Genomic DNA, 142,023 nt, shown 5'->3' on the forward strand with positions numbered 1-142,023 from the left:
GCGAGACACTGCTGCTACCGCTCTGGAGGAAAGCGCAATGCATGCCCGCATTCGAGACGAGGACTGACTCCCCTGGGGTGACTCCAGACGTACCGCAAGATCCATGTCAGCACTGGAGAGGAATCCTCAGGTTCCGTCTCCGACTCCACACAAGGTCTTAGGCCCCGGCATCGACGGGAGAGGAATCCCGAGAGGCCCCCGAGGAACTCGCATGGGGACTGGCCTTTCCTGAGGCCACCAGAGCGGTTCCCTGATGTCCCCGTCGTAAGTCGAGAGCACCTGCCGCAACTCGAGAAAATCCAGGAGGTATTGCCCTCCAGGCGAGATGAGGCCCATTTCCGCTGAGGCTTCTCGAGGCCAATCACATCTAACCACTGGAACTTCCAAAGGGTCCTTCACACCCTTGCTGCAACTCAAGAAGTTCCCCGACATACCCGTCTCCACTCGAGAGGAAGCACGTGGGGTCCCGCACACATCCAGGGGAGCCCCGTTTCCGCCTCCTTGCTCGAGATGAGGGATCCTTTCCCTGTTTCGTAGGGAAAGAATTCCCGGCGTTCCCGGCGCATCTCAAGAGGAGGCGCTCTCCACAGGAAAGGCGAGAGGAACTCCAGGGTCGTGCCACCATTCCAAGAGTCCCCCAGATGTGTCAGTCCATTCCAGAGGAACCTGTTTTCCCTGCACTGCCTTGACGTTCAAGCCGAGGATCGACTCCCACCACGTGTGCACGTGGGACAGCCCTGTGGGAAAGCCTCGTGGGAAAGACTCGAGGGAAAACCATAGATCCTTTGATCCACGCGGCGGACTTCGTGACACTGTTGCTACCGCTCTGGAGGAAAGCGCAATGCATGCCCGCATTCGAGACGAGGACTGACTCCCCTGGGGAGACTCCAGAAGTACCCCAAGATCCATGTCAGCACTGGAGAGGAATCCTCAGGTTCCGGCCTCGACTCCACACAAGGTCTTAGGCCCCGGCATCAACGGGAGAGGAATCCCGAGAGGCCCCCGAAGAACTCGCATGGGGACTGGCCTTTCCTGAGGCCATCAGAGCGGTTCCCTGAGGTCCCCGTCGTAAGTCGAGAGCACCTGCCGCAACTCGAGAAAATTCAGGAGGTTTTGCCCTCCAGGCGAGATGAGGCCCATTTCCGCTGAGGCTTCTCGAGGCCAATCACATCTAACCACTGGAACTTCCAAAGGGTCCTTCACACCATTGCTGCAACTCAAGAAGTTCCCCGACATACACGTCTCCACTCGAGAGGAAGCACGTGGTGTCCCGCACACAGCCAGGGGAGCCCCGTTTCCGCCTCCTAGCTCGAGATGAGGGATGCTTTCCCTGTTTCGTAGGGAAAGAATTCCCGGCGTTCCCGTCGCATCTCAAGAGGAGGCGCTCTCCACAGGAAAGGCGAGAGGAACTCCAGGGTCGTGCCACCATTCCAAGAGTCCCCCGGATGTGTCAGTCCATTCCAGAGGAACCTGTTTTCCCTGCACTGCCTTGACGTTCAAGCCGAGGATCGACTCCCACCACGTGTGCACGTGGGACAGCCCTGTGGGAAAGCCTCGTGGGAAAGCCTCGTGGGAAAGACTCGAGGGAAAACCATAGACCCTTTGATCCACGCGGCGGACTGCGTGACACTGCTGCTACCGCTGTGGAGGAAAGCGCAAGTGCATGCCCGCATTCGAGACGAGGACTGACTCCCCTGGGGAGACTCCAGAAGTACCCGAAGATCCATGTCAGCACTGGAGAGCAATCCTCAGGTTCCGGCCCCGACTCCACACAAGGTCTTAGGCCCCGGCATCGACGGGAGAGGAATCCCGAGAGGCCCCCGAGGAACTTGCATGGGGACTGGCCTTTCCTGAGGCCACCAGAGCGGGTCCCTGAGGTCCCCGTCGTAAGTCGAGAGCACCTGCCGCAACTCGAGAAAATCCAGGAGGTTTTGCCCTCCAGGCGAGATGATGCCCATTTCCGCTGAGGCTTCTCGAGGCTAATCACATCTAACCACTGGAACTTCCAAAGGTTCCTTCACACCCTTGCTGCAACTCAAGAAGTTCCCCGACATACCCGTCTCCACTCGAGAGGAAGCACGTGGGTCCCGCACACATCCAGGGGAGCCCCGTTTCCGCCTCCTAGCTCGAGATGAGGGATCCTTTCCCTGTTTCGTAGGGAAAGAATTCCCGGCGTTCCCGTCGCATCTCAAGAGGAGGCGCTCTCCACAGGAAAGGCGAGAGGAACTCCAGGGTCGTGCCTCCATTCCAAGAGTCCCCCAGATGAGTCAGTCCATTCCAGAGGAACCTGTTTTCCCTGCACTGCCTTTACGTTCAAGCCGAAGATCGACTCCCACCACGTGTGCACGTGGGACAGCCCTGTGGGAAAGCCTCGTGGGAAAGCCTCGTGGGAAAGACTCGAGGGAAAACCATAGATCCTTTGATCCACGCGGCGGACTGCGTGACACTGTTGCTACCGCTCTGGAGGAAAGCGCAATGCATGCCCGCATTCGAGACGAGGACTGACTCCCCTGGGGAGACTCCAGAAGTACCCCAAGATCCATGTCAGCACTGGAGAGGAATCCTCAGGTTCCGGCCCCGACTCCACACAAGGTCTTAGGCCCCGGCATCGACGGGAGAGGAATCCCGAGAGGCCCGGAAGAACTCGCATGGGGACTGGCCTTTCCTGAGGCCACCAGAGCGGTTCCCTGAGGTCCCCGTCGTAAGTCGAGAGCACCTGCCGCAACTCGAGAAAATCCAGGAGGTTTTGCCCTCCAGGCGAGATGAGGCCCATTTCCGCTGAGGCTTCTCGAGGCCAATCACATCTAACCACTGGAACTTCCAAAGGGTCCTTCACACCATTGCTGCAACTCAAGAAGTTCCCCGACATACCCGTCTCCACTCGAGAGGAAGCACGTGGTGTCCCGCACACATCCAGGGGAGCCCCGTTTCCGCCTCCTAGCTCGAGATGAGGGATCCTTTCCCTGTTTCGTAGGGAAAGAATTCCCGGCGTTCCCGTCGCATCTCAAGAGGAGGCGCTCTCCACAGGAAAGGCGAGAGGAACTCCAGGGTCGTGCCACCATTCCAAGAGTCCCCCAGATGTGTCAGTCCATTCCAGAGGAACCTGTTTTCCCTGCACTGCCTTGACGTTCAAGCCGAGGATCGACTCCTACCACGTGTGTACGTGGGAAAGCCCTGTGGGAAAGCCTCGTGGGAAAGCCTCGTGGGAAAGACTCGAGGGAAAACCATAGATCCTTTGATCCACGCGGCGGACTGCGTGACACTGCTGCTACCGCTCTGGAGGAAAGCGCAATGCATGCCCGCATTCGAGACGAGGACTGACTCCCCTGGGGAGACTCCAGACGTACCCCAAGATCCATCTCAGCACTGGAGAGGAATCCTCAGGTTCCGGCCCCGACTCCACACAAGGTCTTAGGCCCCGGCATCGACGGGAGAGGAATCCCGAGAGGCCCCCGAGGAACTCGCATGGGGACTGGCCTTTCCTGAGGCCACCAGAGCGGGTCCCTGAGGTCCCCGTCGTAAGTCGAGAGCACCTGCCGCAACTCATGAAAATCCAGGAGGTTTCGCCCTCCAGGCGAGATGAGGCCCATTTCCGCTGAGGCTTCTCGAGGCCAATCACATCTAACCACTGGAACTTCCAAAGGGTCCTTCACACCATTGCTGCAACTCAAGAAGTTCCCCGACATACCCGTCTCCACTCGAGAGGAAGCACGTGTGGTCCCGCACACATCCAGGGGAGCCCCGTTTCCGCCTTCTAGCTCGAGATGAGGGATCCTTTCCCTGTTTCGTAAGGAAAGAATTCCCGGCGTTCCCGTCGCATCTCAAGAGGAGGCGCTCTCCGCAGGAAAGGCGAGAGGAACTCCAGGGTCGTGCCACCATTCCAAGAGTCCCCCAGATGTGTCAGTCCATTCCAGAGGAACCTGTTTTCCCTGCACTGCCTTGACGTTCAAGCCGAGGATCGACTCCCACCACGTGTGCACGTGGGACAGCCCTGTGGGAAAGCCTCGTGGGAAAGCCTCGTGGGAAAGACTCGAGGGAAAACCATAGATCCTTTGATCCACGCGGCGGACTGCGTGACACTGCTGCTACCGCTCTGGAGGAAAGCCCAAGTGCATGCCCGCATTCGAGACGAGGACTGACTCCCCTGGGGAGACTCCAGAAGTACCCCAAGATCCATGTCAGCACTGGAGAGGAATCCTCAGGTTCCGGCCCCGACTCCACACAAGGTCTTAGGCCCCGGCATCTACGGGAGAGGAATCCCGAGAGGCCCCCGAGGATCTCGCATGGGGACTGGCCTTTCCTGAGGCCACCAGAGCGGGTCCCTGAGGTCCCCGTCGTAAGTCGAGAGCACCTGCCGCAACTCGAGAAAATCCAGGAGGTTTTGCCCTCCAGGCGAGATGAGGCCCATTTCCGCTGAGGCTTCTCGAGGCCAATCACATCTAACCACTGGAACTTCCAAAGGGTCCTTCACACCATTGCTGCAACTCAAGAAGTTCCCCGACATACCCGTCTCCACTCGAGAGGAAGCACGTGGGGTCCCGCACACATCCAGGGGAGCCCCGTTTCCGCCTCCTAGCTCGAGATGAGGGATCCTTTCCCTGTTTCGTAGGGAAAGAATTCCCGGCGTTCCCGTCGCATCTCAAGAGGAGGCGCTCTCCACAGGAAAGGCGAGAGGAACTCCAGGGTCGTGCCACCTTTCCAAGAGTCCCCCAGATGTGTCAGTCCATTCCAGAGGAACCTGTTTTCCCTGCACTGCCTTGACGTTCAAGCCGAGGATCGACTCCCACCACGTGTGCACGTGGGACAGCCCTGTGGGAAAGCCTCGTGGGAAAGCCTCGTGGGAAAGACTCGAGGGAAAACCATAGATCCTTTGATCCACGCGGCGGACTGCGTGACACTGCTGCTACCGCTCTGGAGGAAAGCGCAAGTGCATGCCCGCATTCGAGACGAGGACTGACTCTCCTGGGGAGACTCCAGAAGTACCCCAAGATCCATGTCAGCACTGGAGAGGAATCCTCAGGTTCCGGCCCCGACTCCACACAAGGTCTTAGGCCCCGGCATCGACGGGAGAGGAATCCCGAGAGGCCCCCGAGGAACTCGCATGGGGACTGGCCTTTCCTGAGGCCACCAGAGCGGGTGCCTGAGGTCCCCGTCGTAAGTCGAGAGCACCTGCAGCAACTCGAGGAAATCAAGGAGGTTTTGCCCTCCAGGCGAGATGAGGCCCATTTCCGCTGAGGCTTCTCGAGGCTAATCACGTCTAACAACTGGAACTTCCAAAGGGTCCTTCACAACCTTGCTGCAACTCAAGAAGTTCCCCGACATACCCGTCTCCACTCGAGAGGAAGCACGTGGGTCCCGCACACATCCAGGGGAGCCCCGTTTCCGCCTGCTAGCTCGAGATTAGGGATCCTTTCCCTGTTTCGTAGGGAAAGAATTCCCGGCGTTCCCGTCGCATCTCAAGAGGAGGCGCTCTCCACAGGAAAGGCGAGAGGAACTCCAGGGTCGTGCCACCATTCCAAGAGTCCCCCAGATGTGTCAGTCCATTCCAGAGGAACCTGTTTTCCCTGCACTGCCTTGACGTTCAAGCCGAGGATCGAGTCCCACAACGTGTGCACGTGGGACAGCCCTGTGGGAAAGCCTCGTGGGAAAGCCTCGTGGGAAAGACCCGAGGGAAAACCATAGATCCTTTGATCCACGCGGCGGACTGCGTGACACTGCTGCTACCGCTCTGGAGGAAAGGGCAAGTGCATGACCGCATTCGAGACGAGGACTGACTCCCCTGGGGAGACTCCAGAAGTACCCCAAGATCCATGTCAGCACTGGAGAGGAATCCTCAGGTTCCGGCCCCGACTCCGCACATGGTCTTAGGCCCCGGCATTGACGGGAGAGGAATCCCGAGAGGCCCCCGAGGAACTCGCATGGGGACTGGCCTTTCCTGAGGCCACCAAAGCGGGTCCCTGAGGTCCCCGTCGTAAGTCGAGAGCACCTGCCGCAACTCGAGGAAATCCAGGCGGTTTCGCCCTCCAGGCGAGATGAGGCCCATTTCCGCTGAGGCTTCTCGAGGCTAATCACGTCTAACCACTGGAACTTCCAAAGGGTCCTTCACACCCTTGCTGCAACTCAAGAAGTTCCCCGACATACCCGTCTCCACTCGAGAGGAAGCACGTGGGTCCAGCACACATCCAGGGGAGCCCCGTTTCCGCCTCCTAGCTCGAGATGAGGGATCCTTTCCCTGTTTCGTAGGGAAAGAATTCCCGGCGTTCCCGTCGCATCTCAAGAGGAGGCGCTCTCCACAGGAAAGGCGAGAGGAACTCCAGGGTCGTGCCACCATTCCAAGAGTCCCCCAGATGTGTCAGTCCATTCCAGAGGAACCTGTTTTCCCTGCACTGCCTTGACGTTCAAGCCGAGGATCGACTCCCACCACGTGTGCACGTGGGCAGCCCTGTGGGAAAGCCTCGTGGGAAAGCCTCGTGGGAAAGACTCGAGGGAAAACCATAGATCCTTTGATCCACGCGGCGGACTGCGTGACACTGCTGATACCGCCCTGGAGGAAAGCGCAAGTGCATGCCCGCATTCGAGACGAGGACTGACTCCCCTGGGGAGACTCCAGAATTACCCCAAGGTCCATGTCAGCACTGGAGAGGAATCCTCAGGTTCCGGCCCCGACTCCACACAAGGTCTTAGGCCCCGGCATCTACGGGAGAGGAATCCCGAGAGGCCCCCGAGGAACTCGCATGGGGACTGGCCTTTCCTGAGGTCATCAGAGCGGGTCCCTGAGGTCCCCGTCGTAAGTCGAGAGCACCTGCCGCAACTCGAGAAAATCCAGGAGGTTTTGCCCTGCAGGCGAGATGAGGCCCATTTCCGCTGATGCTTCTCGAGGCTAATCACATCTAACCACTGGAACATCCAAAGGGTCCTTCTCACCCTTGCTGTAACTCAAGAAGTTCCCCGACATACCCGTCTCCACTCGAGAGGAAGCACGAGGGTGCCGCACACATCCAGGGGAGCCCCGTTTCCGCCTCCTAGCTCGAGATGAGGGATCCTTTCCCTGTTTCGTAGGGAAAGAATTCCCGGCGTTCCCGTCGCATCTCAAGAGGAGGCGCTCTCCACAGGAAAGGCGAGAGGAACTCCAGGGTCGTGCCACCATTCCAAGAGTCCCCCAGATGTGTCAGTCCATTCCAGAGGAACCTGTTTTCCCTGCACTGCCTTGACGTTGAAGCCGAGGATCGACTCCCACCACGTGTGCACGTGGGACAGCCCTGTGGGAAAGCCTCGTGGGAAAGCCTCGTGGGAAAGACTCGAGGGAAAACCATAGATCCTTTGATCCATTGGGCGGACTGCGTGACACTGCTGCTACCGCTCTGGAGGAAAGCGCAAGTGCATGCCCTCATTCGAGACGAGGACTGACTCCCCTGGGGAGACTCCAGAAGTACCCCAAGATCCATGTCAGCACTGGAGAGGAATCCTCAGGTTCCGGCCCCGACTCCACACAAGGTCTTAGGCCCCGGCATCGACGGGAGAGGAATCCCGAGAGGCCGCCGAGGAACTCGCATGGGGACTGGCCTTTCCTGAGGCCACCAGAGCGGGTCCCTGAGGTCCCGGTCGTAAGTCGAGAGCACCTGCTGCAACTCGAGAAAATCCAGGAGGTTTTGCCCTCCAGGCGAGATGAGGCCCATTTCCGCTGAGGCTTCTCGAGGCTAATCACGTCTAACCACTGGAACTTCCAAAGGGTCCTTCACACCCTTGCTGCAACTGAAGAAGTTCCCCGACATACCCGTCTCCACTCGAGAGGAAGCACGTGGTGTCCCGCACACATCCAGGGGAGCCCCGTTTCGGCCTCCTAGCTCGAGATGAGGGATCCTTTCCCTGTTTCGTAGGGAAAGAATTCCCGGCGTTCCCGTCGCATCTCAAGAGGAGGCGCTCTAAACAGGAAAGGCGAGAGGAACTCCAGGGTCGTGCCACCATTCCAAGACTCCCCCGGATGTGTCAGTCCATTCCAGAGGAACCTGTTTTCCCTGCACTGCCTTGACGTTCAAGCCGAGGATCGACTCCCACCACGTGTACACGTGGGACAGCCCTGTGGGAAAGCCTCGTGGGAAAGCCTCGTGGGAAAGACTCGAGGGAAAACCATAGATCCTTTGATCCACGCGGCGGACTGCGTGACACTGCTGCTACCGCTGTGGAGGAAAGCGCAAGTGCATGCCCGCATTCGAGACGACGACTGACTCCCCTGGGGAGACTCCAGAAGTACCCCAAGATCCATGTCAGCACTGGAGAGCAATACTCAGGTTCCGGCCCCGACTCCACACAAGGTCTTAGGCCCCGGCATCCACGGGAGAGGAATCCCGAGAGGCCCCCGAGGAACTCGCATGGGGACTGGCCTTTCCTGAGGCCACCAGAGCGGGTCCCTGAGGTCCTGGTCGTAAGTCGAGAGCACCTGCCGCAACTCGAGAAAATTCAGGAGGTTTTGCCCTCCAGGCGAGATGAGGCACATTTCCGCTGAGGCTTCTCGAGGCTAATCACGTCTAACCACTGGAACTTCCAAAGGGTCCTTCACACCCTTGCTGCAACTCAAGAAGTTCCCTGACATACCCGTCTCCACTCGAGAGGAAGCACGAGGGGTCCCGGACACATCCAGGGGAGCCCCGTTTCCCCCTCCTAGCTCGAGATGAGTGATCCTTTCCCTGTTTCTTAGGGAAAGAATTCCCGGCGTTCCCGTCGCATCTCAAGGGGAGGCGCTCTCCACAGGAAAGGCGAGAGGAACTCCAGGGTCGTGCCACCATTCCAAGAGTCCCCCAGATGAGTCAGTCCATTCCAGAGGAACCTGTTTTCCCTGCACTACCTTGACGTTCAAGCCGAGGATCGACTCCCACCACGTGTGCACTTGGGACAGCCCTGTGGGAAAGCCTCGTGGGAAAGCCTCGTGGGAAAGACTCGAGGGAAAACCATAGATCCTTTGATCCACGCGGCGGACTGCGTGACACTGCTGCTACCGCCCTGGAGGAAAGCACAAGTGCATGCCCGCATTCGAGACGAGGATTGACTCCCCTGGGGAGACTCCAGAAGTACCCCAAGATCCATGTCAGCACTGGAGAGGAATCCTCAGGTTCCGGCCCCGACTCCACACAAGGTCTTAGGCCCCGGCATCGACGGGAGAGGAATCCCAAGAGGCCCACGAGGAACTCGCATGGGGACTGGCCTTTCCTGAGGCCACCAGAGCGGGTCCCTGAGGTCCCCGTCGTAAGTCGAGAGCACCTGCCGCAACTCGAGAAAATCCAGGAGGTTTTACCCTCCAGGCGAGATGAGGCCCATTTCCGCTGAGGCTTCTCGAGGCTAATCACATCTAACCACTGGAACATCCAAAGGGTCCTTCTCACCCATTGCTGCAACTCAAGAAGTTCCCCGCCATACCCGTCTCCACTCGAGAGGAAGCACGAGGGTCCCGCACACATCCAGGGGAGCCCGGTTTCCGCCTCCTAGCTCGAGATGAGGGATCCTTTCCCTGTTTCGTAGGGAAAGAATTCCCGGCGTTCCCGTCGCATCTCAAGAGGAGGCGCTCTCCACAGGAAAGGCGAGAGGAACTCCAGGGTCGTGCCACCATTCCAAGAGTCCCCCAGATGTGTCAGGCCATTCCAGAGGAACCTGTTTTCCCTGCACTGCCTTGACGTTCAAGTCGAGGATCGACTCCCACCACGTGTGCACGTGGGACAGCCCTGTGGGAAAGCCTCGTGGGAAAGCCTCGTGGGAAAGACTCGAGGGAAAACCATAGATCCTTTGATCCACGCGGCGGATTGCGTGACACTGCTGCTACCGCTCTGGAGGAAAGCGCAAGTGCATGCCCGCATTCGAGACGAGGACTGACTCCCCTGGGGAGACTCCAGAAGTACCCCAAGATCCATGTCAGCACTGGAGCGGAATCCTCAGGTTCCGGCCCCGACTCCACACAAGGTCTTAGGCCCCGGCATCGACGGGAGAGGAATCCCGAGAGGCCCCCACGAACTCGCATGGGGACTGGCCTTTCCTGAGGCCACCAGAGCGGGTCGCTGAGGTCCCCGTCGTAAGTCGAGAGCACCTGCCGCAACTCGAGAAAATCCAGGAGGTTTTGCCCTCCAGGCGAGATGAGGCCCATTTCCGCTGAGGCTTCTCGAGGCTAATCACATCTAACCACTGGAACATCCAAAGGGTCCTTCTTACCCTTGCTGCAACTCAAGAAGTTCCCCGACATACCCGTCTCCACTCGAGAGGAAGCACGAGGGTCCCGCACACATCCAGGGGAGCCCCGTTTAAGCCTCCTAGCTCGAGATGAGGGATCCTTTCCCTGTTTCGTAGGGAAAGAATTCCCGGCGTTCCCGTCGCATCTCAAGAGGAGGCGCTCTCCACAGGAAAGGCGAGAGGAACTCCAGGGTCGTGCCACCATTCCAAGACTCCCCCGGATGTGTCAGTCCATTCCAGAGGAACCAATTTTCCCTGCACTGCCTTGACGTTCAAGCCGAGGATCGACTCCCACCACGTGTGCACGTGGGACAGCCCTGTGGGAAAGCCTCGTGGGAAAGCCTCGTGGGAAAGACTCGAGGGAAAACCATAGATCCTTTGATCCACGCGGCGGACTGTGTGACTCTGCTGCTACCGCTCTGGAGGAAAGCGCAATGCATGCCCGCATTCGAGACGACGACTGACTCCCCTGGGGAGACTCCAGAAGTACCCCAAGATCCATGTCAGCACTGGAGAGGAATCCTCAGGTTCCGGCCCCGACTCCACACAAGGTCTTAGGCCCCGGCATCGACGGGAGAGGAATCCCGAGACGCCCCTGAGGAACTCGCATGGGGACTGGCCTTTCCTGAGGCCACCAGAGCGGGTCCCTGAGGTCCCCGTCGTAAGTCGAGAGCACCTGCCGCAACTCTAGAAAATCCAGGAGGTTTTGCCCTCCAGGTGAGATGAGGCCCATTTCCACTGAGGCTTCTCGAGGCCAATCACATCTAACCACTAGAACTTCCAAAGGGTCCTTCACACCCTTGCTGCAACTCAAGAAGTTCCCCGACATACCCGTCTCCACTCGAGAGGAAGCACGTGGGGTCCCGCACACATCCAGGGGAGCCCCGTTTCCGCCTCCTAGCTCGAGATGAGGGATCCTTTCCCTGTTTCGTAGGGAAAGAATTCCCGGCGTTCCCGTCGCATCTCAAGAGGAGGCGCTCTCCACAGGAAAGGCGAGAGGAACTCCAGGGTCGTGACACCATTCCAAGAGTCCCCCAGATGTGTCAGTCCATTCCAGAGGAACCTATTTTCCCTGCACTGCCTTGACGTTCAAGCCGAGGATCGACTCCCACCACGTGTGCACGTGGGACAGCCCTGTGGGAAAGCCTCGTGGGAAAGACTCGAGGGAAAACCATAGATCCTTTGATCCACGCGGCGGACTGCGTGACACTGCTGCTACCGCTGTGGAGGAAAGCGCAAGTGCATGCCCGCATTCGAGACGAGGACTGACTCACCTGGGGAGACTCCAGAAGTACCCCAAGATCCATGTCAGCACTGGAGAGCAATCCTCAGGTTCCGGCCCCGACTCCACACAAGGTCTTAGGCCCCGGCATCGACGGGAGAGGAATCCCGAGAGGCCCCCGAGGAACTTGCATGGGGACTGGCCTTTCCTGAGGCCACCAGAGCGGGTCCCTGAGGTCCCCGTCGTAAGTCGAGAGCACCTGCCGCAACTCGAGAAAATCCACGAGGTTTTGCCCTCCAGGCGAGATGAGGCCCATTTCCGCTGAGGCTTCTCGAGGCTAATCACGTCTAACCACTGGAACTTCCAAAGGTTCCTTCACACCCTTGCTGCAACTCAAGAAGTTCCCCGACATACCCGTCTCCACTCGAGAGGAAGCACGTGGTGTCCCGCACACATCCAGGGGAGCCCCGTTTCCGCCTCCTAGCTCGAGATGAGGGATCCTTTCCCTGTTTCGTAGGGAAAGAATTCCCGGCGTTCCCGTCGCATCTCAAGAGGAGGCGCTCTCCACAGGAAAGGCGAGAGGAACTCCAGGGTCGTGCCACCATTCCAAGAGTCCCCCAGATGTGTCAGTCCATTCCAGAGGAACCTGTTTTCCCTGCACTGCCTTGACGTTCAAGCCGAGGATCGACTCCTACCACGTGTGCACGTGGGAAAGCCCTGTGGGAAAGCCTCGTGGGAAAGCCTCGTGGGAAAGACTCGAGGGAAAACCATAGATCCTTTGATCCACGCGGCGGACTGCGTGACACTGCTGCTACCGCTCTGGAGGAAAGCGCAATGCATGCCCGCATTCGAGACGAGGACTGACTCCCCTGGGGAGACTCCAGACGTACCCCAAGATCCATCTCAGCACTGGAGAGGAATCCTCAGGTTCCGGCCCCGACTCCACACAAGGTCTTAGGCCCCGGCATCGACGGGAGAGGAATCCCGAGAGGCCCCCGAGGAACTCGCATGGGGACTGGCCTTTCCTGAGGCCACCAGAGCGGGTCCCTGAGGTCCCCGTCGTAAGTCGAGAGCACCTGCCGCAACTCATGAAAATCCAGGAGGTTTTGCCCTCCAGGCGAGATGAGGCCCATTTCCGCTGAGGCTTCTCGAGGCCAATCACATCTAACCACTGGAACTTCCAAAGGGTCCTTCACACCATTGCTGCAACTCAAGAAGTTCCCCGACATACCCGTCTCCACTCGAGAGGAAGCACGTGTGGTCCCGCACACATCCAGGGGAGCCCCGTTTCCGCCTCCTAGCTCGAGATGAGGGATCCTTTCCCTGTTTCGTAGGGAAAGAATTCCCGGCGTTCCCGTCGCATCTCAAGAGGAGGCGCTCTCCGCAGGAAAGGCGAGAGGAACTCCAGGGTCGTGCCACCATTCCAAGAGTCCCCCAGATGTGTCAGTCCATTCCAGAGGAACCTGTTTTCCCTGCACTGCCTTGACGTTCAAGCCGAGGATCGACTCCCACCACGTGTGCACGTGGGACAGCCCTGTGGGAAAGCCTCGTGGGAAAGCCTCGTGGGAAAGACTCGAGGGAAAACCATAGATCCTTTGATCCACGCGGCGGACTGCGTGACACTGCTGCTACCGCTCTGGAGGAAAGCCCAAGTGCATGCCCGCATTCGAGACGAGGACTGACTCCCCTGGGGAGACTCCAGAAGTACCCCAAGATCCATGTCAGCACTGGAGAGGAATCCTCAGGTTCCGGCCCCGACTCCACACAAGGTCTTAGGCCCCGGCATCGACGGGAGAGGAATCCCGAGAGGCCCCCGAGGAACTCGCATGGGGACTGGCCTTTCCTGAGGCCACCAGAGCGGGTCCCTGAGGTCCCCGTCGTAAGTCGAGAGCACCTGCCGCAACTCGAGAAAATCCAGGAGGTTTTGCCCTCCAGGCGAGATGAGGCCCATTTCCGCTGAGGCTTCTCGAGGCCAATCACATCTAACCACTGGAACTTCCAAAGGGTCCTTCACACCATTGCTGCAACTCAAGAAGTTCCCCGACATACCCGTCTCCACTCGAGAGGAAGCACGTGGGGTCCCGCACACATCCAGGGGAGCCCCGTTTCCACCTCCTAGCTCGAGATGAGGGATCCTTTCCCTGTTTCGTAGGGAAAGAATTCCCGGCGTTCCCGTCGCATCTCAAGAGGAGGCGCTCTCCACAGGAAAGGCGAGAGGAACTCCAGGGTCGTGCCACCTTTCCAAGAGTCCCCCAGATGTGTCAGTCCATTCCAGAGGAACCTGTTTTCCCTGCACTGCCTTGACGTTCAAGCCGAGGATCGACTCCCACCACGTGTGCACGTGGGACAGCCCTGTGGGAAAGCCTCGTGGGAAAGCCTCGTGGGAAAGACTCGAGGGAAAACCATAGATCCTTTGATCCACGCGGCGGACTGCGTGACACTGCTGCTACCGCTCTGGAGGAAAGCGCAAGTGCATGCCCGCATTCGAGACGAGGACTGACTCTCCTGGGGAGACTCCAGAAGTACCCCAAGATCCATGTCAGCACTGGAGAGGAATCCTCAGGTTCTGGCCCCGACTCCACACAAGGTCTTAGGCCCCGGCATCGACGGGAGAGGAATCCCGAGAGGCCCCCGAGGAACTCGCATGGGGACTGGCCTTTCCTGAGGCCACCAGAGCGGGTGCCTGAGGTCCCCGTCGTAAGTCGAGAGCACCTGCAGCAACTCGAGGAAATCAAGTAGGTTTTGCCCTCCAGGCGAGATGAGGCCCATTTCCGCTGAGGCTTCTCGAGGCTAATCACGTCTAACCACTGGAACTTCCAAAGGGTCCTTCACAACCTTGCTGCAACTCAAGAAGTTCCCCGACATACCCGTCTGCACTCGAGAGGAAGCACGTGGGTCCCGCACACATCCAGGGGAGCCCCGTTTCCGCCTCCTAGCTCGAGATGAGGGATCCTTTCCCTGTTTCGTAGGGAAAGAATTCCCGGCGTTCCCGTCGCATCTCAAGAGGAGGCGCTCTCCACAGGAAAGGCGAGAGGAACTCCAGGGTCGTGCCACCATTCCAAGAGTCCCCCAGATGTGTCAGTCCATTCCAGAGGAACCTGTTTTCCCTGCACTGCCTTGACGTTCAAGCCGAGGATCGAGTCCCACCACGTGTGCACGTGGGACAGCCCTGTGGGAAAGCCTCGTGGGAAAGCCTCGTGGGAAAGACTCGAGGGAAAACCATAGATCCTTTGATCCACGCGGAGGACTGCGTGACACTGCTGCTACCGCTCTGGAGGAAAGGGCAAGTGCATGACCGCATTCGAGACGAGGACTGACTCCCCTGGGGAGACTCCAGAAGTACCCCAAGATCCATGTCAGCACTGGAGAGGAATCCTCAGGTTCCGGCCCCGACTCCGCACATGGTCTTAGGCCCCGGCATCGACGGGAGAGGAATCCCGAGAGGCCCCCGAGGAACTCGCATGGGGACTGGCCTTTCCTGAGGCCACCAAAGCGGGTCCCTGAGGTCCCCGTCGTAATTCGAGAGCACCTGCCGCAACTCGAGGAAATCCAGGAGGTTTTGCCCTCCAGGCGAGATGAGGCCCATTTCCGCTGAGGCTTCTCGAGGCTAATCACGTCTAACCACTGGAACTTCCAAAGGGTCCTTCACACCCTTGCTGCAACTCAAGAAGTTCCCCGACATACCCGTCTCCACTCGAGAGGAAGCACGTGGGTCCAGCACACATCCAGGGGAGCCCCGTTTCCGCCTCCTAGCTCGAGATGAGGGATCCTTTCCCTGTTTCGTAGGGAAAGAATTCCCGGCGTTCCCGTCGCATCTCAAGAGGAGGCGCTCTCCACAGGAAAGGCGAGAGGAACTCCAGGGTCATGCCACCATTCCAAGAGTCCCCCAGATGTGTCAATCCATTCCAGAGGAACCTGTTTTCCCTGCACTGCCTTGACGTTCAAGCCGAGGATCGAGTCCCACCACGTGTGCACGTGGGACAGCCCTGTGGGAAAGCCTCGTGGGAAAGCCTCGTGGTAAAGACTCGAGGGAAAACCATAGATCCTTTGATCCACGCGGCGGACTGCGTGACACTGCTGCTACCGCTCTGGAGGAAAGCGCAAGTGCATGCCCGCTTTCGAGACGAGGACTGACTCCCCTGGGGAGACTCCAGAAGTACCCCAAGATCCATGTCAGCACTGGAGAGGAATCCTCAGGTTCCGGCCCCGACTCCACACAAGGTCTTAGGCCCCGGCATCGACGGGAGAGGAATCCCGAGAGGCCCCCGAGGAACTCGCATGGGGACTGGCCTTTCCTGAGGCCACCAGAGCGGGTCCCTGAGGTCCCCGTCGTAAGTCGAGAGCACCTGCCGCAACTCGAGAAAATCCAGGAGGTTTTCACCTCCAGGCGAGATGAGGCCCATTTCCGCTGAGGCTTCTCGAGGCCAATCACATCTAACCACTGGAACTTCCAAAGGGTCCTTCATACCCTTGCTGCAACTCAAGAAGTTCCCCGACATACCCGTCTGCACTCGAGAGGAAGCACGTGGTGTCCCGCACACAGCCAGGGGAGCCCCGTTTCCGCCTCCTAGCTCGAGATGAGGGATCCTTTCCCTGTTTCGTAGGGAAAGAATTACCGGCGTTCCCGTCGCATCTCAAGAGGAGGCGCTCTCCACAGGAAAGGCGAGAGGAACTCCAGGGTCGTGCCACCATTCCAAGAGTCCCCCAGATGTGTCAGTCCATTCCAGAGGAACCTGTTTTCCCTGCACTGCCTTGACGTTCAAGCTGAGGATCGACTCCCACCACGTGTGCACGTGGGACAGCCCTGTGGGAAAGCCTCGTGGGAAAGCCTCGTGGGAAAGACTCGAGGGAAAACCATAGATCCTTTGATCCACGCGGCGGACTGCGTGACACTGCTGCTACCGCTCTGGAGGAAAGCGCAAGTGCATGCCCGCATTCGAGACGAGGACTGACTCCCCTGGGGAGACTCCAGAAGTACCCCAAGATCCATGTAAGCACTGGAGAGCAATCCTCAGGTTCCGGCCCCGACTCCACACAAGGTCTTAGGCCCAGGCATCGACGGGAGAGGAATCCCGAGAGGCCCCCGAGGAACTCGCATGGGGACTGGCCTTTCCTGAGGCCACCAGAGCGGGTCCCTGAGGTCCCCGTCGTAAGTCGAGAGCACCTGCCGCAACTCGAGAAAATCCAGGAGGTTTTGCCCTCCAGGCGAGATGAGGCCCATTTCCGCTGAGGCTTCTCGAGGCTAATCACATCTAACCACTGGAACTTCCAAAGGGTCCTTCACACCCTTGCTGCAACTCAAGAAGTTCCCCGAGATACCCGTTTCCACTCGAGAGGAAGCACGTGGGGTCCCGCACACATCCAGGGGAGCCCCGTTTCCGCCTGCTAGCTCGAGATGAGGGATCCTTTCCCTGTTTCGTAGGGAAAGAATTCCCGGCGTTCCCGTCGCATCTCAAGAGGAGGCGCTCTCCACAGGAAAGGCGAGAGGAACTCCAGGGTCGTGCCACCATTCCAAGACTCCCCCGGATGTGTCAGTCCATTCCAGAGGAACCTGTTTTCCCTGCACTGCCTTGACGTTCAAGCCGAGGATCGACTCCCAGCACGTGTGCACGTGGGACAGCCCTGTGGGAAAGCCTCGTGGGAAAGCCTCGTGGGAAAGACTCGAGGGAAAACCATAGATCCTTTGATCCACGCGGCGGACTGCGTGACACTGCTGCTACCGCCCTGGAGGAAAGCGCAAGTGCATGCCCGCATTCGAGACGAGGACTGACTCCCCTGGGGAGACTCCAGAAGTACCCCAAGATCCATGTCAGCACTGGAGAGGAATCCTCAGGTTCCGGCCCCGACTCCACACAAGGTCTTAGGCCCCGGCATCTACGGGAGAGGAATCCCGAGAGACCCCCGAGGAACTCGCATGGGGACTGGCCTTTCCTGAGGTCATCAGAGCGGGTCCCTGAGGTCCCCGTCGTAAGTCGAGAGCACGTGCCGCAACTCGAGAAAATCCAGGAGGTTTTGCCCTGCAGGCGAGATGAGGCCCATTTCCGCTGAGGCTTCTCGAGGCTAATCACATCTAACCACTGGAACATCCAAAGGGTCCTTCTCACCCTTGCTGCAACTCAAGAAGTTCCCCGACATACCCGTCTCCACTCTAGAGGAAGCACGATGGTCCCGCACACATCCAGGGGAGCCCCGTTTCCGCCTGCTAGCTCGAATTGAGGGATCCTTTCCCTGTTTCGTAGGGAAAGATTTTCCGGCGTTCCCGTCGCATCTCAAGAGCAGGCGCTCTCCACAGGAAAGGCGAGAGGAACTCCAGGGTCGTGCCACCATTCCAAGAGTTCCCCAGATGTGTCAGTCCATTCCATAGGAGCCTGTTTTCCCTGCACTGCCTTGACGTTCAAGCCGAGGATCGACTCCCACCACGTGTGCACGTGGGACAGCCCTGTGGGAAAGCCTCGTGGGAAAGCCTCGTGGGAAAGACTCGAGGGAAAACCATAGATCCTTTGATCCACGCGGCGGACTGCGTGACACTGCTGCTACCGCCCTGGAGGAAAGCGCAAGTGCATGCCCGCATTCGAGACGAGGACTGACTCCCCTGGGGAGACTCCAGAAGTACCCCAAGATCCATGTCAGCACTGGAGAGCAATCCTCAGGTTCCGGCCCCGACTCCACACAAGGTCTTAGGCCCCGGCATCCACGGGAGAGGAATCCCGAGAGGCCCCCGAGGAACTCGCATGGGGACTGGCCTTTCCTGAGGCCACCAGAGCGGGTCCCTGAGGTCCCCGTCGTAAGTCGAGAGCACCTGCCGCAACTCGAGAAAATCCAGGAGGTTTTGCCCTCCAGGCGAGATGAGGCCCATTTCCGCTGAGGCTTCTCGAGGCTAATCACATCTAACCACTGGAACTTCCAAAGGGTCCTTCACACCCTTGCTGCAACTCAAGAAGTTCCCCGAGATACCCGTTTCCACTCGAGAGGAAGCACGTGGGGTCCCGCACACATCCAGGGGAGCCCCGTTTCCGCCTCCTAGCTCGAGATGAGGGATCCTTTCCCTGTTTCGTAGGGAAAGAATTCCCGGGGTTCCCGTCGCATCTCAAGAGGAGGCGCTCTCCACAGGAAAGGCGAGAGGAACTCCAGGGTCGTGCCACCATTCCAAGACTCCCCCGGATGTGTCAGTCCATTCCAGAGGAACCTGTTTTCCCTGCACTGCCTTGACGTTCAAGCCGAGGATCGACTCCCAGCACGTGTGCACGTGGGACAGCCCTGTGGGAAAGCCTCGTGGGAAAGCCTCGTGGGAAAGACTCGAGGGAAAACCATAGATCCTTTGATCCACGCGGCGGACTGCGTGACACTGCTGCTACCGCCCTGGAGGAAAGCGCAAGTGCATGCCCGCATTCGAGACGAGGACTGACTCCCCTGGGGAGACTCCAGAAGTACCCCACGATCCATGTCAGCACTGGAGAGGAATCCTCAGGGTCCGGCCCCGACTCCACACAAGGTCTTAGGCCCCGGCATCTACGGGAGAGGAATCCCGAGAGACCCCCGAGGAACTCGCATGGGGACTGGCCTTTCCTGAGGTCATCAGAGCGGGTCCCTGAGGTCCCGGTCGTAAGTCGAGAGCACCTGCCGCAACTCGAGAAAATCCAGGAGGTTTTGCCCTGCAGGCGAGATGAGGCCCATTTCCGCTGAGGCTTCTCGAGGCTAATCACATCTAACCACTGGAACATCCAAAGGGTCCTTCTCACCCTTGCTGCAACTCAAGAAGTTCCCCGACATACCCGTCTCCACTCGAGAGGAAGCACGAGGGTGCCGCACACATCCAGGGGAGCCCCGTTTCCGCCTCCTAGCTGGAGATGAGGGATCCTTTCCCTGTTTCGTAGGGAAAGAATTCCCGGCGTTCCCGTCGCATCTCAAGAGGAGGCGCTCTCCACAGGAAAGGCGAGAGGAACTCCAGGGTCGTGCCACCATTCCAAGAGTCACCCAGATGTGTCAGTCCATTCCAGAGGAACCTGTTTTCCCTGCACTGCCTTGACGTTCAAGCTGAGGATCGACTCCCACCACGTGTGCACGTGGGACAGCCCTGTGGGAAAGCCTCGTGGGAAAGCCTCGTGGGAAAGACTCGAGGGAAAACCATAGATCCTTTGATCCACGCGGCGGACTGCGTGACACTGGTGTTACCGCTCTGGAGGAAAGCGCAAGTGCATGCCCGCATTCGAGACGAGGACTGACTCCCCTGGGGAGACTCCAGAAGTACCCCAAGATCCATGTCAGCACTGGAGAGGAATCCTCAGGTTCCGGCCCCGACTCCACACAAGGTCCTAGGCCCCGGCATCGACGGGAGAGGAATCCCGAGAGGCCCCCGAGGAACTCGCATGGGGACTGGCCTTTCCTGAGGCCTCCAGAGCGGGTCCCTGAGGTCCCCGTCATAAGTCGAGAGCACCTGCCGCAACTCGAGAAAATCCAGGAGGTTTTGCCCTCCAGGCGAGATGAGGCCCATTTCCGCTGAGGCTTCGCGAGGCTAATCACATCTAACCACTGGAACTTCCAAAGGGTCCTTCACACACTAGCTGCAACTCAAGAAGTTCCCCGACATACCCGTCTCCACTCTAGAGGAAGCACGATGGTCCCGCACACATCCAGGCGAGCCCCGTTTCCGCCTGCTAGCTCGAGATGAGGGATCCTTTCCCTGTTTCGTAGGGAAAGATTTCCCGGCGTTCCCGTCGCATCTCAAGAGCAGGCGCTCTCCACAGGAAAGGCGAGAGGAACTCCAGGGTCGTGCCACCATTCCAAGAGTTCCCCAGATGTGTCAGTCCATTCCATAGGAGCCTGTTTTCCCTGCACTGCCTTGACGTTCAAGCCGAGGATCGACTCCCACCACGTGTGCACGTGGGACAGCCCTGTGGGAAAGCCTCGTGGGAAAGCCTCGTGGGAAAGACTCGAGGGAAAACCATAGATCCTTTGATCCACGCGGCGGACTGCGTGACACTGCTGCTACCGCCCTGGAGGAAAGCGCAAGTGCATGCCCGCATTCGAGACGAGGACTGACTCCCCTGGGGAGACTCCAGAAGTACCCCAAGATCCATGTCAGCACTGGAGCGGAATCCTCAGGTTCCGGCCCCGACTCCACACAAGGTCTTAGGCCCCGGCATCGACGGGAGAGGAATCCCGAGAGGCCCCCACGAACTCGCATGGGGACTGGCCTTTCCGGAGGCCACCAGAGCGGGTCGCTGAGGTCCCCGTCGTAAGTCGAGAGCACCTGCCGCAACTCGAGAAAATCCAGGAGGTATTGCCCTCCAGGCGAGATGAGGCCCATTTCCGCTGAGGCTTCTCGAGGCCAATCACATCTAACCACTGGAACTTCCAAAGGGTCCTTCACACCCTTGCTGCAACTCAAGAAGTTCCCCGACATACCCGTCTCCACTCGAGAGGAAGCACGTGGTGTCCCGCACACATCCAGGGGAGCCCCGTTTCCGCCTCCTTGCTCGAGATGAGGGATCCTTTCCCTGTTTCGTAGGGAAAGAATTCCCGGCGTTCCCGTCGCATCTCAAGAGGAGGCGCTCTCCACAGGAAAGGCGAGAGGAACTCCAGGGTCGTGCCACCATTCCAAGAGTCCCCCAGATGTGTCAGTCCATTCCAGAGGAACCTGTTTTCCCTGCACTGCCTTGACGTTCAAGCCGAGGATCGACTCCCACCACGTGTGCACGTGGGACAGCCCTGTGGGAAAGCCTCGTGGGAAAGACTCGAGGGAAAACCATAGATCCTTTGATCCACGCGGCGGACTTCGTGACACTGTTGCTACCGCTCTGGAGGAAAGCGCAATGCATGCCCGCATTCGAGACGAGGACTGACTCCCCTGGGGAGACTCCAGAAGTACCCCAAGATCCATGTCAGCACTGGAGAGGAATCCTCAGGTTCCGGCCTCGACTCCACACAAGGTCTTAGGCCCCGGCATCAACGGAAGAGGAATCCCGAGAGGCCCCCGAAGAACTCGCATGGGGACTGGCCTTTCCTGAGGCCACCAGAGCGGTTCCCTGAGGTCCCCGTCGTAAGTCGAGAGCACGTGCCGCAACTCGAGAAAATCCAGGAGGTTTTGCCCTCCAGGCGAGATGAGGCCCATTTCCGCTGAGGCTTCTCGAGGCCAATCACATCTAACCACTGGAACTTCCAAAGGGTCCTTCACACCATTGCTGCAACTCAAGAAGTTCCCCGACATACCCGTCTCCACTCGAGAGGAAGCACGTGGTGTCCCGCACACATCCAGGGGAGCCCCGTTTCCGCCTCCTAGCTCGAGATGAGGGATGCTTTCCCTGTTTCGTAGGGAAAGAATTCCCGGCGTTCCCGTCGCATCTCAAGAGGAGGCGCTCTCCACAGGAAAGGCGAGAGGAACTCCAGGGTCGTGCCACCATTCAAAGAGTCCCCCGGATGTGTCAGTCCATTCCAGAGGAACCTGTTTTCCCTGCACTGCCTTGACGTTCAAGCCGAGGATCGACTCCCACCACGTGTGCACGTGGGACAGCCCTGTGGGAAAGCCTCGTGGGAAAGCCTCGTGGGAAAGACTAGAGGGAAAACCATAGATCCTTTGATCCACGCGGCGGACTGCGTGACTCTGCTGCTACCGCTCTGGAGGAAAGCGCAATGCATGCCCGCATTCGAGACGACGACTGACTCCCCTGGGGAGACTCCAGAAGTACCCCAAGATCCATGTCAGCACTGGAGAGGAATCCTCAGGTTCCGGCCCCGACTCCACACAAGGTCTTAGGCCCCGGCATCGACGGGAGAGGAATCCCGAGAGGCCCCCGACGAACTTGCATGGGGACTGGCCTTTCCTGAGGCCACCAGAGCGGGTCCCTGAGGTCCCCGTCGTAAGTCGAGAGCACCTGCCGCAACTCGAGAAAATCCACGAGGTTTTGCCCTCCAGGCGAGATGAGGCCCATTTCCGCTGAGGCTTCTCGAGGCTAATCACGTCTAACCACTGGAACTTCCAAAGGTTCCTTCACACCCTTGCTGCAACTCAAGAAGTTCCCCGACATACCCGTCTCCACTCGAGAGGAAGCACGTGGGTCCCGCACACATCCAGGGGAGCCCCGTTTCCGCCTCCTAGCTCGAGATGAGGGATCCTTTCCCTGTTTCGTAGGGAAAGAATTCCCGGCGTTCCCGTCGCATCTCAAGAGGAGGCGCTCTCCACAGGAAAGGCGAGAGGAACTCCAGGGTCGTGCCTCCATTCCAAGAGTCCCCCAGATGAGTCAGTCCATTCCAGAGGAACCTGTTTTCCCTGCACTGCCTTGACGTTCAAGCCGAGGATCGACTCCCACCACGTGTGCACGTGGGACAGCCCTGTGGGAAAGCCTCGTGGGAAAGCCTCGTGGGAAAGACTCGAGGGAAAACCATAGATCCTTTGATCCACGCGGCGGACTGCGTGACACTGTTGCTACCGCTCTGGAGGAAAGCGCAATGCATGCCCGCATTCGAGACGAGGACTGACTCCCCTGGGGAGACTCCAGAAGTACCCCAAGATCCATGTCAGCACTGGAGAGGAATCCTCAGGTTCCGGCCCCGACTCCACACAAGGTCTTAGGCCCCGGCATCGACGGGAGAGGAATCCGGAGAGGCCCGGAAGAACTCGCATGGGGACTGGCCTTTCCTGAGGCCACCAGAGCGGTTCCCTGAGGTCCCCATCGTAAGTCGAGAGCACCTGCCGCAACTCGAGAAAATCCAGGAGGTTTTGCCCTCCAGGCGAGATGAGGCCCATTTCCGCTGAGGCTTCTCGAGGCCAATCACATCTAACCACTGGAACTTCCAAAGGGTCCTTCACACCATTGCTGCAACTCAAGAAGTTCCCCGACATACCCGTCTCCACTCGAGAGGAAGCACGTGGTGTCCCGCACACATCCAGGGGAGCCCCGTTTCCGCCTCCTAGCTCGAGATGAGGGATCCTTTCCCTGTTTCGTAGGGAAAGAATTCCCGGCGTTCCCGTCGCATCTCAAGAGGAGGCGCTCTCCACAGGAAAGGCGAGAGGAACTCCAGGGTCGTGCCACCATTCCAAGAGTCCCCCAGATGTGTCAGTCCATTCCAGAGGAACCTGTTTTCCCTGCACTGCCTTGACGTTCAAGCCGAGGATCGACTCCTACCACGTGTGCACGTGGGAAAGCCCTGTGGGAAAGCCTCGTGGGAAAGCCTCGTGGGAAAGACTCGAGGGAAAGCCATAGATCCTTTGATCCACGCGGCGGACTGCATGACACTGCTGCTACCGCTCTGGAGGAAAGCGCAATGCATGCCCGCATTCGAGACGAGGACTGACTCCCCTGGGGAGACTCCAGACGTACCCCAAGATCCATCTCAGCACTGGAGAGGAATCCTCAGGTTCCGGCCCCGACTCCACACAAGGTCTTAGGCCCCGGCATCGACGGGAGAGGAATCCCGAGAGGCCCCCGAGGAACTCGCATGAGGACTGGCCTTTCCTGAGGCCACCAGAGCGGGTCCCTGAGGTCCCCGTCGTAAGTCGAGAGCACCTGCCGCAACTCATGAAAATCCAGGAGGTTTCGCCCTCCAGGCGAGATGAGGCCCATTTCCGCTGAGGCTTCTCGAGGCCAATCACATCTAACCACTGGAACTTCCAAAGGGTCCTTCACACCATTGCTGCAACTCAAGAAGTTCCCCGACATACCCGTCTCCACTCGAGAGGAAGCACGTGTGGTCCCGCACACATCCAGGGGAGCCCCGTTTCCGCCTCCTAGCTCGAGATGAGGGATCCTTTCCCTGTTTCGTAGGGAAAGAATTCCCGGCGTTCCCGTCGCATCTCAAGAGGAGGCGCTCTCCGCAGGAAAGGCGAGAGGAACTCCAGGGTCGTGCCACCATTCCAAGAGTCCCCCAGATGTGTCAGTCCATTCCAGAGGAACCTGTTTTCCCTGCACTGCCTTGACGTTCAAGCCGAGGATCGACTCCCACCACGTGTGCACGTGGGACAGCCCTGTGGGAAAGCCTCGTGGGAAAGCCTCGTGGGAAAGACTCGAGGGAAAACCATAGATCCTTTGATCCACGCGGCGGACTGCGTGACACTGCTGCTACCGCTCTGGAGGAAAGCCCAAGTGCATGCCCGCATTCGAGACGAGGACTGACTCCCCTGGGGAGACTCCAGAAGTACCCCAAGATCCATGTCAGCACTGGAGAGGAATCCTCAGGTTCCGGCCCCGACTCCACACAAGGTCTTAGGCCCCGGCATCGACGGGAGAGGAATCCCGAGAGGCCCCCGAGGATCTCGCATGGGGACTGGCCTTTCCTGAGGCCACCAGAGCGGGTCCCTGAGGTCCCCGTCGTAAGTCGAGAGCACCTGCCGCAACTCGAGAAAATCCAGGAGGTTTTGCCCTCCAGGCGAGATGAGGCCCATTTCCGCTGAGGCTTCTCGAGGCCAATCACATCTAACCACTGGAACTTCCAAAGGGTCCTTCACACCCTTGCTGCAACTCAAGAAGTTCCCCGACATACCCGTCTCCACTCGAGAGGAAGCACGTGGGGTCCCGCACACATCCAGGGGAGCCCCGTTTCCACCTCCTAGCTCGAGATGAGGGATCCTTTCCCTGTTTCGTAGGGAAAGAATTCCCGGCGTTCCCGTCGCATCTCAAGAGGAGGCGCTCTCCACAGGAAAGGCGAGAGGAACTCCAGGGTCGTGCCACCTTTCCAAGAGTCCCCCAGATGTGTCAGTCCATTCCAGAGGAACCTGTTTTCCCTGCACTGCCTTGACGTTCAAGCCGAGGATCGACTCCCACCACGTGTGCACGTGGGACAGCCCTGTGGGAAAGCCTCGTGGGAAAGCCTCGTGGGAAAGACTCGAGGGAAAACCATAGATCCTTTGATCCACGCGGCGGACTGCGTGACACTGCTGCTACCGCTCTGGAGGAAAGCGCAAGTGCATGCCCGCATTCGAGACGAGGACTGACTCTCCTGGGGAGACTCCAGAAGTACCCCAAGATCCATGTCAGCACTGGAGAGGAATCCTCAGGTTCTGGCCCCGACTCCACACAAGGTCTTAGGCCCCGGCATCGACGGGAGAGGAATCCCGAGAGGCCCCCGAGGAACTCGCATGGGGACTGGCCTTTCCTGAGGCCACCAGAGCGGGTGCCTGAGGTCCCCGTCGTAAGTCGAGAGCACCTGCAGCAACTCGAGGAAATCAAGGAGGTTTTGCCCTCCAGGCGAGATGAGGCCCATTTCCGCTGAGGCTTCTCGAGGCTAATCACGTCTAACCACTGGAACTTCCAAAGGGTCCTTCACAACCTTGCTGCAACTCAAGAAGTTCCCCGACATACCCGTCTCCACTCGAGAGGAAGCACGTGGGTCCCGCACACATCCAGGGGAGCCCCGTTTCCGCCTCCTAGCTCGAGATGAGGGATCCTTTCCCTGTTTCGTAGGGAAAGAATTCCCGGCGTTCCCGTCGCATCTCAAGAGGAGGCTCTCTCCACAGGAAAGGCGAGAGGAACTCCAGGGTCGTGCCACCATTCCAAGAGTCCCCCAGATGTGTCAGTCCATTCCAGAGGAACCTGTTTTCCCTGCACTGCCTTGACGTTCAAGCCGAGGATCGAGTCCCACCACGTGTGCACGTGGGACAGCCCTGTGGGAAAGCCTCGTGGGAAAGCCTCGTGGGAAAGACTCGAGGGAAAACCATAGATCCTTTGATCCACGCGGCGGACTGCGTGACACTGCTGCTACCGCTCTGGAGGAAAGGGCAAGTGCATGACCGCATTCGAGACGAGGACTGACTCCCCTGGGGAGACTCCAGAAGTACCCCAAGATCCATGTCAGCACTGGAGAGGAATCCTCAGGTTCCGGCCCCGACTCCGCACATGGTCTTAGGCCCCGGCATCGACGGGAGAGGAATCCCGAGAGGCCCCCGAGGAACTCGCATGGGGACTGGCCTTTCCTGAGGCCACCAAAGCGGGTCCCTGAGGTCCCCGTCGTAATTCGAGAGCACCTGCCGCAACTCGAGGAAACCCAGGAGGTTTTGCCCTCCAGGCGAGATGAGGCCCATTTCCGCTGAGGCTTCTCGAGGCTAATCACGTCTAACCACTGGAACTTCCAAAGGGTCCTTCACACCCTTGCTGCAACTCAAGAAGTTCCCCGACATACCCGTCTCCACTCGAGAGGAAGCACGTGGGTCCAGCACACATCCAGGGGAGCCCCGTTTCCGCCTCCTAGCTCGAGATGAGGGATCCTTTCCCTGTTTCGTAGAGAAAGAATTCCCGGCGTTCCCGTCACATCTCAAGAGGAGGCGCTCTCCACAGGAAAGGCGAGAGGAACTCCAGGGTCATGCCACCATTCCAAGAGTCCCCCAGATGTATCAATCCATTCCAGAGGAACCTGTTTTCCCTGCACTGCCTTGACGTTCAAGCCGAGGATCGAGTCCCACCACGTGTGCACGTGGGACAGCCCTGTGGGAAAGCCTCGTGGGAAAGCCTCGTGGGAAAGACTCGAGGGAAAACCATAGATCCTTTGATCCACGCGGCGGACTGCGTGACACTGCTGCTACCGCTCTGGAGGAAAGCGCAAGTGCATGCCCGCTTTCGAGACGAGGACTGACTCCCCTGGGGAGACTCCAGAAGTACCCCAAGATCCATGTCAGCACTGGAGAGGAATCCTCAGGTTCCGGCCCCGACTCCACACAAGGTCTTAGGCCCCGGCATCGACGGGAGAGGAATCCCGAGAGGCCCCCGAGGAACTCGCATGGGGACTGGCCTTTCCTGAGGCCACCAGAGCGGGTCCCTGAGGTCCCCGTCGTAAGTCGAGAGCACCTGCCGCAACTCGAGAAAATCCAGGAGGTTTTCACCTCCAGGCGAGATGAGGCCCATTTCCGCTGAGGCTTCTCGAGGCCAATCACATCTAACCACTGGAACTTCCAAAGGGTCCTTCATACCCTTGCTGCAACTCAAGAAGTTCCACGACATACCCGTCTGCACTCGAGAGGAAGCACGTGGTGTCCCGCACACAGCCAGGGGAGCCCCGTTTCCGCCTCCTAGCTCGAGATGAGGGATCCTTTCCCTGTTTCGTAGGGAAAGAATTACCGGCGTTCCCGTCGCATCTCAAGAGGAGGCGCTCTCCACAGGAAAGGCGAGAGGAACTCCAGGGTCGTGCCACCATTCCAAGAGTCCCCCAGATGTGTCAGTCCATTCCAGAGGAACCTGTTTTCCCTGCACTGCCTTGACGTTCAAGCTGAGGATCGACTCCCACCACGTGTGCACGTGGGACAGCCCTGTGGGAAAGCCTCGTGGGAAAGCCTCGTGGGAAAGACTCGAGGGAAAACCATAGATCCTTTGATCCACGCGGCGGACTGCGTGACACTGCTGCTACCGCTCTGGAGGAAAGCGCATGTGCATGCCCGCATTCGAGACGAGGACTGACTCCCCTGGGGAGACTCCAGAAGTACCCCAAGATCCATGTCAGCACTGGAGAGGAATCCTCAGGTTCCGGCCCCGACTCCACACAAGGTCTTAGGCCCCGGCATCGACGGGAGAGGAATCCCGAGAGGCCCCCGAGGAACTCGCATGGGGACTGGCCTTTCCTGAGGCCACCAGAGCGGGTCCCTGAGGTCCCCGTCGTAAGTCGAGAGCACCTGCCGCAACTCGAGAAAATCCAGGAGGTTTTGCCCTCCAGGCGAGATGAGGCCCATTTCCGCTGAGGCTTCTCGAGGCTAATCACATCTAACCACTGGAACTTCCAAAGGGTCCTTCACACCCTTGCTGCAACTCAAGAAGTTCCCCGAGATACCCGTTTCCACTCGAGAGGAAGCACGTGGGGTCCCGCACACATCCAGGGGAGCCCCGTTTCCGCCTGCTAGCTCGAGATGAGGGATCCTTTCCCTGTTTCGTAGGGAAAGAATTCCCGGCGTTCCCGTCGCATCTCAAGAGGAGGCGCTCTCCACAGGAAAGGCGAGAGGAACTCCAGGGTCGTGCCACCATTCCAAGACTCCCCCGGATGTGTCAGTCCATTCCAGAGGAACCTGTTTTCCCTGCACTGCCTTGACGTTCAAGCCGAGGATCGACTCCCAGCACGTGTGCACGTGGGACAGCCCTGTGGGAAAGCCTCGTGGGAAAGCCTCGTGGGAAAGACTCGAGGGAAAACCATAGATCCTTTGATCCACGCGGCGGACTGCGTGACACTGCTGCTACCGCCCTGGAGGAAAGCGCAAGTGCATGCCCGCATTCGAGACGAGGACTGACTCCCCTGGGGAGACTCCAGAAGTACCCCAAGATCCATGTCAGCACTGGAGAGGAATCCTCAGGTTCCGGCCCCGACTCCACACAAGGTCTTAGGCCCCGGCATCTACGGGAGAGGAATCCCGAGAGACCCCCGAGGAACTCGCATGGGGACTGGCCTTTCCTGAGGTCATCAGAGCGGGTCCCTGAGGTCCCCGTCGTAAGTCGAGAGCACGTGCCGCAACTCGAGAAAATCCAGGAGGTTTTGCCCTGCAGGCGAGATGAGGCCCATTTCCGCTGAGGCTTCTCGAGGCTAATCACATCTAACCACTGGAACATCCAAAGGGTCCTTCTCACCCTTGCTGCAACTCAAGAAGTTCCCCGACATACCCGTCTCCACTCGAGAGGAAGCACGAGGGTGCCGCACACATCCAGGGGAGCCCCGTTTCCGCCTCCTAGCTCGAGATGAGGGATCCTTTCCCTGTTTCGTAGGGAAAGAATTCCCGGCGTTCCCGTCGCATCTCAAGAGGAGGCGCTCTCACAGGAAAGGCGAGAGGAACTCCAGGGTCGTGCCACCATTCCAAGAGTCACCCAGATGTGTCAGTCCATTCCAGAGGAACCTGTTTTCCCTGCACTGCCTTGACGTTCAAGCCGAGGATCGACTCCCACCACGTGTGCACGTGGGACAGCCCTGTGGGAAAGCCTCGTGGGAAAGCCTCGTGGGAAAGACTCGAGGGAAAACCATAGATCCTTTGATCCACGCGGCGGACTGCGTGACACTGCTGCTACCGCTCTGGAGGAAAGCGCAAGTGCATGCCCGCTTTCGAGACGAGGACTGACTCCCCTGGGGAGACTCCAGAAGTACCCCAAGATCCATGTCAGCACTGGAGAGGAATCCTCAGGTTCCGGCCCCGACTCCACACAAGGTCTTAGGCCCCGGCATCGACGGGAGAGGAATCCCGAGAGGCCCCCGAGGAACTCGCATGGGGACTGGCCTTTCCTGAGGCCACCAGAGCGGGTCCCTGAGGTCCCCGTCGTAAGTCGAGAGCACCTGCCGCAACTCGAGAAAATCCAGGAGGTTTTCACCTCCAGGCGAGATGAGGCCCATTTCCGCTGAGGCTTCTCGAGGCCAATCACATCTAACCACTGGAACTTCCAAAGGGTCCTTCATACCCTTGCTGCAACTCAAGAAGTTCCACGACATACCCGTCTGCACTCGAGAGGAAGCACGTGGTGTCCCGCACACAGCCAGGGGAGCCCCGTTTCCGCCTCCTAGCTCGAGATGAGGGATCCTTTCCCTGTTTCGTAGGGAAAGAATTACCGGCGTTCCCGTCGCATCTCAAGAGGAGGCGCTCTCCACAGGAAAGGCGAGAGGAACTCCAGGGTCGTGCCACCATTCCAAGAGTCCCCCAGATGTGTCAGTCCATTCCAGAGGAACCTGTTTTCCCTGCACTGCCTTGACGTTCAAGCTGAGGATCGACTCCCACCACGTGTGCACGTGGGACAGCCCTGTGGGAAAGCCTCGTGGGAAAGCCTCGTGGGAAAGACTCGAGGGAAAACCATAGATCCTTTGATCCACGCGGCGGACTGCGTGACACTGCTGCTACCGCTCTGGAGGAAAGCGCATGTGCATGCCCGCATTCGAGACGAGGACTGACTCCCCTGGGGAGACTCCAGAAGTACCCCAAGATCCATGTCAGCACTGGAGAGGAATCCTCAGGTTCCGGCCCCGACTCCACACAAGGTCTTAGGCCCCGGCATCGACGGGAGAGGAATCCCGAGAGGCCCCCGAGGAACTCGCATGGGGACTGGCCTTTCCTGAGGCCACCAGAGCGGGTCCCTGAGGTCCCCGTCGTAAGTCGAGAGCACCTGCCGCAACTCGAGAAAATCCAGGAGGTTTTGCCCTCCAGGCGAGATGAGGCCCATTTCCGCTGAGGCTTCTCGAGGCTAATCACATCTAACCACTGGAACTTCCAAAGGGCCCTTCACACCCTTGCTGCAACTCAAGAAGTTCCCCGAGATACCCGTTTCCACTCGAGAGGAAGCACGTGGGGTCCCGCACACATCCAGGGGAGCCCCGTTTCCGCCTGCTAGCTCGAGATGAGGGATCCTTTCCCTGTTTCGTAGGGAAAGAATTCCCGGCGTTCCCGTCGCATCTCAAGAGGAGGCGCTCTCCACAGGAAAGGCGAGAGGAACTCCAGGGTCGTGCCACCATTCCAAGACTCCCCCGGATGTGTCAGTCCATTCCAGAGGAACCTGTTTTCCCTGCACTGCCTTGACGTTCAAGCCGAGGATCGACTCCCAGCACGTGTGCACGTGGGACAGCCCTGTGGGAAAGCCTCGTGGGAAAGCCTCGTGGGAAAGACTCGAGGGAAAACCATAGATCCTTTGATCCACGCGGCGGACTGCGTGACACTGCTGCTACCGCCCTGGAGGAAAGCGCAAGTGCATGCCCGCATTCGAGACGAGGACTGACTCCCCTGGGGAGACTCCAGAAGTACCCCAAGATCCATGTCAGCACTGGAGAGGAATCCTCAGGTTCCGGCCCCGACTCCACACAAGGTCTTAGGCCCCGGCATCTACGGGAGAGGAATCCCGAGAGACCCCCGAGGAACTCGCATGGGGACTGGCCTTTCCTGAGGTCATCAGAGCGGGTCCCTGAGGTCCCCGTCGTAAGTCGAGAGCACGTGCCGCAACTCGAGAAAATCCAGGAGGTTTTGCCCTGCAGGCGAGATGAGGCCCATTTCCGCTGAGGCTTCTCGAGGCTAATCACATCTAACCACTGGAACATCCAAAGGGTCCTTCTCACCCTTGCTGCAACTCAAGAAGTTCCCCGACATACCCGTCTCCACTCGAGAGGAAGCACGAGGGTGCCGCACACATCCAGGGGAGCCCCGTTTCCGCCTCCTAGCTCGAGATGAGGGATCCTTTCCCTGTTTCGTAGGGAAAGAATTCCCGGCGTTCCCGTCGCATCTCAAGAGGAGGCGCTCTCACAGGAAAGGCGAGAGGAACTCCAGGGTCGTGCCACCATTCCAAGAGTCACCCAGATGTGTCAGTCCATTCCAGAGGAACCTGTTTTCCCTGCACTGCCTTGACGTTCAAGCCGAGGATCGACTCCCACCACGTGTGCACGTGGGACAGCCCTGTGGGAAAGCCTCGTGGGAAAGCCTCGTGGGAAAGACTCGAGGGAAAACCATAGATCCTTTGATCCACGCGGCGGACTGCGTGACACTGCTGCTACCGCTCTGGAGGAAAGCGCAAGTGCATGCCCGCATTCGAGACGAGGACTGACTCCCCTGGGGAGACTCCAGAAGTACCCCAAGATCCATGTCAGCACTGGAGAGGAATCCTCAGGTTCCGGCCCCGACTCCACACAAGGTCCTAGGCCCCGGCATCGACGGGAGAGGAATCCCGAGAGGCCCCCGAGGAACTCGCATGGGGACTGGCCTTTCCTGAGGCCTCCAGAGCGGGTCCCTGAGGTCCCCGTCATAAGTCGAGAGCACCTGCCGCAACTCGAGAAAATCCAGGAGGTTTTGCCCTCCAGGCGAGATGAGGCCCATTTCCGCTGAGGCTTCGCGAGGCTAATCACATCTAACCACTGGAACTTCCAAAGGGTCCTTCACACACTAGCTGCAACTCAAGAAGTTCCCCGACATACCCGTCTCCACTCTAGAGGAAGCACGATGGTCCCGCACACATCCAGGGGAGCCCCGTTTCCGCCTGCTAGCTCGAATTGAGGGATCCTTTCCCTGTTTCGTAGGGAAAGATTTCCCGGCGTTCCCGTCGCATCTCAAGAGCAGGCGCTCTCCACAGGAAAGGCGAGAGGAACTCCAGGGTCGTGCCACCATTCCAAGAGTTCCCCAGATGTGTCAGTCCATTCCATAGGAGCCTGTTTTCCCTGCACTGCCTTGACGTTCAAGCCGAGGATCGACTCCCACCACGTGTGCACGTGGGACAGCCCTGTGGGAAAGCCTCGTGGGAAAGCCTCGTGGGAAAGACTCGAGGGAAAACCATAGATCCTTTGATCCACGCGGCGGACTGCGTGACACTGCTGCTACCGCCCTGGAGGAAAGCGCAAGTGCATGCCCGCATTCGAGACGAGGACTGACTCCCCTGGGGAGACTCCAGAAGTACCCCAAGATCCATGTCAGCACTGGAGAGCAATCCTCAGGTTCCGGCCCCGACTCCACACAAGGTCTTAGGCCCCGGCATCGACGGGAGAGGAATCCCGAGAGGCCCCCGAGGAACTCGCATGGGGACTGGCCTTTCCTGAGGCCACCAGAGCGGGTCCCTGAGGTCCCCGTCGTAAGTCGAGAGCACCTGCCGCAACTCGAGAAAATCCAGGAGGTTTTGCCCTCCAGGCGAGATGAAGCCCATTTCCGCTGAGGCTTCTCGAGGCTAATCACATCTAACCACTGGAACTTCCAAAGGGTCCTTCACACCCTTGCTGCAACTCAAGAAGTTCCCCGAGATACCCGTTTCCACTCGAGAGGAAGCACGTGGGGTCCCGCACACATCCAGGGGAGCCCCGTTTCCGCCTGCTAGCTCGAGATGAGGGATCCTTTCCCTGTTTCGTAGGGAAAGAATTCCCGGCGTTCCCGTCGCATCTCAAGAGGAGGCGCTCTCCACAGGAAAGGCGAGAGGAACTCCAGGGTCGTGCCACCATTCCAAGACTCCCCCGGATGTGTCAGTCCATTCCAGAGGAACCTGTTTTCCCTGCACTGCCTTGACTTTCAAGCCGAGAATCGAGTCCCACCACGTGTGCACGTGGGACAGCCCTGTGGGAAAGCCTCGTGGGAAAGCCTCGTGGGAAAGACTCGAGGGAAAACCATAGATCCTTTGATCCACGCCGAACTGCGTGACACTGCTGCTACCGCCCTGGAGGAAAGCGCAAGTGCATGCCCGCATTCGAGACGAGGACTGACTCCCCTGGGGAGACTCCAGAAGTACCCCAAGATCCATGTCAGCACTGGAGAGGAATCCTCAGGTTCCGGCCCCGACTCCACACAAGGTCTTAGGCCCCGGCATCTACGGGAGAGGAATCCCGAGAGACCCCCGAGGAACTCGCATGGGGACTGGCCTTTCCTGAGGTCATCAGAGCGGGTCCCTGAGGTCCCCGTCGTAAGTCGAGAGCACCTGCCGCAACTCGAGAAAATCCAGGAGGTTTTGCCCTGCAGGCGAGATGAGGCCCATTTCCGCTGAGGCTTCTCGAGGCTAATCACATCTAACCACTGGAACATCCAAAGGGTCCTTCTCACCCTTTTTGCAACTCAAGAAGTTCCCCGACATACCCGTCTCCACTCGAGAGGAAGCACGAGGGTGCCGCACACATCCAGGGGAGCCCCGTTTCCGCCTCCTAGCTCGAGATGAGGGATCCTTTCCCTGTTTCGTAGGGAAAGAATTCCCGGCGTTCCCGTCGCATCTCAAGAGGAGGCGCTCTCACAGGAAAGGCGAGAGGAACTCCAGGGTCGTGCCACCATTCCAAGAGTCACCCAGATGTGTCAGTCCATTCCAGAGGAACCTGTTTTCCCTGCACTGCCTTGACGTTCAAGCTGAGGATCGACTCCCACCACGTGTGCACGTGGGACAGCCCTGTGGGAAAGCCTCGTGGGAAAGCCTCGTGGGAAAGACTCGAGGGAAAACCATAGATCCTTTGATCCACGCGGCGGACTGCGTGACACTGCTGTTACCGCTCTGGAGGAAAGCGCAAGTGCATGCCCGCATTCGAGACGAGGACTGACTCCCCTGGGGAGACTCCAGAAGTACCCCAAGATCCATGTCAGCACTGGAGAGGAATCCTCAGGTTCCGGCCCCGACTCCACACAAGGTCCTAGGCCCCGGCATCGACGGGAGAGGAATCCCGAGAGGCCCCCGAGGAACTCGCATGGGGACTGGCCTTTCCTGAGGCCTCCAGAGCGGGTCCCTGAGGTCCCCGTCATAAGTCGAGAGCACCTGCCGCAACTCGAGAAAATCCAGGAGGTTTTGCCCTCCAGGCGAGATGAGGCCCATTTCCGCTGAGGCTTCGCGAGGCTAATCACATCTAACCACTGGAACTTCCAAAGGGTCCTTCACACACTAGCTGCAACTCAAGAAGTTCCCCGACATACCCGTCTCCACTCTAGAGGAAGCACGATGGTCCCGCACACATCCAGGGGAGCCCCGTTTCCGCCTGCTAGCTCGAGATGAGGGATCCTTTCCCTGTTTCGTAGGGAAAGATTTCCCGGCGTTCCCGTCGCATCTCAAGAGCAGGCGCTCTCCACAGGAAAGGCGAGAGGAACTCCAGGGTCGTGCCACCATTCCAAGAGTTCCCCAGATGTGTCAGTCCATTCCATAGGAGCCTGTTTTCCCTGCACTGCCTTGACGTTCAAGCCGAGGATCGACTCCCACCACGTGTGCACGTGGGACAGCCCTGTGGGAAAGCCTCGTGGGAAAGCCTCGTGGGAAAGACTCGAGGGAAAACCATAGATCCTTTGATCCACGCGGCGGACTGCGTGACACTGCTGCTACCGCCCTGGAGGAAAGCGCAAGTGCATGCCCGCATTCGAGACGAGGACTGACTCCCCTGGGGAGACTCCAGAAGTACCCCAAGATCCATGTCAGCACTGGAGAGGAATCCTCAGGTTCCGGCCCCGACTCCACACAAGGTCTTAGGCCCCGGCATCGACGGGAGAGGAATCCCGAGAGGCCCCCGAGGAACTCGCATGGGGACTGGCCTTTCCTGAGGCCACCAGAGCGGGTCCCTGAGGTCCCCGTCGTAAGTCGAGAGCACGTGCCGCAACTCGAGAAAATCCAGGAGGTTTTGCCCTCCAGGCGAGATGAGGCCCATTTCCGCTGAGGCTTCTCGAGGCTAATCACATCTAACCACTGGAACTTCCAAAGGGTCCTTCACACCCTTGCTGCAACTCAAGAAGTTCCCCGACATACCCGTTTCCACTCGAGAGGAAGCACGTGGGGTCCCGCACACATCCAGGGGAGCCCCGATTCCGCCTCCTAGCTCGAGATGAGGGATCCTTTCCCTGTTTCGTTGGGAAAGAATTCCCGGCGTTCCCGTCGCATCTCAAGAGGAGGCGCTCTCCACAGGAAAGGCGAGAGGAACTCCAGGGTCGTGCCACCATTCCAAGAGTCCCCCAGATGTGTCAGTCCATTCCAGAGGAACCTGTTTTCCCTGCACTGCCTTGACGTTCAAGCTGAGGAACGTCTCCCACCACGTGTGCACGTGGGACAGCCCTGTGGGAAAGCCTCGTGGGAAAGCCTCGTGGGAAAAACTCGAGGGAAAACCATAGATCCTTTGATCCACGCGGCGGACTGCGTGACACTGCTGCTACCGCTCTGGAGGAAAGCGCAAGTGCATGCCCGCATTCGAGACGAGGACTGACTCCCCTGGGGAGACTCCAGAAGTACCCCAAGATCCATGTCAGCACTGGAGAGCAATCCTCAGGTTCCGGCCCCGACTCCACACAAGGTCTTAGGCCCCGGCATCGACGGGAGAGGAATCCCGAGAGGCCCCCGAGGAACTCGCATGGGGACTGGCCTTTCCTGAGGCCACCAGAGCGGGTCCCTGAGGTCCCCGTCGTAAGTCGAGAGCACCTGCCGCAACTCGAGAAAATCCAGGAGGTTTTGCCCTCCAGGCGAGATGAGGCCCATTTCCGCTGAGGCTTCTCGAGGCTAATCACATCTAACCACTGGAACTTCCAAAGGGTCCTTCACACCCTTGCTGCAACTCAAGAAGTTCCCCGACATACCCGTTTCCACTCGAGAGGAAGCACGTGGGGTCCCACACACATCCAGGGGAGCCCCGTTTCCGCCTCCTAGCTCGAGATGAGGGATCCTTTCCCTGTTTCGTAGGGAAAGAATTCCCGGCGTTCCCGTCGCATCTCAAGAGGAGGCGCTCTCCACAGGAAAGGCGAGAGGAACTCCAGGGTCGTGCCACCATTCCAAGACTCCCCCGGATGTGTCAGTCCATTCCAGAGGAACCTGTTTTCCCTGCACTGCCTTGACGTTCAAGCCGAGGATCGACTCCCAGCACGTGTGCACGTGGGACAGCCCTGTGGGAAAGCCTCGTGGGAAAGCCTCGTGGGAAAGACTCGAGGGAAAACCATAGATCCTTTGATCCACGCGGCGGACTGCGTGACACTGCTGCTACCGCCCTGGAGGAAAGCGCAAGTGCATGCCCGCATTCGAGACGAGGACTGACTCCCCTGGGGAGACTCCAGAAGTACCCCAAGATCCATGTCAGCACTGGAGAGGAATCCTCAGGTTCCGGCCCCGACTCCACACAAGGTCTTAGGCCCCGGCATCTACGGGAGAGGAATCCCGAGAGAACCCCGAGGAACTCGCATGGGGACTGGCCTTTCCTGAGGTCATCAGAGCGGGTCCCTGAGGTCCCCGTCGTAAGTCGAGAGCACGTGCCGCAACTCGAGAAAATCCAGGAGGTTTTGCCCTCCAGGCGAGATGAGGCCCATTTCCGCTGAGGCTTCTCAAGGCTAATCACATCTAACCACTGGAACTTCCAAAGGGTCCTTCACACCCTTGCTGCAACTCAAGAAGTTCCCCGACATACCCGTTTCCACTCGAGAGGAAGCACGTGGGGTCCCGCACACATCCAGGGGAGCCCCGATTCCGCCTCCTAGCTCGAGATGAGGGATCCTTTCCCTGTTTCGTAGGGAAAGAATTCCCGGCGTTCCCGTCGCATCTCAAGAGGAGGCGCTCTCCACAGGAAAGGCGAGAGGAACTCCAGGGTCGTGCCACCATTCCAAGAGTCCCCCAGATGTGTCAGTCCATTCCAGAGGAACCTGTTTTCCCTGCACTGCCTTGACGTTCAAGCTGAGGATCGACTCCCACCACGTGTGCACGTGGGACAGCCCTGTGGGAAAGCCTCGTGGGAAAGCCTCGTGGGAAAAACTCGAGGGAAAACCATAGATCCTTTGATCCACGCGGCGGACTGCGTGACACTGCTGCTACCGCTCTGGAGGAAAGCGCAAGTGCATGCCCGCATTCGAGACGAGGACTGACTCCCCTGGGGAGACTCCAGAAGTACCCCAAGATCCATGTGAGCACTGGAGAGCAATCCTCAGGTTCCGGCCCCGACTCCACACAAGGTCTTAGGCCCCGGCATCGACGGGAGAGGAATCCCGAGAGGCCCCCGAGGAACTCGCATGGGGACTGGCCTTTCCTGAGGCCACCAGAGCGGGTCCCTGAGGTCCCCGTCGTAAGTCGAGAGCACCTGCCGCAACTCGAGAAAATCCAGGAGGTTTTGCCCTCCAGGCGAGATGAGGCCCATTTCCGCTGAGGCTTCTCGAGGCTAATCACATCTAACCACTGGAACTTCCAAAGGGTCCTTCACAACCTTGCTGCAACTCAAGAAGTTCCCCGACATACCCGTTTCCACTCGAGAGGAAGCACGTGGGGTCCCGCACACATCCAGGGGAGCCCCGTTTCCGCCTCCTAGCTCGAGATGAGGGATCCTTTCCCTGTTTCGTAGGGAAAGAATTCCCGGCGTTCCCGTCGCATCTCAAGAGGAGGCGCTCTCCACAGGAAAGGCGAGAGGAACTCCAGGGTCGTGCCACCATTCCAAGACTCCCCCGGATGTGTCAGTCCATTCCAGAGGAACCTGTTTTCCCTGCACTGCCTTGACGTTCAAGCCGAGGATCGACTCCCACCACGTGTGCACGTGGGACAGCCCTGTGGGAAAGCCTCGTGGGAAAGCCTCGTGGGAAAGACTCGAGGGAAAACCAGAGATCCTTTGATCCACGCGGCGGACTGCGTGACACTGCTGCTACCGCCCTGGAGGAAAGCGCAAGTGCATGCCCGCATTCGAGACGAGGACTGACTCCCCTGGGGAGACTCCAGAAGTACCCCAAGATCCATGTCAGCACTGGAGAGGAATCCTCAGGTTCCGGCCCCGACTCCACACAAGGTCTTAGACCCCGGCATCTACGGGAGAGGAATCCCGAGAGACCCCCGAGGAACTCGCATGGGGACTGGCCTTTCCTGAGGTCATCAGAGCGGGTCCCTGAGGTCCCCGTCGTAAGTCGAGAGCACCTGCCGCAACTCGAGAAAATCCAGGAGGTTTTGCCCTCCAGGCGAGATGAGGCCCATTTCCGCTGAGGCTTCTCGAGGCTAATCACATCTAACCACTGGAACATCCAAAGGGTCCTTCTCACCCTTGCTGCAACTCAAGAAGTTGCCCGACATACCCGTCTCCACTCGAGAGGAAGCACGAGGGTGTCGCACACATCCAGGGGAGCCCCGTTTCCGCCTCCTAGCTCGAGATGAGGGATCCTTTCCCTGTTTCGTAGGGAAAGAATTCCCGGCGTTCCCGTCGCATCTCAAGAGGAGGCGCTCTCCACAGGAAAGGCGAGAGGAACTCCAGGATCGTGCCACCATTCCAAGAGTCCCCCAGATGTGTCAGTCCATTCCAGAGGAACCTGTTTTCCCTGCACTGCCTTGACGTTCAAGCTGAGGATCGACTCCCACCACGTGTGCACGTGGGACAGCCCTGTGGGAAAGCCTCGTGGGAAAGACTCGTGGGAAAGACTCGAGGGAAAACCATAGATCCTTTGATCCATGCGGCGGACTGCGTGACACTGCTGCTACCGCTCTGGAGGAAAGCGCAAGTGCATGCCCGCATTCGAGACGAGGACTGACTCCCCTGGGGAGACTCCAGAAGTACCCCAAGATCCATGTCAGCACTGGAGAGGAATCCTCAGGTTCCGGCCCCGACTCCACACAAGGTCTTAGGCCCCGGCATCGACGGGAGAGGAATCCCGAGAGGCCCCCGAGGAACTCGCATGGGGACTGGCCTTTCCTGAGGCCACCAGAGCGGGTCCCTGAGGTCCCCGTCGTAAGTCGAGAGCACCTGCCGCAACTCGAGAAAATCCAGGAGGTTTTGCCCTCCAGGCGAGATGAGGCCCATTTCTGCTGAGGCTTCTCGAGGCTAATCACATCTAACCACTGGAACATCCAAAGGGTCCTTCTCACCCTTGCTGCAACTCAAGAAGTTCCCCAACATACCCGTCTCCACTCGAGAGGAAGCACGAGGGTCCCGCACACATCCAGGGGAGCCCCGTTTCCGCCTCCTAGCTCGAGATGAGGGATCCTTTCCCTGTTTCGTAGGGAAAGAATTCCCGGCGTTCCCGTCGCATCTCAAGAGGAGGCGCTCTCCACAGGAAAGGCGAGAGGAACTCCAGGGTCGTGCCACCATTCCAAGACTCCCCCGGATGTGTCAGTCCATTCCAGAGGAACCTGTTTTCCCTGCACTGCCTTGACGTTCAAGCCGAGGATCGACTCCCACCACGTGTGCACGTGGGACAGCCCTGTGGGAAAGCCTCGTGGGAAAGCCTCGTGGGAAAGACTCGAGGGAAAACCAGAGATCCTTTGATCCACGCGGCGGACTGCGGGACACTGCTGCTACCGCTCTGGAGGAAAGCGCAAGTGCATGCCCGCATTCGAGACGAGGACTGACTCCCCTGGGGAGACTCCAGAAGTACCCCAAGATCCATGTCAGCACTGGAGAGCAATCCTCAGGTTCCGGCCCCGACTCCACACAAGGTCTTAGGCCCCGGCATCGACGGGAGAGGAATCCCGAGAGGCCGCCGAGGAACTCGCATGGGGACTGGCCTTTCCTGAGGCCACCAGAGCGGGTCCCTGAGGTCCCCGTCGTAAGTCGAGAGCACCTGCCGCAACTCGAGAAAATCCAGGAGGTTTTGCCCTCCAGGAGAGATGAGGCCCATTTCCGCTGAGGCTTCTCGAGTCTAATCACGTCTAACCACTGGAACTTCCAAAGGGTCCTTCACACCCTTGCTGCAACTCAAGAAGTTCCCCGACATACCCGTCTCCACTCGAGAGGAATCACGTGGGGTCCCGCACACATCCAGGGGAGCCCCGTTTCCGCCTCCTAGCTCGAGATGAGGGATCCTTTCCCTGTTTCGTAGGGAAAGAATTCCCGGCGTTCCCGTCGCATCTCAAGAGGAGGCGCTCTAAACAGGAAAGGCGAGAGGAACTCCAGGGTCGTGCCACCATTCCAAGACTCCCCCGGATGTGTCAGTCCATTCCAGAGGCACCTGTTTTCCCTGCACTGCCTTGACGTTCAAGCCGAGGATCGACTCCCACCACGTGTGCACGTGGGACAGCCCTGTGGGAAAGCCTCGTGGGAAAGCCTCATGGGAAAGACTCGAGGGAAAACCATATATCCTTTGATCAACGCGGCGGACTGCGTGACACTGCTGCTACCGCTCTGGAGGAAAGCGCAAGTGCATGCCCGCATTCGAGACGAGGACTGACTCCCCTGGGGGGACTCCAGAAGTACCCCAAGATCCATGTCAGCACTGGAGAGGAATCCTCAGGTTCCGGCCCCGACTCCAATCAAGGTCCTAGGCCCCGGCATCGACGGGAGAGGAATCCCGAGACGCCCCCGAGGAACTCGCATGGGGACTGGCCTTTCCTGAGGCCACCAGAGCGGGTCCCTGAGGTCCCCGTCATAAGTCGAGAGCACCTGCCGCAACTCGAGAAAATCCAGGAGGTTTTGCCCTCCAGGCGAGATGAGGCCCATTTCCGCTGAGGCTTCGCGAGGCTAATCACATCTAACCACTGGAACTTCCAAAGGGTCCTTCACACCCTTGCTGCAACTCAAGAAGTTCCCCGACATACCCGTCTCCACTCTAGAGGAAGCACGAGGGTCCCGCACACATCCAGGGGAGCCCCGTTTCCGCCTGCTAGCTCGAGATGAGGGATCCTTTCCCTGTTTCATAGGGAAAGATTTCCCGGCGTTCCCGTCGCATCTCAAGAGCAGGCGCTCTCCACAGGAAAGGCGAGAGGAACTCCAGGGTCGTGCCACCATTCCAAGAGTTCCCCAGATGTGTCAGTCCATTCCAGAGGAACCTGTTTTCCCTGCACTGCCTTGACGTTCAAGCCGAGGATCGACTCCCACCACGTGTGCACGTGGGACAGCCCTGTGGGAAAGCCTCGTGGGAAAGCCTCGTGGGAAAGACTAGAGGGAAAACCATAGATCCTTTGATCCACGCGGCGGACTGCGTGACACTGCTGCTACCGCCCTGGAGGAAAGCGCAAGTGCATGCCCGCATTCGAGACGAGGACTGACTCCCCTGGGGAGACTCCAGAAGTACCCCAAGATCCATGTCAGCACTGGAGAGCAATCCTCAGGTTCCGGCCCCGACTCCACACAAGGTCTTAGGCCCCGGCATCGACGGGAGAGGAATCCCGAGAGGCCGCCGAGGAACTCGCATGGGGACTGGCCTTTCCTGAGGCCACCAGAGCGGGTCCCTGAGGTCCCCGTCGTAAGTCGAGAGCACGTGCCGCAACTCGAGAAAATCCAGGAGGTTTTGCCCTCCAGGCGAGATGAGGCCCATTTCCGCTGGGGCTTCTCGAGGCTAATCACATCTAACCACTGGAACTTCCAAAGGGTCCTTCACACCCTTGCTGCAACTCAAGAAGTTCCCCGACATACCCGTTTCCACTCGAGAGGAAGCACGTGGGGTCCCGCACACATCCAGGGGAGCCCCGTTTCCGCCTCCTAGCTCGAGATGAGGGATCCTTTCCCTGTTTCGTAGGGAAAGAATTCCCGGCGTTCCCGTCGCATCTCAAGAGGAGGCGCTCTCCACAGGAAAGGCGAGAGGAACTCCAGGGTCGTGCCACCATTCCAAGAGTCCCCCAGATGTGTCAGTCCATTCCAGAGGAACCTGTTTTCCCTGCACTGCCTTGACGTTCAAGCCGAGGATCGACTCCCACCACGTGTGCACGTGGGACAGCCCTGTGGGAAAGCCTCGTGGGAAAGCCTCGTGGGAAAGACTCGAGGGAAAACCATAGATCCTTTGATCCATTGGGCGGACTGCGTGACACTGCTGCTACCGCTCTGGAGGAAAGCGCAAGTGCATGCCCTCATTCGAGACGAGGACTGACTCCCCTGGGGAGACTCCAGAAGTACCCCAAGATCCATGTCAGCACTGGAGAGGAATCCTCAGGTTCCGGCCCCGACTCCACACAAGGTCTTAGGCCCCGGCATCGACGGGAGAGGAATCCCGAGAGGCCGCCGAGGAACTCGCATGGGGACTGGCCTTTCCTGAGGCCACCAGAGCGGGTCCCTGAGGTCCCGGTCGTAAGTCGAGAGCACCTGCCGCAACTCGAGAAAATCCAGGAGGTTTTGCCCTCCAGGCGAGATGAGGCCCATTTCCGCTGAGGCTTCTCGAGGCTAATCACGTCTAACCACTGGAACTTCCAAAGGGTCCTTCACACCCTTGCTGCAACTCAAGAAGTTCCCCGACATACCCGTTTCCACTCGAGAGGAAGCACGTGGGGTCCCGCACACATCCAGGGGAGCCCCGTTTCCGCCTCCTAGCTCGAGATGAGGGATCCTTTCCCTGTTTCGTAGGGAAAGAATTCCCGGCGTTCCCGTCGCATCTCAAGAGGAGGCGCTCTCCACAGGAAAGGCGAGAGGAACTCCAGGGTCGTGCCACCATTCCAAGACTCCCCCGGATGTGTCAGTCCATTCCAGAGGAACCTGTTTTCCCTGCACTGCCTTGACGTTCAAGCCGAGGATCGACTCCCAGCACGTGTGCACGTGGGACAGCCCTGTGGGAAAGCCTCGTGGGAAAGCCTCGTGGGAAAGACTCGAGGGAAAACCATAGATCCTTTGATCCACGCGGCGGACTGCGTGACACTGCTGCTACCGCCCTGGAGGAAAGCGCAAGTGCATGCCCGCATTCGAGACGAGGACTGACTCCCCTGGGGAGACTCCAGAAGTACCCCAAGATCCATGCCAGCACTGGAGAGGAATCCTCAGGTTCCGGCCCCGACTCCACACAAGGTCTTAGGCCCCGGCATCTACGGGAGAGGAATCCCGAGAGAACCCCGAGGAACTCGCATGGGGACTGGCCTTTCCTGAGGTCATCAGAGCGGGTCCCTGAGGTCCCCGTCGTAAGTCGAGAGCACGTGCCGCAACTCGAGAAAATCCAGGAGGTTTTGCCCTCCAGGCGAGATGAGGCCCATTTCCGCTGAGGCTTCTCGAGGCTAATCACATCTAACCACTGGAACTTCCAAAGGGTCCTTCACACCCTTGCTGCAACTCAAGAAGTTCCCCGACATACCCGTTTCCACTCGAGAGGAAGCACGTGGGGTCCCGCACACATCCAGGGGAGCCCCGATTCCGCCTCCTAGCTCGAGATGAGGGATCCTTTCCCTGTTTCGTAGGGAAAGAATTCTCGGCGTTCCCGTCGCATCTCAAGAGGAGGCGCTCTCCACAGGAAAGGCGAGAGGAACTCCAGGGTCGTGCCACCATTCCAAGAGTCCCCCAGATGTGTCAGTCCATTCCAGAGGAACCTGTTTTCCCTGCACTGCCTTGACGTTCAAGCTGAGGATCGACTCCCACCACGTATGCACGTGGGACAGCCCTGTGGGAAAGCCTCGTGGGAAAGCCTCGTGGGAAAAACTCGAGGGAAAACCATAGATCCTTTGATCCACGCGGCGGACTGCGTGACACTGCTGCTACCGCTCTGGAGGAAAGCGCAAGTGCATGCCCGCATTCGAGACGAGGACTGACTCCCCTGGGGAGACTCCAGAAGTACCCGAAGATCCATGTGAGCACTGGAGAGCAATCCTCAGGTTCCGGCCCCGACTCCACACAAGGTCTTAGGCCCCGGCATCCACGGGAGAGGAATCCCGAGAGGCCCCCGAGGAACTCGCATGGGGACTGGCCTTTCCTGAGGCCACCAGAGCGGGTCCCTGAGGTCCTGGTCGTAAGTCGAGAGCACCTGCCGCAACTCGAGAAAATTCAGGAGGTTTTGCCCTCCAGGCGAGATGAGGCACATTTCCGCTGAGGCTTCTCGAGGCTAATCACGTCTAACCACTGGAACTTCCAAAGGGTCCTTCACACCCTTGCTGCAACTCAAGAAGTTCCCCGACATACCCGTCTCCACTCGAGAGGAAGCACGAGGGGTCCCGGACACATCCAGGGGAGCCCCGTTTCCGCCTCCTAGCTCGAGATGAGGGATCCTTTCCCTGTTTCTTAGGGAAAGAATTCCCGGCGTTCCCGTCGCATCTCAAGGGGAGGCGCTCTCCACAGGAAAGGCGAGAGGAACTCCAGGGTCGTGCCACCATTCCAAGAGTCCCCCAGATGAGTCAGTCCATTCCAGAGGAACCTGTTTTCCCTGCACTACCTTGACGTTCAAGCCGAGGATCGACTCCCACCACGTGTGCACGTGGGACAGCCCTGTGGGAAAGCCTCGTGGGAAAGCCTCGTGGGAAAGACTCGAGGGAAAACCATAGATCCTTTGATCCACGCGGCGGACTGCGTGACATTGCTGCTACCGCCCTGGAGGAAAGCACAAGTGCATGCCCGCATATGAGACGAGGACTGACTCCCCTGGGGAGACTCCAGAAGTACCCCAAGATCCATGCCAGCACTGGAGAGGAATCCTCAGGTTCCGGCCCCGACTCCACACAAGGTCTTAGGCCCCGGCATCGACGGGAGAGGAATCCCGAGAGGCCCACGAGGAACTCGCATGGGGACTGGCCTTTCCTGAGGCCACCAGAGCGGGTCCCTGAGGTCCCCATCGTAAGTCGAGAGCACCTGCCGCAACTCGAGAAAATCCAGGAGGTTTTACCCTCCAGGCGAGATGAGGCCCATTTCCGCTGAGGCTTCTCGAGGCTAATCACATCTAACCACTGGAACATCCAAAGGGTCCTTCTCACCCATTGCTGCAACTCAAGAAGTTCCCCGCCATACCCGTCTCCACTCGAGAGGAAGCACGAGGGTCCCGCACACATCCAGGGGAGCCCGGTTTCCGCCTCCTAGCTCGAGATGAGGGATCCTTTCCCTGTTTCGTAGGGAAAGAATTCCCGGCGTTCCCGTCGCATCTCAAGAGGAGGCGCTCTCCACAGGAAAGGCGAGAGGAACTCCAGGGTCGTGCCACCATTCCAAGAGTCCCCCAGATGTGTCAGGCCATTCCAGAGGAACCTGTTTTCCCTGCACTGCCTTGACGTTCAAGTCGAGGATCGACTCCCACCACGTGTGCACGTGGGACAGCCCTGTGGGAAAGCCTCGTGGGAAAGCCTCGTGGGAAAGACTCGAGGGAAAACCATAGATCCTTTGATCCACGCGGCGGATTGCGTGACACTGCTGCTACCGCTCTGGAGGAAAGCGCAAGTGCATGCCCGCATTCGAGACGAGGACTGACTCCCCTGGGGAGACTCCAGAAGTACCCCAAGATCCATGTCAGCACTGGAGCGGAATCCTCAGGTTCCGGCCCCGACTCCACACAAGGTCTTAGGCCCCGGCATCGACGGGAGAGGAATCCCGAGAGGCCCCCACGAACTCGCATGGGGACTGGCCTTTCCTGAGGCCACCAGAGCGGGTCGCTGAGGTCCCCGTCGTAAGTCGAGAGCACCTGCCGCAACTCGAGAAAATCCAGGAGGTTTTGCCCTCCAGGCGAGATGAGGCCCATTTCCGCTGAGGCTTCTCGAGGCTAATCACATCTAACCACTGGAACATCCAAAGGGTCCTTCTCACCCTTGCTGCAACTCAAGAAGTTCCCCGACATACCCGTCTCCACTCGAGAGGAAGCACGAGGGTCCCGCACACATCCAGGGGAGCCCCGTTTCCGCCTCCTAGCTCGAGATGAGGGATCCTTTCCCTGTTTCGTAGGGAAAGAATTCCCGGCGTTCCCGTCGCATCTCAAGAGGAGGCGCTCTCCACAGGAAAGGCGAGAGGAACTCCAGGGTCGTGCCACCATTCCAAGACTCCCCCGGATGTGTCAGTCCATTCCAGAGGAACCAATTTTCCCTGCACTGCCTTGACGTTCAAGCCGAGGATCGACTCCGACCACGTGTGCACATGGGACAGCCCTGTGGGAAAGCCTCGTGGGAAAGCCTCGTGGGAAAGACTCGAGGGAAAACCATAGATCCTTTGATCCACGCGGCGGACTGCGTGACTCTGCTGCTACCGCTCTGGAGGAAAGCGCAAGTGCATGCCAGCAGTCGAGACGAGGACTGACTCCCCTGGGGAGACTCCAGAAGTACCCCAAGATCCATGTCAGCACTGGAGAGGAATCCTCAGGTTCCGGCCCCGACTCCACACAAGGTCTTAGGCCCCGACATCGACGGGAGAGGATCCCGAGAGGCCCCCAGGAACTCGCATGGGGACTGGCCTTTCCTGAGGTCACCAGAGCGGGACCCTGAGGTCCCCGTCGTAAGTCCAGAGCACCTGCCGCAACTCGAGAAAATCCAGGAGGTTTTGCCCTCCAGGCGAGATGAGGCCCATTTCCGCTGAGGCTTCTCGAGGCTAATCACGTCTAACCACTGGAACTTCCAAAGGGTCCTTCACACCCTTGCTGCAACACAAGAAGTTTCCCGACATACCCGTCTCCACTCGAGAGGAAGCACGTGGGGTCCCGCACACATCCAGGGGAGCCCCGTTTCCGCCTCCTAGCTCGAGATGAGGGATCCTTTCCCTGTTTCGTAGGGAAAGAATTCCCGGCGTTCCCGTCGCATCTCAAGAGGAGGCGCTCTCCACAGGAAAGGCGAGAGGAACTCCAGGGTCGTGCCACCATTCCAAGAGTCCCCCAGATGTGTCAGTCCATTCCAGAGGAACCTGTTTTCCCTGCACTGCCTTGACGTTCAAGCCGAGGATCGACTCCCACCACGTGTGCACGTGGGACAGCCCTGTGGGAAAGCCTCGTGGGAAAGCCTCGTGGGAAAGACTCGAGGGAAAACCATAGATCCTTTGATCCACGCGGCGGACTCCGTGACACTGCTGCTACCGCTCTGGAGGAAAGCGCAAGTGCATGCCTGCATTCGAGACGAGGACTGACTCCCCTGGGGAGACTCCAGAAGTACCCCAAGATCCATGTCAGCACTGGAGAGGAATCCTCAGCTTCCGGCCCCGACTCCACACAAGGTCTTAGGCCCCGGCATCGACGGGAGAGGAATCCCGAGAGGCCCCCGAGGAACTCGCATGGGGACTGGCCTTTCCTGAGGCCACCAGAGCGGGTCCCTGAGGTCCCCGTCGTAAGTCGAGAGCACCTGCCGCAACTCGAGAAAATCCAGGAGGTTTTGCCCTCCAGGCGAGATGAGGCACATTTCCGCTGAGGCTTCTCGAGGCTAATCACGTCTAACCACTGGAACTTCCAAAGGGTTCTTCAAACCCTTGCTGCAACTCAAGAAGTTCCCCGACATACCCGGCTCCACTCGAGAGGAAGCACGAGGGGTCACGCACACATCCAGGGGAGCCCCGTTTCCGCCTCCTAGCTCGAGATGAGGGATCCTTTCCCTGTTTCGTAGGGAAAGAATTCCCGGCGTTCCCGTCGCATCTCAAGAGGAGGCGCTATCCACAGGAAAGGCGAGAGGAACTCCTGGGTCGTGCCACCATTCCAAGAGTCCCCCAGATGTGTCAGTCCATTCCAGAGGAACCTGTTTTCCCTGCACTGCCTTGACGTTCAAGCCGAGGATCGACTCCCACCACGTGTACACGTGGGACAGCCCTGTGGGAAAGCCTCGTGGGAAAGCCTCGTGGGAAAGACTCGAGGGAAAACCATAGATCCTTTGATCCACGCGGCGGACTGCGTGACACTGCTGCTACCGCCCTGGAGGAAAGCGCAAGTGCATGCCCGCATTCGAGACGAGGACTGACTCCCCTGGGGAGACTCCAGAAGTACCCCAAGATCCATGTCAGCACTGGAGAGGAATCCTCAGGTTCCGGCCCCGATTCCACACAAGGTCTTAGGCCCCGGCATCGACGGGAGAGGAATCCCGAGAGGCCCCCGAGGAACTCGCATGGGGACTGGCCTTTCCTGAGGCCACCAGAGCGGGTCCCTGAGGTCCCCGTCGTAAGTCGAGAGCACCTGCCGCAACTCGAGAAAATCCAGGAGGTTTTGCCCTCCAGGCGAGATGAGGCCCATTTCTGCTGAGGCTTCTCGAGGCTAATCAAATCTAACCACTGGAACATCCAAAGGGTCCTTCTCACCCTTGCTGCAACTCAAGAAGTTCCCCGACATACCCGTCTCCACTCGAGAGGAAGCACGTGGGGTCCCGCACACATCCAGGGGAGCCCCGTTTCCGCCTCCTACCTCGAGATGAAGGATCCTTTCCCTGTTTCGTAGGGAAAGAATTCCCGGCGTTCCCGTCGCATCTCAAGAGGAGGCGCTCTCCACAGGAAAGGCGAGAGGAACTCCAGGGTCGTGCCACCATTCCAAGAGTCCCCCAGATGTGTCAGTCCATTCCAGAGGAACCTGTTTTCCCTGCACTGCCTTGACGTTCAAGCCGAGGATCGACTCCCACCACGTGTGCACGTGGGACAGCCCTGTGGGAAAGCCTCGTGGGAAAGACTCGAGGGAAAACCATAGATCCTTTGATCCACGTGGAGGACTGCGTGACACTGCTGCTACCGCCCTGGAGGAAACCGCAAGTGCATGCCCGCATTCGAGACGAGGACTGACTCCCCTGGGGAGACTCCAGAAGTACCCCAATATCCATGTCAGCACTGGAGAGGAATCCTCAGGTTACGGCCCCGACTCCACACAAGGTCTTAGGCCCCGGCATCGACGGGAGAGGAATCCCGAGAGGCCCCCGAGGAACTCGCATGGGGACTGGCCTTTCCTGAGGCCACCAGAGCGGGTCCCTGAGGTCCCAGTTGTAAGTCGAGAGCACCTGCCGCAACTCGAGAAATTCCACGAGGTTTTGCCCTCCAGGCGAGTTGAGGCACATTTCCGCTGAGGCTTCTCGAGGCTAATCACGTCTAACCACTGGAACTTCCAAAGGGTCCTTCACACCCTTGCTGCAACTCAAGAAGTTCCCCGACATACCCGTCTCCACTCGAGAGGAAGCACGTGGGGTCCCGCACACATCCAGGGGAGCCCCGTTTCCGCCTCCTAGCTCGAGATGAGGGATCCTTTCCCTGTTTCGTAGGGAAAGAATTCCCGGCGTTCCCGTCGCATCTCAAGAGGAGGCGCTCTCCACAGGAAAGGCGAGAGGAACTCCAGGGTCGTGCCACCATTCCAAGAGTCCCCCAGATGTGTCAGTCCATTCCAGAGGAACCTGTTTTCCCTGCACTGCCTTGACGTTCAAGCCGAGGATCGACTCCCACCACGTGTGCACGTGGGACAGCCCTGTGGGAAAGCCTCGTGGGAAAGCCTCGTGGGAAAGACTCGAGGGAAAGCCATAGATCCTTTGATCCACGCGGCGGACTGCGTGACACTGCTGCTACCGCCCTGGAGGAAAGCGCAAGTGCATGCCCGCATTCGAGACGAGGACTGACTCCCCTGGGGAGACTCCAGAAGTACCCCAAGATCCATGTCAGCACTGGAGAGGAATCCTCAGGTTCCAGCCCCGACTCCACACAAGGTCTTAGGCCCCGGCATAGACGGGAGAGGAATCCCGAGAGGCCCCCGAGGAACTCGCATGGGGACTGGCCTTTCCTGAGGCCACCAGAGCGGGTCCCTGAGGTCCCCGTCGTAAGTCGAGAGCACCTGCCGCAACTCGAGAAAATCCAGGAGGTTTTGCCCTCCAGGCGAGATGAGGCCCATTTCCGCTGAGGCTTCTCGAGGCTAATCACGTCTAACCACTGGAACTTCCAAAGGGTCCTTCACACCCTTGCTGCAACTCAAGATGTTCCCCGACATACCCGTCTCCACTCGAGAGGAAGCACGTGGGGTCCCGCACACATCCAGGGGAGCCCCGTTTCCGCCTCCTAGCTCGAGATGAGGGATCCTTTCCCTGTTTCGTAGGGAAAGAATTCCCGGCGTTCCCGTCGCATCTCAAGAGGAGGCGCTCTCCACAGGAAAGGCGAGAGGAACTCCAGGGTCGTGCCACCATTCCAAGAGTCCCCCAGATGTGTCAGTCCATTCCAGAGGAATCTGTTTTCCCTGCACTGCCTTGAGTTCAAGCCGAGGATCGACTCCCACCACGTGTGCACGTGGGACAGCCCTGTGGGAAAGCCTCGTGGGAAAGCCTCGTGGGAAAGACTCGAGGGAAAACCATAGATCCTTTGATCCACGCGGCGGACTGCGTGACACTGCTGCTACCGCTCTGGAGGAAAACGCAAGTGCATGCCCGCATTCGAGACGAGGACTGACTCCCCTGGGGAGACTCCAGAAGTACCCCAAGATCCATGTCAGCACTGGAGAGGAATCCTCAGGTTCCGGCCCCGACTCCACACAAGGTCTTAGGCCCCGGCATCGACGGGAGAGGAATCCCGAGAGGCCCCAGAGGAACTCGCATGGGGACTGGCCTTTCCTGAGGCCACCAGAGCGGGTCCCTGAGGTCCCAGTTGTAAGTCGAGAGCACCTGCCGCAACTCGAGAAATTCCACGAGGTTTTGCCCTCCAGGCGAGTTGAGGCACATTTCCGCTGAGGCTTCTCGAGGCTAATCACGTCTAACCACTGGAAATTCCAAAGGGTCCTTCACACCCTTGCTGCAACTCAAGAAGTTCCCCGACATACCCGTCTCCATTCGAGAGGAAGCACGTGGGGTCCCGCACACATCCAGGGGAGCCCCGTTTCCGCCTCCTAGCTCGAGATGAGGGATCCTTTCCCTGTTTCGTAGGGAAAGAATTCCCGGCGTTCCCGTCGCATCTCAAGAGGAGGCGCTCTCCACAGGAGAGGCGAGAGGAACTCCAGGGTCGTGCCACCATTCCAAGAGACGCCCAGATGTGTCAGTCCATTACAGAGGAACCTGTTTTCCCTGCACTGCCTTGACGTTCAAGCCGAGGATCGACTCCCACCACGTGTGCACGTGGGACAGCCCTGTGGGAAAGCCTCGTGGGAAAGCCTCGTGGGAAAGACTCGAGGGAAAACCATAGATCCTTTGATCCACGCGGCGGACTGCGTGACACTGCTGCTACCGCTCTGGAGGAAAGCGCAAGTGCATGCCCGCATTCGAGACGAGGACTGACTCCCCTGGGGAGACTCCAGAAGTACCCCAAGATCCATGTCAGCACTGGAGAGGAATCCTCAGGTTCCGGCCCCGACTCCACACAAGGTCTTAGGCCCCGGCATCGACGGGAGAGGAATCCCGAGAGGCCCCCGAGGAACTCGCATGGGGACTGGCCTTTCCTGAGGCCACCAGAGCGGGTCCCTGACGTCCCCGTCGTAAGTCGAGAGCACCTGCCGCAACTCGAGAAAATCCAGGAGGTTTTGCCCTCCAGGCGAGATGAGGCCCATTTCCGCTGAGGCTTCTCGAGGCGAATCACGTCTAACCACTGGAACTTCCAAAGGGTCCTTCACACCCTTGCTGCAACTTAAGAAGTTCCCCGACATACCCGTCTCCACTCGAGAGGAAGCACGTGGGGTCCCGCACACATCCAGGGGAGCCCCGTTTCCGCCTCCTAGCTCGAGATGAGGGATCCTTTCCCTGTTTCGTAGGGAAAGAATTCCCGGCGTTCCCGTCGCATCTCAAGAGGAGGCGCTCTCCACAGGAAAGGCGAGAGGAACTCCAGGGTCGTGCCACCATTCCAAGAGTCCCCCAGATGTGTCAGTCCATTCCAGAGGAACCTGTTTTCCCTGCACTGCCTTGACGTTCAAGCCGAGGATCCACTCCCACCACGTGTGCACGTGGGACAGCCCTGTGGGAAAGCCTCGTGGGAAAGCCTCGTGGGAAAGACTCGAGGGAAAACCATAGATCCTTTGATCCACGCGGCGGACTGCGTGACACTGCTGCTACCGCTCTGGAGGAAAGCGCAAGTGCATGCCCGCATTCGAGACGAGGACTGACTCCCCTGGGGAGACTCCAGAAGTACCCCAAGATCCATGTCAGCACTGGAGAGGAATCCTCAGGTTCCAGCCCCGACTCCACACAAGGTCTTAGGCCCCGGCATCGACGGGAGAGGAATCCCGAGAGGCCCCCGAGGAACTCGCATGGGGACTGGCCTTTCCTGAGGCCACCAGAGCGGGTCCCTGACGTCCCCGTCGTAAGTCGAGAGCACCTGCCGTAACTCGAGAAAATCCAGGAGGTTTTGCCCTCCAGGCGAGATGAGGCACATTTCCGCTGAGGCTTCTCGAGGCCAATCACATCTAACCACTGGAACTTCCAAAGGGTCCTTCACACCCTTGCTGCTACTCAAGAAGTTCCCCGACATACCCGTCTCCACTCGATAGGAAGCACGTGGTATCCCGCACACATCCAGGGGAGCCCCGTTTCCGCCTCCTAGCTCGAGATGAGGGATCCTTTCCCTGTTTCGTAGGGAAAGAATTCCCGGCGTTCCCGTCGCATCTCAAGAGGAGGCGCTCTCCACAGGAAAGGCGAGAGGAACTCCAGGGTCGTACCACCATTCCAAGAGTCCCCCAGATGTGTCAGTCCATTCCAGAGGAACCTGTTTTCCCTGCACTGCCTTGACGTTCAAGCCGAGGATCTACTCCCACCACGTGTGCACGTGGAACAGCCCTGTGGGAAAGCCTCGTGGGAAAGCCTCGTGGGAAAGACTCGAGGGAAAATCATAGATCCTTTGATCCACGCGGCGGACTGCGTGACACTGCTGCTACCGCTCTGGAGGAAAGCGCAAGTGCATGCCCGCATTCGAGACGAGGACTGACTCCCCTGGGGAGACTCCAGAAGTACCCCAAGATCCATGTCAGCACTGGAGAGGAATCCTCAGGTTCCGGCCCCGACTCCACACAAGGTCTTAGGCCCCGGCATCGACGGGAGAGGAATGCCGAGAGGCCCCCGAGGAACTCGCATGGGGACTGGCCTTTCCTGAGGCCACCAGAGCGGGTCCCTGACGTCCCCGTCGTAAGTCGAGAGCACCTGCCGCAACTCGAGAAAATCCAGGAGGTTTTGCCCTCCAGGCGAGATGAGGCCCATTTCCGCTGAGGCTTCTCGAGGCGAATCACGTCTAACCACTGGAACTTCCAAAGGGTCCTTCACACCCTTGCTGCAACTCAAGAAGTTCCCCGACATACCCGTCTCCACTCGAGAGGAAGCACGTGGGGTCCCGCACACATCCAGGGGAGCCCCGTTTCCGCCTCCTAGCTCGAGATGAGGGATCCTTTCCCTGTTTCGTAGGGAAAGAATTCCCGGCGTTCCCGTCGCATCTCAAGAGGAGGCGCTCTCCACAGGAAAGGCGAGAGGAACTCCAGGGTCGTGCCACCATTCCAAGAGTTCCCCAGATGTGTCAGTCCATTCCAGAGGAACCTGTTTTCCCTGCACTGCCTTGACGTTCAAGCCGAGGATCGACTCCCACCACGTGTGCACGTGGGACAGCCCTGTGGGAAAGCCTCGTGGGAAAGCCTCGTGGGAAAGACTCGAGGGAAAACCATAGATCCTTTGATCCACGCGGCGGACTGCGTGACACTGCTGCTACCGCTCTGGAGGAAAGCGCAAGTGCATGCCCGCATTCGAGACGAGGACTGACTCCCCTGGGGAGACTCCAGAAGTACCCCAAGATCCATGTCAGCACTGGAGAGGAATCCTCAGGTTCCGGCCCCGACTCCACACAAGGTCTTAGGCCCCGGCATCGACGGGAGAGGAATCCCGAGAGGCCCCCGAGGAACTCGCATGGGGACTGGCCTTTCCTGAGGCCACCAGAGCGGGTCCCTGAGGTCCCCGTCGTAAGTCGAGAGCACCTGCCGTAACTCGAGAAAATCCAGGAGGTTTTGCCCTCCAGGCGAGATGAGGCACATTTCCGCTGAGGCTTCTCGAGGCCAATCACATCTAACCACTGGAACTTCCAAAGGGTCCTTCACACCCTTGCTGCTACTCAAGAAGTTCCCCGACATACCCGTCTCCACTCGAGAGGAAGCACGTGGGGTCCCGCACACATCCAGGGGAGCCCCGTTTCCGCCTCCTAGCTCGAGATGAGGGATCCTTTCCCTGTTTCGTAGGGAAAGAATTCCCGGCGTTCCCGTCGCATCTCAAGAGGAGGCGCTCTCCACAGGAAAGGCGAGAGGAACTCCAGGGTCGTGCCACCATTCCAAGAGTCCCCCAGATGTGTCAGTCCATTCCAGAGGAACCTGTTTTCCCTGCACTGCCTTGACGTTCAAGCCGAGGATCGACTCCCACCACGTGTGCACGTGGGACAGCCCTGTGGGAAAGCCTCGTGGGAAAGCCTCGTGGGAAAGACTCAAGGGAAAACCATAGATCCTTTGATCCACGCGGCGGACTGCGTGACACTGCTGCTACCGCTCTGGAGGAAAGCGCAAGTGCATGCCCGCATTCGAGACGAGGACTGACTCCCCTGGGGAGACTCCAGAAGTACCCCAAGATCCATGTCAGCACTGGAGAGGAATCCTCAGGTTACGGCCCCGACTCCACACAAGGTCTTAGGCCCCGGCAACGACGGGAGAGGAATCCCGAGAGGCCCCCGAGGAACTCGCATTGGGACTGGCCTTTCCTGAGGCCACCAGAGCGGGTCCCTGAGGTCCCCGTCGTAAGTCGAGAGCACCTGCCGCAACTCGAGAAAATCCAGGAGGTTTTGCCCTCCAGGCGAGATGAGGCCCATTTCCGCTGAGGCTTCTCGAGGCTAATCACGTCTAACCACTGGAACTTCCGAAGGGTCCTTCACACCCTTGCTGCAACTCAAGAAGTTCCCCGACATACCCGTCTCCACTCGAGAGGAAGCACGTGGGGTCCCGCACACATCCAGGGGAACCCCGTTTCCGCCTCCTAGCTCGAGATGAGGGATCCTTTCCCTGTTTCGTAAGGAAAGAATTCCCGGCGTTCCCGTCGCATCTCAAGAGGAGGCGCTCTCCACAGGAAAGGCGAGAGGAACTCCAGTGTCGTGCCACCATTCCTAGAGTCCCCCAGATGTGTCAGTCCATTCCAGAGGAACCTGTTTTCCCTGCACTGCCTTGACGTTCAAGCCGAGGATCGACTCCCACCACGTGTGCACGTGGGACAGCCCTGTGGGAAAGCCTCGTGGGAAAGCCTCGTGGGAAAGACTCGAGGGAAAACCATAGATCCTTTGATCCACGCGGCGGACTGCGTGACACTGCTGCTACCGCTCTGGAGGAAAGCGCAAGTGCATGCCCGCATTCGAGACGAGGACTGACTCCCCTGGGGAGACTCCAGAAGTACCCCAAGATCCATGTCAGCACTGGAGAGGAATCCTCAGGTTCCGGCCCCGACTCCACACAAGGTCTTAGGCCCCGGCATCGACGGGAGAGGAATGCCGAGAGGCCCCCGAGGAACTCGCATGGGGACTGGCCTTTCCTGAGGCCACCAGAGCGGGTCCCTGAGGTCCCGGTCGTAAGTCGAGAGCACCTGCCGTAACTCGAGAAAATCCAGGATTTTTTGCCCTCCAGGCGAGATGAGGCCCATTTCCGCTGAGGCTTCTCGAGGCCAATCACATCTAACCACTGGAACTTCCAAAGGGTCCTTCACACCCTTGCTGCAACTCAAGAAGTTACCCGACATACCCATTTCCACTCGAGAGGAAGCACGTGGGGTCCCGCACACATCCAGGGGAGCCCCGTTTCCGCCTCCTACCTCGAGATGAGGGATCCTTTCCCTGTTTCTTAGGAAAGAATTCCCGGCGTTCCCGTCGCATCTCAAGAGGAGGGGCTCTCCACAGGAGAGGCGAGAGGAACTCCAGGGTCGTGCCACCATTCCAAGAGACGCCGAGATGTGTCAGTCCATTACAGAGGAACCTGTTTTCCCTGCACTGCCTTGACGTTCAAGCCGAGGATCGACTCCCACCACCTGTGCACGTGGGACAGCCCTGTGGGAAAGCCTCGTGGGAAAGCCTCGTGGGAAAGACTCGAGGGAAAACCATAGATCCTTTGATCCACGCGGCGGACTGCGTAACACTGCTGCTACCGCTCTAGAGGAAAGCGCAAGTGCATGCCCGCATTCGAGACGAGGACTGACTCCCCTGGGGAGACTCCAGAAGTACCCCAAGATCCATGTGAGCACTGGAGAGGAATCCTCAGGTTCCGGCCCCGACTCCACACAAGGTCTTAGGCCCGGCATCGACGGGAGAGTAATCCCGAGAGGCCCCCGAGGAATTCGCATGGGGACTGGCCTTTCCTGAGGCCACCAGAGCGGGTCCCTGAGGTCCCCGTCGTAAGTCTAGAGCACCTGCCGCAACTCGAGAAAATCCAGGAGGTTTTGCCCTCCAGGCGAGATGAGGCCCATTTCCGCTGAGGCTTCTCGAGGCGAATCACGTCTAACCACTGGAACTTCCAAAGGGTCCTTCACACCCTTGCTGCAACTCAAGATGTTCCCCGACATACCCGTCTCCACTCGAGAGGAAGCACGTGGGGTCCCGCACACATCCAGGGGAGCCCCGTTTCCGCCTCCTAGCTCGAGATGAGGGATCCTTTCCCTGTTTCGTAGGGAAAGAATTCCCGGCGTTCCCGTCGCATCTCAAGAGGAGGCGCTCTCCACAGGAAAGGCGAGAGGAACTCCAGGGTCGTGCCACCATTCCAAGAGTCCCCCAGATGTGTCAGTCCATTCCAGAGGAATCTGTTTTCCCTGCACTGCCTTGAGTTCAAGCCGAGGATCGACTCCCACCACGTGTGCACGTGGGACAGCCCTGTGGGAAAGCCTCGTGGGAAAGCCTCGTGGGAAAGACTCGAGGGAAAACCATAGATCCTTTGATCCACGCGGCGGACTGCGTGACACTGCTGCTACCGCTCTGGAGGAAAGCGCAAGTGCATGCCCGCATTCGAGACGAGGACTGACTCCCCTGGGGAGACTCCAGAAGTACCCCAAGATCCATGTCAGCACTGGAGAGGAATCCTCAGGTTCCGGCCCCGACTCCACACAAGGTCTTAGGCCCCGGCATCGACGGGAGAGGAATCCCGAGAGGCCCCAGAGGAACTCGCATGGGGACTGGCCTTTCCTGAGGCCACCAGAGCGGGTCCCTGAGGTCCCAGTTGTAAGTCGAGAGCACCTGCCGCAACTCGAGAAATTCCACGAGGTTTTGCCCTCCAGGCGAGTTGAGGCACATTTCCGCTGAGGCTTCTCGAGGCTAATCACGTCTAACCACTGGAAATTCCAAAGGGTCCTTCACACCCTTGCTGCAACTCAAGAAGTTCCCCGACATACCCGTCTCCACTCGAGAGGAAGCACGTGGGGTCCCGCACACATCCAGGGGAGCCCCGTTTCCGCCTCCTAGCTCGAGATGAGGGATCCTTTCCCTGTTTCGTAGGGAAAGAATTCCCGGCGTTCCCGTCGCATCTCAAGAGGAGGCGCTCTCCACAGGAGAGGCGAGAGGAACTCCAGGGTCGTGCCACCATTCCAAGAGACGCCCAGATGTGTCAGTCCATTACAGAGGAACCTGTTTTCCCTGCACTGCCTTGACGTTCAAGCCGAGGATCGACTCCCACCACGTGTGCACGTGGGACAGCCCTGTGGGAAAGCCTCGTGGGAAAGCCTCGTGGGAAAGACTCGAGGGAAAACCATAGATCCTTTGATCCACGCGGCGGACTGCGTGACACTGCTGCTACCGCTCTGGAGGAAAGCGCAAGTGCATGCCCGCATTCGAGACGAGGACTGACTCCCCTGGGGAGACTCCAAAAGTACCCCAAGATCCATGTCAGCACTGGAGAGGAATCCTCAGGTTCCGGCCCCGACTCCACACAAGGTCTTAGGCCCCGGCATCGACGGGAGAGGAATCCCGAGAGGCCCCCGAGGAACTCGCATGGGGACTGGCCTTGCCTGAGGCCACCAGAGCGGGTCCCTGAGGTCCCCGTCGTAAGTCGAGAGCACATGCCGCAACTCGAGAAAATCCAGGAGGTTTTGCCCTCCAGGCGAGATGAGGCCCATTTCCGCTGAGGCTTCTCGAGGCCAATCACATCTAACCACTGGAATTTCCAAAGGGTCCTTCACACCATTGCTGCAACTCAAGAAGTTCCCCGACATACCCGTCTCCACTCGAGAGGAAGCACGTGGGTTTCCGCACACATCCAGGGGAGCTCCGTTTCCGCCTCCTAGCTCGAGATGAGGGATCCTTTCCCTGTTTCGTAGGGAAAGAATTCCCGGCGTTCCCGTCGCATCTCAATAGGAGGCGCTCTCCACAGGAAAGGCGAGAGGAACTCCAGAGTCGTGACACCATTCCAAGAGTCCCCCAGATGTGTCAGTCCATTCCAGAGGAACCTGTTTTCCCTGCACTCCCTTGACGTTCAAGCCGAGGATCGACTCCCACCACGTGTGCACGTGGGACAGCCCTGTGGGAAAGCCTCGTGGGAAAGCCTCGTGGGAAAGACTCGAGGGAAAACCATAGATCCTTTGATCCACGCGGCGGACTGCGTGACACTGCTGCTACCGCTCTGGAGGAAAGCGCAAGTGCATGCCCGCATTCGAGACGAGGACTGACTCCCCTGGGGAGACTCCAGAAGTACCCCAAGATCCATGTCAGCACTGGAGAGGAATCCTCAGGTTCCGGCCCCGACTCCACACAAGGTCTTAGGCACCGGCATCGACGGGAGAGGAATCCCGAGAGGCCCCCGAGGAACTCGCATGGGGACTGGCCTTTCCTGAGGCCACCAGAGCGGTTCCCTGATGTCCCCGTCGTAAGTCGAGAGCACCTGCCGCAACTCGAGAAAATCCAGGAGGTTTTGCCCTCCAGGCGAGATGAAGCCCATTTCCCCTGAGGCTTCTCGAGGCCAATCACGTCTAACCACTGGAACTTCCAAAGGGTCCTTCACACCCTTGCTGCAACTCAAGAAGTTCCCCGACATACACGTCTGCACTCGAGAGGAAGCACGTGGTGTCCCGCACACATCCAGGGGAGCCCCGTTCCCGCCTCCTAGCTCAAGATGAGTGATCCTTTCCCTGTTTCGTAGGGAAAGAATTCCCGGCGTTCCCGTCGCATCTCAAGAGGTGGCGCTCTCCACAGGAAAGGCGAGATGAACTCCAGGGTCGTGCCACCATTCCAAGAGTCCCCCAGATGTGTCAGTCCATTCCAGAGGAACCTGTTTTCCCTGCACTGCATTGACGTTCAAGCCGAGGATCGACTCCCACCACGTGTGCACGTGGGACAGCCCTGTGGGAAAGCCTCGTGGGAAAGCCTCGTGGGAAAGACTCGAGGGAAAACCATAGATCCTTTGATCCACGTGGCGGACTGCGTGACACTGCTGCTACCGCTCTGGAGGAAAGCGCAAGTGTATGCCCGCATTCGAGACGAGGACTGACTCCCCTGGGGAGACTCCAGAAGTACCCCAAGATCCATGTCAGCACTGGAGAGGAATCCTCAGGTTCCGGCCCCGACTCCACACAAGGTCTTAGGCCCCGGCATCGACGGGAGAGGAATCCCGAGAGGCCCCCGAGGAACTCGCATGGGGACTGGCCTTTCCTGAGGGCACCAGAGCGGGTCCCTGAGGTCCCCGTCGTAAGTCGAGAGCACCTGCCGCAACTCGAGAAAATCCAGGAGGTTTTGCCCTCCAGGCGAGATGAGGCCCATTTCCGCTGAGGCTTCTCGTGGCCAATCACATCTAACCACTGGAACTTCCAAAGGGTCCTTCACACCATTGCTGCAACTCAAGAAGTTCCCCGACATACCCGTCTCCACTCGAGAGGAAGCACGTGGGGTCCCGCACACATCCAGGGGAGCCCCGTTTCTGCCTCCTAGCTCGAGATGAGGGATCCTTTCCCTGTTTCGTAGGGAAAGTATTCCCGGCGTTCCCGTCGCATCTCAAGAGGAGGCGCTCTCCACAGGAAAGGCGAGAGGAACTCCAGGGTCGTGCCACCATTCCAAGAGTCCCCCAGATGTGTCAGTCCATTCCAGAGGAACCTGTTTTCCCTGCACTGCCTTGACGTTCAAGCCGAGGATCGACTCCCACCACGTGTGCACGTGGGACAGCCCTGTGGGAAAGCCTCGTGGGAAAGCCTCGTGGGAAAGACTCGAGGGAAAACCATAGATCCTTTGATCCACGCGGCGGACTGCGTGACACTGCTGCTACCGCTCTGGAGGAAAGCGCAAGTGCATGCCCGTATTCGAGACGAGGACTGACTCCCCTGGGGAGACTCCAGAAGTACCCCAAGATCCATGTCAGCACTGGAGAGGAATCCTCAGGTTCCAGCCCCGACTCCACACAAGGTCTTAGGCCCCGGCATCGACGGGAGAGGAATCCCGAGAGGCCCCCGAGGAACTCGCATGGGGACTGGCCTTTCCTGAGGCCACCAGAGCGGGTCCCTGAGGTCCCCGTCGTAAGTCGAGAGCACCTGCCGCAACTCGAGAAAATCCAGGAGGTTTTGCCCTCCAGGCGAGATGAAGCCCATTTCCGCTGAGGCTTCTCGAGGCCAATCACGTCTAACTACTGGAACTTCCAAAGGGTCCTTCACACCCTTGCTGCAACTCAAGAAGTTCCCCGACATACCCGTCTGCACTCGAGAGGAAGCACGTGGTGTCCCGTACACATCCAGGGGAGCCCCGTTTCCGCCTCCTAGCTCGAGATGAGGGATCCTTTCCCTGTTTCGTAGGGAAAGAATTCCCGGCGTTCCCGTCGCATCTCAAGAGGAGGCGCTCTCCACAGGAAAGGCGAGAGGAACTCCAGGGTCGTGCCACCATTCCAAGAGTCCCCCAGATGTGTCAGTCCATTCCAGAGGAACCTGTTTTCCCTGCACTGCCTTGACGTTCAAGCCGAGGATCGACTCCCACCACGTGTGCACGTGGGACAGCCCTGTGGGAAAGCCTCGTGGGAAAGCCTCGTGGGAAAGACTCGAGGGAAAACCATAGATCCTTTGATCCACGCGGCGGACTGCGTGACACTGCTGCTACCGCTCTGGAGGAAAGCGCAAGTGCATGCCCGCATTCGAGACGAGGACTGACTCCCCTGGGGAGACTCCAGAAGTACCCCAAGATCCATGTAAGCACTGGAGAGGAATCCTCAAGTTCCGGCCCCGACTCCACACAAGGTCTTAGGCCCCGGCATCGACGGGAGAGGAATCCCGAGAGGCCCCCGAGGAACTCGCATGGGGTCTGGCCTTTCCTGAGGCCACCAGAGCGGGTCCCTGAGGTCCCCGTCGTAAGTCGAGAGCACCTGCCGCAACTCGAGAAAATCCAGGAGGTTTTGCCCTCCAGGCGAGATGAGGCCCATTTCCGCTGAGGCTTCTCGAGGCCAATCACATCTAACCACTGGAACTTCCAAAGGGTCCTTCACACCCTTGCTGCAACTCAAGAAGTTCCCCGACACACCCGTCTGCACTCCAGAGGAAGCACGTGGTGTCCCGCACACATCCAGGGGAGCCCCGTTTCCGCCTCCTAGCTCGAGATGAGGGATCCTTTCCCTGTTTCGTAGGGAAAGAATTCCCGGCGTTCCCGTCGCATCTCAAGAGGAGGCGCTCTCCACAGGAAAGGCGAGAGGAACTCCAGGGTCGTGCCACCATTCCAAGAGTCCCCCAGATGTGTCAGTCCATTCCAGAGGAACCTGTTTTCCCTGCACTGCCTTGACGTTCAAGCCGAGGATCGACTCCCACCACGTGTGCACGTGGGACAGCCCTGTGGGAAAGCCTCGTGGGAAAGCCTCGTGGGAAAGACTCGAGGGAAAACCATAGATCCTTTGACCCACGCGGCGGACTGCGTGACACTGCTGCTACCGCTCTGGAGGAAAGCGCAAGTGCATGCCCGCATTCGAGACGAGGACTGACTCCCCTGGGGAGACTCCAGAAGTACCCCAAGATCCATGTCAGCACTGGAGAGGAATCCTCAGGTTCCGGCCCCGACTCCACACAAGGTCTTAGGCCCCGGCATCGACGGGAGAGGAATCCCGAGAGGCCCCCGAGGAACTCGCATGGGGACTGGCCTATCCTGAGGCCACCAGAGCGGGTCCCTGAGGTCCCCGTCGTAAGTCGAGAGCACCTGCCGCAACTCGAGAAAATCCAGGAGGTTTTGCCCTCCAGGCGAGATGAGGCCCATTTCCGCTGAGGCTTCTCGAGGCCAATCACGTCTAACCACTGGAACTTCCAAAGGGTCCTTCACACCCTTGCTGCAACTCAAGAAGTTCCCCGACATACCCGTCTCCACTCGAGAGGAAGCACGTGGGTCCCGCACACATCCAGGGGAGCCCCGTTTCCGCCTCCTAGCTCGAGATGAGGGATCCTTTCCCTGTTTCGTAGGGAAAGAATTCCCGGCGTTCCCGTCGCATCTCAAGAGAAGGCGCTCTCCACAGGAAAGGCGAGAGGAACTTCAGGGTCGTGCCACCATTCCAAGAGTCCCCCAGATGTGTCAGTCCATTCCAGAGGAACCTGTTTTCCCTGCACTGCCTTGACGTTCAAGCCGAGGATCGACTCCCACCACGTGTGCACGTGGGACAGCCCTGTGGGAAAGCCTCGTGGGAAAGCCTCGTGGGAAAGACTCGAGGGAAAACCATAGATTCTTTGATCCACGCGGCGGACTGCGTGACACTGCTGCTACCGCTCTGGAGGAAAGCGCAAGTGCATGCCCGCATTCGAGACGAGGACTGACTCCCCTGGGGAGACTCCAGAAGTACCCCAAGATCCATGTCTGCACTGGAGAGGAATCCTCAGGTTCCGGCCCCGACTCCACACAAGGTCTTAGGCCCCGGCATCGACGGGAGAGGAATCCCGAGAGGCCCCCGAGGAACTCGCATGGGGACTTGCCTTTCCTGAGGCCACCAGAGCGGGTTCCTGAGGTCCCCGTCGTAAGTCGAGAGCACCTGCCGCAACTCGAGAAAATCCAGGAGGTTTTGCCCTCCAGGCGAGATGAGGCCCATTTCCGCTGAGGCTTCTCGAGGCCAATCACGTCTAACCACTGGAACTTCCAAAGGGTCCTTCACACCCTTACTGCAACTCAAGAAGTTCCCCGACATACCCGTCTGCACTCGAGAGGAAGCACGTGGTGTCCCGCACACATCCAGGGGAGACCCGTTTCCGCCTCCTAGCTCGAGATGAGGGATCCTTTCCCTGTTTCGTAGGGAAAGAATTCCCGGCGTTCCCGTCGCATCTCAAGAGGAGGCGCTCTCCACAGGAAAGGCGAGAGGAACTCCAGGGTCGTGCCACCATTCCAAGAGTCCCCCAGATGTGTCAGTCCATTCCAGAGGAACCTGTTTTCCCTGCACTGCCTTGACGTTCAAGCCGAGGATCGACTCGCACCACGTGTGCACGTGGGACAGCCCTGTGGGAAAGCCTCGTGGGAAAGCCTCGTGGGAAAGACTCGAGGGAAAACCATAGATCCTTTGATCCACGCGGCGGACTGCGTGACACTGCTGCTACCGCTCTGGAGGAAAGCGCAAGTGCATGCCCGCATTCGAGACGAGGACTGACTCCCCTGGGGAGACTCCAGAAGTACCCCAAGATCCATGTCAGCACTGGAGAGGAATCCTCAGGTTCCGGCCCCGACTCCACACAAGGACTTAGGCCCCGGCATCGACGGGAGAGGAATCCCGAGAGGCCCCCGAGGAACTCGCATGGGGACTGGCCTATCCTGAGGCCACCAGAGCGGGTCCCTGAGGTCCCCGTCGTAAGTCGAGAGCACCTGCCGCAACTCGAGAAAATCCAGGAGGTTTTGCCCTCCAGGCGAGATGAGGCCCATTTCCGCTGAGGCTTCTCGAGGCCAATCACGTCTAACCACTGGAACTTCCAAAGGGTCCTTCACACCCTTGCTGCAACTCAAGAAGTTCCCCGACATACCCGTCTCCACTCGAGAGGAAGCACGTGGGTCCCGCACACATCCAGGGGAGCCCCGTTTCCGCCTCCTAGCTCGAGATGAGGCATCCTTTCCCTGTTTCCTAGGGAAAGAATTCCCGGCGTTCCCGTCGCATCTCAAGAGGAGGCGCTCTCCACAGGAAAGCGAGAGGAACTCCAGGGTCGTGCCACCATTCGAAGAGTCCCCCAGATGTGTCAGTCCATTCCAGAGGAACCTGTTTTCCCTGCACTGCCTTGACGTTCAAGCCGAGGATCGACTCCCACCACGTGTGCACGTGGGACAGCCCTGTGGGAAAGCCTCGTGGGAAAGACTCGTGGGAAAGACTCGAGGGAAAACCATAGATTCTTTGATCCACGCGGCGGACTGCGTGACACTGCTGCTACCGCTCTGGAGGAAAACGCAAGTGCATGCCCGCATTCGAGACGAGGACTGACTCCCCTGGGGAGACTCCAGAAGTACCCCAAGATCCATGTCAGCACTGGAGAGGAATCCTCAGGTTCCGGCCCCGACTCCACACAAGGTCTTAGGCCCCGGCATCGACGGGAGAGGAATCCCGAGAGGCCCCCGAGGAACTCGCATGGGGACTTGCCTTTCCTGAGGCCACCAGAGCGGGTTCCTGAGGTCCCCGTCGTAAGTCGAGAGCACCTGCCGCAACTCGAGAAAATCCAGGAGGTTTTGCCCTCCAGGCGAGATGAGGCCCATTTCCGCTGAGGCTTCTCGAGGCCAATCACTTCTAACCACTGGAACTTCCAAAGGGTCCTTCACACCATTGCTGCAACTCAAGAAGTTCCCCGACATACCCGTCTCCACTCGAGAGGAAGCACGTGGGGTCCCGCACACATCCAGGGGAGCCCCGTTTCCGCCTCCTAGCTCGAGATGAGGGATACTTTCCCTGTTTCGTAGGGAAAGAATTCCCGGCGTTCCCGTCGCATCTCAAGAGGAGGCGCTCTCCACAGGAAAGGCGAGAAGAACTCCAGGGTCGTGCCACCATTCCAAGAGTCCCCCAGATGTGTCAGTCCATTCCAGAGGAACCTGTTTTCCCTGCACTGCCTTGAGGTTCAAGCCGAGGATCGACTCCCACCACGTGTGCACGTGGGACAGCCCTATGGGAAAGCCTTCTGGGAAAGCCTCGTGGGAAAGACTCGAGGGAAAACCATAGATCCTTTGATCCACGCGGCGGACTGCCTGACACTGCTGCTACCGCTCTGGAGGAAAGCGCAAGTGCATGCCCGCATTCGAGACGAGGACTGACTCCCCTGGGGAGACTCCCGAAGTACCCCAAGATCCATGTCAGCACTGGAGAGGAATCCTCAGGTTCCGGCCCCGACTCCACACAAGGTCTTAGGCCCCGGCATCGACGGGAGAGGAATCCCGAGAGGCCTCCGAGGAACTCGCATGAGGACTGGCCTTGCCTGAGGCCACCAGAGCGGGTCCCTGAGGTCCCCGTCGTAAGTCGAGAGCACCTGCCGCAACTCGAGAAAATCCAGGAGGTTTTGCCCTCCAGGCGAGATGAGGCCCATTTCCGCTGAGGCTTCTCGAGGCCAATCACATCTAACCACTGGACCTTCCAAAGTGTCCTTCACACCCTTGCTGCAACTCAAGAAGTTCCGCGACATACCCGTCTCCACTCGAGAAGAAGCACGTGGTGTCCCGCACACATCCAGGGGAGCCCCGTTTCCACCTCCTAGCTCGAGATGAGGGATCCTTTCCCTGTTTCGTAGGGAAAGAATTCCCGGCGTTCCCGTCGCATCTCAAGAGGAGGCGCTCTCCACAGGAAAGGCGAGAGGAACTCCAGGGTCGTGCCACCATTCCAAGAGTCCCCCAGATGTGTCAGTCCATTCCAGAGGAACCTGTTTTCCCTGCACTGCCTTGACGTTCAAGCCGAGAATCGACTCCCACCACGTGTGCACGTGGGACAGCCCTGTGGGAAAGCCTCGTGGGAAAGCCTCGTGGGAAAGACTCGAGGGAAAACCATAGATCCTTTGATCCACGCGGCGGACTGTGTGACACTGCTGCTACCGCTCTGGAGGAAAGCGCAAGTGCATGCCCGCATTCGAGACGAGGACTGACTCCCCTGGGGAGACTCCAGAAGTACCCCAAGATCCATGTCAGCACTGGAGAGGAATCCTCAGGTTCCGGCCCCGACTCCACACAAGGTCTTAGGCCCCGGCATCGACGGGAGAGGAATCCCGAGAGGCCCCCGAGGAACTCGCATGGGGACTGGCCTTTCCTGAGGCAACAGAGCGGTTCCCTGAGGTCCCCGTCGTTAGTAGAGAGCACCTGCAGCAACTCGAGAAAATCCAGGATGTTTTGCCCTCCAGGCGAGATGAGGCCCATTTCCGCTGAGGCTTCTCGAGGCCAATCACTTCTAACCACTGGAACTTCCAAAGGGTCCTTCACACCCTTGCTGCAACTCAAGAAGTTCCCCGACATACCCGTCTCCACTCGAGAGGAAGCACGTGGGGTCCCGCACACATCCAGGGGAGCCCCGTTTCCGCCTCCTAGCTCGAGATGAGGGATCCTTTCCCTGTTTCGTAGGGAAAGAATTCCCGGCGTTCCCGTCGCATCTCAAGAGGAGGCGCTCTCCACAGGAAAGGCGAGAAGAACTCCAGGGTCGTGCCACCATTCCAAGAGTCCCCCAGATGTGTCAGTCCATTCCAGAGGAACCTGTTTTCCCTGCACTGCCTTGAGGTTCAAGCCGAGGATCGACTCCCACCACGTGTGCACGTGGGACAGCCCTGTGGGAAAGCCTCGTGGGAAAGCCTCGTGGGAAAGACTCGAGGGAAAACCATAGATCCTTTGATCCACGCGGCGGACTGCCTGACACTGCTGCTACCGCTCTGGAGGAAAGCGCAAGTGCATGCCCGCATTCGAGACGAGGACTGACTCCCCTGGGGAGACTCCAGAAGTACCCCAAGATCCATGTCAGCACTGGAGAGGAATCCTCAGGTTCCGGCCCCGACTCCACACAAGGTCTTAGGCCCCGGCATCGACGGGAGAGGAATCCCGAGAGGCCCCCGAGGAACTCGCATGGGGACTGGCCTTTCCTGAGGCCACCAGAGCGGGTCCCTGAGGTCCCCGTCGTAAGTCGAGAGCACCTGCCGCAACTCGAGAAAATCCAGGAGGTTTTGCCCTCCAGGCGAGATGAGGCCCATTTCCGCTGAGGCTTCTCGAGGCCAATCACATCTAACCACTGGACCTTCCAAAGGGTCCTTCACACCCTTGCTGCAACTCAAGAAGTTCCGCGACATACCCGTCTCCACTCGAGAGGAAGCACGTGGTGTCCCGCACACATCCAGGGGAGCCCCGTTTCCGCCTCCTAGCTCGAGATGAGGGATCCTTTCCCTGTTTCGTAGGGAAAGAATTCCCGGCGTTCCCGTCGCATCTCAAGAGGAGGCGCTCTCCACAGGAAAGGCGAGAGGAACTCCAGGGTCGTGACACCATTCCAAGAGTCCCCCACATGTGTCAGTCCATTCCAGAGGAACCTGTTTTACCTGCACTGCCTTGACGTTCAAGCCGAGGATCGACTCCCACCACGTGTGCACGTGGGACAGCCCTGTGGGAAAGCCTCGTGGGAAAGCCTCGTGGGAAAGACTCGAGGGAAAACCATAGATCCTTTGATCCACGCGGCGGACTGCGTGACACTGCTGCTACCGCTCTGGAGGAAAGCGCAAGTGCATGCCCGCATTCGAGACGAGGACTGACTCCCCTGGGGAGACTCCAGAAGTACCCCAAGATCCATGTCAGCACTGGAGAGGAATCCTCAGGTTCCGGCCCCGACTCCACACAAGGTCTTAGGCCCCGGCATCGACGGGAGAGGAATCCCGAGACGCCCCCGAGGAACTCGCATGGGGACTGGCCTTTCTTGAGGCCACCAGAGCGGGTCCCTGAGGTCCCCGTCGTAACTCGAGAGCACCTGCCGCAACTCGAGAAAATCCAGGAGGTTTTGCCCTCCAGGCGAGATGAGGCCCATTTCCGCTGAGGCTTCTCGAGGCCAATCACGTCTAAACACTGGAACTTCCAAAGGGTCCTTCACACCCTTGCTGCAACTCAAGAAGTTCCCCGACGTACCAGTCTCCACTCGAGAGGAAGCACGTGGGTCCCGCACACATCCAGGGGAGCCCCGTTTCCGCCTCCTTGCTCGAGATGAGGGATCCTTTCCCTGTTTCGTAGGGAAAGAATTCCCGGCGTTCCCGTCGCATCTCAAGAGGAGGCGCTCTCCACAGGAAAGGCGAGAGGAACTCCAGGGTCGTGCCACCATTCGAAGAGTCCCCCATATGTGTCAGTCCATTCCAGAGGAACCTGTTTTCCCTGCACTGCCTTGACGTTCAAGCCGAGGATCGACTCCCACCACGTGTGCACGTGGGACAGCCCTGTGGGAAAGCCTCGTGGGAAAGCCTCGTGGGAAAGACTCGAGGGAAAACCATAGATCCTTTGATCCACGCGGCGGACTGCGTGACACTGCTGCTACCGCTCTGGAGGAAAGCGCAAGTGCATGCCCGCATTCGAGATGAGGACTGACTCCCCTGGGGAGACTCCAGAAGTACCCCAAGATCCATGTCAGCACTGGAGAGGAATCCTCAGGTTCCGGCCCCGACTCCACACAAGGTCTTAGGCCCCGGCATCGACGGGAGAGGAATCCCGAGAGGCCCCCGAGGAACTCGCATGGGGACTGGCCTTTCCTGAGGCCACCATTGCGTGTCCCTGAGGTCCCCGTCGTAAGTCGAGAGCACCTGCCGCAACTCGAGAAAATCCAGGAGGTTTTGCCCTCCAGGCGAGATGAGGCCCATTTCCGCTGAGGCTTCTCGAGGCCAATCACGTCTAACCACTGGAACTTCCAAAGGGTCCTTCACACCCTTGCTGCAACTCAAGAAGTTCCCCGACATACCCGTCTCCACTCGAGAGGAAGCACGTGGGTCCCGCACACATCCAGGGGAGCCCCGTTTCCGCCTCCTAGCTCGAGATGAGGGATCCTTTCCCGGTTTCGTAGGGAAAGAATTCCCGGCGTTCCCGTCGCATCTCAAGAGGAGGCGCTCTCCACAGGAAAGGCGAGAGGAACTCCATGGTCGTGCCACCATTCGAAGAGTCCCCCAGATGTGTCAGTCCATTCCAGAGGAACCTGTTTTCCCTGCACTGCCTTGACGTTCAAGCCGAGGATCGACTCCCACCACGTGTGCACGTGGGACAACCCTGTGTGAAAGCCTCGTGGGAAAGCCTCGTGGGAAAGACTCGAGGGAAAACCATAGATCCTTTGATCCACGCGGCGGACTGCGTGACACTGCTGCTACCGCTCTGGAGGAAAGCGCAAGTGCATGCCCGCATTCGAGACGAGGACTGACTCCCCTGGGGAGACTCCAGAATACCCCAAGATCCATGTCAGCACTGGAGAGGAATCCTCAGGATCCGGCCCCGACTCCACACAAGGTCTTAGGCCCCTGCATCGACGGGAGAGGAATCCCGAGACGCCCCCGAGTAACTCGCATGGGGACTGACCTTTCCTGAGGCCACCAGAGCGGTTCCCTGAGGTCCCCGTCGTAAGTCGAGAGCACCTGCCGCAACTCGAGAAAATCCAGGAGGTTTTGCCCTCCAGGCTAGATGAGGCCCATTTCCGCTGAGGCTTCTCGAGGCCAATCACATCTAACCACTGGAACTTCCAAAGGGTCCTTCACACCCTTGCTGCAACTCAAGAAGTTCCCCGACATACCCGTCTCCACTCGAGAGGAAGCAAGTGGGGTCCCGCACACATCCAGGGGAGCCCCGTTTCCGCCTCCTAGCTCGAGATGAGGGATCCTTTCCCTGTTTCGTAGGGAAAGCATTCCCGGCGTTCCCGTCGCATCTCAAGAGGAGGCGCTCTCCACAGGAAAGGCGAGAGGAACTCCAGGGTCGTGCCACCATTCCAAGAGTCCCCCAGATGTGTCAGTCCATTCCAGAGGAACCTGTTTTCCCTGCACTGCCTTGAGGTTCAAGCCGAGGATCGATTCCCACCACGTGTGCACGTGGGACAGCCCTGTGGGAAAGCCTCGTGGGAAAGCCTCGTGGGAAAGACTCGAGGGAAAACCATAGATTCTTTGATCCACGCGGCGGACTGCCTGACACTGCTGCTACCGCTCTGGAGGAAAGCGCAAGTGCATGCCCGCATTCGAGACGAGGACTGACTCCCCAGGGGAGACTCCAGAAGTACCCCAAGATCCATGTCAGCACTGGAGAGGAATCCTCAGGTTCCGGCCCCGACTCCACACAAGGTCTTAGGCCCCGGCATCGACGGGAGAGGAATCCCGAGACGCCCCCGAGGAACTCGCATGGGGACTGGCCTTTCCTGAGGCCACCAGAGCGGGTCCCTGAGGTCCCCGTCGTAAGTCGAGAGCACCTGCCGCAACTCGAGAAAATCCAGGAGGTTTTGCCCTCCATGCGAGATGAGGCCCATTTCCGCTGAGGCTTCTCGAGGCCAATCACATCTAACCACTGGACCTTCCAAAGGGTCCTTCACACCCTTGCTGCAACTCAAGAAGTTCCGCGACATACCCGTCTCCACTCGAGAGGAAGCACGTGGTGTCCCGCACACATCCAGGGGAGCCCCGTTTCCGCTTCCTAGCTCGAGATGAGGGATCCTTTCCCTGTTTCGTAGGGAAAGAATTCCCGGCGTTCCCGTCGCATCTCAAGAGGAGGCGCTCTCCACAGGAAAGGCGAGAGGAACTCCAGGGTCGTGACACCATTCCAAGAGTCCCCCAGATGTGTCAGTCCATTCCAGAGGAACCTGTTTTCCCTGCACTGCCTTGACGTTCAAGCCGAGGATCGACTCCCACCACGTGTGCACGTGGGACAGCCCTGTGGGAAAGCCTCGTGGGAAGGCCTCGTGGGAAAGACTCCAGGGAAAACCATAGATCCTTTGATCCACGCGGCGGACTGCGTGACACTGCTGCTACCGCTCTGGAGGAAAGCGCAAGTGCATGCCCGCATTCGAGACGAGGACTGACTCCCCTGGGGAGACTCCAGAAGTACCCCAAGATCCATGTCAGCACTGGAGAGGAATCCACAGGTTCCGGCCCCGACTCCACACAAGGTCTTAGGCCCCGGCATCGACGGGAGAGGAATCCTGAGAGGCCCCCGAGGAACTCGCATGGGGACAGGCCTTTCCTGAGGCCCCCAGAGCGGGTCGCTGAGGTCCCCGTCGTAAGTCGAGAGCACCTGCCGCAACTCGAGAAAATCCAGGAGGTTTTGCCCTCCAGGCGAGATGAGGTCCATTTCCGCTGAGGCTTCTCGAGGCCAATCACATCTAACCACTCGACCTTCCAAAGGGTCCTTCACACCCTTGCTGCAACTCAAGAAGTTCCCCGACATACCCGTCTGCACTCGAGAGGAAGCACGTGGTGTCCCGCACACATCCAGGGGAGCCCCGTTTCCGCCTCCTAGCTCGAGATGAGGGATCCTTTCCCTGTTTCGTAGGGAAAGAATTCCCGGCGTTCCCGTCGCATCTCAAGAGGAGGCGCTCTCCACAGGAAAGGCGAGAGGAACTCCATGGTCGTGCCACCATTCCAAGAGTCCCCCAGATGTGTCAGTCCATTCCAGAGGAAACTGTTTTCCCTGCACTGCCTTGACGTTCAAGCCGAGAATCGACTCCCACCACGTGTGCACGTGGGACAGCCCTGTGGGAAAGCCTCGTGGGAAAGCCTCGTGGGAAAGACTCGAGGGAAAACCATAGATCCTTTGATCCACGCGGCGGACTGTGTGACACTGCTGCTACCGCTCTGGAGGAAAGCGCAAGTGCATGCCCGCATTCGAGACGAGGACTGACTCCCCTGGGGAGACTCCAGAAGTACCCCAAGATCCATGTCAGCACTGGAGAGGAATCCTCAGGTTCCGGCCCCGACTCCACACAAGGTCTTAGGCCCCGGCATCGACGGGAGAGGAATCCCGAGACGCCCCCGAGGAACTCGCATGGGGACTGGCCTTTCCTGAGGCCACAGAGCGGTTCCCTGAGGTCCCCGTCATTAGTAGAGAGCACCTGCAGCAACTCGAGAAAATCCAGGAGGTTTTGCCCTCCAGGCGAGATGAGGCCCATTTCCGCTGAGGCTTCTCGAGGCCAATCACATCTCACCACTGGAACTTCCAAAGGGTCCTTCACACCCTTGCTGCAACTCAAGAAGTTCCCCGACATACCCGTCTCCACTCGAGAGGAAGAACGTGGTGTCCCGCACACATCCAGGGGAGCCCCGTTTCCGCCTCCTAGCTCGAGATGAGGGATCCTTTCCCTGTTTCGTAGGGAAAGAATTCCCGGCGTTCCCGTCGCATCTCAAGAGGAGGCGCTCTCCACAGGAAAGGCGAGAAGAACTCCAGGGTCGTGCCACCATTCCAAGAGTCCCCCAGATGTGTCAGTCCATTCCAGAGGAAACTGTTTTCCCTGCACTGCCTTGAGGTTCAAGCCGAGGATCGACTCCCACCACGTGTGCACGTGGGACAGCCCTGTGGGAAAGCCTCGTGGGAAAGCCTCGTGGGAAAGACTCGAGGGAAAACCATAGATCCTTTGATCCACGCGGCGGACTGCCTGACACTGCTGCTACCGCTCTGGAGGAAAGCGCAAGTGCATGCCCGCATTCGAGACGAGGACTGACTCCCCTGGGGAGACTCCAGAAGTACCCCAAGATCCATGTCAGCACTGGAGAGGAATCCTCAGGTTCCGGCCCCGACTACACACAAGGTCTTAGGCCCCGGCATCGACGGGAGAGGAATCCCGAGAGGCCCCCGAGGAACTCGCATGGGGACTGGCCTTTCCTGAGGCCACCAGAGCGGGTCCCTGAGGTCCCCGTCGTAAGTCGAGAGCACCTGCCGCAACTCGAGAAAATCCAGGAGGTTTTGCCCTCCAGGCGAGATGAGGCCCATTTCCGCTGAGGCTTCTCGAGGCCAATCACATCTAACCACTGGACCTTCCAAAGGGTCCTTCACACCCTTGCTGCAACTCAAGAAGTTCCGCAACATACCCGTCTCCACTCAAGAGGAAGCACGTGGGGTCCCGCACACATCTAGGGGAGCCCCGTTTCCGCCTCCTAGCTCGAGATGAGGGATCCTTTCCCTGTTTCGTAGGGAAAGAATTCCCGGCGTTCCCGTCGCATCTCAAGAGGAGGCGCTCTCCACAAGAAAGGCGAGAGGAACTCCAGGGTCGTGACACCATTCCAAGAGTCCCCCACATGTGTCAGTCCATTCCAGAGGAACCTGTTTTCCCTGCACTGCCTTGACGTTCAAGCCGAGGATCGACTCCCACCACGTGTGCACGTGGGACAGCCCTGTGGGAAAGCCTCGTGGGAAAGCCTCGTGGGAAAGACTCGAGGGAAAACCATAGATCCTTTGATCCACGCGGCGGACTGCGTGACACTGCTGCTACCGCTCTGGAGGAAAGCGCAAGTGCATGCCCGCATTCGAGACGAGGACTGACTCCCCTGGGGAGACTCCAGAAGTACCCCAAGATCCATATCAGCACTGGAGAGGAATCCTCAGGTTCCGGCCCCGACTCCACACAAGGTCTTAGGCCCCGGCATCGACGGGAGAGGAATCCTGAGAGGCCCCCGAGGAACTCGCATGGGGACTGGCCTTTCCTGAGGCCACCAGAGCGGGTCCCTGAGGACCCCGTCGTAAGTCGAGAGCACCTGCCGCAACTCGAGAAAATCCAGGAGGTTTTGCCCTCCAGGCGAGATGAGGTCCATTTCCGCTGAGGCTTCTCGAGGCCAATCACATCTAACCACTCGACCTTCCAAAGGGTCCTTCACACCCTTGCTGCAACTCAAGAAGTTCCCCGACATACCCGTCTGCACTCGAGAGGAAGCACGTGGTGTCCCGCACACATCCAGGGGAGCCCCGTTTCCGCCTCCGAGCTCGAGATGAGGGATCCTTTCCCTGTTTCGTAGGGAAAGAATTCCCGGCGTTCCCGTCGCATCTCAAGAGGAGGCGCTCTCCACAGGAAAGGTGAGAGGAACTCCAGGGTCGTGCCACCATTCGAAGAGTCCCCCACATGTGTCAGTCCATTCCAGAGGAAACTGTTTTCCCTGCACTGCCTTGACGTTCAAGCCGAGGATCGACTCCCACCACGTGTGCACGTGGGACAGCCCTGTGGGAAAGCCTCGTGGGAAAGCCTCGTGGGAAAGACTCGAGGGAAAACCATAGATCCTTTGATCCACGCGGCGGACTGTGTGACACTGCTGCTACCGCTCTGGAGGAAAGCGCAAGTGCATGCCCGCATTCGAGACGAGGACTGACTCCCCTGGGGAGACTCCAGAAGTACCCCAAGATCCATGTCAGCACTGGAGAGGAATCCTCAGGATCCGGCCCCGACTCCACACAAGGTCTTAGGCCCCGGCATCGACGGGAGAGGAATCCCGAGAGGCCCCCGAGGAACTCGCATGGGGACTGGCCTTTCCTGAGGCCACCAGAGCGAGTCCCTGAAGTCCCCGTCGTAAGTCGAGAGCACCTGCTGCAACTCAAGAAAATCCAGGAGGTTTTGCCCTCCAGGCGAGATGAGGTCCATTTCCGCTGAGGCTTCTCGAGGCCAATCACATCTAACCACTCGACCTTCCAAAGGGTCCTTCACACCCTTGCTGCAACTCAAGAATTTCCCCGACATACCCGTCTGCACTCGAGAGGAAGCACGTGGTGTCCCGCACACATCCAGGGGAGCCCCGTTTCCGCCTCCGAGCTCGAGATGAGGGATCCTTTCCCTGTTTCGTAGGGAAAGAATTCCCGGCGTTCCCGTCGCATCTCAAGAGGAGGCGCTCTCCACAGGAAAGGCGAGAGGAACTCCAGGGTCGTGCCACCATTCGAAGAGTCCCCCAGATGTGTCAGTCCATTCCAGAGGAAACTGTTTTCCCTGCACTGCCTTGACGTTCAAGCCGAGGATCGACTCCCACCACGTGTGCACGTGGGACAGCCCTGTGGGAAAACCTCGTGGGAAAGCCTCGTGGGAAAGACTCGAGGGAAAACCATAGATCCTTTGATCCACGCGGCGGACTGTGTGACACTGCTGCTACCGCTCTGGAGGAAAGCGCAAGTGCATGCCCGCATTCGAGACGAGGACTGACTCCCCTGGGGAGACTCCAGAAGTACCCCAAGATCCATGTCAGCACTGGAGAGGAATCCTCAGGATCCGGCCCCGACTCCACACAAGGTCTTAGGCCCCGGCATCGACGGGAGAGGAATCCCGAGAGGCCCCCGAGGAACTCGCATGGGGACTGGCCTTTCCTGAGGCCACCAGAGCGAGTCCCTGAAGTCCCCGTCGTAAGTCGAGAGCACCTGCTGCAACTCGAGAAAATCCAGGAGGTTTTGCCCTCCAGGCGAGATGAGGCCCATTTCCGCTGAGGCTTCTCGAGGCCAATCACATCTAACCACTGGAACTTCCAAAGGGTCCTTCACACCATTGCTGCAACTCAAGAAGTTCCCCGACATACCCGTCTCCACTCGAGAGGAAGCACTTGGGGTCCCGCACACATCCAGGTGAGCCCCGTTTCCGCCTCCTAGCTCGAGATGAGGGATCCTTTCCCTGTTTCGTAGGGAAAGAATTCCCGGCGTTCCCGTCGCATCTCAAGAGGAGGCGCTCTCCACAGGAAAGGCGAGAGGAACTCCAGGGTCGTGCCACCATTCCAAGAGTCCCCCAGATGTGTCAGTCCATTCCAGAGGAACCTGTTTTCCCTGCACTGCCTTGACGTTCAAGCCGAGGATCGACTCCCACCACGTGTGCACGTGGGACAGCCCTGTGGGAAAGCCTCGTGGGAAAGCCTCGTGGGAAAGACTCGAGGGAAAACCATAGATCCTTTGATCCACGCGGCGGACTGCGTGACACTGCTGCTACCGCTCTGGAGGAAAGTGCAATGCATGCCCGCATTCGAGACGAGGACTGACTCCCCTGGGGAGACTCCAGAAGTACCCCAAGATCCATGTCAGCACTGGAGAGGAATCCTCAGGTACCGGCCCCGACTCCACACAAGGTCTTAGGCCCCGGCATCGACGGGAGAGGAATCCCGAGAGGCCCCCGAGGAACTCGCATGGGGACTGGCCTTTCCTGAGGCCACAGAGCGGTTCCCTGAGGTCCCCGTCGTAAGTAGGGAGCACCTGCAGCAACTCGAGAAAATCCAGGAGGTTTTGCCCTCCAGGCGAGATGAGGCCCATTTCCGCTGAGGCTTCTCAAGGCCAATCACATCTAACCACTGGAACTTCCAAAGGGTCCTTCACACCCTTGCTGCAACTCAAGAAGTTCCGCGACATACCCGTCTGCACTCGAGAGGAAGCACGTGGTGTCCCGCAAACATCCAGGGGAGCCCCGTTTCCGCCTCCTAGCTCGAGATGAGGGATCCTTTCCCTGTTTCGTAGGGAAAGAATTCCCGGCGTTCCCGTCACATCTCAAGAGGAGGCGCTCTCCACAGGAAAGGCGAGAGGAACTCCAGGGTCATGCCACCATTCCAAGAGTCCCCCAGATGTGTCAGTCCATTCCAGAGGAACCTGTTTTCCCTGCACTGCCTTGACGTTCAAGCCGAGGATCGACTCCCACCACGTGTGCACGTGGGACAGCCCTGTGGGAAAGCCTCGTGGGAAAGACTCGTGGGAAAGACTCGAGGGAAAACAATAGATCCTTTGATCCACGCGGCGGACTGCGTGACACTGCTGCTACCGCTCTGGAGGAAAGCGCAATGCATGCCCGCATTCGAGACGAGGACTGACTCCCCTGGGGAGACTCCAGAAGTACCCCAAGATCCATGTCAGCACTGGAGAGGAATCCTCAGGTTCCGGCCCCGACTCCACACAAGGTCTTAGGCCCCGGCATCGACGGGAGAGGAATCCCGAGACGCCCCCGAGGAACTCGCATGGGGACTGGCCTTTCCTGAGGACATCAGAGCGGGTCCCTGAGGTCCCCGTCGTAAGTCGAGAGCACCTGCCGCAACTCGAGAAAATCCAGGAGGTTTTGCCCTCCAGGCGAGATGAGGCCCATTTCCGCTGTGGCTTCTCGAGGCCAATCACATCTAACCACTGGAACTTCCAAAGGGTCCTTCACACCCTTGCTGCAACTCAAGAAGTTCCCCGACATACCCGTCTGCACTCGAGAGGAAGCACGTGGTGTCCCGCAAACATCCAGGGGAGCCCCGTTTCCGCCTCCTAGCTTGAGATGAGTGATCCTTTCCCTGTTTCGTAGGGAAAGAATTCCCGGCGTTCCTGTCGCATCTCAAGAGGAGGCGCTCTCCACAGGAAAGGCGAGAGGAACTCCAGGGTCGTGCCACCATTCCAAGAGTCCCCCAGATGTGTCAGTCCATTCCAGAGGAACCTGTTTTCCCTGCACTGCCTTGACGTTCAAGCCGAGGATCGACTCCCACCACGTGTGCACGTGGGACAGCCCTGTGGGAAAGCCTCGTGGGAAAGACTCGAGGGAAAACCATAGATCCTTTGATCCACGCGGCAGACTGCGTGACTCTGCTGCTACCGCTCTGGAGGAAAGCGCAAGTGCATGCCCGCATTCGAGACGAGGACTGACTCCCCTGGGGAGACTCCAGAAGTACCCCAAGATCCATGTCAGCACTGGAGAGGAATCCTCAGGTTCGGCCCCGACTCCACACAAGGTCTTAGGCCCCGGCATAGACGGGAGAGGAATCCCGAGAGGCCCCCGAGGAACTGGCATGGGGACTGGCCTTTCCTGAGGCCACCAGAGCGGGTCCCTGAGGTCCCCGTCGTAAGTCGAGAGCACCTGCCGCAACTCGAGAAAATCCAGGAGGTTTTGCCCTCCAGGCGAGATGAGGCCCGTTTCCGCTGAGGCTTCTCGAGGCCAATCACATCTAACCACTGGAACTTCCAAAGGGTCCTTCACACCCTTGCTGCAACTCAAGAAGTTCCCCGACATACCCGTCTCCACTCGAAAGGAAGCACGTGGTGTCCCGCACACATCCAGGGGAGCCCCGTTTCCGCCTCCTAGCTCGAGATGAGGGATCCTTTCCCTGTTTCGTAGGGAAAGAATTCCCGGCGTTCCCGTCGCATCTCAAGAGGAGGCGCTCTCCACAGGAAAGGCGAGAGGAACTCCAGGGTCGTGACACCATTCCAAGAGTCCCCCAGATGTGTCAGTCCATTCCAGAGGAACCTGTTTTCCCTGCACTGCCTTGACGTTCAAGCCGAGGATCGACTCCCACCACGTGTGCACGTGGGACAGCCCTGTGGGAAAGCCTCGTGGGAAAGCCTCGTGGGAAAGACTCGAGGGAAAACCATAGATCCTTTGATCCACGCGGCGGACTGCGTGACACTGCTGCTACCGCTCTGGAGGAAAGCGCAAGTGCATGCCCGCATTCGAGACGAGGACTGACTCCCCTGGGGAGACTACAGAAGTACCCCAAGATCCATGTCAGCACTGGGGAGGAATCCTCAGGTTCCGGCCCCGACTCCACACAAGGTCTTAGGCCCCGGCATCGACGGGAGACGAATCCCGAGAGGCCCCCGAGGAACTCGCATGGGGACTGGCCTTTCCTGAGGCCACCAGAGCGGTTCCCTGAGGTCCCCGTCGTAAGTCGAGAGCACCTGCCGCAACTCGAGAAAATCCAGGAGGTTTTGCCCTCCAGGCGAGATGAGGCCCATTTCCGCTGAGGCTTCTCGAGGCCAATCACATCTAACCACTGGAACTTCCAAAGGGTCCTTCACACCATTGCTGCAACTCAAGAAGTTCCCCGACATACCCGTCTCCACTTGAGAGGAAGCAGGTGGGGTCCCGCACACATCCAGGGGAGCCCCGTTTCCGCCTCCTAGCTCGAGATGAGGGATCCTTTCCCTGTTTCGTAGGGAAAGAATTCCCGGCGTTCCCGTCGCATCTCAAGAGGAGGCGCTCTCCACAGGAAAGGCGAGAGAAACTCCAGGGTCGTGACACCATTCCAAGAGTCCACCAGATGTGTCAGTCCATTCCAGAGGAACCTGTTTTCACTGCACTGCCTTGACGTTCAAGCCGAGGATCGACTCCCACCACGTGTGCACGTGGGACAGCCCTGTGGGAAAGCCTCGTGGGAAAGACTCGAGGGAAAAACATAGATCCTTTGATCCACGCGGCGGACTGCGTGACACTGCTGCTACCGCTCTGGAGGAAAGCGCAAGTGCATGCCCGCATTCGAGACGAGGACTGACTCCCCTGGGGAGACTCCAGAAGTACCCCAAGATCCATGTCAGCACTGGAGAGGAATCCTCAGGTTCCGGCCCCGACTCCACACAAGGTCTTAGGCCCCGGCATCGACGGGAGAGGAATCCCGAGAGGCCCCCGAGGAACTCGCATGGGGACTGGCCTTTCCTGAGGCCACCAGAGCGGGTCCCTGAGGTCCCGGTCGTAAGTCGAGAGCACCTGCCGCAACTCGAGAAAATCCAGGAGGTTTTGCCCTCCAGGCGAGAGGAGGCCCATTTCCGCTGAGGCTTCTCGAGGCCAATCACATCTAACCACTGGAACTTCCAAAGGGTCCTTCACACCATTGCTGCAACTCAAGAAGTTCCCCGACATATCCGTCTGCACTCGAGAGGAAGCACGTGGGGTCCCGCACACATCCAGGGGAGCTCCGTTTCCGCCCCCTAGCTCGAGGTGAGGGATCCTTTCCCTGTTTCGTAGGGAAAGAATTCCCGGCGTTCCCGTCGCATCTCAAGAGGAGGCGCTCTCCACAGGAAAGGCGAGAGGAACTCCAGGGTCGTGACACCATTCCAAGAGTCCCCCAGATGTGTCAGTCCATTCCAGAGGAACCTGTTTTCCATGCACTGCCTTGACGTTCAAGCCGAGGATCGTCTCCCACCACGTGTGCACGTGGGACAGCCCTGTGGGAAAGCCTCGTGGGAAAGCCTCGTGGGAAAGACTCGAGGGAAAACCATACATCCTTTGATCCACGCGGCGGACTGCGTGACACTGGTGCTACCGCTCTGGAGGAAAGCGCAAGTGCATGCCCGCATTCGAGACGAGGACTGACTCCCCTGGGGAGACTCCAGAAGTACCCCAAGATCCATGTCAGCACTGGAGAGGAATCCTCAGGTTCCGGCCCCGACTCCACACAAGGTCTTAGGCCCCGGCATCGACGGGAGAGGAATCCCGAGAGGCCCCCGAGGAACTCGCATGGGGACTGGCCTTTCCTGAGGCCACCAGAGCGGGTCCCTGAGGTCCCGGTCGTAAGTCGAGAGCACCTGCCGCAACTCGAGAAAATCCAGGAGGTTTTGCCCTCCAGGCGAGATGAGGCCCATTTCCGCTGAGGCTTCTCGAGGCCAATCACATCTAACCACTGGAACTTCCAAAGGGTCCTTCACACCATTGCTGCAACTCAAGAAGTTCCCCGACATACCCGTCTGCACTCGAGAGGAAGCACGTGGGGTCCCGCACACATCCAGGGGAGCTCCGTTTCCGCCCCCTAGCTCGAGGTGAGGGATCCTTTCCCTGTTTCGTAGGGAAAGAATTCCCGGCGTTCCCGTCGCATCTCAAGAGGAGGCGCTCTCCACAGGAAAGGCGAGAGGAACTCCAGGGTCGTGACACCATTCCAAGAGTCCCCCAGATGTGTCAGTCCATTCCAGAGGAACCTGTTTTCCCTGCACTGCCTTGACGTTCAAGCCGAGGATCGACTCCCACCACGTGTGCACGTGGGACAGCCCTGTGGGAAAGCCTCGTGGGAAAGCCTCGTGGGAAAGACTCGAGGGAAAACCATACATCCTTTGATCCACGCGGCGGACTGCGTGACACTGGTGCTACCGCTCTGGAGGAAAGCGCAAGTGCATGCCCGCATTCGAGACGAGGACTGACTCCCCTGGGGAGACTCCAGAAGTACCCCAAGATCCATGTCAGCACTGGAGAGGAATCCTCAGGTTCCGGCCCCGACTCCACACAAGGTCTTAGGCCCCGGCATCGACGGGAGAGGAATCCCGAGAGGCCCCCGAGGAACTCGCATGGGGACTGGCCTTTCCTGAGGCCACCAGAGCGGGTCCCTGAGGTCCCGGTCGTAAGTCGAGAGCACCTGCCGCAACTCGAGAAAATCCAGGAGGTTTTGCCCTCCAGGCGAGATGAGGCCCATTTCCGCTGAGGCTTCTCGAGGCCAATCACATCTAACCACTGGAACTTCCAAAGGGTCCTTCACACCATTGCTGCAACTCAAGAAGTTCCCCGACATACCCGTCTGCACTCGAGAGGAAGCACGTGGGGTCCCGCACACATCCAGGGGAGCTCCGTTTCCGCCCCCTAGCTCGAGGTGAGGGATCCTTTCCCTGTTTCGTAGGGAAAGAATTCCCGGCGTTCCCGTCGCATCTCAAGAGGAGGCGCTCTCCACAGGAAAGGCGAGAGGAACTCCAGGGTCGTGACACCATTCCAAGAGTCCCCCAGATGTGTCAGTCCATTCCAGAGGAACCTGTTTTCCCTGCACTGCCTTGACGTTCAAGCCGAGGATCGACTCCCACCACGTGTGCACGTGGGACAGCCCTGTGGGAAAGCCTCGTGGGAAAGCCTCGTGGGAAAGACTCGAGGGAAAACCATAGATCCTTTGATCCACGCGGCGGACTGCGTGACACTGGTGCTACCGCTCTGGAGGAAAGCGCAAGTGCATGCCCGCATTCGAGACGAGGACTGACTCCCCTGGGGAGACTCCAGAAGTACCCCAAGATCCATGTCAGCACTGGAGAGGAATCCTCAGGTTCCGGCCCCGACTCCACACAAGGTCTTAGGCCCCGGCATCGACGGGAGAGGAATCCCGAGACGCCCCCGAGGAACTCGCATGGGGACTGGCCTTTCCTGAGGCCACCAGAGCGGGTCCCTGAGGTCCCCGTCGTAAGTCGAGAGCACCTGCCGCAACTCGAGAAAATCCAGGAGGTTTTGCCCTCCAGGCGAGATGAGGCCCATTTCCGCTGAGGCTTCTCGAGGCCAATCACATCTAACCACTGGAACTTCCAAAGGGTCCTTCACACCCTTACTGCAACTCAAGAAGTTCCCCGACATACCCGTCTGCACTCGAGAGGAAGCACGTGGGGTCCCGCACACATCCAGGGGAGCTCCGTTTCCGCCCCCTAGCTCGAGGTGAGGGATCCTTTCCCTGTTTCGTAGGGAAAGAATTTCCGGCGTTCCCGTCGCATCTCAAGAGGAGGCGCTCTCCACAGGAAAGGCGAGAGGAACTCCAGGGTCATGCCACCATTCCAAGTGTCCCCCAGATGTGTCAGTCCATTCCAGAGGAACCTGTTTTCCCTGCACTGCCTTGACGTTCAAGCCGAGGATCGACTCCCACCACGTGTGCACGTGGGACAGCCCTGTGGGAAAGCCTCGTGGGAAAGCCTCGTGGGAAAGACTCGAGGGAAAACCATAGATCCTTTGATCCACGCGGCGGACTGCGTGACACTGCTGCTACCGCTCTGGAGGAAAGCGCAAGTGCATGCCCGCATTCGAGACGAGGACTGACTCCCCTGGGGAGACTCCAGAAGTACTCCAAGATCCATGTCAGCCCTGGAGAGGAATCCTCAGGTTCCGGCCCCGACTCCACACAAGGTCTTAGGCCCCGGCATCGACGGGAGAGGAATCCCGAGAGGCCCCCGAGGAACTCGCATGGGGACTGGCCTTTCCTGAGGCCACCAGAGCGGGTCCCTGAGGTCCCCGTCGTAAGTCGAGAGTACCTGCCGCAACTCGAGAAAATCCAGGAGGTTTTGCCCTCCATGCGAGATGAGGCCCATTTCCGCTGAGGCTTCTCGAGGCCAATCACATCTAACCACTGGAACTTCCAAAGGGTCCTTCACACCATTGCTGCAACTCAAGAAGTTCCCCGACATACCCGTCTCCACTCGAGAGGAAGCACGTGGGGTCCCGCACACATCCAGGGGAGCCCCGTTTCCGCCTCCTAGCTCGCGATGAGGGATCCTTTCCCTGTTTCGTAGGGAAAGAATTCCCGGCGTTCCCGTCGCATCTCAAGAGGAGGCGCTCTCCACAGGAAAGGCGAGAGGAACTCCAGGGTCGTGACACCATTCCAAGAGTCCCCCAGATGTGTCAGTCCATTCCAGAGGAACCTGTTTTCCCTGCACTGCCTTGACGTTCAAGCCGAGGATCGACTCCCACCACGTGTGCACGTGGGACAGCCCTGTGGGAAAGCCTCGTGGGAAAGCCTCGTGGGAAAGACTCGAGGGAACACCATACATCCTTTAATCCACGCGGCGGACTGCGTGACACTGCTGCTACCGCTCTGGAGGAAAGCGCAAGTGCATGCCCGCATTCGAGACGAGGACTGACTCCCCTGGGGAGTCTCCAGAAGTACCCCAAGATCCATGTCAGCACTGGAGAGGAATCCTCAGGTTCCGGCCCCGACTCCACACAAGGTCTTAGGCCCCGGCATCGACGGGAGAGGAATCCTGAGACGCCCCCGAGGAACTCGCATGGGGACTGGCCTTTCCTGAGGCCACCAGAGCGGGTCCCTGAGGTCCCCGTCGTAAGTCGAGAGCACCTGTCGCAACTCGAGAAAATCCAGGAGGTTTTGCCCTCCAGGCGAGATGAGGCCCATTTCCGCTGAGGCTTCACGAGGCCAATCACATCTAACCACTGGAACTTCCAAAGGGTCCTTCACACCATTTCTGCAACTCAAGAAGTTCCCCGACATACCCGTCTGCACTCGAGAGGAAGCACGTGGGTTCCCGCACACATCCAGGGGAGCCCCGTTTCCGCCTCCTAGCTCAAGATGAAGGATCCTTTCCCTGTTTCGTAGGGAAAGAATTCCTGGCATTCCCGTCGCATCTCAAGAGGAGGCGCTCTCCACAGGAAAGGCGAGAGGAACTCCAGGTTCGTGACCTCATTCCAAGAGTCCCCCAGATGTGTCAGTCCATTCCAGAGGAACCTGTTTTCCCTGCACTGCCTTGACGTTCAAGCCGAGGATCGACTCCCACCACGTGTGCACGTGGGACAGCCCTGTGGGAAAGCCTCGTGGGAAAGCCTCGTGGGAAAGACTCGAGGGAAAACCATAAATCCTTTGATCCACGCGGCGGACTGCGTGACACTGCTGCTACCGCTCTGGAGGAAAGCGCAAGTGCATGCCCGCATTCGAGACGAGGACTGACTCCCCTGGGGAGACTCCAGAAGTACCCCAAGATCCATGTCAGCACTGGAGAGGAATCCTCAGGTTCCGGCCCCGACTCCACACAAGGTCTTAGGCCCCGGCATCGACGGGAGAGGAATCCCGAGAGCCCCCCGAGGAACTCGCATGGGGACTGGCCTTTCCTGAGGCCACCAGAGCGGGTCCCTGAGGTCCCGGTCGTAAGTCGAGAGCACCTTCCGCAACTCGAGAAAATCCAGGAGGTTTTGCCCTTCAGGCGAGATGAGTCCGATTTCCGCTGAGGCTTCTCGAGGCCAATCACATCTAACCACTGGAACTTCCAAAGAGTCATTCATACCCTTGCTGCAACTCAAGAAGTTCCCCGACACACCCGTCTGCACTCGAGAGGAAGCACGTGGTGTCCCGCACACATCCAGGGGAGCCCCGTTTCCGCCTCCTAGCTCGAGATGAGGGATCCTTTCCCTGTTTCGTAGGGAAAGAATTCCCGGCGTTCCCGTCGCATCTCAAGAGGAGGCGCTCTCCACAGGAAAGGCGAGAGGAACTCCAGGGTCGTGCCACCATTCCAAGAGTCCCCCAGATGTGTCAGTCCATTCCAGAGGAACCTGTTTTCCCTGCACTGCCTTGACGTTCAAGCCGAGGATCGACTCCCACCACGTGTGCACGTGGGACAGCCCTGTGGGAAAGCCTCGTGGGAAAGCCTCGTGGGAAAGACTCGAGGGAAAACCATAGATCCTTTGATGCACGCGGCGGACTGCGTGACACTGCTGCTACCGCTCTGGAGGAAAGCGCAAGTGCATGCCCGCATTCGAGACGAGGACTGACTCCCCTGGGGAGACTCCAGAAGTACCCCAAGATCCATGTCAGCACTGGAGAGGAATCCTCAGGTTCCGGCCCCGACTACACACAAGGTCTTAGGCCCCGGCATCGACGGGAGAGGAATCCCGAGAGGCCCCCGAGGAACTCGCATGGGGACTGGCCTTTCCTGAGGCCACCAGAGCGGGTCCCTGAGGTCCCCATCGTAAGTCGAGAGCACCTGCCGCAACTCGAGAAAATCCAGGAGGTTTTGCCCTCCAGGCGAGATGAGGCCCATTTCCGCTAAAGCTTCTCGAGGCCAATCACATTTAACCACTGGAACTTCCAAAGGGTCCTTCACACCATTGCTGCAACTCAAGAAGTTCCCCGACATACCCGTCTCCACTCGAGAGGAAGCACGTGGGGTCCCGCACACATCCAGGGGAGCCCCGTTTCCGCCTCCTAGCTCGAGATGAGGGATCCTTTCCCTGTTTCGTAGGGAAAGAATTCCCGGCGTTCCCGTCGCATCTCAAGAGGAGGCGCTCTCCACAGGAAAGGCGAGAGGAACTCCAGGGTCGTGCCACCATTCGAAGAGTCCCCCAGATGTGTCAGTAAATTCCAGAGGAACCTATTTTCCCTGCACTGCCTTGACGTTCAAGCCGAGGATCGACTCCCACCACGTGTGCACGTGGGACAGCCCTGTGGGAAAGCCTCGTGGGAAAGCCTCGTGGGAAAGACTCGAGGGAAAACCATAGATCCTTTGATCCACGCGGCGGACTGCGTGACACTGCTGCTACCGCTCTGGAGGAAATCGCAAGTGCATGCCCGCATTCGAGACGAGGACTGACTCCCCTGGGGAGACTCCAGAAGTACCCCAAGATCCATGTCAGCACTGGAGAGGAATCCTCAGGTTCCGGCCCCGACTCCACACAAGGTCTTAGGCCCCGGCATCGACGGGAGAGGAATCCCGAGAGGCCCCCGAGGAACTCGCATGGGTACAGGCCTTTCCTGAGGCCACCAGAGCGGGTCTCTGAGGTCCCCGTCGTAAGTCGAGAGCACCTGCCGCAACTCGAGAAAATCCAGGAGGTTTTGCCCTCCAGGCGAGATGAGGCCCATTTCCGCTGAGGCTGTTCGAGGCCAATCACATCTAACCACTGGAACTTCCAAAGGGTCCTTCACACCCTTGCTGCAACTCAAGAAGTTCCCCGACATACCCGTCTGCACTCGAGAGGAAGCACGTGGTGTCCCGCACACATCCAGGGGAGCCCCGTTTCCGCCTCCTAGCTCGAGATGAGGGATCCTTTCCCTGTTTCGTAGGGAAAGAATTTCCGGCGTTCCCGTCGCATCTCAAGAGGAGGCGCTCTCCACAGGAAAGGCGAGAGGAACTCCAGGGTCGTGCCACCATTCCAAGAGTCCCCCAGATGTGTCAGTCCATTCCAGAGGAACCTGTTTTCCCTGCACTGCCTTGACGTTCAAGCCGAGGATCGACTCCCACCACGTGTGCACGTGGGACAGCCCTGTGGGAAAGCCTCGTGGGAATGCCTCGTGGGAAAGACTCGAGGGAAAACCATAGATCCTTTGATGCACGCGGCGGACTGCGTGACACTGCTGCTACCGCTCTGGAGGAAAGCGCAAGTGCATGCCCGCATTCGAGACGAGGACTGACTCCCCTGGGGAGACTCCAGAAGTACCCCAAGATCCATGTCAGCACTGGAGAGGAATCCTCAGGTTCCGGCCCCGACTCCACACAAGGTCTTAGGCCCCGGCATCGATGGGAGAGGAATCCCGAGAGGCCCCCGAGGAACTCGCATGGGGACTGGCCTTTCCTGAGGCCACCAGAGCGGGTTCCTGAGGTCCCCATCGTAAGTCGAGAGCACCTGCCGCAACTCGAGAAAATCCAGGAGGTTTTGCCCTCCAGGCGAGATGAGGCCCATTTCCGCTGAAGCTTCTCGAGGCCAATCACATCTAACCACTGGAACTTCCAAAGGGTCCTTCACACCATTGCTGCAACTCAAGAAGTTCCCCGACATACCCGTCTCCACTCGAGAGGAAGCACGTGGGGTCCCGCACACATCCAGGGGAGCCCCGTTTCCGCCTCCTAGCTCGAGATGAGGGATCCTTTCCCTGTTTCGTAGGGAAAGAATTCCCGGCGTTCCCGTCGCATCTCAAGAGGAGGCGCTCTCCACAGGAAAGGCGAGAGGAACTCCAGGGTGGTGCCACCATTCGAAGAGTCCCCAGATGTGACAGTCCATTCCAGAGGAACCTGTTTTCCCTGCACTGCCTTGACGTTCAAGCCGAGGATCGACTCCCACCACGTGTGCACGTGGGACAGCCCTGTGGGAAAGCCTCGTGGGAAAGCCTCGTGGGAAAGACTCGAGGGAAAACCATAGATCCTTTGATCCACGCGGCGGACTGCGTGACACTGCTGCTACCGCTCTGGAGGAAAGCGCAAGTGCATGCCCGTATTCGAGACGAGGACTGACTCCACTGGGGAGACTCCAGAAGTACCCCAAGATCCATGTCAGCACTGGAGAGGAATCCTCAGGTTCCGGCCCCGACTCCACACAAGGTCTTAGGCCCCGGCATCGACGGGAGAGGAATCCCGAGAGGCCCCCGAGGAACTCGCATGGGGACTGGCCTTTCCTGAGGCCACCAGAGCGGGTCCCTGAAGTCCCCGTCGTAAGTCGAGAGCACCTGCCGCAACTCGAGAAAATCCAGGAGGTTTTGCCCTCCAGGCGAGATGAGGCCCATTTCCGCTGAGGCTTCTCGAGGCCAATCACATCTAACCACTGGAACTTCCAAAGGGTCCTTCGCACCCTTGCTGCAACTCAAGAAGTTCCCCGGCATACCCGTCTCCACTCGAGAGGAAGCACGTGGTGTCCCGCACACATCCAGGGGAGCCCCGTTTCCGCCTCCTAGCTCGAGATGAGGGATCCTTTCCCTGTTTCGTAGGGAAAGAATTCCCGCCGTTCCCGTCGCATCTCAAGAGGAGGCGCTCTCCACAGGAAAGGCGAGAGGAACTCCAGGGTCGTGCCACCATTCCAAGAGTCCCCCAGATGTGTCAGCCCATTCCAGAGGAAACTGTTTTCCCTGCACTGCCTTGACGTTCAAGCCGAGGATCGACTCCCACCACGTGTGCACGTGGGACAGCCCTGTGGGAAAGCCTCGTGGGAAAGCCTCGTGGGAAAGACTCGAGGGAAAACCATAGATCCTTTGATCCAGGTGGCGGACTGCGTGACACTGCTGCTACCGCTCTGGAGGAAAGCGCAAGTGCATGCCCGCATTAGAGACGAGGACTGACTCCCCTGGGGAGACTCCAGAAGTACCCCAAGATCCATGTCAGCACTGGAGAGGAATCCTCAGGTTCCGGCCCCGATTCCACACAAGGTCTTAGGCCCCGGCATCGACGGGAGAGGAATCCCGAGAGGCCCCCGAGGAACTCGCATGGGGACTGGCCTTTCCTGAGGCCACCAGAGCGTGTCCCTGAGGTCCCCGTCGTAAGTCGAGAGCACCTGCCGCAACTCGAGAAAATCCAGGAGGTTTTGCCCTCCAGGCAAGATGAGGCCCATTTCCGCTGAGGCTTCTCGAGGCCAATCACATCTAACCACTGGAACTTCCAAAGGGTCCTTCACACCATTGCTGCAACTCAAGAAGTTCCCCGACATACCCGTCTCCACTCGAGAGGAAGCACGTGGGGTCCCGCACACATCCAGGGGAGCCCCGTTTCCGCCTCCTAGCTCGAGATGAGGGATCCTTTCCCTGTTTCGTAGGGAAAGAATTCCCGGCGTTCCCGTCGCATCTCAAGAGGAGGCGCTCTCCACAGGAAAGGCGAGAGGAACTCCAGGGTCGTGACACCATTCCAAGAGTCCCCCAGATGTGTCAGTCCATTACAGAGGAACCTGTTTTCCCTGCACTGCCTTGACGTTCAAGCCGAGGATCGACTCCCACCACGTGTGCACGTGGGACAGCCCTGTGGGAAAGCCTCGTGGGAAAGCCTCGTGGGAAAGACTCGAGGGAACACCATACATCCTTTAATCCACGCGGCGGACTGCGTGACACTGCTGCTACCGCTCTGGAGGAAAGCGCAAGTGCATGCCCGCATTCGAGACGAGGACTGACTCCCCTGGGGAGTCTCCAGAAGTACCCCAAGATCCATGTCAGCACTGGAGAGGAATCCTCAGGTTCCGGCCCCGACTCCACACAAGGTCTTAGGCCCCGGCATCGACGGGAGAGGAATCCTGAGACGCCCCCGAGGAACTCGCATGGGGACTGGCCTTTCCTGAGGCCACCAGAGCGGGTCCCTGAGGTCCCCGTCGTAAGTCGAGAGCACCTGTCGCAACTCGAGAAAATCCAGGAGGTTTTGCCCTCCAGGCGAGATGAGGCCCATTTCCGCTGAGGCTTCACGAGGCCAATCACATCTAACCACTGGAACTTCCAAAGGGTCCTTCACACCATTTCTGCAACTCAAGAAGTTCCCCGACATACCCGTCTGCACTCGAGAGGAAGCACGTGGGTTCCCGCACACATCCAGGGGAGCCCCGTTTCCGCCTCCTAGCTCAAGATGAAGGATCCTTTCCCTGTTTCGTAGGGAAAGAATTCCTGGCATTCCCGTCGCATCTCAAGAGGAGGCGCTCTCCACAGGAAAGGCGAGAGGAACTCCAGGTTCGTGACCTCATTCCAAGAGTCCCCCAGATGTGTCAGTCCATTCCAGAGGAACCTGTTTTCCCTGCACTGCCTTGACGTTCAAGCCGAGGATCGACTCCCACCACGTGTGCACGTGGGACAGCCCTGTGGGAAAGCCTCGTGGGAAAGCCTCGTGGGAAAGACTCGAGGGAAAACCATAAATCCTTTGATCCACGCGGCGGACTGCGTGACACTGCTGCTACCGCTCTGGAGGAAAGCGCAAGTGCATGCCCGCATTCGAGACGAGGACTGACTCCCCTGGGGAGACTCCAGAAGTACCCCAAGATCCATGTCAGCACTGGAGAGGAATCCTCAGGTTCCGGCCCCGACTCCACACAAGGTCTTAGGCCCCGGCATCGACGGGAGAGGAATCCCGAGAGCCCCCCGAGGAACTCGCATGGGGACTGGCCTTTCCTGAGGCCACCAGAGCGGGTCCCTGAGGTCCCGGTCGTAAGTCGAGAGCACCTTCCGCAACTCGAGAAAATCCAGGAGGTTTTGCCCTTCAGGCGAGATGAGTCCGATTTCCGCTGAGGCTTCTCGAGGCCAATCACATCTAACCACTGGAACTTCCAAAGAGTCATTCATACCCTTGCTGCAACTCAAGAAGTTCCCCGACACACCCGTCTGCACTCGAGAGGAAGCACGTGGTGTCCCGCACACATCCAGGGGAGCCCCGTTTCCGCCTCCTAGCTCGAGATGAGGGATCCTTTCCCTGTTTCGTAGGGAAAGAATTCCCGGCGTTCCCGTCGCATCTCAAGAGGAGGCGCTCTCCACAGGAAAGGCGAGAGGAACTCCAGGGTCGTGCCACCATTCCAAGAGTCCCCCAGATGTGTCAGTCCATTCCAGAGGAACCTGTTTTCCCTGCACTGCCTTGACGTTCAAGCCGAGGATCGACTCCCACCACGTGTGCACGTGGGACAGCCCTGTGGGAAAGCCTCGTGGGAAAGCCTCGTGGGAAAGACTCGAGGGAAAACCATAGATCCTTTGATGCACGCGGCGGACTGCGTGACACTGCTGCTACCGCTCTGGAGGAAAGCGCAAGTGCATGCCGGCATTCGAGACGAGGACTGACTCCCCTGGGGAGACTCCAGAAGTACCCCAAGATCCATGTCAGCACTGGAGAGGAATCCTCAGGTTCCGGCCCCGACTCCACACAAGGTCTTAGGCCCCGGCATCGACGGGAGAGGAATCCCGAGAGGCCCCCGAGGAACTCGCATGGGGACTGGCCTTTCCTGAGGCCACCAGAGCGGGTCCCTGAGGTCCCCATCGTAAGTCGAGAGCACCTGCCGCAACTCGAGAAAATCCAGGAGGTTTTGCCCTCCAGGCGAGATGAGGCCCATTTCCGCTAAAGCTTCTCGAGGCCAATCACATTTAACCACTGGAACTTCCAAAGGGTCCTTCACACCATTGCTGCAACTCAAGAAGTTCCCCGACATACCCGTCTCCACTCGAGAGGAAGCACGTGGGGTCCCGCACACATCCAGGGGAGCCCCGTTTCCGCCTCCTAGCTCGAGATGAGGGATCCTTTCCCTGTTTCGTAGGGAAAGAATTCCCGGCGTTCCCGTCGCATCTCAAGAGGAGGCGCTCTCCACAGGAAAGGCGAGAGGAACTCCAGGGTCGTGCCACCATTCGAAGAGTCCCCCAGATGTGTCAGTAAATTCCAGAGGAACCTATTTTCCCTGCACTGCCTTGACGTTCAAGCCGAGGATCGACTCCCACCACGTGTGCACGTGGGACAGCCCTGTGGGAAAGCCTCGTGGGAAAGCCTCGTGGGAAAGACTCGAGGGAAAACCATAGATCCTTTGATCCACGCGGCGGACTGCGTGACACTGCTGCTACCGCTCTGGAGGAAAGCGCAAGTGCATGCCCGCATTCGAGACGAGGACTGACTCCCCTGGGGAGACTCCAGAAGTACCCCAAGATCCATGTCAGCACTGGAGAGGAATCCTCAGGTTCCGGCCCCGACTCCACACAAGGTCTTAGGCCCCGGCATCGACGGGAGAGGAATCCCGAGACGCCCCCGAGGAACTCGCATGGGGACTGGCCTTTCCTGAGGCCACCAGAGCGGGTCCCTGAGGTCCCCGTCGTAAGTCGAGAGCACCTGCCACAACTCGAGAAAATCCAGGAGGTTTTCACCTCCAGGCGAGATGAGGCCCATTTCCGCTGAGGCTGCTCGAGGCCAATCACATCTAACCACTGGAACTTCCAAAGGGTCCTTCACACCCTTGCTGCAACTCAAGAAGTTCCCCGACATACCCGTCTCCACTCGAGAGGAAGCACGTGGTGTCCCGCACACATCCAGGGGAGCCCCGTTTCCGCCTCCTAGCTCGAGATGAGGGATCCTTTCCCTGTTTCGTAGGGAAAGAATTCCTGGCATTCCCGTCGCATCTCAAGAGGAGGCGCTCTCCACAGGAAAGGCGAGAGGAACTCCAGGGTCGTGCCACCATTCCAAGAGTCCCCCAGATGTGTCAGTCCATTCCAGAGGAACCTGTTTTCCCTGCACTGCCTTGACGTTCAAGCCGAGGATCGACTCCCACCAGGTGTGCACGTGGGACAGCCCTGTGGGAAAGCCTCGTGGGAAAGCCTCGTGGGAAAGACTCGAGGGAAAACCATAGATCCTTTGATCCACGCGGCGGACTGCGTGACACTGCTGCTACCGCTCTGGAGGAAAGCGCAAGTGCATGCCCGCATTCGAGACGAGGACTGACTCCCCTGGGGAGACTCCAGAAGTACCCCAAGATCCATGTCAGCACTGGAGAGGAATCCTCAGGTTCCGGCCCCGACTCCACACAAGGTCTTAGGCCCCGGCATCGACGGGAGAGGAATCCCGAGAGCCCCCCGAGGAACTCGCATGGGGACTGGCCTTTCCTGAGGCCACCAGAGCGGGTCCCTGAGGTCCCGGTCGTAAGTCGAGAGCACCTGCCGCAACTCGAGAAAATCCAGGAGGTTTTGCCCTCCAGGCGAGATGAGGCCCATTTCCGCTGAGGCTTCTCGAGGCCAATCACATCTAACCACTGGAACTTCCAAAGGGTCCTTCACACCCTTGCTGCAACTCAAGAAGTTCCCCGACATACCCGTCTGCACTCGAGAGAAAGCACGTGGTGTTCCGCACACATCCAGGGGAGCCCCGTTTCCGCCTCCTAGCTCGAGATGAGGGATCCTTTCCCTGTTTCGTAGGGAAAGAATTCCCGGCGTTCCCGTCGCATCTCAAGAGGAGGCGCTCTCCACAGGAAAGGCGAGAGGAACTCCAGGGTCATGCCACCATTCGAAGAGTCCCCCAGATGTGTCAGTCCATTCCAGAGGAACCTGTTTTCCCTGCACTGCCTTGACGTTCAAGCCGAGGATCGACTCCCACCACGTGTGCACGTGGGACAGCCCTGTGGGAAAGCTTCGTGGAAAGCCTCGTGGGAAAGACTCGAGGGAAAACCATAGATCCTTTGATCCACGCGGCGGACTGCGTGACACTGCTGCTACCCCTCTGGAGGAAAGCGCAAGTGCATGCCCGCATTCGAGACGAGGACTGACTCCCCTGGGGAGACTCCAGAAGTACCCCAAGATCCATGTCAGCACTGGAGAGGAATCCTCAGGTTCCGGCCCCGACTCCACACAAGGTCTTAGGCCCCGGCATCGACGGGAGAGGAATCCCGAGAGGCCCCCGAGGAACTCGCATGGGGACTGGCCTTTCCTGAGGCCACAAGAGCGGGACCCTGAGGTCCCCGTCGTAAGTCGAGATCACCTGCCGCAACTCGAGAAAATCCAGGAGGTTTTGCCCTCCAGGCGAGATGAGGCCCATTTCCGCTGAGGCTTCTCGAGGCTAAACACGTCTAACCACTGGAACTTCCAAAGGTTCCTTCACACCCTTGCTGCAACTCAAGAAGTTCCCCGACATACCCGTCTCCACTCGAGAGGAAGCACGTGGGTCCCGCACACATCCAGGGGAGCCCCGTTTCCGCCTCCTAGCTCGAGATGAGGGATCCTTTCCCTGTTTCGTAGGGAAAGAATTCCCGGCGTTCCCGTCGCATCTCAAGAGGAGGCGCTCTCCACAGGAAAGGCGAGAGGAACTCCAGGGTCGTGCCACCATTCCAAGAGTCCCCCAGATGTGTCAGTCCATTCCAGAGGAACCTGTTTTCCCTGCACTGCCTTGACGTTCAAGCCGAGGATCGACTCCCACCACGTGTGCACGTGGGACAGCCCTGTGGGAAAGCCTCGTGGGAAAGCCTCGTGGGAAAGACTCGAGGGAAAACCATAGATCCTTTGATCCACGCGGCGGACTGCGTGACACTGCTGCTACCGCTCTGGATGAAAGCGCAAGTGCATGCCCGCATTCGAGACGAGGACTGACTCCCCTGGGGAGACTCCAGAAGTACCTCAAGATCCATGTCAGCACTGGAGAGGAATCCTCAGGTTCCGGCCCCGACTCCACACAAGGTCTTAGGCCCCGGCATCGACGGGAGAGGAACCCCGAGAGGCCACCGAGGAAATCGCATGGGGACTGGCCTTTCCTGAGGCCACCAGAGCGGGTCCCTGAGGTCCCCGTCGTAAGTCGAGAGCACCTGCCGCAACTCGAGAAAATCCAGGAGGTTTTGCCCTCCAGGCGAGATGAGGCCCATTTCCGCTGAGGATTCTCGAGGCCAATCACATCTAACCACTGGAACTTCCAAAGGGTCCTTCACACCATTGCTGCAACTCAAGAAGTTCCCCGACATACCCGTCTCCACTCGAGAGGAAGCATGTGGGGTCCCGCACACATCCAGGGGAGCCCCGTTTCCGCCTCCTAGCTCGAGATGAGGGATCCTTTCCCTGTTTCGTAGGGAAAGAATTCCCGGCGTTCCCGTCGCATCTCAAGAGGAGGCGCTCTCCACAGGAAAGGCGAGAGGAACTCCAGGGTCGTGCCACCATTCCAAGAGTCCCTCAGATGTGTCAGTCCATTCCAGAGGAACCTGTTTTCCCTGCACTGCCTTGACGTTCAAGCCGAGGATCGACTCCCACCACGTGTGCACGTGGGACAGCCCTGTGGGAAAGCCTCGTGGGAAAGCCTCGTGGGAAAGACTCGAGGGAAAACCATAGATCCTTTGATCCACGTGGCGGACTGCGTGACACTGCTGCTACCGCTCTGGAGGAAAGCGCAAGTGCATGCCCGCATTCGAGACGAGGACTGACTCCCCTGGGGAGACTCCAGAAGTACCCCAAGATCCATGTCAGCACTGGAGAGGAATCCTCAGGTTCCGGCCCCGACTCCACACAAGGTGTTAGGCCCCGGCATCGACGGGAGAGGAATCCCGAGAGCCCCCCGAGGAACTCGCATGGGGACTGGCCTTTCCTGAGGCCACCAGAGCGGGTCCCTGAGGTCCCGGTCGTAAGTCGAGAGCACCTGCCGCAACTCGAGAAAATCCAGGAGGTTTTGCCCTCCAGGCGAGATGAGGCCCATTTCCGCTGAGGCTTCTCGAGGCCAATCACATCTAACCACTGGAACTTCCAAAGGGTCCTTCACACCCTTGCTGCAACTCAAGAAGTTCCCCGACATACCCGTCTGCACTCGAGAGGAAGCACGTGGGGTCCCGCACACATCCAGGGGAGCCCCGTTTCCGCCTCCTAGCTCGAGATGAGGGATCCTTTCCCTGTTTCGTAGGGAAAGAATTCCCGGCGTTCCCGTCGCATCTCAAGAGGAGGCGCTCTCCACAGGAAAGGCGAGAGGAACTCCAGGGTCGTGCCACCATTCCAAGAGTCCCCCAGATGTGTCAGTCCATTCCAGAGGAACCTGTTTTCCCTGCACTGCCTTGACGTTCAAGCCGAGGATCGACTCCCACCACGTGTGTACGTGGGACAGCCCTGAGGGAAAGCCTCGTGGGAAAGCCTCGTGGGAAAGACTCGAGGGAAAACTATAGATCCTTTGATCCACGCGGCGGACTGCGTGACACTGCTGCTACCGATCTGGAGGAAAGCGCAAGTGCATGCCCGCATTCGAGACGAGGACTGACTCCCCTGGGGAGACTCCAGAAGTACCCCAAGATCCATGTCAGCACTGGAGAGGAATCCTCAGGTTCCGGCCCCGACTCTACACAAGGTCTTAGGCCCCGGCATCGACGGGAGAGGAATCCCGAGAGGCCCCCGAGGAACTCGCATGGGGACTGGCCTTTCCTGAAGCCACCAGAGCGGGTCCCTGAGGTCCCCGTCGTAAGTCGAGAGCACCTGCCGCAACTCGAGAAAATCCAGGAGGTTTTGCCCTCCAGGCGAGATGAGGCCCATTTCCGCTGAGGCTTCTCGAGGCCAATCACATCTAACCACTGGAACTTCCAAAGGGTCCTTCACACCCTTGCTGCAACTCAAGAAGTTCCCCGACATACCCGTCTGCACTCGAGAGGAAGCACGTTGTGTCCTGCACACATCCAGGGGAGCCCCGTTTCCGCCTCCTAGCTCGAGATGAGGGATCCTTTCCCTGTTTCGAAGGGAAAGATTTCCCGGCGTTACCGTCGCATCTCAAAAGGAGGCGCTCTCCACAGGAAAGGCGAGAGGAACTCCAGGGTCATGCCACCATTCCAAGAGTCCCCCAGATGTGTAAGTCCATTCCAGAGAAACCTGTTTTCCCTGCACTGCCTTGACGTTCAAGCCGAGGATCGACTCCCACCACGTGTGCACGTTGGACAGCCCTGTGGGAAAGCCTCGTGGGAAAGCCTCATGGGAAAGACTCGAGGGAAAAACATAGATCCTTTGATCCACGCGGCGGACTGCGTGACACTGCTGCTACCGCTCTGGAGGAAAGCGCAAGTGCATGCCCGCATTCGAGACGAGGACTGACTCCCCTGGGGAGACTCCAGAAGTACCCCAAGATCCATGTCAGCACTGGAGAGGAATCCTCAGGTTCCGGCCCCGACTCCACACAAGGTCTTAGGCCCCGGCATCGACGGGAGAGGAATCCCAAGAGCCCACCGAGGAAATCGCATGGGGACTGGCCTTTCCTGGGGCCACCAGAGCGGGTCCCTGAGGTCCCCGTCGTAAGTCGAGAGCACCTGCCGCAACTCGACAAAATCCAGGAGGTTTTGCCCTCCAGGCGAGATGAGGCCCATTTCCGCTGAGGCTTGTCGAGGCCAATTACATCTAACCACTGGACCTTCCAAGGGGACCTTCACACCCTTGCTGCAACTCAAGAAGTTCCCCGACATACCCGTCTGCACTCGAGAGGAAGCACGTGGTGTCCCGCACACATCCAGGGGAGCCCCGTTTCCGACTCATAGCTCGAGATGAGGGATCCTTTCCCTGTTTCGGAGGGAAAGAATTCCCGGCGTTCCCATCGCATCTCAAGACGAGGCGCTCTCCACAGGAAAGGCGAGAGGAACTCCAGGGTCGTGCCACCATTCCAAGAGTCCCCCGGATGTGTCAGTCCATTCCAGAGGAACGTGTTTTCCCTGCACTGCCTTGACGTTCAAGCCGAGGATCGACTCCCACCACGTGTGCACGTGGGACAGCCCTGTGGGAAAGCCTCGTGGGAAAGCCTCGTGGGAAAGACTCGAGGGAAAACCATAGATCCTTTGATCCACGCGGTGGACTGCGTGACACTGCTGCTACCGCTCTGGAGGAAAGCGCAAGTGCATGCCCGCATTCGAGACGAGGACTGACTTCCCTGGGGAGACTCCAGAAGTACCCCAAGATCCATGTCAGCACTGGAGAGGAATCCTCAGGTTCCGGCCCCGACCCCACACAAGGTCTTAGGCCCCGGCATTGACGGGAGAGGAATCCCGAGAGGCCCCCGAGGAACTCGCATGGGGACTGGCCTTTCCTGAGGCCACCAGAGCGGGTCCCTGAGGTCCCCGTCGTAAGTCTAGAGCACCTGCCGCAACTCGAGAAAATCCAGGAGGTTTTGCCCTCCAGGCGAGATGAGGCCCATTTCCGCTGAGGCTTCTCGAGGCCAATCACATCTAACCACTGGAACTTCCAAAGGGTCCTTCACACCCTTGCTGCAACTCAAGAAGTTCCCCGACATACCCGTCTGCACTCGAGAGGAAGCACGTGGGTCCCGCACACATCCAGGGGAGCCCCGTTTCCGCCTCCTAGCTCTAGATGAGGGATCCTTTCCCTGTTTCGTAGGGAAAGAATTCCCGGCGTTCCCGTCGCATCTCAAGAGGAGGCGCTCTCCACAGGAAAGGCGAGAGGAACTCCAGGGTCGTGCCACCATTCCAAGAGTCCCCCAGATGTGTCAGTCCATTCCAGAGGAACCTGTTTTCCCTGCACTGCCTTGACGTTCAAGCCGAGGATCGACTCCCACCACGTGTGCACGTGGGACAGCCCTGTGGGAAAGCCTCGTGGGAAAGCCTCGTGGGAAAGACTCGAGGGAAAACCATAGATCCTTTGATCCACGCGGCGGACTGCGTGACACTGCTGCTACCGCTCTGGAGGAAAGCGCAAGTGCATGCCCGCATTCGAGACGAGGACTGACTCCCCTGGGGAGACTCCAGAAGTACCCCAAGATCCACGTCAGCACTGGAGAGGAATCCTCAGGTTCCGGCCCCGACTCCACACAAGGTCTTAGGCCCCGGCATCGACGGGAGAGGAATCCCGAGACGCCCCCGAGGAACTCGCATGGGGACTGGCCTTTCCTGAGGCCACCAGAGCGGGTCCCTGAGGTCCCCGTCGTAAGTCGTGAGCACCTGCCGCAACTGGAGAAAATCCAGGAGGTTTTGCCCTCCAGGCGAGATGAGGCCCATTTCCGCTGAGGCTTCTCGAGGCCAATCACATCTAACCACTGGAACTTCCAAAGGGTCATTCACACCCTTGCTGCAACTCAAGAAGTTCCCCGACATACCCGTCTCCACTCGAGAGGAAGCACGTGGGGTCCCGCACACATCCAGGGGAGCCCCGTTTCCGCCTCCTAGCTCGAGATGAGGGATCCTTTCCCTGTTTCGTAGGGAAAGAATTCCCGGCATTCCCGTCGCATCTCAAGAGGAGGCGCTCTCCACAGGAAAGGCGAGAGGAACTCCAGAGTCGTGCCACCATTCCAAGAGTCCCCCAGATGTGTCAGTCCATTCCAGAGGAACCTGTTTTCCCTGCACTGCCTTGACGTTCAAGCGAGGATCCACTCCCACCACGTGTGCACGTGGGACAGCCCTGTGGGAAAGCCTCGTGGGAAAGCCTCGTGGGAAAGACTCGAGGGAAAACCATAGATCCTTTGATCCACGCGGCGGACTGCGTGACACTGCTGCTACCGCTCTGGAGGAAAGCGGAAGTGCATGCCCGCATTCGAGACGAGGACTGACTCCCATGGGTAGACTCCAGAATACCCCAAGATCCATGTCAGCACTGGAGAGGAATCCTCAGGTTCCGGCCCCGACTCCACACTAGGTCTTAGGCCCCGGCATCGACGGGAGAGGAATCCCGAGAGGCCCCCGAGGAACTCGCATGGGGACTGACCTTTCCTGAGGCCACTAGAGCGGGTTCCTGAAGTCCCCGTCGTAAGTCGAGAGCACCTGCCGCAACTCGAGAAAATCCAGGAGGTTTTGCCCTCCAGGCGAAATGAGGCCCATTTCCGCTGAGGTTTCTCGAGGCCAATCACATCTAACCACTGGAACTTCCAAAGGGTCCTTCACAACCTTGCTGCAACTCAAGAAGTTCCCCGACATACCCGTCTCCACTCGAGAGGAAGCACGTGTTGTCCCGCACACATCCAGAGGAGCCCCGTTTCCGCCTCCTAGCTCGAGATGAGGGATCCTTTCCCTGTTTCGTAGGGAAAGAATTCCCGGCGTTCCCGTCGCATCTCAAGAGGAGGCGCTCTCCACAGGAAAGGCGAGAGGAACTCCAGGGTCGTGCCACCATTCCAAGAGTCCCTCAGATGTGTCAGTCCATTCCAGAGGAACCTGTTTTCCCTGCACTGCCTTGACGTTCAAGCCGAGGATCGACTCCCACCACGTGTGCACGTGGGACAGCCCTGTGGGAAAGCCTCGTGGGAAAGCCTCGTGGGAAAGACTCGAGGGAAAACCATAGATCCTTTGATTCACGCGGCGGACTGCGTGACACTGCTGCTACCGCTCTGGAGGAAAGCGCAAGTGCATGCCCGCATTCGAGACGAGGACTGACTCCCCTGGGGAGACTCCAGAAGTACCCCAAGATCCATGTCAGCACTGGAGAGGAATCCTCAGGTTCCGGCCCCGACTCCACACAAGGTCTTAGGCCCCGGCATCAACGGGAGAGGAATCCCGAGAGGCCCCCGAGGAACTCGCATGGGGACAGGCCTTTCCTGAGGCCACCAGAGCGTGTCCCTGAGGTCCCCGTTGTAAGTCGAGAGCACCTGCCGCAACTCGAGAAAATCCAGGAGGTATTGCCCTCCAGGCGAGATGAGGCCCATTTCCGCTGAGGCTTCTCGAGGCCAATCACATCTAACCACTGGAACTTCCAAAGGGTCCTTCACACCCTTGCTACAACTCAAGAAGTTCCCCGACATACCCGTCTCCACTCGAGAGGAAGCACGTGGGGTCCCGCACACATCCAGGGGAGCCCCGTTTCCGCCTCCTAGCTTGAGATGAGGGATCCTTTCCCTGTTTTGTAGGGAAAGAATTCCCGGCGTTCCCGTCGCATCTCAAGAGGAGGCGCTCTCCACAGGAAAGGCGAGAGGAACTCCAGGGTCGTGCCACCATTCCAAGAGTCCGCCAGATGTGTCAGTCCATTCCAGAGGAACCTGTTTTCCCTGCACTGCCTTGACGTTCAAGCCGAGGATCGACTCCCACCACGTGTGCACGTGGGACAGCCCTGTGGGAAAGCCTCGTGGGAAAGCCTCGTGGGAAAGACTCGAGGGAAAACCATAGATCCTTTGATGCACGCGGCGGACTGCGTGACCCTGCTGCTACCGCTCTGGAGGAAAGCGCAAGTGCATGCCCGCATTCGAGACGAGGACTGACTCCCCTGGGGAGACTCCAGAAGTACCTCAAGATCCATGTCAGCACTGGAGAGGAACCCTCAGGTTCCGGCCCCGACTCCACACAAGGTCTTAGGCCCCGGCATCGACGGGAGAGGAATCCCGAGAGGCCACAGAGGAAATCGCATGGGGACTGGCCTTTCCTGAGGCCACCAGAGCGGGTCCCTGAGGTCCCCGTCGTAAGTCGAGAGCACCTGCCGCAACTCGAGAAAATCCAGGAGGTTTTGCCCTCCAGGCGAGATGAGGCCCATTTCCGCTGAGGATTCTCGAGGCCAATCACATCTAACCACTGGAACTTCCAAAGGGTCCTTCACACCATTGCTGCAACTCAAGAAGTTCCCCGACATACCCGTCTCCACTCGAGAGGAAGCATGTGGGGTCCCGCACACATCCAGGGGAGCCCCGTTTCCGCCTCCTAGCTCGAGATGAGGGATCCTTTCCCTGTTTTGTAGGGAAAGATTTCCCGGCGTTCCCGTCGCATCTCTAAAGGAGGCGCTCTCCACAGGAAAGGCGAGAGGAACTCCAGGGTCGTGCCACCATTCCAAGAGTCCCCCAGATGTGTCAGTCCATTCCAGAGGAACCTGTTTTCCCTGCACTGCCTTGACGTTCAAGCGAGGATCCACTCCCACCACGTGTGCACGTGGGACAGCCCTGTGGGAAAGCCTCGTGGGAAAGCCTCGTGGGAAAGACTCGAGGGAAAACCATAGATCCTTTGATCCACGCGGCGGACTGCGTGACACTGCTGCTACCGCTCTGGAGGAAAGCGCAAGTGCATGCCCGCATTCGAGACGAGGACTGACTCCCCTGGGGAGACTCCAGAAGTACCCCAAGATCCATGTCAGCACTGGAGAGGAATCCTCAGATTCCGGCCCCGACTCCACACAAGGTCTTAGGCCCCGGCATCGAAGGGAGAGGAATCCCGAGAGAACCCCGAGGAACTCGCATGGGGACTGACCTTTCCTGAGGCCACCAGAGCGGGTTCCTGAAGTCCCCATCGTAAGTCGAGAGCACCTGCCGCAACTCGAGAAAATCCAGGAGGTTTTGCCCTCCAGGCGAAATGAGGCCCATTTCCGCTGAGGCTTCTCGAGGCCAATCACATCTAACCACTGGAACTTCCAAAGGGTCCTTCACACCCTTGCTGCAACTCAAGAAGTTCCCCGACATACCCGTCTCCACTCGAGAGGAAGCACGTGGGGTCCCGCACACATCCAGGGGAGCCCCGTTTCCGCCTCCTAGCTCTAGATGAGGGATCCTTTCCCTGTTTTGTAGGGAAAGAATTCCCGGCGTTCCCGTCGCATCTCAAGAGGAGGCGCTCTCCACAGGAAAGGCGAGAGGAACTCCAGGGTCGTGCCACCATTCCAAGAGTCCCCCAGATGTGTCAGTCCATTCCAGAGGAACCTGTTTTCCCTGCACTGCCTTGACGTTCAAGCCGAGGATCGACTCCCACCACGTGTGCACGTGGGACAGCCCTGTGGGAAAGCCTCGTGGGAAAGCCTCGTGGGAAAGACTCGAGGGAAAACCATAGATCCTTTGATTCACGCGGCGGACTGCGTGACACTGCTGCTACCGCTCTGGAGGAAAGCGCAAGTGCATGCCCGCATTCGAGACGAGGACTGACTCCCCTGGGGAGACTCCAGAAGTACCCCAAGATCCATGTCAGCACTGGAGAGGAATCCTCAGGTTCCGGCCCCGACTCCACACAAGGTCTTAGGCCCCGGCATCGACGGGAGAGGAATCCCGAGAGGCCCCCGAGGAACTCGCATGGGGACTGACCTTTCCTGAGGCCACCAGAGCGGGTTCCTGAAGTCCCCGTCGTAAGTCGAGAGCACCTGCCGCAACTCGAGAAAATCCAGGAGGTTTTGCCCTCCAGGCGAAATGAGGCCCATTTCCGCTGAGGCTTCTCGAGGCCAATCACATCTAACCACTGGAACTTCCAAAGGGTCCTTCACACCCTTGCTGCAACTCAAGAAGTTCCCCGACATACCCGTCTCCACTCGAGAGGAAGCACGTGGGGTCCCGCACACATCCAGGGGAGCCCCGTTTCCGCCTCCTAGCTCTAGATGAGGGATCCTTTCCCTGTTTTGTAGGGAAAGAATTCCCGGCGTTCCCGTCGCATCTCAAGAGGAGGCGCTCTCCACAGGAAAGGCGAGAGGAACTCCAGGGTCGTGCCACCATTCCAAGAGTCCCCCAGATGTGTCAGTCCATTCCAGAGGAACCTGTTTTCCCTGCACTGCCTTGACGTTCAAGCCGAGGATCGACTCCCACCACGTGTGCACGTGGGACAGCCCTGTGGGAAAGCCTCGTGGGAAAGCCTCGTGGGAAAGACTCGAGGGAAAACCATAGATCCTTTGATTCACGCGGCGGACTGCGTGACACTGCTGCTACCGCTCTGGAGGAAAGCGCAAGTGCATGCCCGCATTCGAGACGAGGACTGACTCCCCTGGGGAGACTCCAGAAGTACCCCAAGATCCATGTCAGCACTGGAGAGGAATCCTCAGGTTCCGGCCCCGACTCCACACAAGGTCTTAGGCCCCGGCATCGACGGGAGAGGAATCCCGAGAGGCCCCCGAGGAACTCGCATGGGGACTGACCTTTCCTGAGGCCACCAGAGCGGGTTCCTGAAGTCCCCGTCGTAAGTCGAGAGCACCTGCCGCAACTCGAGAAAATCCAGGAGGTTTTGCCCTCCAGGCGAAATGAGGCCCATTTCCGCTGAGGCTTCTCGAGGCCAATCACATCTAACCACTGGAACTTCCAAAGGGTCCTTCACACCCTTGCGGCAACTCAAGAAGTTCCCCGACATACCCGTCTCCACTCGAGAGGAAGCACGTGGTGTCCCGCACACATCCAGGGGAGCCCCGTTTCCGCCTCCTAGCTCGAGATGAGGGATCCTTTCCCTCTTTCGTAGGGAAAGAATTCCCGGCGTTCCCGTCGCATCTCAAGAGGAGGCGCTCTCCACAGGAAAGGAGAGAGGAACCCAGGGTCGTGCCACCATTCCAAGAGTCCCCCAGATGTGTCAGTCCATTCCAGAGTAACCTGTTTTCCCTGCACTGCCTTGACGTTCAAGCCGAGGATCGACTCCCACCACGTGTGCACGTGGGACAGCCCTGTGGGAAAGCCTCGTGGGAAAGCCTCGTGGGAAAGACTCGAGGGAAAACCATAGATCCTTTGATTCACGCGGCGGACTGCGTGACACTGCTGCTACCGCTCTGGAGGAAAGCGCAAGTGCATGCCCGCATTCGAGACGAGGACTGACTCCCCTGGGGAGACTCCAGAAGTACCCCAAGATCCATGTCAGCTCTGGAGAGGAATCCTCAGGTTCAGGCCCCGAATCCACACAAGGTCTTAGGCCCCGGAATCGACGAGAGAGGCATCCCGAGGCGCCCCCGAGGAACGCGAATGGGGACTGGACTTTCCTGAGGCCACCAGAGCGGGTCCCTGAGGTCCCCGTCGTAAGTCGAGACCACCTGCCGCAACTCGACAAAATCCAGGAGGTTTTGCCCTCCAGGCGAGATGAGGCCCATTTCCGCTGAGGCTTATCGAGGCTAATCACATCTAACCACTGGAACTTCCAAAGGGTCCTTCACACCCTTGCTGCAACTCAAGAAGTTCCCCGACATACCCGTCTCCATTCGAGAGGAAGCACGAGGGTCCCGCACACATCCAGGGGAGCCCCGTTTCCGCCTCCTAGCTCGAGATGAGGGATCCTTTCCCTGTTTCGTAGGGAAAGAATTCCCGGTGTTCCCGTCGCATCTCAAGAGGAGGCGCTCTCCACAGGAAAGGCGAGAGGAACTCCAGGGTCGTGCCACCATTCCAAGAGTCCCCCGGATGTGTCAGTTCATTCCAGAGGAACCTGTTTTCCCTGCACTGCCTTGACGTTCAAGCCGAGGATCGACTCCGACCACGTGTTCACGAGGAACAGCCCTGTGGGAAAGCCTCGTGGGAAAGCCTCGTGGGAAAGCCTCGTGGGAAAGACTCGAGGGAAAACGATAGATCCTTTGATCCACGCGGTGGACTGCGTGACACTGCTGCTACCGCTCTGGAGGAAAGCGCAAGTGCATGCCCGCATTTGAGACGAGGACTGACTCCCCTGGGGAGACTCCAGAAGTACCCCAAGATCCATGTCAGCACTGGAGAGGAATCCTCAGGTTCCGGCCCCGACCCCACACAAGGTCTTAGGCCCCGGCATCGATGGGGAGGAATCCCGAGAGGCCCCCGAGGAACTCGCATGGGGACTGGCCTTTCCTGAGGCCACCAGAGCGGTTCCCTGAGGTCCCCGTCGTAAGTCTAGAGCACCTGCCGCAACTCGAGAAAATCCAGGAGGTTTTGCCCTCCAGGCGAGATGAGGCCCATTTCCGCTGAGGCTTCTCGAGGCCAATCACGTCTAACCACTGGAACTTCCAAAGGGTCCTTCACACCCTTGCTGCAACTCAGAAGTTCCCCGACATACCCGTCTGCACTCGAGAGGAAGCACGTGGGTCCCGCACACATCCAGGGGAGCCCCGTTTCCGCCTCCTAGCTCTAGATGAGGGATCCTTTCCCTGTTTCGTAGGGAAAGAATTTCCGGCGTTCCCGTCGCATCTCAAGAGGAGGCGCTCTCCACAGGAAAGGCGAGAGGAACTCCAGGGTCGTGCCACCATTCCAAGAGTCCCCCAGATGTGTCAGTCCATTCCAGAGGAACCTGTTTTCCCTGCACTGCCTTGACGTTCAAGCCGAGGATCGACTCCCACCACGTGTGCACGTGGGACAGCCCTATGGGAAAGCCTCGTGGGAAAGCCTCGTGGGAAAGACTCGAGGGAAAACCATAGATACTTTGATCCACGCGGCGGACTGCGTGACACTGCTGCTACCGCTCTGGAGGAAAGCGCAAGTGCATGCCCGCATTCGAGACGAGGACTGACTCCCCTGGGGAGACTCCAGAAGTACCCCAAGATCCATGTCAGCACTGGAGAGGAATCCTCAGGTTCCGGCCCCGACTCCACACAAGGTCTTAGGCCCCGGCATCGACGGGAGAGGAATCCCGAGAGGCCCCCGAGGAACTCGCATGGGGACTGGCCTTTCCTGGAGCCACCAGAGCGGGTTCCTGAAGTCCCCGTCGTAAGTCGAGAGCACCTGCCGCAACTCGAGAAAATCCAGGAGGTTTTGCCCTCCAGGCGAGATGAGGCCCATTTCCACTGAGGCTTCTCGAGGCCAATCACATCTAACCACAGGAACTTCCAAAGGGTCCTTCACACCCTTGCTGCAACTCAAGAAGTTCCCCGACATACCCGTCTGCACTCGAGAGGAAGCACGTGGTGTCCCGCACACATCCAGGGGAGCCCCGTTTCCGCCTCCTAGCTCGAGATGAGGGATCCTTTCCCTGTTTCGTAGGGAAAGAATTCCCGGTGTTCCCGTCGCATCTCAAGAGGAGGCGCTCTCCACAGGAAAGGCGAGAGGAACTCCAGGGTCGTGCCACCATTCCAAGAGTCCCCCGGATGTGTCAGTTCATTCCAGAGGAACCTGTTTTCCCTGCACTGCCTTGACGTTCAAGCCGAGGATCGACTCCAACCACGAGTTCACGAGGAACAGCCCTGTGGGAAAGCCTCGTGGGAAAGCCTCGTGGGAAAGCCTCGTGGGAAAGACTCGAGGGAAAACCATAGATCCTTTGATCCACGCGGTGGACTGCGTGACACTGCTGCTACCGCTCTGGAGGAAAGCGCAAGTGCATGCCCGCATTCGAGACGAGGACTGACTCCCCTGGGGAGACTCCAGAAGTACCCCAAGATCCATGTCAGCACTGGAGAGGAATCCTCAGGTTCCGGCCCCGACCCCACACAAGGTCTTAGGCCCCGGCATCGATGGGGAGGAATCCCGAGAGGCCCCCGAGGAACTCGCATGGGGACTGGCCTTTCCTGAGGCCACCAGAGCGGGTCCCTGAGGTCCCCGTCGTAAGTCGAGAGCACCTGCCGCAACTCGAGAAAATCCAGGAGGTTTTGCCCTCCAGGCGAGATGAGGCCCATTTCCGCTGAGGCTTCTCGAGGCCAATCACGTCTAACCACTGGAACTTCCAAAGGGTCCTTCACACCCTTGCTGCAACTCAGAAGTTCCCCGACATACCCGTCTGCACTCGAGAGGAAGCACGTGGGTCCCGCACACATCCAGGGGAGCCCCGTTTCCGCCTCCTAGCTCTAGATGAGGGATCCTTTCCCTGTTTCGTAGGGAAAGAATTCCCGGCGTTCCCGTCGCATCTCAAGAGGAGGCGCTCTCCACAGGAAAGGCGAGAGGAACTCCAGGGTCGTGCCACCATTCCAAGAGTCCCCCAGATGTGTCAGTCCATTCCAGAGGAACCTGTTTTCCCTGCACTGCCTTGACGTTCAAGTCGAGGATCGACTCCCACGACGTGTGCACGTGGGACAGTCCTGTGGGAAAGCCTCGTGGGAAAGCCTCGTGGGAAAGACTCGAGGGAAAACCATAGATCCTTTGAATCACGCGGCGGACTGCGTGACACTGGTGCTATCGCTCTGGAGGGAAGCGCAAGTGCATGCCCGCATTCGAGACGAGGACTGTCTCACCTGGGGAGACTCCAGAAGTACCCCAAGATCCATGTCAGCACTGGAGAGGAATCCTCAGGTTCCGGCCCCGACTCCACACAAGGTCTTAGGCCCCGGCATCGACGGGAGAGGAATCCCGAGTGGCCCCCGAGGAACTCGCATGGGGACTGGCCTTTCCTGAGGCCACCAGAGCGGGTCCCTGAGGTCCCCGTTGTAAGTCGAGAGCACCTGCCGCAATTCGAGAAAATCCAGGAGGTTTTGCCCTCCAGGCGAGATGAGGCCCATTTCCGCTGAGGCTTCTCGAGGCCAATCACATCTAACCACTGGAACTTCCAAAGGGTCCTTCACACCCTTGCTGCAACTCAAGAAGTTCCCCGACATACCCGTCTCCACTCGAGAGGAAGCACGTGGGGTCCCGCACACATCCAGGGGAGCCCCGTTTCCGCCTCCTAGCTCGAGATGAGGGATCCTTTCCCTGTTTCGTAGGGAAAGAATTCCCGGCGTTCCCGTCGCATCTCAAGAGGAGGCGCTCTCCACAGGAAAGGCGAGAGGAACTCCAGGGTCGTGACACCATTCCAAGAGTCCCCCAGATGTGTCAGTCCATTCCAGAGGAACCTGTTTTCCCTGCACTGCCTTGACGTTCAAGCCGAGGATCGACTCCCACCACGTGTGCACGTGGGACAGCCCTGTGGGAAAGCCTCGTGGGAAAGCCTCGTGGGAAAGACTCGAGGGAAAACCATAGATCTTTGATCCACGCGGCGGACTGGGTGACACTGCTGCTACCGCTCTGGAGGAAAGCGCAAGTGCATACCCGCATTCGAGACGAGGACTGACTCCCCTGGGGAGACTCCAGAAGTACCCCAATATCCATGTCAGCTCTGGAGAGGAATCCTCAGGTTCAGGCCCCGAATCCACACAAGGTCTTAGGCCCCGGCATCGACGAGAGAGGCATCCCGAGGCGCCCCCGAGGAACGCGAATGGGGACTGGACTTTCCTGAGGCCACCAGAGCGGGTCCCTGAGGTCCCCGTCGTAAGTCGAGACCACCTGCCGCAACTCGACAAAATCCAGGAGGTTTTGCCCTCCAGGCGAGATGAGGCCCATTTCCGCTGAGGCTTATCGAGGCTAATCACATCTAACCACTGGAACTTCCAAAGGGTCATTCACACCCTTGCTGCAACTCAAGAAGTTCCCCGACATACCCGTCTCCATTCGAGAGGAAGCACGAGGGTCCCGCACACATCCAGGGGAGCCCCGTTTCCGCCTCCTAGCTCGAGATGAGGGATCCTTTCCCTGTTTCGTAGGGAAAGAATTCCCGGTGTTCCCGTCGCATCTCAAGAGGAGGCGCTGTCCACAGGAAAGGCGAGAGGAACTCCAGGGTCGTGCCACCATTCCAAGAGTCCCCCGGATGTGTCAGTTCATTCCAGAGGAACCTGTTTTCCCTGCACTGCCTTGACGTTCAAGCCGAGGATCGACTCCGACCACGTGTTCACGAGGAACAGCCCTGTGGGAAAGCCTCGTGGGAAAGCCTCGTGGGAAAGCCTCGTGGGAAAGACTCGAGGGAAAACGATAGATCCTTTGATCCACGCGGTGGACTGCGTGACACTGCTGCTACCGCTCTGGAGGAAAGCGCAAGTGCATGCCCGCATTCGAGACGAGGACTGACTCCCCTGGGGAGACTCCAGAAGTACCCCAAGATCCATGTCAGCACTGGAGAGGAATCCTCAGGTTCCGGCCCCGACCCCACACAAGGTCTTAGGCCCCGGCATCGATGGGGAGGAATCCCGAGAGGCCCCCGAGGAACTCGCATGGGGACTGGCCTTTCCTGAGGCCACCAGAGCGGTTCCCTGAGGTCCCCGTCGTAAGTCTAGAGCACCTGCCGCAACTCGAGAAAATCCAGGAGGTTTTGCCCTCCAGGCGAGATGAGGCCCATTTCCGCTGAGGCTTCTCGAGGCCAATCACGTCTAACCACTGGAACTTCCAAAGGGTCCTTCACACCCTTGCTGCAACTCAGAAGTTCCCCGACATACCCGTCTGCACTCGAGAGGAAGCACGTGGGTCCCGCACACATCCAGGGGAGCCCCGTTTCCGCCTCCTAGCTCTAGATGAGGGATCCTTTCCCTGTTTCGTAGGGAAAGAATTTCCGGCGTTCCCGTCGCATCTCAAGAGGAGGCGCTCTCCACAGGAAAGGCGAGAGGAACTCCAGGGTCGTGCCACCATTCCAAGAGTCCCCCAGATGTGTCAGTCCATTCCAGAGGAACCTGTTTTCCCTGCACTGCCTTGACGTTCAAGCCGAGGATCGACTCCCACCACGTGTGCACGTGGGACAGCCCTGTGGGAAAGCCTCGTGGGAAAGCCTCGTGGGAAAGACTCGAGGGAAAACCATAGATACTTTGATCCACGCGGCGGACTGCGTGACACTGCTGCTACCGCTCTGGAGGAAAGCGCAAGTGCATGCCCGCATTCGAGACGAGGACTGACTCCCCTGGGGAGACTCCAGAAGTACCCCAAGATCCATGTCAGCCCTGGAGAGGAATCCTCCGGTTCCGGCCCCGACTCCACACAAGGTCTTAGGCCCCGGCATCGACGGGAGAGGAATCCCGAGAGGCCCCCGAGGAACTCGCATGGGGACTGGCCTTTCCTGGAGCCACCAGAGCGGGTTCCTGAAGTCCCCGTCGTAAGTCGAGAGCACCTGCCGCAACTCGAGAAAATCCAGGAGGTTTTGCCCTCCAGGCGAGATGAGGCCCATTTCCACTGAGGCTTCTCGAGGCCAATCACATCTAACCACAGGAACTTCCAAAGGGTCCTTCACACCCTTGCTGCAACTCAAGAAGTTCCCCGACATACCCGTCTGCACTCAAGAGGAAGCACGTGGTGTCCCGCACACATCCAGGGGAGCCCCGTTTCCGCCTCCTAGCTCGAGATGAGGGATCCTTTCCCTGTTTCGTAGGGAAAGAATTCCCGGTGTTCCCGTCGCATCTCAAGAGGAGGCGCTCTCCACAGGAAAGGCGAGAGGAACTCCAGGGTCGTGCCACCATTCCAAGAGTCCCCCGGATGTGTCAGTTCATTCCAGAGGAACCTGTTTTCCCTGCACTGCCTTGACGTTCAAGCCGAGGATCGACTCCGACCACGTGTTCACGAGGAACAGCCCTGTGGGAAAGCCTCGTGGGAAAGCCTCGTGGGAAAGCCTCGTGGGAAAGACTCGAGGGAAAACCATAGATCCTTTGATCCACGCGGTGGACTGCGTGACACTGCTGCTACCGCTCTGGAGGAAAGCGCAAGTGCATGCCCGCATTCGAGACGAGGACTGACTCCCCTGGGGAGACTCCAGAAGTACCCCAAGATCCATGTCAGCACTGGAGAGGAATCCTCAGGTTCCGGCCCCGACCCCACACAAGGTCTTAGGCCCCGGCATCGATGGGGAGGAATCCCGAGAGGCCCCCGAGGAACTCGCATGGGGACTGGCCTTTCCTGAGGCCACCAGAGCGGGTCCCTGAGGTCCCCGTCGTAAGTCGAGAGCACCTGCCGCAACTCGAGAAAATCCAGGAGGTTTTGCCCTCCAGGCGAGATGAGGCCCATTTCCGCTGAGGCTTCTCGAGGCCAATCACGTCTAACCACTGGAACTTCCAAAGGGTCCTTCACACCCTTGCTGCAACTCAGAAGTTCCCCGACATACCCGTCTGCACTCGAGAGGAAGCACGTGGGTCCCGCACACATCCAGGGGAGCCCCGTTTCCGCCTCCTAGCTAGAGATGAGGGATCCTTTCCCTGTTTCGTAGGGAAAGAATTCCCGGCGTTCCCGTCGCATCTCAAGAGGAGGCGCTCTCCACAGGAAAGGCGAGAGGAACTCCAGGGTCGTGCCACCATTCCAAGAGTCCCCCAGATGTGTCAGTCCATTCCAGAGGAACCTGTTTCCCTGCACTGCCTTGACGTTCAAGCCGAGGATCGACTCCCACGACGTGTGCACGTGGGACAGCCCTGTGGGAAAGCCTCGTGGGAAAGCCTCGTGGGAAAGACTCGAGGGAAAACCATAGATCCTTTGAATCACGCGGCGGACTGCGTGACACTGGTGCTATCGCTCTGGAGGGAAGCGCAAGTGCATGCCCGCATTCGAGACGAGGACTGTCTCACCTGGGGAGTCTCCAGAAGTACCCCAAGATCCATGTCAGCACTGGAGAGGAATCCTCAGGTTCCGGCCCCGACTCCACACAAGGTCTTAGGCCCCGGCATCGACGGGAGAGGAATCCCGAGTGGCCCCCGAGGAACTCGCATGGGGACTGGCCTTTCCTGAGGCCACCAGAGCGGGTCCCTGAGGTCCCCGTTGTAAGTCGAGAGCACCTGCCGCAACTCGAGAAAATCCAGGAGGTTTTGCCCTCCAGGCGAGATGAGGCCCATTTCCGCTGAGGCTTCTCGAGGCCAATCACATCTAACCACTGGAACTTCCAAAGGGTCCTTCACACCCTTGCTGCAACTCAAGAAGTTCCCCGACATACCCGTCTCCACTCGAGAGGAAGCACGTGGGGTCCCGCACACATCCAGGGGAGCCCCGTTTCCGCCTCCTAGCTCGAGATGAGGGATCCTTTCCCTGTTTCGTAGGGAAAGAATTCCCGGCGTTCCCGTCGCATCTCAAGAGGAGGCGCTCTCCACAGGAAAGGCGAGAGGAACTCCAGGGTCGTGACACCATTCCAAGAGTCCCCCAGATGTGTCAGTCCATTCCAGAGGAACCTGTTTTCCCTGCACTGCCTTGACGTTCAAGCCGAGGATCGACTCCCACCACGTGTGCACGTGGGACAGCCCTGTGGGAAAGCCTCGTGGGAAAGCCTCGTGGGAAAGACTCGAGGGAAAACCATAGATCTTTGATCCACGCGTCGGACTGCGTGACACTGCTGCTACCGCTCTGGAGGAAAGCGCAATGCATGCCCGCATTCGAGACGAGGACTGACTCCCCTGGGGAGACTCCAGAAGTACCCCAAGATCCATGTCAGCAATGGAGAGGAATCCTCAGGTTCCCGCCCCGACTCCACACAAGGTCTTAGGCCCCGGCATCGACGGGAGAGGAATCCCGAGACGCCCCCGAGGAACTCGCATGGGGACTGGCCTTTCCTGAGGCCACCAGAGCGGTTCCCTGAGGTCCCCGTCGTAAGTCGAGAGCACCTGCCGCAACTCGAGAAAATCCAGGAGGTTTTCCCTCCAGGCGAGATGAGGCCCATTTCCGCTGAGGCTTCTCGAGGCCAATCACATCTAACCACTGAAACTTCCAAAGGGTCCTTCACACCCTTGCTGCAACTCAAGAAGTTCCCCGACATACCCGTCTCCACTCGAGAGGAAGCACGTGGGGTCCCGCACACATCCAGGGGAGCCCCGTTTCCGCCTCGTAGCTCGAGATGAGGGATCCTATCCCTGTTTCTTAGGGAAAGAATTCCCGGCGTTCCCGTCGCATCTCAAGAGGAGGCGCTCTCCACAGGAAAGGCGAGAGGAACTCCAGGATCGTGCCACCATTCCAAGAGTCCCTCAGATGTGTCAGCCCATTCCAGAGGAACCTGTTTTCCCTGCACTGCCTTGACGTTCAAGCCGAGGATCGACTCCCACCACGTGTGCACGTGGGACAGCCCTGTGTGAAAGCCTCGTGGGAAAGCCTCGTGGGAAAGACTCGAGGGAAAACCATAGATCCTTTGATCTACGTGGCGGACTGCGTGACAATGCTGCTACCGCTCTGGAGGAAAGCGCAATTGCATGCCCGCATTCAAGACGAGGACTGACTCCTCTGGGGAGACTCCAGAAGTACCCCAAGATCCATGTCAGCACTGGAGAGGAATCCTCAGGTTCCGGCCCGACTCCACACAAGGTCTTAGGCCCCGGCATCGACGGGAGAGGAATCCCGAGAGGCCCCCGAGGAACTCGCATGGGGACTGGCCTTTCCTGAGGCCACCAGAGCGGGTCCCTGAGGTCCCCGTCATAAGTCGAGAGCACCTGCCGCAACTCGAGAAAATCCAGGAGGTTTTGCCCTCCAGGCGAGATGAGGCCCATTTCCGCTGAGGCTTCTCGAGGCCAATCACATCTAACCACTGGAACTTCCAAAGGGTCCTTCACACCCTTGCTGCAACTCAAGAAGTTCCCCGACATACCCGTCTCCACTCGAGAGGAAGCACGTGGGTTCCCGCACACATCCAGGGGAGCCCCGTTTCCGCCTCCTACCTCGAGATGAGGGATCCTTTCCCTGTTTTGTAGGGAAAGAATTCCCGGCGTTCCCGTCGCATCTCAAGAGGAGGCGCTCTCCACAGAAAAGGCGAGAGGAACTCCAGGGTCGTGACACCATTCCAAGAGTCCCCCAGATGTGTCAGTCCATTCCAGAGGAACCTGTTTTCCCTGCACTGCCTTGACGTTCAAGCCGAGGATCGACTCCCACCACGTGTGCACGTGGGACAGCACTGTGGGAAAGCCTCGTGGGAAAGCCTCGTGGGAAAGACTCGAGGGAAAACCATAGATCCTTTGATCCACGCGGCGGACTGCGTGACACTGCTGCTCTCGCTCTGGAGGAAAGCGCAAGTGCATGCCCGCATTCGAGACGAGGACTGACTCCCCTGGGGAGACTCCAGAAGTACCCCAGATCCATGTCAGCACTGGAGAGGAATCCTCAGGTTCCGGCCCCGACTCCACACAAGGTCTTAGGCCACAGCATCGACGGGAGAGGAATCCCGAGAGGCCCCCGAGGAACTCGCATGGGGACTGGCCTTTCCTGAGGCCACCAGAGCGGGTCCCTGAGGTCCCCGTCGTAAGTCGAGAGCACCTGCCGCAACTCGAGAAAATCCAGGAGGTTTTGCCCTCCAGGCGAGATGAGGCCCATTTCCGCTGAGGCTTCTCGAGGCCAACCATATCTAACCACTGGACCTTCCAAAGGGTCCTTCACACCCTTGCTGCAACTCAAGAAGTTCCCCGACATACCCGTCTGCACTCTAGAGGAAGCACGTGGTGTCCCGCAGACATCCAGGGGAGCCCCGTTTCCGCCTCCTAGCTAGAGATGAGGGATCCTTTCCCTGTTTCGTAGGGAAAGAATTCCCGGCGTTCCCGTCGCATCTCAAGATGAGGCGCTCTCCACAGGAAAGGCGAGAGGAACTCCAGGGTCGTGCCACCATTCCAAGAGTCCCCCAGATGTGTCAGTCCATTCCAGAGGAACCTGTTTTCCCTGCACTGCCTTGACGTTCAAGCCGAGGATCGACTCCCACCAGGTGTGCACGTGGGACAGCCCTGTGGGAAAGCCTCGTGGGAAAGCCTCGTGGGAAAGACTCGAGGGAAAACCATAGATCCTTTGATCCACGCGGCGGACTGCGTGACACTGCTGCTACCGCTCTGGAGGAAAGCGCAAGTGCATGCCCGCATTCGAGACGAGGACTGACTCCCCTGGGGAGACTCCAGAAGTACCCCAAGATCCATGTCAGCACTGGAGAGGAATCCTCAGGTTCCGGCCCCGACTCCACACAAGGTCTTAGGCCCCGGCATCGACGGGAGAGGAATCCCGAGAGGCCCCCGAGGAACTCGCATGGGGACTGGCCTTTCCTGAGGCCACCAGAGCGGGTCCCTGAGGTCCCCGTCGTAAGTCGAGAGCACCAGCCGCAACTCGAGAAAATCCAGGAGGTTTTGCCCTCCAGGCGAGATGAGGCCCATTTCCGCTGAGGCTTCTCGAGGCCATTCACATCTAACCACTGGAACTTCCAAAGGGTCCTTCACACCCTTGCTGCAACTCAAGAAGTTCCCCGACATACCCGTCTCCACTCGAGAGGAAGCACGTGGTGTCCCGCACACATCCAGGGGAGCCCCGTTTCCGCCTCCTAGCTCGAGATGAGTGATCCTTGCCCTGTTTCGTAGGGAAAGAATTCCCGGCGTTCCCGTCGCATCTCAAGAGGAGGCGCTCTCCACAGGAAAGGCGAGAGGAACTCCAGGGTCGTGACACCATTCCAAGAGTCCCCCAGATGTGTCAGTCCATTCCAGAGGAACCTGTTTTCCCTGCACTGCCTTGACGTTCAAGCCGAGGATCGACTCCCACCACGTGTGCACGTGGGACAGCCCTGTGGGAAAGCCTCCTGGGAAAGCCTCTTGGGAAAGACTCGAGGGAAAACCATAGATCCTTTGATCCACGCGGCGGACTGCGTGACACTGCTGCTACCGCTCTGGAGGAAAGCGCAAGTGCATGCCCGCATTCGAGACGAGGACTGACTCCCCTGGGGAGACTCCAGAAGTACCCCAAGATCCATGTCAGCACTGGAGAGGAATCCTCAGGTTCCGGCCCCGACTCCACACAAGGTCTTCGGCCCCGGCATCGACGGGAGAGGAATCCCGAGAGGCCCCCGAGGAACTCGCATGGGGACTGGCCTTTCCTGAGGCCACCAGAGCGGGTGCCTGAGGTCCCCGTCGTAAGTCGAGAGCACCTGCCGCAACTCGAGAAAATCCAGGAGGTTTTGCCCTCCAGGCGAGATGAGGCCCATTTCCGCTGAGGCCTCTCGAGGCTAATCAAGTCTAACCGCTGGAACTTCCAAAGGGTCCTTTACACCCTTGCTGCAACTCAAGAAGTTCCCCGACATACCCGTCTCCACTCGATAGGAAGCACGTGGTGTCCCGCACACATCCAGGGGAGCCCCGTTTCCGCCTCCTAGCTCGAGATGAGGGATCCTTTCCCTGTTTCGTAGGGAAAGAATTCCCGGCGTTCCCGTCGCATCTCAAGAGGAGGCGCTCTCCACAGGAAAGGAGAGAGGAACTCCAGGGTCATGCCACCATTCCAAGAGTCCACCAGATGTGTCAGTCCATTCCAGAGGAACCTGTTTTCCCTGCACTGCCTTGACGTTCAAGCCGAGGATCGACTCCCACCACGTGTGCTCGTGGGACAGCCCTGTGGGAAAGCCTCGTGGGAAAGCCTCGTGGGAAAGACTCGAGGGAAAACCATAGATCCTTTAATCCACACGGAGGACCGCTTGACACTGCTGCTACCGCTCTGGAGGAAAGCGCAAGTGCATGCCCACATTCGACACGAGGACTGACTCCCCTGGGGAGACTCCTGAAGTACCCCAAGATCCATGTCAGCACTGGAGAGGAATCCTCAGGTTCCGGCCCCGACTCCACACAAGGTCTTCGGCCCCGGCATCGACGGGAGAGGAATCCCGAGAGGCCCCCGAGGAACTCGCATGGGGACTGGCCTTTCCTGAGGCCACCAGAGCGGGTCCCTGAGTTCCCCGTCGTAAGTCGAGAGCACCTGCGGCAACTCGAGAATATCCAGGAGGTTTTGCCCTCCAGGCGAGATGAGGCCCATTTCCGCTGAGGCTTCTCGAGGCTAATCACGTCTAACCACTGGAACTTCCAAAGGGTCATTCACACCCTTGCTGCAACTCAAGAAGTTCCCTGACATACCCTTCTCCACTTGAGAGGAAGCACGTGGGTCCCGCACACATCCAGGGGAGCCCCGTTTCCGCCTCCTAGCTCGAGATGAGGGATCCTTTCCCTGTTTCGTAGGGAAAGAATTCCCGGCGTTCCCGTCGCATCTCAAGAGGAGGCGCTCTCCACAGGAAAGGAGAGAGGAACTCCAGGGTCGTGCCACCATTCCAAGAGTCCCCCAGATGTGTCAGTCCATTCCAGAGGAACCTGTTTTCCCTGCACTGCCTTGACGTTCAAGCCGAGGATCGACTCCCACCACGTGTGCACGTGGGACAGCCCTGTGGGAAAGCCTCGTGGGAAAGCCTCGTGGGAAAGACTCGAGGGAAAACCATAGATCCTTTGATCCACGCGGCGGACTGCGTGACACTGCTGCTACCGCTCTGGAGGAAAGCGCAAGTGCATGCCCGCATTCGAGACGAGGACTGACTCCCCTGGGGAGACTCCAGAAGTACCCCAAGATCCATGTCAGCACTGGAGAGGAATCCTCAGGTTCCGGCCCCGACTCCACACAAGGTCTTAGGCCCCGGCATCGATGGGAGAGGAATCCCGAGAGGCCCCCGAGGAACTCGCATGGGGACTGGCCTTTCCTGAGGCCACCAGAGCGGGTCCCTGAGGTCCCGATCGTAAGTAGAGAGCACCTGCCGCAACTCGAGAAAATCCAGGAGGTTTTGCCCTTCAGGCGAGATGAGGCCCATTTCCGCTGAGGCTTCTCGAGGCCAATCACATCTAACCACTGGAACTTCCACAGGGTCCTTCACACCCTTGCTGCAACTCAAGAAGTTCCCCGACATACCGGTCTGCACTCGAGAGGAAGCACGTGGTGTCCTGCACACATCCAGGGGAGCCCCGTTTCCGCCTCCTAGCTCGAGATGAGGGATCCTTTCCCTGTTTCGTAGGGAAAGAATTCCCGGCGTTCCCGTCGCATCTCAAGAGGAGGCGCTCTCCACAGGGAAGGCGAGAGGAACTCCAGGGTCGTGCCACCATTCCAAGAGTCCCCCAGATGTATCAGTCCATTCCAGAGGAACCTGTTTTCCCTGCACTGCCTTGACGTTCAAGACGAGGATCGACCCCCACCACGTGTGTACGTGGGACAGCCCTGTGGGAAAGCCTCCTGGGAAAGCCTCGTGGGAAAGACTCGAGGGAAAACCATAGATCCTTTGATCCACTCGGCGGACTGCGTGACACTGCTGCTACCGCTCTGGAGGAAAGCGCAAGTGCATGCCCGCATTCGAGACGAGGACTGACTCCCCTGGGGAGACTCCAGAAGTACCCCAAGATCCATGTCAGCACTGGAGAGGAATCCTCAGGTTCCGGCCCCGACTCCACACAAGGTCTTAGGCCCCAGCATCGACGGGAGAGGAATCCCGAGAGGCCCCCGAGGAACTCGCATGGGGAGTGGCCTTTCCTGAGGCCACCAGAGTGGGTCCCTGAGGTCCCCGTCGTAAGTCGAGAGCACCTGCGCAACTCGAGAAAATCCAGGAGGTTTTGCCCTCCAGGCGAGATGAGTCCCATTTCCGCTGAGGCTTCTCGAGGCTAATCACGTCTAACTACTGGAACTTCCAAAGGGTCCTTCACACCAATGCTGCAACTCAAGAAGTTCCCCGACATACACGTCTCCACTCGAGAGGAAGCACGTGGTGTCCCGCACACATCCAGGGGAGCCCCGTTTCCGCCTCCTAGCTCGAGATGAGTGATCCTTGCCCTGTTTCGTAGGGAAAGAATTCCCGGCGTTCCCGTCGCATCTCAAGAGGAGGCGCTCTCCACAGGAAAGGCGAGAGGAACTCCAGGGTCGTGACACCATTCCAAGAGTCCCCCAGATGTGTCAGTCCATTCCAGAGGAACCTGTTTTCCCTGCACTGCCTTGACGTTCAAGCCGAGGATCGACTCCCACCACGTGTGCACGTGGGACAGCCCTGTGGGAAAGCCTCCTGGGAAAGCCTCTTGGGAAAGACTCGAGGGAAAACCATAGATCCTTTGATCCACGCGGCGGACTGCGTGACACTGCTGCTACCGCTCTGGAGGAAAGCGCAAGTGCATGCCCGCATTCGAGACGAGGACTGACTCCCCTGGGGAGACTCCAGAAGTACCCCAAGATCCATGTCAGCACTGGAGAGGAATCCTCAGGTTCCGGCCCCGACTCCACACAAGGTCTTCGGCCCCGGCATCGACGGGAGAGGAATCCCGAGAGGCCCCCGAGGAACTCGCATGGGGACTGGCCTTTCCTGAGGCCACCAGAGCGGGTGCCTGAGGTCCCCGTCGTAAGTCGAGAGCACCTGCCGCAACTCGAGAAAATCCAGGAGGTTTTGCCCTCCAGGCGAGATGAGGCCCATTTCCGCTGAGGCCTCTCGAGGCTAATCAAGTCTAACCGCTGGAACTTCCAAAGGGTCCTTTACACCCTTGCTGCAACTCAAGAAGTTCCCCGACATACCCGTCTCCACTCGATAGGAAGCACGTGGTGTCCCGCACACATCCAGGGGAGCCCCGTTTCCGCCTCCTAGCTCGAGATGAGGGATCCTTTCCCTGTTTCGTAGGGAAAGAATTCCCGGCGTTCCCGTCGCATCTCAAGAGGAGGCGCTCTCCACAGGAAAGGAGAGAGGAACTCCAGGGTCATGCCACCATTCCAAGAGTCCACCAGATGTGTCAGTCCATTCCAGAGGAACCTGTTTTCCCTGCACTGCCTTGACGTTCAAGCCGAGGATCGACTCCCACCACGTGTGCTCGTGGGACAGCCCTGTGGGAAAGCCTCGTGGGAAAGCCTCGTGGGAAAGACTCGAGGGAAAACCATAGATCCTTTAATCCACACGGAGGACCGCTTGACACTGCTGCTACCGCTCTGGAGGAAAGCGCAAGTGCATGCCCACATTCGACACGAGGACTGACTCCCCTGGGGAGACTCCTGAAGTACCCCAAGATCCATGTCAGCACTGGAGAGGAATCCTCAGGTTCCGGCCCCGACTCCACACAAGGTCTTCGGCCCCGGCATCGACGGGAGAGGAATCCCGAGAGGCCCCCGAGGAACTCGCATGGGGACTGGCCTTTCCTGAGGCCACCAGAGCGGGTCCCTGAGTTCCCCGTCGTAAGTCGAGAGCACCTGCGGCAACTCGAGAATATCCAGGAGGTTTTGCCCTCCAGGCGAGATGAGGCCCATTTCCGCTGAGGCTTCTCGAGGCTAATCACGTCTAACCACTGGAACTTCCAAAGGGTCATTCACACCCTTGCTGCAACTCAAGAAGTTCCCTGACATACCCTTCTCCACTTGAGAGGAAGCACGTGGGTCCCGCACACATCCAGGGGAGCCCCGTTTCCGCCTCCTAGCTCGAGATGAGGGATCCTTTCCCTGTTTCGTAGGGAAAGAATTCCCGGCGTTCCCGTCGCATCTCAAGAGGAGGCGCTCTCCACAGGAAAGGAGAGAGGAACTCCAGGGTCGTGCCACCATTCCAAGAGTCCCCCAGATGTGTCAGTCCATTCCAGAGGAACCTGTTTTCCCTGCACTGCCTTGACGTTCAAGCCGAGGATAGACTCCCACCACGTGTGCACGTGGGACAGCCCTGTGGGAAAGCCTCGTGGGAAAGCCTCGTGGGAAAGACTCGAGGGAAAACCATAGATCCTTTGATCCACGCGGCGGACTGCGTGACACTGCTGCTACCGCTCTGGAGGAAAGCGCAAGTGCATGCCCGCATTCGAGACGAGGACTGACTCCCCTGGGGAGACTCCAGAAGTACCCCAAGATCCATGTCAGCACTGGAGAGGAATCCTCAGGTTCCGGCCCCGACTCCACACAAGGTCTTAGGCCCCGGCATCGATGGGAGAGGAATCCCGAGAGGCCCCCGAGGAACTCGCATGGGGACTGGCCTTTCCTGAGGCCACCAGAGCGGGTCCCTGAGGTCCCGATCGTAAGTAGAGAGCACCTGCCGCAACTCGAGAAAATCCAGGAGGTTTTGCCCTTCAGGCGAGATGAGGCCCATTTCCGCTGAGGCTTCTCGAGGCCAATCACATCTAACCACTGGAACTTCCACAGGGTCCTTCACACCCTTGCTGCAACTCAAGAAGTTCCCCGACATACCGGTCTGCACTCGAGAGGAAGCACGTGGTGTCCTGCACACATCCAGGGGAGCCCCGTTTCCGCCTCCTAGCTCGAGATGAGGGATCCTTTCCCTGTTTCGTAGGGAAAGAATTCCCGGCGTTCCCGTCGCATCTCAAGAGTAGGCGCTCTCCACAGGGAAGGCGAGAGGAACTCCAGGGTCGTGCCACCATTCCAAGAGTCCCCCAGATGTATCAGTACATTCCAGAGGAACCTGTTTTCCCTGCACTGCCTTGACGTTCAAGACGAGGATCGACTCCCACCACGTGTGTACGTGGGACAGCCCTGTGGGAAAGCCTCCTGGGAAAGCCTCGTGGGAAAGACTCGAGGGAAAACCATAGATCCTTTGATCCACTCGGCGGACTGCGTGACACTGCTGCTACCGCTCTGGAGGAAAGCGCAAGTGCATGCCCGCATTCGAGACGAGGACTGACTCCCCTGGGGAGACTCCAGAAGTACCCCAAGATCCATGTCAGCACTGGAGAGGAATCCTCAGGTTCCGGCCCCGACTCCACACAAGGTCTTAGGCCCCAGCATCGACGGGAGAGGAATCCCGAGAGGCCCCCGAGGAACTCGCATGGGGAGTGGCCTTTCCTGAGGCCACCAGAGTGGGTCCCTGAGGTCCCCGTCGTAAGTCGAGAGCACCTGCGCAACTCGAGAAAATCCAGGAGGTTTTGCCCTCCAGGCGAGATGAGTCCCATTTCCGCTGAGGCTTCTCGAGGCTAATCACGTCTAACTACTGGAACTTCCAAAGGGTCCTTCACACCAATGCTGCAACTCAAGAAGTTCCCCGACATACACGTCTCCACTCGAGAGGAAGCACGTGGGTCCCGCACACATCCAGGGGAGCCCCGTTTCCACCTCCTAGCTCGAGATGAGGGATCCTTTCCCTGTTTCGTAGGGAAAGAATTCCCGGCGTTCCCGTCGCATCTCAAGAGGAGGCGCTCTCCACAGGAAAGGCGAGAGGAACTCCAGGGTCGTGACACCATTCCAAGAGTCCCCCAGATGTGTCAGTCCATTCCAGAGGAACCAGTTTTCCCTGCACTGCCTTGACTTTCAAGCCGAGGATCGACTCCCACCACGTGTGCACGTGGGACAGCACTGTGGGAAAGCCTCGTGGGAAAGCCTCGTGGGAAAGACTCGAGGGAAAACCATAGATCCTTTGATCCACGCGGCAGACTGCGTGACACTGCTGCTACCACTCTGGAGGAAAGGGCAAGTGCATGCCAGCATTCGAGACGAGGACTGACTCCACCGGGGGACTCCAGAAGTACCCCAAGATCCATGTCAGCACTGGAGAGGAATCCTCAGGTTCCGGCCCCGACTCCACACAAGGTCTTAGGCCCCGGCATCGACGGGAGAGGAATCCCCAGAGGAACTCGCATGGGGACTGGCCTTTCCTGAGGCCACCAGAGCGGGTCCCTGAGGTCCTCGTCGTAAGTCGAGAGCACCTGCCGCAACTCGACAAAATCCAGGAGGTTTTGCCCTCCAGGCGAGATGAGGCCCATTTCCGCTGAGGCTTCTCGAGGCCAATCACATCTAACCACTGGAACTTCCAAAGGGTCCTTCACACCGTTGCTGCAACTCAAGAAGTTCCCCGACATACCCGTCTCCACTCGAGAGGAAGCACGTGGGGTCCCGCACACATCCAGGGGAGCTCCGTTTCCTACTCCTAGCTCGAGATGAGGGATCCTTTCCCTGTTTCGTAGGGAAAGCATTCCCGGCGTTCCCGTCGCATCTCAAGAGGAGGCGCTCTCCACAGGAAAGGCGAGAGGAACTCCAGGGTCGTGACACCATTCCAAGAGTCCCCCAGATGTCTCAGTCCATTCCAGAGGAACCTGTTTTCCCTTCACTGCCTTGACGTTCAAGCCGAGGATCGACTCCCACCACGTGTGCACGTGGGACAGCCCTGTGGGAAAGCCTCGTGGGAAAGCCTCGTGGGAAAGACTCGAGGGAAAACCACAGATCCTTTGATCCACGCGGCGGACTGCGTGACACTGCTGCTACCGCTCTGGAGGAAAGCGCAAGTGCATGCCCGCATTCGAGACGAGGACTGACTCCCCTGGGGAGACTCCAGAAGTACCCCAAGATCCATGTCAGCACTGGAGAGGAATCCTCAGGTTCCGGCCCCGACTCCACACAAGGTCTTAGGCCCCGGCATCGACGGGAGAGGAATCCCCCGAGGAACTCGCATGGGGACTGGCCTTTCCTGAGGCCACCAGAGCGGGTCCCTGAGGTCCCCGTCGTAAGTCGAGACCACCTGCCGCAACTCGACAAAATCCAGGAGGTTTTGCCCTCCAGGCGAGATGAGGCCCATTTCCGCTGAGGCTTATCGAGGCTAATCACATCTAACCACTGGAACTTCCAAAGGGTCCTTCACACCCTTGCTGCAACTCAAGAAGTTCCCCGACATACCCGTCTCCATTCGAGAGGAAGCACGAGGGTCCCGCACACATCCAGGGGAGCCCCGTTTCCGCCTCCTAGCTCGAGATGAGGGATCCTTTCCCTGTTTCGTAGGGAAAGAATTCCCGGTGTTCCCGTCGCATCTCAAGAGGAGGCGCTGTCCACAGGAAAGGCGAGAGGAACTCCAGGGTCGTGCCACCATTCCAAGAGTCCCCCGGATGTGTCAGTTCATTCCAGAGGAACCTGTTTTCCCTGCACTGCCTTGACGTTCAAGCCGAGGATCGACTCCGACCACGTGTTCACGAGGAACAGCCCTGTGGGAAAGCCTCGTGGGAAAGCCTCGTGGGAAAGCCTCGTGGGAAAGACTCGAGGGAAAACGATAGATCCTTTGATCCACGCGGTGGACTGCGTGACACTGCTGCTACCGCTCTGGAGGAAAGCGCAAGTGCATGCCCGCATTCGAGACGAGGACTGACTCCCCTGGGGAGACTCCAGAAGTACCCCAAGATCCATGTCAGCACTGGAGAGGAATCCTCAGGTTCCGGCCCCGACCCCACACAAGGTCTTAGGCCCCGGCATCGATGGGGAGGAATCCCGAGAGGCCCCCGAGGAACTCGCATGGGGACTGGCCTTTCCTGAGGCCACCAGAGCGGTTCCCTGAGGTCCCCGTCGTAAGTCTAGAGCACCTGCCGCAACTCGAGAAAATCCAGGAGGTTTTGCCCTCCAGGCGAGATGAGGCCCATTTCCGCTGAGGCTTCTCGAGGCCAATCACGTCTAACCACTTGAACTTCCAAAGGGTCCTTCACACCCTTGCTGCAACTCAGAAGTTCCCCGACATACCCGTCTGCACTCGAGAGGAAGCACGTGGGTCCCGCACACATCCAGGGGAGCCCCGTTTCCGCCTCCTAGCTCTAGATGAGGGATCCTTTCCCTGTTTCGTAGGGAAAGAATTTCCGGCGTTCCCGTCGCATCTCAAGAGGAGGCGCTCTGCACTGGAAAGGCGAGAGGAACTCCAGGGTCGTGCCACCATTCCAAGAGTCCCCCAGATGTGTCAGTCCATTCCAGAGGAACCTGTTTTCCCTGCACTGCCTTGACGTTCAAGCCGAGGATCGACTCCCACCACGTGTGCACGTGGGACAGCCCTGTGGGAAAGCCTCGTGGGAAAGCCTCGTGGGAAAGACTCGAGGGAAAACCATAGATACTTTGATCCACGCGGCGGACTGCGTGACACTGCTGCTACCGCTCTGGAGGAAAGCGCAAGTGCATGCCCGCATTCGAGACGAGGACTGACTCCCCTGGGGAGACTCCAGAAGTACCCCAAGATCCATGTCAGCCCTGGAGAGGAATCCTCCGGTTCCGGCCCCGACTCCACACAAGGTCTTAGGCCCCGGCATCGACGGGAGAGGAATCCCGAGAGGCCCCCGAGGAACTCGCATGGGGACTGGCCTTTCCTGGAGCCACCAGAGCGGGTTCCTGAAGTCCCCGTCGTAAGTCGAGAGCACCTGCCGCAACTCGAGAAAATCCAGGAGGTTTTGCCCTCCAGGCGAGATGAGGCCCATTTCCACTGAGGCTTCTCGAGGCCAATCACATCTAACCACAGGAACTTCCAAAGGGTCCTTCACACCCTTGCTGCAACTCAAGAAGTTCCCCGACATACCCGTCTGCACTCAAGAGGAAGCACGTGGTGTCCCGCACACATCCAGGGGAGCCCCGTTTCCGCCTCCTAGCTCGAGATGAGGGATCCTTTCCCTGTTTCGTAGGGAAAGAATTCCCGGTGTTCCCGTCGCATCTCAAGAGGAGGCGCTCTCCACAGGAAAGGCGAGAGGAACTCCAGGGTCGTGCCACCATTCCAAGAGTCCCCCGGATGTGTCACTCATTCCAGAGGAACCTGTTTTCCCTGCACTGCCTTGACGTTCAAGCCGAGGATCGACTCCGACCACGTGTTCACGAGGAACAGCCCTGTGGGAAAGCCTCGTGGGAAAGCCTCGTGGGAAAGCCTCGTGGGAAAGACTCGAGGGAAAACCATAGATCCTTTGATCCACGCGGTGGACTGCGTGACACTGCTGCTACCGCTCTGGAGGAAAGCGCAAGTGCATGCCCGCATTCGAGACGAGGACTGACTCCCCTGGGGAGACTCCAGAAGTACCCCAAGATCCATGTCAGCACTGGAGAGGAATCCTCAGGTTCCGGCCCCGACCCCACACAAGGTCTTAGGCCCCGGCATCGATGGGGAGGAATCCCGAGAGGCCCCCGAGGAACTCGCATGGGGACTGGCCTTTCCTGAGGCCACCAGAGCGGGTCCCTGAGGTCCCCGTCGTAAGTCGAGAGCACCTGCCGCAACTCGAGAAAATCCAGGAGGTTTTGCCCTCCAGGCGAGATGAGGCCCATTTCCGCTGAGGCTTCTCGAGGCCAATCACGTCTAACCACTGGAACTTCCAAAGGGTCCTTCACACCCTTGCTGCAACTCAGAAGTTCCCCGACATACCCGTCTGCACTCGAGAGGAAGCACGTGGGTCCCGCACACATCCAGGGGAGCCCCGTTTCCGCCTCCTAGCTAGAGATGAGGGATCCTTTCCCTGTTTCGTAGGGAAAGAATTCCCGGCGTTCCCGTCGCATCTCAAGAGGAGGCGCTCTCCACAGGAAAGGCGAGAGGAACTCCAGGGTCGTGCCACCATTCCAAGAGTCCCCCAGATGTGTCAGTCCATTCCAGAGGAACCTGTTTCCCTGCACTGCCTTGACGTTCAAGCCGAGGATCGACTCCCACGACGTGTGCACGTGGGACAGCCCTGTGGGAAAGCCTCGTGGGAAAGCCTCGTGGGAAAGACTCGAGGGAAAACCATAGATCCTTTGAATCACGCGGCGGACTGCGTGACACTGGTGCTATCGCTCTGGAGGGAAGCGCAAGTGCATGCCCGCATTCGAGACGAGGACTGTCTCACCTGGGGAGTCTCCAGAAGTACCCCAAGATCCATGTCAGCACTGGAGAGGAATCCTCAGGTTCCGGCCCCGACTCCACACAAGGTCTTAGGCCCCGGCATCGACGGGAGAGGAATCCCGAGTGGCCCCCGAGGAACTCGCATGGGGACTGGCCTTTCCTGAGGCCACCAGAGCGGGTCCCTGAGGTCCCCGTTGTAAGTCGAGAGCACCTGCCGCAACTCGAGAAAATCCAGGAGGTTTTGCCCTCCAGGCGAGATGAGGCCCATTTCCGCTGAGGCTTCTCGAGGCCAATCACATCTAACCACTGGAACTTCCAAAGGGTCCTTCACACCCTTGCTGCAACTCAAGAAGTTCCCCGACATACCCGTCTCCACTCGAGAGGAAGCACGTGGGGTCCCGCACACATCCAGGGGAGCCCCGTTTCCGCCTCCTAGCTCGAGATGAGGGATCCTTTCCCTGTTTCGTAGGGAAAGAATTCCCGGCGTTCCCGTCGCATCTCAAGAGGAGGCGCTCTCCACAGGAAAGGCGAGAGGAACTCCAGGGTCGTGACACCATTCCAAGAGTCCCCCAGATGTGTCAGTCCATTCCAGAGGAACCTGTTTTCCCTGCACTGCCTTGACGTTCAAGCCGAGGATCGACTCCCACCACGTGTGCACGTGGGACAGCCCTGTGGGAAAGCCTCGTGGGAAAGCCTCGTGGGAAAGACTCGAGGGAAAACCATAGATCTTTGATCCACGCGTCGGACTGCGTGACACTGCTGCTACCGCTCTGGAGGAAAGCGCAATGCATGCCCGCATTCGAGACGAGGACTGACTCCCCTGGGGAGACTCCAGAAGTACCCCAAGATCCATGTCAGCAATGGAGAGGAATCCTCAGGTTCCCGCCCCGACTCCACACAAGGTCTTAGGCCCCGGCATCGACGGGAGAGGAATCCCGAGACGCCCCCGAGGAACTCGCATGGGGACTGGCCTTTCCTGAGGCCACCAGAGCGGTTCCCTGAGGTCCCCGTCGTAAGTCGAGAGCACCTGCCGCAACTCGAGAAAATCCAGGAGGTTTTCCCTCCAGGCGAGATGAGGCCCATTTCCGCTGAGGCTTCTCGAGGCCAATCACATCTAACCACTGAAACTTCCAAAGGGTCCTTCACACCCTTGCTGCAACTCAAGAAGTTCCCCGACATACCCGTCTCCACTCGAGAGGAAGCACGTGGGGTCCCGCACACATCCAGGGGAGCCCCGTTTCCGCCTCGTAGCTCGAGATGAGGGATCCTATCCCTGTTTCTTAGGGAAAGAATTCCCGGCGTTCCCGTCGCATCTCAAGAGGAGGCGCTCTCCACAGGAAAGGCGAGAGGAACTCCAGGATCGTGCCACCATTCCAAGAGTCCCTCAGATGTGTCAGCCCATTCCAGAGGAACCTGTTTTCCCTGCACTGCCTTGACGTTCAAGCCGAGGATCGACTCCCACCACGTGTGCACGTGGGACAGCCCTGTGTGAAAGCCTCGTGGGAAAGCCTCGTGGGAAAGACTCGAGGGAAAACCATAGATCCTTTGATCTACGTGGCGGACTGCGTGACAATGCTGCTACCGCTCTGGAGGAAAGCGCAATTGCATGCCCGCATTCAAGACGAGGACTGACTCCTCTGGGGAGACTCCAGAAGTACCCCAAGATCCATGTCAGCACTGGAGAGGAATCCTCAGGTTCCGGCCCGACTCCACACAAGGTCTTAGGCCCCGGCATCGACGGGAGAGGAATCCCGAGAGGCCCCCGAGGAACTCGCATGGGGACTGGCCTTTCCTGAGGCCACCAGAGCGGGTCCCTGAGGTCCCCGTCATAAGTCGAGAGCACCTGCCGCAACTCGAGAAAATCCAGGAGGTTTTGCCCTCCAGGCGAGATGAGGCCCATTTCCGCTGAGGCTTCTCGAGGCCAATCACATCTAACCACTGGAACTTCCAAAGGGTCCTTCACACCCTTGCTGCAACTCAAGAAGTTCCCCGACATACCCGTCTCCACTCGAGAGGAAGCACGTGGGTTCCCGCACACATCCAGGGGAGCCCCGTTTCCGCCTCCTACCTCGAGATGAGGGATCCTTTCCCTGTTTTGTAGGGAAAGAATTCCCGGCGTTCCCGTCGCATCTCAAGAGGAGGCGCTCTCCACAGAAAAGGCGAGAGGAACTCCAGGGTCGTGACACCATTCCAAGAGTCCCCCAGATGTGTCAGTCCATTCCAGAGGAACCTGTTTTCCCTGCACTGCCTTGACGTTCAAGCCGAGGATCGACTCCCACCACGTGTGCACGTGGGACAGCACTGTGGGAAAGCCTCGTGGGAAAGCCTCGTGGGAAAGACTCGAGGGAAAACCATAGATCCTTTGATCCACGCGGCGGACTGCGTGACACTGCTGCTCTCGCTCTGGAGGAAAGCGCAAGTGCATGCCCGCATTCGAGACGAGGACTGACTCCCCTGGGGAGACTCCAGAAGTACCCCAGATCCATGTCAGCACTGGAGAGGAATCCTCAGGTTCCGGCCCCGACTCCACACAAGGTCTTAGGCCACAGCATCGACGGGAGAGGAATCCCGAGAGGCCCCCGAGGAACTCGCATGGGGACTGGCCTTTCCTGAGGCCACCAGAGCGGGTCCCTGAGGTCCCCGTCGTAAGTCGAGAGCACCTGCCGCAACTCGAGAAAATCCAGGAGGTTTTGCCCTCCAGGCGAGATGAGGCCCATTTCCGCTGAGGCTTCTCGAGGCCAACCATATCTAACCACTGGACCTTCCAAAGGGTCCTTCACACCCTTGCTGCAACTCAAGAAGTTCCCCGACATACCCGTCTGCACTCTAGAGGAAGCACGTGGTGTCCCGCAGACATCCAGGGGAGCCCCGTTTCCGCCTCCTAGCTAGAGATGAGGGATCCTTTCCCTGTTTCGTAGGGAAAGAATTCCCGGCGTTCCCGTCGCATCTCAAGATGAGGCGCTCTCCACAGGAAAGGCGAGAGGAACTCCAGGGTCGTGCCACCATTCCAAGAGTCCCCCAGATGTGTCAGTCCATTCCAGAGGAACCTGTTTTCCCTGCACTGCCTTGACGTTCAAGCCGAGGATCGACTCCCACCAGGTGTGCACGTGGGACAGCCCTGTGGGAAAGCCTCGTGGGAAAGCCTCGTGGGAAAGACTCGAGGGAAAACCATAGATCCTTTGATCCACGCGGCGGACTGCGTGACACTGCTGCTACCGCTCTGGAGGAAAGCGCAAGTGCATGCCCGCATTCGAGACGAGGACTGACTCCCCTGGGGAGACTCCAGAAGTACCCCAAGATCCATGTCAGCACTGGAGAGGAATCCTCAGGTTCCGGCCCCGACTCCACACAAGGTCTTAGGCCCCGGCATCGACGGGAGAGGAATCCCGAGAGGCCCCCGAGGAACTCGCATGGGGACTGGCCTTTCCTGAGGCCACCAGAGCGGGTCCCTGAGGTCCCCGTCGTAAGTCGAGAGCACCAGCCGCAACTCGAGAAAATCCAGGAGGTTTGGCCCTCCAGGCGAGATGAGGCCCATTTCCGCTGAGGCTTCTCGAGGCTAATCACATCTAACCACTGGAACTTCCAAAGGGTCCTTCACACCCTTGCTGCAACTCAAGAAGTTCCCCGACATACCCGTCTCCACTCGAGAGGAAGCACGTGGTGTCCCGCACACATCCAGGGGAGCCCCGTTTCCGCCTCCTAGCTCGAGATGAGTGATCCTTGCCCTGTTTCGTAGGGAAAGAATTCCCGGCGTTCCCGTCGCATCTCAAGAGGAGGCGCTCTCCACAGGAAAGGCGAGAGGAACTCCAGGGTCGTGACACCATTCCAAGAGTCCCCCAGATGTGTCAGTCCATTCCAGAGGAACCTGTTTTCCCTGCACTGCCTTGACGTTCAAGCCGAGGATCGACTCCCACCACGTGTGCACGTGGGACAGCCCTGTGGGAAAGCCTCCTGGGAAAGCCTCTTGGGAAAGACTCGAGGGAAAACCATAGATCCTTTGATCCACGCGGCGGACTGCGTGACACTGCTGCTACCGCTCTGGAGGAAAGCGCAAGTGCATGCCCGCATTCGAGACGAGGACTGACTCCCCTGGGGAGACTCCAGAAGTACCCCAAGATCCATGTCAGCACTGGAGAGGAATCCTCAGGTTCCGGCCCCGACTCCACACAAGGTCTTCGGCCCCGGCATCGACGGGAGAGGAATCCCGAGAGGCCCCCGAGGAACTCGCATGGGGACTGGCCTTTCCTGAGGCCACCAGAGCGGGTGCCTGAGGTCCCCGTCGTAAGTCGAGAGCACCTGCCGCAACTCGAGAAAATCCAGGAGGTTTTGCCCTCCAGGCGAGATGAGGCCCATTTCCGCTGAGGCCTCTCGAGGCTAATCAAGTCTAACCGCTGGAACTTCCAAAGGGTCCTTTACACCCTTGCTGCAACTCAAGAAGTTCCCCGACATACCCGTCTCCACTCGATAGGAAGCACGTGGTGTCCCGCACACATCCAGGGGAGCCCCGTTTCCGCCTCCTAGCTCGAGATGAGGGATCCTTTCCCTGTTTCGTAGGGAAAGAATTCCCGGCGTTCCCGTCGCATCTCAAGAGGAGGCGCTCTCCACAGGAAAGGAGAGAGGAACTCCAGGGTCATGCCACCATTCCAAGAGTCCACCAGATGTGTCAGTCCATTCCAGAGGAACCTGTTTTCCCTGCACTGCCTTGACGTTCAAGCCGAGGATCGACTCCCACCACGTGTGCTCGTGGGACAGCCCTGTGGGAAAGCCTCGTGGGAAAGCCTCGTGGGAAAGACTCGAGGGAAAACCATAGATCCTTTAATCCACACGGAGGACCGCATGACACTGCTGCTACCGCTCTGGAGGAAAGCGCAAGTGCATGCCCACATTCGACACGAGGACTGACTCCCCTGGGGAGACTCCTGAAGTACCCCAAGATCCATGTCAGCACTGGAGAGGAATCCTCAGGTTCCGGCCCCGACTCCACACAAGGTCTTCGGCCCCGGCATCGACGGGAGAGGAATCCCGAGAGGCCCCCGAGGAACTCGCATGGGGACTGGCCTTTCCTGAGGCCACCAGAGCGGGTCCCTGAGTTCCCCGTCGTAAGTCGAGAGCACCTGCGGCAACTCGAGAATATCCAGGAGGTTTTGCCCTCCAGGCGAGATGAGGCCCATTTCCGCTGAGGCTTCTCGAGGCTAATCACGTCTAACCACTGGAACTTCCAAAGGGTCATTCACACCCTTGCTGCAACTCAAGAAGTTCCCTGACATACCCTTCTCCACTTGAGAGGAAGCACGTGGGTCCCGCACACATCCAGGGGAGCCCCGTTTCCGCCTCCTAGCTCGAGATGAGGGATCCTTTCCCTGTTTCGTAGGGAAAGAATTCCCGGCGTTCCCGTCGCATCTCAAGAGGAGGCGCTCTCCACAGGAAAGGAGAGAGGAACTCCAGGGTCGTGCCACCATTCCAAGAGTCCCCCAGATGTGTCAGTCCATTCCAGAGGAACCTGTTTTCCCTGCACTGCCTTGACGTTCAAGCCGAGGATCGACTCCCACCACGTGTGCACGTGGGACAGCCCTGTGGGAAAGCCTCGTGGGAAAGCCTCGTGGGAAAGACTCGAGGGAAAACCATAGATCCTTTGATCCACGCGGCGGACTGCGTGACACTGCTGCTACCGCTCTGGAGGAAAGCGCAAGTGCATGCCCGCATTCGAGACGAGGACTGACTCCCCTGGGGAGACTCCAGAAGTACCCCAAGATCCATGTCAGCACTGGAGAGGAATCCTCAGGTTCCGGCCCCGACTCCACACAAGGTCTTAGGCCCCGGCATCGATGGGAGAGGAATCCCGAGAGGCCCCCGAGGAACTCGCATGGGGACTGGCCTTTCCTGAGGCCACCAGAGCGGGTCCCTGAGGTCCCGATCGTAAGTAGAGAGCACCTGCCGCAACTCGAGAAAATCCAGGAGGTTTTGCCCTTCAGGCGAGATGAGGCCCATTTCCGCTGAGGCTTCTCGAGGCCAATCACATCTAACCACTGGAACTTCCACAGGGTCCTTCACACCCTTGCTGCAACTCAAGAAGTTCCCCGACATACCGGTCTGCACTCGAGAGGAAGCACGTGGTGTCCTGCACACATCCAGGGGAGCCCCGTTTCCGCCTCCTAGCTCGAGATGAGGGATCCTTTCCCTGTTTCGTAGGGAAAGAATTCCCGGCGTTCCCGTCGCATCTCAAGAGTAGGCGCTCTCCACAGGGAAGGCGAGAGGAACTCCAGGGTCGTGCCACCATTCCAAGAGTCCCCCAGATGTATCAGTCCATTCCAGAGGAACCTGTTTTCCCTGCACTGCCTTGACGTTCAAGACGAGGATCGACTCCCACCACGTGTGTACGTGGGACAGCCCTGTGGGAAAGCCTCCTGGGAAAGCCTCGTGGGAAAGACTCGAGGGAAAACCATAGATCCTTTGATCCACTCGGCGGACTGCGTGACACTGCTGCTACCGCTCTGGAGGAAAGCGCAAGTGCATGCCCGCATTCGAGACGAGGACTGACTCCCCTGGGGAGACTCCAGAAGTACCCCAAGATCCATGTCAGCACTGGAGAGGAATCCTCAGGTTCCGGCCCCGACTCCACACAAGGTCTTAGGCCCCAGCATCGACGGGAGAGGAATCCCGAGAGGCCCCCGAGTAACTCGCATGGGGAGTGGCCTTTCCTGAGGCCAGCAGAGCGGGTCCCTGAGGTCCCCGTCGTAAGTCGAGAGCACCTGCGCAACTCGAGAAAATCCAGGAGGTTTTGCCCTCCAGGCGAGATGAGTCCCATTTCCGCTGAGGCTTCTCGAGGCTAATCACGTCTAACTACTGGAACTTCCAAAGGGTCCTTCACACCAATGCTGCAACTCAAGAAGTTCCCCGACATACACGTCTCCACTCGAGAGGAAGCACGTGGTGTCCCGCACACATCCAGGGGAGCCCCGTTTCCGCCTCCTAGCTCGAGATGAGTGATCCTTGCCCTGTTTCGTAGGGAAAGAATTCCCGGCGTTCCCGTCGCATCTCAAGAGGAGGCGCTCTCCACAGGAAAGGCGAGAGGAACTCCAGGGTCGTGACACCATTCCAAGAGTCCCCCAGATGTGTCAGTCCATTCCAGAGGAACCTGTTTTCCCTGCACTGCCTTGACGTTCAAGCCGAGGATCGACTCCCACCACGTGTGCACGTGGGACAGCCCTGTGGGAAAGCCTCCTGGGAAAGCCTCTTGGGAAAGACTCGAGGGAAAACCATAGATCCTTTGATCCACGCGGCGGACTGCGTGACACTGCTGCTACCGCTCTGGAGGAAAGCGCAAGTGCATGCCCGCATTCGAGACGAGGACTGACTCCCCTGGGGAGACTCCAGAAGTACCCCAAGATCCATGTCAGCACTGGAGAGGAATCCTCAGGTTCCGGCCCCGACTCCACACAAGGTCTTCGGCCCCGGCATCGACGGGAGAGGAATCCCGAGAGGCCCCCGAGGAACTCGCATGGGGACTGGCCTTTCCTGAGGCCACCAGAGCGGGTGCCTGAGGTCCCCGTCGTAAGTCGAGAGCACCTGCCGCAACTCGAGAAAATCCAGGAGGTTTTGCCCTCCAGGCGAGATGAGGCCCATTTCCGCTGAGGCCTCTCGAGGCTAATCAAGTCTAACCGCTGGAACTTCCAAAGGGTCCTTTACACCCTTGCTGCAACTCAAGAAGTTCCCCGACATACCCGTCTCCACTCGATAGGAAGCACGTGGTGTCCCGCACACATCCAGGGGAGCCCCGTTTCCGCCTCCTAGCTCGAGATGAGGGATCCTTTCCCTGTTTCGTAGGGAAAGAATTCCCGGCGTTCCCGTCGCATCTCAAGAGGAGGCGCTCTCCACAGGAAAGGAGAGAGGAACTCCAGGGTCATGCCACCATTCCAAGAGTCCACCAGATGTGTCAGTCCATTCCAGAGGAACCTGTTTTCCCTGCACTGCCTTGACGTTCAAGCCGAGGATCGACTCCCACCACGTGTGCTCGTGGGACAGCCCTGTGGGAAAGCCTCGTGGGAAAGCCTCGTGGGAAAGACTCGAGGGAAAACCATAGATCCTTTAATCCACACGGAGGACCGCTTGACACTGCTGCTACCGCTCTGGAGGAAAGCGCAAGTGCATGCCCACATTCGACACGAGGACTGACTCCCCTGGGGAGACTCCTGAAGTACCCCAAGATCCATGTCAGCACTGGAGAGGAATCCTCAGGTTCCGGCCCCGACTCCACACAAGGTCTTCGGCCCCGGCATCGACGGGAGAGGAATCCCGAGAGGCCCCCGAGGAACTCGCATGGGGACTGGCCTTTCCTGAGGCCACCAGAGCGGGTCCCTGAGTTCCCCGTCGTAAGTCGAGAGCACCTGCGGCAACTCGAGAATATCCAGGAGGTTTTGCCCTCCAGGCGAGATGAGGCCCATTTCCGCTGAGGCTTCTCGAGGCTAATCACGTCTAACCACTGGAACTTCCAAAGGGTCATTCACACCCTTGCTGCAACTCAAGAAGTTCCCTGACATACCCTTCTCCACTTGAGAGGAAGCACGTGGGTCCCGCACACATCCAGGGGAGCCCCGTTTCCGCCTCCTAGCTCGAGATGAGGGATCCTTTCCCTGTTTCGTAGGGAAAGAATTCCCGGCGTTCCCGTCGCATCTCAAGAGGAGGCGCTCTCCACAGGAAAGGAGAGAGGAACTCCAGGGTCGTGCCACCATTCCAAGAGTCCCCCAGATGTGTCAGTCCATTCCAGAGGAACCTGTTTTCCCTGCACTGCCTTGACGTTCAAGCCGAGGATAGACTCCCACCACGTGTGCACGTGGGACAGCCCTGTGGGAAAGCCTCGTGGGAAAGCCTCGTGGGAAAGACTCGAGGGAAAACCATAGATCCTTTGATCCACGCGGCGGACTGCGTGACACTGCTGCTACCGCTCTGGAGGAAAGCGCAAGTGCATGCCCGCATTCGAGACGAGGACTGACTCCCCTGGGGAGACTCCAGAAGTACCCCAAGATCCATGTCAGCACTGGAGAGGAATCCTCAGGTTCCGGCCCCGACTCCACACAAGGTCTTAGGCCCCGGCATCGATGGGAGAGGAATCCCGAGAGGCCCCCGAGGAACTCGCATGGGGACTGGCCTTTCCTGAGGCCACCAGAGCGGGTCCCTGAGGTCCCGATCGTAAGTAGAGAGCACCTGCCGCAACTCGAGAAAATCCAGGAGGTTTTGCCCTTCAGGCGAGATGAGGCCCATTTCCGCTGAGGCTTCTCGAGGCCAATCACATCTAACCACTGGAACTTCCACAGGGTCCTTCACACCCTTGCTGCAACTCAAGAAGTTCCCCGACATACCGGTCTGCACTCGAGAGGAAGCACGTGGTGTCCTGCACACATCCAGGGGAGCCCCGTTTCCGCCTCCTAGCTCGAGATGAGGGATCCTTTCCCTGTTTCGTAGGGAAAGAATTCCCGGCGTTCCCGTCGCATCTCAAGAGGAGGCGCTCTCCACAGGGAAGGCGAGAGGAACTCCAGGGTCGTGCCACCATTCCAAGAGTCCCCCAGATGTATCAGTACATTCCAGAGGAACCTGTTTTCCCTGCACTGCCTTGACGTTCAAGACGAGGATCGACTCCCACCACGTGTGTACGTGGGACAGCCCTGTGGGAAAGCCTCCTGGGAAAGCCTCGTGGGAAAGACTCGAGGGAAAACCATAGATCCTTTGATCCACTCGGCGGACTGCGTGACACTGCTGCTACCGCTCTGGAGGAAAGCGCAAGTGCATGCCCGCATTCGAGACGAGGACTGACTCCCCTGGGGAGACTCCAGAAGTACCCCAAGATCCATGTCAGCACTGGAGAGGAATCCTCAGGTTCCGGCCCCGACTCCACACAAGGTCTTAGGCCCCAGCATCGACGGGAGAGGAATCCCGAGAGGCCCCCGAGGAACTCGCATGGGGAGTGGCCTTTCCTGAGGCCACCAGAGTGGGTCCCTGAGGTCCCCGTCGTAAGTCGAGAGCACCTGCGCAACTCGAGAAAATCCAGGAGGTTTTGCCCTCCAGGCGAGATGAGTCCCATTTCCGCTGAGGCTTCTCGAGGCTAATCACGTCTAACTACTGGAACTTCCAAAGGGTCCTTCACACCAATGCTGCAACTCAAGAAGTTCCCCGACATACACGTCTCCACTCGAGAGGAAGCACGTGGGTCCCGCACACATCCAGGGGAGCCCCGTTTCCACCTCCTAGCTCGAGATGAGGGATCCTTTCCCTGTTTCGTAGGGAAAGAATTCCCGGCGTTCCCGTCGCATCTCAAGAGGAGGCGCTCTCCACAGGAAAGGCGAGAGGAACTCCAGGGTCGTGACACCATTCCAAGAGTCCCCCAGATGTGTCAGTCCATTCCAGAGGAACCAGTTTTCCCTGCACTGCCTTGACTTTCAAGCCGAGGATCGACTCCCACCACGTGTGCACGTGGGACAGCACTGTGGGAAAGCCTCGTGGGAAAGCCTCGTGGGAAAGACTCGAGGGAAAACCATAGATCCTTTGATCCACGCGGCAGACTGCGTGACACTGCTGCTACCACTCTGGAGGAAAGGGCAAGTGCATGCCAGCATTCGAGACGAGGACTGACTCCCCTGGGGGACTCCAGAAGTACCCCAAGATCCATGTCAGCACTGGAGAGGAATCCTCAGGTTCCGGCCCCGACTCCACACAAGGTCTTAGGCCCCGGCATCGACGGGAGAGGAATCCCCAGAGGAACTCGCATGGGGACTGGCCTTTCCTGAGGCCACCAGAGCGGGTCCCTGAGGTCCTCGTCGTAAGTCGAGAGCACCTGCCGCAACTCGACAAAATCCAGGAGGTTTTGCCCTCCAGGCGAGATGAGGCCCATTTCCGCTGAGGCTTCTCGAGGCCAATCACATCTAACCACTGGAACTTCCAAAGGGTCCTTCACACCGTTGCTGCAACTCAAGAAGTTCCCCGACATACCCGTCTCCACTCGAGAGGAAGCACGTGGGGTCCCGCACACATCCAGGGGAGCTCCGTTTCCTACTCCTAGCTCGAGATGAGGGATCCTTTCCCTGTTTCGTAGGGAAAGCATTCCCGGCGTTCCCGTCGCATCTCAAGAGGAGGCGCTCTCCACAGGAAAGGCGAGAGGAACTCCAGGGTCGTGACACCATTCCAAGAGTCCCCCAGATGTCTCAGTCCATTCCAGAGGAACCTGTTTTCCCTTCACTGCCTTGACGTTCAAGCCGAGGATCGACTCCCACCACGTGTGCACGTGGGACAGCCCTGTGGGAAAGCCTCGTGGGAAAGCCTCGTGGGAAAGACTCGAGGGAAAACCACAGATCCTTTGATCCACGCGGCGGACTGCGTGACACTGCTGCTACCGCTCTGGAGGAAAGCGCAAGTGCATGCCCGCATTCGAGACGAGGACTGACTCCCCTGGGGAGACTCCAGAAGTACCCCAAGATCCACGTCAGCACTGGAGAGGAATCCTCAGGTTCCGGCCCCGACTCCACACAAGGTCTTAGGCCCCGGCATCGACGGGAGAGGAATCCCCCGAGGAACTCGCATGGGGACTGGCCTTTCCTGAGGCCACCAGAGCGGGTCCCTGAGGTCCCCGTCATAAGTCGAGAGCACCTGCCGCAACTCGAGAAAATCCAGGAGGTTTTGCCCTCCAGGCGAGATGAGGCCTATTTCCGCTGAGGCTTCTCGAGGCCAATCACATCTAACCACTGGAACTTCCAAAGGGTCCTTCACACGCTTGCTGCAACTCAAGAAGTTCCCCGACATACCCGTCTCCACTCGAGAGGAAGCACGTGGTGTCCCGCACACATCCAGGGGAGCCCCGTTTCCGCCTCCTAGCTCGAGATGAGGGATCCTTTCCCTGTTTCGTAGGGAAAGAATTCCCGGCGTTCCCGTCGCATCTCAAGAGGAGGCGCTCTCCACAGGAAAGGCGAGAGGAACTCCAGGGTCGTGCCACCATTCCAAGAGTCCCCCAGATGTGTCAGTCCATTCCAGAGGAACCTGTTTTCCCTGCACTGCCTTGACGTTCAAGCCGAGGATCGACTCCCACCACGTGTGCACGTGGGACAGCCCTGTGGGAAAGCCTCGTGGGAAAGCCTCGTGGGAAAGACTCGAGGGAAAACCATAGATCCTTTGATCCACGCGGCGGACTGCGTGACACTGCTGCTACCGCTCTGGAGGAAAGCACAATTGCATGCCCGCATTCGAGACGAGGACTGACTCCCCTGGGGAGACTCCAGAAGTACCCCAAGATCCATGTCATCACTGGAGAGGAATCCTCAGGTTCCGGCCCCGACTCCACACAAGGTCTTAGGCCCCGGCATCGACGGGAGAGGAATCCCGAGAGGCCCCCGAGGAACTCGCATGGGGACTGGCCTTTCCTGAGGCCACCAGAGCGGGTCCCTGAGGTCCCCGTCGTAAGTCGAGAGCACCTGCCGCAACTCGAGAAAATCCAGGAGGTTTTGCCCTCCAGGCGAGATGAGGCCCATTTCCGCTGAGGCTTCTCGAGGCCAATCACATCTAACCACTGGAACTTCCAAAGGGTCCTTCACACCCTTGCTGCAACTCAAGAAGCTCCCCGACATACCCGTCTCCACTCGAGAGGAAGCACGTGGTGTCCCGCACACATCAAGGGGAGCCCCGTATCCGCCTCCTAGCTCGAGATGATTGATCCTTTCCCTGTTTCGTAGGGAAAGAATTCCCGGCGTTCCCGTCGCATCTCAAGAGGAGGCGCTCTCCACAGGAAAGGCGAGAGGAACTCCAGGGTCGTGCCACCATTCCAAGAGTCCCCCAGATGTGTCAGTCCATTCCAGAGGAACCTGTTTTCCCTGCACTGCCTTGACGTTCAAGCCGAGGATCGACTCCCACCACGTGTGCACGTGGGACAGCCCTGTGGGAAAGCCTCGTGGGAAAGCCTCGTGGGAAAGACTCGAGGGAAAACCATAGATCCTTTGATCCACGCGGCGGACTGCGTGACACTGCTGCTACCGCTCTGGAGGAAAGTGCAAGTGCATGCCCGCATTCGAGACGAGGACTGACTCCCCTGGGGAGACTCCAGAAGTACCCCAAGATCCATGTCAGCACTGGAGAGGAATCCTCAGGTTCCGGCCCCGACTCCACACAAGGTCTTAGGCCCCGGTATCAACGGGAGAGGAATCCCGAGAGGCCCCCGAGGAACTCGCATGGGGACTGGCCTTTCCTGAGGCCACCAGAGCGGGTCCCTGAGGTCCCCGTCGTAAATCGAGAGCACCTGCCGCAACTCGAGAAAATCCAGGAGGTTTTGCCCTCCAGGCGAGATGAGGCCCATTTCCGCTGAGGCTTCTCGAGGCCAATCACATCTAACCACAGGAACTTCCAAAGGGTCCTTCACACCATTGCTGCAACTCAAGAAGTTCCCCGACATACCCGTCTCCACTCGAGAGGAAGCACGTGGGTTCCCGCACACATCCAGGGGAGCCCCATTTCCGCCTCCTAGCTCGAGATGAGGGATCCTTTCCCTGTTTCGGAGGGAAAGAATTCCCGGCGTTCCCGTCGCATCTCAAGAGGAGGCGCTCTCCACAGGAAAGGCGAGAGGAACTCCAGGGTCGAGACACCATTCCAAGAGTCCCCCAGATGTGTCAGTCCATTCCAGAGGAACCTGTTTTCCCTGCACTGCCTTGACGTTCAAGCCGAGGATCGACTCCCACCACGTGTGCACGTGGGACAGCCCTGTGGGAAAGCCTCGTGGGAAAGCCTCGTGGGAAAGACTCGAGGGAAAACCATAGATCCTTTGATCCATGCGGCGGACTGCGTGACACTGCTGCTACCGCTCTGGATGAAAGCGCAAGTGCATGCCCGCATTCGAGACGAGGACTGACTCCCCTGGGGAGACTCCAGAAGTACCCCAAGATCCATGTCAGCACTGGAGAGGAATCCTCAGGTTCCGGCCCCGACTCCACACAAGGTCTTAGGCTCTGGCATCAACGGGAGAGGAATCCCGAGAGGCCCCCGAGGAACTCGCATGGGGACTGGCCTTTCCTGAGGCCACCAGAGCGGGTCCCTGAGGTCCCCGTCGTAAGTCTAGAGCACCTGCCTCAACTCGAGAAAATCCAGGAGGTTTTGCCCTCCAGGCGAGATGAGGCCCATTTCCGCTAAGGCTTCTCGAGGCCAATCACATCTAACCACTGGAACTTCCAAAGGGTCCTTCACACCCTTGCTGCAACTCAGGATGCTCCCCGACATACCTGTCTCCACTCGAGAGGAAGCACGTGGTGTCCGGCACACATCCAGGGGAGCCCCGTATCGGCCTCTTAGCTCGAGATGAGGGATCCTTTCCCTGTTTCGTAGGGAAAGAATTCCCGGCGTTCCCGTCGCATCTCAAGAGGAGGCGCTCTCCACAGGAAAGGCGAGAGGAACTCCAGGGTCGTTCCACCATTCCAAGAGTCCCCCAGATGTGTCAGTCCATTCCAGAGGAACCTGTTTTCCCTGCACTGCCTTGACGTTCAAGCCGAGGATCGACTCCCACCACGTGTGCACGTGGGACAGCCCTGTGGGAAAGCCTCGTGGGAAAGCCTCGTGGGAAAGACTCGAGGGAAAACAATAGATCCTTTGATCCACGCGGCGGACTGCGTGACACTGCTGCTACCGCTCTGGGGAAAGCGCAAGTGCATGCCCGCAATCGAGACGAGGACTGACTCCCCTGGGGAGACTCCAGAAGTACCCCAAGATCCATGTCAGCACTGGAGAGGAATCCTCAGGTTCCGGCCCCGACTCCACACAAGGTCTTAGGCCCCGGCATCGACGGGAGAGGAATCCCGAGAGGTCCCCGAGGAACTCGCATGGGGACTGGCCTTTCCTGAGGCCACCAGAGCGGGTCCCTGAGGTCCCCGTCGTAAGTCGAGAGCACCTGCCGCAACTCGAGAAAATCCAGGAGGTTTTGCCCTCCAGGCGAGATGAGGCCCATTTCCGCTGAGGCTTCTCGAGGCCAATCACATCTAACCACTGGAACTTCCAAAGGGTCCTTCACACCATTGCTGCAACTCAAGAAATTCCGCGACATACCCGTCTCCACTCGAGAGGAAGCACGTGGTGTCCCTCACACATCCAGGGGAGCCCCGTTTCCGCCTCCTAGCTCGAGATGAGGGATCCTTCCCTGTTTCGTAGGGAAAGAATTCCCGGCGTTCCCGTCGCATCTCAAGAGGATGCGCTCTCAACAGAAAAGGCGAGAGGAACTCCAGTGTCGTGACACCATTCCAAGAGTCCCCCAGATGTGTCAGTCCATTCCAGAGGAACCTGTTTTCCCTGCACTGCCTTGACGTTCAAGCCGAGGATCGACTCCCACCACGTGTGCACGTGGGACAGCCCTGTGGGAAAGCCTCGTGGGAAAGCCTCGTGGGAAAGACTCGAGGGAAAACCATAGATCCTTTGATCCACGCGGCGGACTGGGTGACACTGCTGCTACCGATCTGGAGGCAAGCGCAAGTGCATGCCCGCATTCGAGACGAGGACTGACTCCCCTGGGGAGACTCCAGAAGTACCCCAAGATCCATGTCTGCACTGGAGAGGAATCCTCAGGTTCCGGCCCCGACTCCACACAAGGTCTTAGGACCCGGCATCGACGGGAGAGGAATCCCGAGAGGCCCCCGAGGAACTCGCATGGGGACTGGCCTTTCCTGAGGCCACCAGAGCGGGTCCCTGAGGTCCCCGTCGTAAGTCGAGAGCACCTGCCGCAACTCGAGAAAATCCAGGAGGTTTTGCCCTCCAGGCGAGATGAGGCCCATTTCCGCTGAGGCTTCTCGAGGCCAATCACATCTAACCACTGGAACTTCCAAAGGGTCCTTCACACCCTTGCTGCAACTCAAGAAGTTCCCCGACATACCCGTCTCCACTCGAGAGGAAGCACGTGGGTTCCCGCACACATCCAGGGGAGCCCCGTTTCCGCCTCCTAGCTCGAGATGAGGGATCCTTTCCCTGTTTCGTAGGGAAAGAATTCCCGGCGTTCCCGTCGCATCTCAAGAGGAAGCGCTCTCCACAGGAAAGGCGAGAGGAACTCCAGGGTCGTGCCACCATTCCAAGAGTCCCCCAGATGTGTCAGTCCATTCAAGAG

Source organism: Ovis canadensis, chromosome 10 (assembly GCF_042477335.2).
Source record: "Ovis canadensis isolate MfBH-ARS-UI-01 breed Bighorn chromosome 10, ARS-UI_OviCan_v2, whole genome shotgun sequence".
In the NCBI taxonomy this organism is placed as follows: Eukaryota; Metazoa; Chordata; class Mammalia; order Artiodactyla; family Bovidae; genus Ovis; species Ovis canadensis.